Source organism: Podarcis filfolensis (genome assembly GCF_964270895.1).
Source record: "Podarcis filfolensis genome assembly, chromosome: 8".
In the NCBI taxonomy this organism is placed as follows: Eukaryota; Metazoa; Chordata; class Lepidosauria; order Squamata; family Lacertidae; genus Podarcis; species Podarcis filfolensis.
The window spans coordinates 70,690,805-70,795,324 of record NC_139611.1 but is presented as its reverse complement, the minus strand read 5'-3'; the positions used below and the strand labels follow the sequence as shown (position 1 = coordinate 70,795,324).

The 104,520-nt window shown below is 45.6% G+C and overlaps 5 protein-coding genes across 7 annotated transcripts in view; 4 read left to right on the top strand and 1 right to left on the bottom strand.

Annotated features, from left to right (window-relative positions):
- Positions 1 to 1,529: 1,529 nt before the first annotated feature.
- LOC310768986 (synaptophysin-like protein 1) lies at positions 1,530 to 27,068 on the top strand. The gene is made up of 5 exons (XM_083627992.1): positions 1,530 to 1,818; positions 15,752 to 15,870; positions 17,151 to 17,358; positions 19,274 to 19,459; positions 21,288 to 27,068. The coding sequence occupies exons 1-5, from the start codon at positions 1,750 to 1,752 to the stop codon at positions 21,417 to 21,419; spliced, it is 714 nt and encodes a 237-aa protein (XP_083484118.1). The 5' UTR covers positions 1,530 to 1,749; the 3' UTR covers positions 21,420 to 27,068.
- Positions 27,069 to 30,262: 3,194 nt separating this feature from the next.
- Positions 30,263 to 43,365, bottom strand: LOC310768974 (trypsin-like). The gene is made up of 6 exons (XM_083627973.1): positions 43,326 to 43,365; positions 39,068 to 39,164; positions 37,376 to 37,529; positions 33,708 to 33,961; positions 32,033 to 32,169; positions 30,263 to 31,014 (listed from the first exon to the last, which is right to left on the bottom strand). The coding sequence occupies exons 2-6, from the start codon at positions 39,114 to 39,116 to the stop codon at positions 30,862 to 30,864; spliced, it is 747 nt and encodes a 248-aa protein (XP_083484099.1). The 5' UTR covers positions 39,117 to 39,164; positions 43,326 to 43,365; the 3' UTR covers positions 30,263 to 30,861.
- A 21,252-nt stretch (positions 43,366 to 64,617) lies between these two features.
- On the top strand, positions 64,618 to 75,521 carry LOC310768966 (trypsin-like). Of its 2 annotated transcripts, none has more exons than XM_083627961.1 (6): positions 64,618 to 64,833; positions 67,867 to 67,965; positions 70,207 to 70,366; positions 71,628 to 71,881; positions 73,319 to 73,455; positions 75,017 to 75,521. In XM_083627961.1, exons 2-6 carry the CDS (start codon positions 67,911 to 67,913, stop codon positions 75,167 to 75,169), a joined length of 759 nt encoding a protein of 252 aa, XP_083484087.1. In that variant the 5' UTR covers positions 64,618 to 64,833; positions 67,867 to 67,910; the 3' UTR covers positions 75,170 to 75,521. The 2 variants fall into 2 exon arrangements, with proteins under 2 accessions (XP_083484087.1, XP_083484088.1); XM_083627962.1 differs by lacking the exon at positions 64,618 to 64,833 and adding an exon at positions 64,966 to 65,250.
- A 7,114-nt stretch (positions 75,522 to 82,635) lies between these two features.
- On the top strand, positions 82,636 to 91,011 carry LOC310768137 (trypsin-like; the record flags this gene model as incomplete). Its single annotated transcript, XM_083625851.1, has 5 exons — positions 82,636 to 82,675; positions 83,677 to 83,836; positions 87,362 to 87,615; positions 90,297 to 90,433; positions 90,859 to 91,011. The coding sequence occupies 5 exons, from the start codon at positions 82,636 to 82,638 to the stop codon at positions 91,009 to 91,011; spliced, it is 744 nt and encodes a 247-aa protein (XP_083481977.1).
- Positions 91,012 to 103,510: 12,499 nt separating this feature from the next.
- LOC310768962 (trypsin-3-like) overlaps positions 103,511 to 104,520 on the top strand; it is a 13,217-nt gene continuing 12,207 nt past the window's right edge. The window contains exon 1 of one of the 2 annotated variants that reach the window (XM_083627956.1): positions 103,511 to 103,695. The gene's annotated coding sequence lies outside the window, so the exon portion shown is untranslated. Of the gene's footprint in view, positions 103,696 to 104,209; positions 104,231 to 104,520 lie in introns of those variants that run through there. The other variant, XM_083627957.1, reaches the window with a different exon arrangement.

Sequence of the window (104,520 nt, the reverse complement as noted above, 5' to 3'; positions counted from 1 at the left end):
GGCTTGATGGATAAACAGCTTGAGAGTCCCATGGACTGCAAGAAGATCAAACCTATACATTCTGAAGGTAATCAGCCCTGAGTGCTCACTGGAAGGACAGACCCTGAAGCTGAGACTCCAATACTTTGGCCACCTCATGAGAAGAAAAGACTCCCTGGAAAAGCCCCTGATGTTGGGAAAGATGGAGGGCACAAGGAAAAGGGGACGACAGAGGACAAGATGGTTGGATAGTGTTCTAGAAGCTACCAGCATGAGTTTGACTAAACTGCGGGAGGCAGTGGAAGACAGAAGTGCCTGGTGTGCTCTGGTCCATGGGGTCACGAAGAGTTGGACACGACTAAACGACTAAACAACAACAAAGATCCAAGGCACCTTCCTATGTTCCTGTAGCAGGGATGTACACCATTGGAATACAGCCCCCATCATGCCTGACCATTGGCCACAATGGGTGGGGCTGATGAGAGTTGGAGTCCAGCAACATGCAGCTATCCCCTACCCCTGGCCCTGAATTGTAGACCATCGAGGAGATGCCTCTTTCATCTTTGGGCAGGGCTGCACCTTCAGAAAGGCAGAAATTCCACAGGCAGCAAAGCCTGCTGCACCTGTTGGATTACTTTCCTTTTTTTGGAAAATGATTTTTATTTGATTTTACAAATTCATTCACACTCAAAATTACAAATACAGTGGTACCTCGGGTTAAGTACTTAATTCATCCCAGAGGTCCGTACTTAACCTGAAACTGTTCTTAACCTGAAGCACCACTTTAGCTAATGGGGCCTGCTGCTGCCGCTCCGCCAGAGCACGATTTGTGTTCTCATCCTGAAGCAAAGTTCTTAACCTGAGGTACTATTTCTGGGTTAGCAGAGTCTGTAACCTGAAGTGTATGTAACCTGAAGTGTATGTAACCCGAGGTACCACTGTAATAAAAATTACACAAGATTCTTTCGAATCTTTAGACTTCCCTCCTGCCCTTCGTGGGTTCTTTAGTTAACTTTTCAACTGTATAAGTCGTCCTAATTTTTCAGTCCTGCATTATATCCAAAGTCTATGTAACATTACAAGAGTTATTTAAGACCTGCCAAAGGGTTCAAGTGTTTACAGTGCTCTGTCAAATATAATACTGCATAAATCTCTCCCATTCTTTGCTGAAGTTTTGATCCTCCTGGTTTCTGATTTCCCCCGTCATTCTTGCCATCTCTGCACAATCCAGTCCACTCTGGCAGGGACCTTGTCGTCTTTCCAACTTTGGGCAAGCAGCAGCACCTGTTGGATTTCTACCGCGCGGTTGCAAAAAAAACCAAAACGAGGAAAGAAGCGCGGAAGTCGAGCCAGCCATAGTGAACCACTGCCGCCGCTGTAGCACCAGGGAAGTCAAGCCGGCCCTAGAACAGCTTTTCCCGTCCGGCGACTGCGCTCCACGTCGAGGACAAAAGCAGCTCTCCAGCAGAGATTAAGATGGCAACCTGGGGCGGGCGGGCGCGCGGGGCTCGCCCCGAGGAGGAGGGCCGGGGCAGCCGCGCCCCTCCCCTGGGGCGGCCGGGACTGCGCTCAGGCCGCGGGGCGCTCTCGGGGCGGGGCGCGCGCAGCGTCGGGCCGAATCCAGCCTGGAGCGAGTGAGTCAGGTAGGAGGCGAGCGGGCTGTGAACGCCCTTTCTTGCTCCGCTCCTCCCCTCTCGGTGGAAGAGAGAGAGAGAGAGAGAGAGAGACACTGAGCCACCTCTCCGCCGCCTCTCTTTCCCCGCACAGAAAATGTCCGGGCTGCAGATCAACTTGGGACCCGTGAAGGAGCCGCTGGGCTTCATCAAAGTCCTCGAGTGGGTGAGTCCTCGACGGCAGGGGGATCGGAGAGCGGCGCTGGGCCAGTGGCCACAGAGGGGTAACGGTTTTTTTTGGGGGGGTGGGGGAGGTTGATCACCGCATTTCCTGGCAGGATCTACCCTACCCACCCCAACCCCCCCTGGGCAGGTATTGGCTGCGAGCCCTGTTTGGCTCTCCCGCTGGAATTTCTTCCTGCCTTCCTCCCTTCATAAACACAGGCGTGGCCTCCGGCCTGTACTTTTCGAAGCTCGCTTAGATTTGCAGGGGACTCGTGTATTTCCAGCCCACCCCGCTCCAGGGATCTATTCTGGGCCGCTTCTAAACACACACACCACACACACACACCCTTGCATAGTTGGTGCAGGGCGGGGACGTCTGTTGTGTCCTATTTCCAAACAAACCATGTGCTTCGGCGTGGGGATCTGGTCATGGGAAGGCTGGAGGGGGTTGGGAACGAGAGATCACGCATAAACTCACGCAGGCAAGTTCATGGGTCTGTCGCCTTCCGGCTCTCAGCCGCTGGTGCAAAACCTGGGCTCTTTCCTTCCGTGCGTCACGTTGGAAGGGGCAGCACGTGTGCCAAAAGTGACTTGTAGTTTTATGCCCTGCAACGTAATAAACTTTTAGCGGGAGTGCAGCGGGTATGGAGGGTATGGTGTGGAGGAGATCCAGTCTCTTTAGGTCAGTGGACCGTGGAGTAGGAACTGGCCCACTCTCATAATGCAGACTGAGGATTATTTTTGCTCAAAGGAGTTTTTACTCTGGAGGCAAAAGGGAACCCAATGTCTGTACTTGAGGCCGGACTCTGTCAAGTCACTTCAAGGGAGTGCCATGCAGTAGCTTAGCATTATCCTTGTTGGGAATCCTGGAGAGCTGCTGTCAATCAGAGGAGACCACCCTGAACTATCGGTTAAAAGGCAGTTTTCTATGCTCCTATAAGCAGGAAGGAACAGGTTGTGGCCTGAGATGTTTTGGCGCTTGAGGCTCCCCACACTGGGGAGGTGCAGCATGTGAGAGCTCTGTAAGCAGTGTTAGAAACTAAGATATGAAAGCTAGGAGCTAAATGGCACCTTAAACCTAGGTTATGAGCGCGACAACGGAATGTCTAGGTGCGCTTTTTAAATAACGAAGAATACAAAGCTGAAAATGAATGAACTGCACCTAAAATAATTATGTTCATTTTTCACATGGCCTAGTCCTTCCCCTGCCCACCCATAATATTCTTAAGAGAGTCTCTTCTCCAGTTTTCAGTGAGTAGCTCGAAGTGGGGAGGCAGAAAAAGGTCCTCCTTTCCTTCCACTCTGCAGTTTTAATCTGAAAATTTAGGCGCAGTACTGCGCCCAGAGCTCAGAAACGGCTCACACTAATGAAATTCCATGTTGCGAAATGCACCTAGAACAGTGGGAGCTATGCAGAACTAGATAAATTAACAGGAAGGATTTGAAATCTGCGGGACCAGAAATTCACAGAAGACTGGTGTAAATTTACAGACTATTTGAAAAGTAATTGTGATGATCAGACTACGTTTGTAGGTTTGCAAGAAGTTTTGTGAGGTGAATTATTGGAACTATTGCAAAAATGGATAAAGGGGAGGATGGTTAGTTAAGATAATTAAAGGCAATATGAATTTAAGAAATGCATAAGAAGTGGTTAAAACGGTGGATCATCGGAGGTGCTGATGGAAGTCCAAAAAAAAAAGATTGTATAAGCGGTGAAGCTTTGTGGTATGTATTATTATTTATATGTTAAAATTAATAAAAATTATTATTAAAAAAAAAGAACAACAGGAGCGGGAATGGGGGGCAAACTCCACAAGGGTTTCTAGAATACAGTGTTACCTTAATTGTTGAATTTAATCCATTCCGGGATTCTGTTCGACTCCCAAAATGGTTTGAAAACCAAGGCGTGGCTTCCGATTGGCTGCAGGAGTTTCCTGCAGGAGGCTTCCAAAAAACGTTCGCAATCTGGAACACCCACTCCCGGGTTTGTGGCGTTTGGGAGCTGACTTGTTCGGGAGCCAAGCCGTTCGAGAACCAAGGTACCACTGTACCTCCCTCTCACCAAGACTGGGAGAGAAATCATCTACACATTAAGGAAAGTGCATACAATGCTGTATATATATAGGGTTCTTGGATCACGAGAAGCACTCCACCACTGTTATTTCACCTGTATTCTGACAGGTACAGACTTGCAGAATGTAGGTGTGGAGGGCATGCTTGAATGCTTCTCCATGTGAAAATCAATTCTCATTTGTGCATAGGAAACAATCGTGTCAGTAACAAGGCTGGTCTGCAACTCGTCTTCCTGACACACCGTGGTTTTTCATGGTTGAGGTTTTGTTTTGTTTTTAGACCCAAGGCAGTATGCAATCGTTCAGTTTCTCCTCCTTGCATTTTGAGTGGTGCAGGCTTGCATAAATGGTGCCACTGGCTATTTTGAGCATTTATTTTCAAACATATGATAAGCACTCCTGGTCAGGCCCATGAAAGTGTGCATAAATATCCATTAAAGTAAAGAGAGAGAGAGAGAGAGAGAAACCCCCAAATGACAAAGCAGCCCCCAAACCTCTTAGCCATCTTGGCAAATCCAACACCTGGAATTTGCACAATGGCTCTATCCTTTGCTTTTTATTTGGAGATGCGGAAGTTGGAATAACTTTGGACACTAATGGGGAGGAGGGGGTTAAATAGTTTTTCATAGGAGTTTTTTCAGCAGGAACTCACAGGAACTAAGTTACGGCACCTCTCAGGTGGGCGCCATTGCCATTAAAAGACAACAAGGGAGGCGTTCATGGTGAGTTCTGGCACCTCTTTTTCTAGAAAAATAGTACTGATTTTTCATGACATTGATTACAGTGGTACCTCGGGTTACATATGCTTCAGGTTACAGACTTCGCTAACCCAGGAATATTACCTCGGGTTAAGAACTTTGCTTCAGGATGAGAACAGAAATCGTGCAGTGGCGGCGCAGCAGCAGCAGGAGGCCCCATTAGCTAAAGTGGTGCTTCAGGTTAAGAACAGTTTCAGGTAAGGCCAGACCTCCAGAACGAATTAAGTTCTTAACCCGATGTACCACTGTATAGGCATTTCCAGGGATTCCCAAAGTTGTTCGATAGATTGTGATCGCTTTGGAGTTGCAGTACAAAGGAGGAGAGAAAGGTTATGAGTCTCTAGCTACCGTGGGCAGTTGCTTAAGTCTGGCAACAGCAGGCATTTTTATATCTGAGGTTTAAATTAGTAGGTGCTTAAACATGCATGCCTTGTTTACATGTGGTCTTAAGCCAAACCATGGCTTAAACATGAATGAGTGAGTGGACAGATCAAGAGGAAAAAATCACAATTTAGCGCTTCTGCGCATTCGCGAGTGGTGAAACCCAGAAGTAACCCGTTCCGGTACTTCCGGGTTGCTGCGGGACGCAAGATGAAAACACGCAACCTGAAGCGGACGCAACATGAGGTATGACTGTATGAGCTGTAGCCAAGGTTTGTTCTTGGGTTACTGCTCATGGTTTGTCTGGGACAGACAAGTCACAAACCATGGCTTAGCTCTTGTGTAAGCACAGCTGCAGCAGCCAACAGGATTGGAGGAGGAGAAAAGTGGCAGTGATTTTTCTCTTGGCTCGCTCATTCATGCTCAGCCATGGTTTGGGTTGAGTGTTGCCTGCAAACTGGGGCAAAGGCACAAAAATACAAACCTTAAGGCATTAGGGCTGCAATGCTATGCTCCGCCTGGGAGTTACATCTATTGAACTCAATGGGGATATTCTTCTAAGTAAATATGTATAGTCTCTATTGTATAGGATTGTAAGACGTGTAGTTAAGTTTGCAAAATTCATAAATATTCTCCTACCTTCACTTATTATTTGATCTAGTAAATCCACTTTAAAAAAATAAATGAATCACATTATCCCATTAAATTTTACTTGGATGCAGCATCCAATCTATACCCCATTCATTTCTAATATAGTAAATCATGGTTCCTAATATGAGTGTACATTATTGATGTGCTCTGCAACAATGTAAGCTTAACTCTCAAATGTATGTTTATGTACCAATTCATTAAAATTAATTTAAAAAAATACTTTGCATAAAAATGACCCGGGGGGGGGGAATAATATTAAAAAGGGAAGAAAGTTTGAGTTTCAAATAGGGCTATAATGAGAGTATGAAGTATACCTTTGCTAGAAAGTACTTTCAGTTTCAGTCTCCTGAATGAGGTTGAATTTTTCATGTCCTTTGGAAACGCACAACAGTGTTTGCATAGTGAGGTGGTGGGGGAGGCAGATCTAGATCTACTCATAGATCTGAGTGATTTTGCAATAGTTTAGTCTAGATTGCTGACTCCCAGTTCTTTAAGGACAGCAACCCGGAAGATTTTCCCTCTTACCAGTTAGCGGCCTGTTAGAAACCCTGATCTTTTTATAGGTAGGGATGGCGGATAAATTTGATTCAGTTTGCATTTAAATGCAAGCATACCTAAATCACACCTTTATGAAACAGTACGAGAACTGAAATTCTCCAAGCGTTGCAGTGCAGTTCTCTAGCCAAGTAATGTGTACAAAAATGTATAGACTGGGATAAAGTGTACATGGAAATGCATATATTAGCAAATTTAACATGCAAAAACCCATCACGTTAGCAGAAATTGCTTTGCAAAAATGCGCATGTTAAGCAAAATTTCATACAAATGCGTGTATATTAGGAGAAATTTACACTAAAAATGCTGCTGCATTTTCATGCCTTTTTTTTTAAAAAAAAGCACAAGCTGGAAATGCGAAGAATTGAAGACTGGGAAAAAAAAGAAACTGGGAGAACCTGAAATTGACAGATTCATCCATCCCTAGTTGCAAATTGGATATAGATTTGTCCCTGCATATGCAAGCTATTCTGGTTCAGCTGGCAGTTGGCTTTGCCTCGGGCCACCATTTTGCATCTGCCTCCACCCACCCTTGATAGTGTTTTGCACCTGACTCCAGCTGGCAGACCTGAGGGATCTAGCACAAAAACAACGTAGCTCCCGTGAATTGTGGATAATTGGAGCTGAAGTCAGATGCTGGGAAGTGAAGTGTATTATATGCTGCAATCCAGTTGCTTTTAATTTGGTTTGACCGCGGACATCTTACTCCTCTTGTGAGCCCTTAACAGAGGGTTGTGAGGCAGGGGACGGGGGAGAAGCCAGAGGGTATTTGAAACTCTTTACGGGTATGCATTGCGCAGCCTATTGATGAAGTCTAGGCATTTATTTCTGGCACAGATGTGGCCCAATGGCCTATCAGCTGTGACAGCCTGTCTGGAGTAGCCAAGGGTGCCCTCCTAGTCCAGAAGGCAGGGCCAACCCTACCGTTAGGCAGAGTGTTGCAGTTGCCTCAGTCAACAGATGTGGAGAGCATTGGCAAGTTTTTGAAGATGGCTGCATACCCTCCAAACGTCCTGATTTTCCAGGAACAGTCCCCGAACTACGAAAGCCATCCCAGGTTCTGATTTATTCCGGAATGTCCCTGTTTCCCTTGACAGTGCTGCCACTGCCGAGCTGAGGGAGGAGGATGAGGCGGCGTTTGTCCTGAGTGACGGTGGCTGTGTCCTGTGGCCTCTCCATGGCTGCTGCTGCCGCTGCCCTCCTTCCTTGGGCAGTTCGTAGCAGTTGCTGGAGAGCGGGCCAGGAGGAGGTCAAGGAGGGTTGGGAGGGGAGTAAGAAATGACCCTATTTTCATCTGAGGAATGTTGGAGGGCGTGGATTTGTGCGTTCCACATGGCCTGCCCTATACCTCCTAATCTAGCCTGTCTCCTTGCAAGTGCTGAACTAAGATTCAGCTGCCAGCCCAGTCAGCTTCTGTTCATGAAATGAAGGGAGCGTGCCGTCTTAGCCTTTGCCACAGACAGCAAATTGTCTTGCGCCAGCTCTGGTGCAACAATATCCCAAGTACCCTGAGAGATCAAGAGAGCTAGTAGCGATCAGAAAGGGGGAGGCAACAACATTTTTCAAGCTGCAACATGTTTGTTTTAATAGTACGAATTCTTTGATACATGCTTAGGTAGGCAGAACGAAATGTTGATATTAATGGGTTTTCCCTCCTTCCTTTCTGAGGAAAGTCACCCACCCTATAGCCTGTTTTCCCTCTCTGGTTGCTGGAGCAATGCTGGCGGCAGGTTTATTCCAAAATCCTCGTCTTTCCTTTTCAAAGACTTATGGGGTACCCCAGAACATTAGAGCGTGCAAGATGTTTTAAGTGCCTGGAAATGTAACATACAAACAAATTAATTCTTCCAGATGTGCAGATGGGGGCATTCAAGGTCAACATCTGGTAAAACTGGCAAGAACTTAATTAAGAAGAGGACAGCATAAATAGAAAGGAATAAAACTGTTACTAGGTTAAAGGACTATTGGGGTGTTTCTGGTTGAATCATTGGCATGCATGGAAAGACCAACACTCCCTCAGTTTAAATTACAAGTTCCCAAGCTCCTCCGGCCCCACAGTGACCATTTGAATATTGTTGCGGGCCTTGGTTGAACCGCTTAATAATGTTTTTGCCTGTTATAACAATTGTAAAGGGCTGTGCCTAGATGCTGAATGACTTTTTAATTGTATTTTTTATTGTTTCTCTTATTTCTCATGTGGTATTACAATTTGAATTCCATAGAATTAATTGTATAAAACATTCCTCTTCAACCAGGCCTTTGGCTGATTAATATTCTGAATATTATTCTACAGCCTTTTAAATGTGTCTGGGAAGGGTGTGTGTGTTATTGTTTTGCTGTTTTGTTTTAGCTTTTGTGTGTGTTGAAAGAAATGGAATGGTTGCATCTAAGCAGCTTGTCTTTTTAAAAAAAGCCTGACGTGTACTTTGTACGTTTGGTGGTGTAACTTCGCAAGCAATTTTAACAGCTGGAAAATGGACTTTTAACACGTCTCCTGAGACTCTCCTCTTGATCGTTCTGAAGATGCCACACCCAGGAAAGTAAAGAGAATCAGGGCATCTCATCTCCCAACTTTCATTTGCTGTTTGTGTGGTCTGAACTTCAGGACAGAATGTAGCATGGATACCTGCATGTTCTTCCCCCCCAAGGAATTACACTGCTGGGGAATTAAAAGTCTCATTTCTGCAGCATAGTAGCATTTCGTGCTCAACTTTTCTGGAAGAGCTGGAGCCAAAGGAGCTCCCTATTGCCAAAAGCATCTAAAACAGCCTTCGCCAACTTGGTACCCTCTGGATAATTTGACATGCAATTCCATCAGCCTCAGCTAGCACAGCCGTGTTGCCTGTGGCTGATGGAGAGAGGTAGGGCTCTTCCAGGCAACTTACTTATTGAGCGTTCTTCCGAATCTTGCTTGCACAGAGCTTACATGGCAGGTACAAAACGTCTGGTGTTGACTGAGTATTTGCTCCGATTTGTTTGCCAAGCAGTTGTATGGCAGTGAGAATTCCTTGTATTTTGTTTGCAGGGTGTTTACATAGAGCATGGGTAGGCAAACTAAGGCCCGGGGGCCGGATCTGGCCCAATTGCCTTCTAAATCCGGCCCGCGGACGATCCGGGAATCAGCGTGTTTTTACATGAGTAGAATGTGTCCTTTTATTTAACATGCATCTCTGGGTTATTTGTGGGGCCTGCCTGGTGTTTTTTACATGAAAAGGAATTCGTTTTCCCTCCAAAAAATATAGTCCGCCTAAAGCCTAAAGTTCTGGTAAACGCTAGAATCTTTCCTGCAAAAAACTGACAGTCTGGAGGTGCCCATAGTCCTAAACATTTGGAGGGCACCAGGTTGATGAATGCTGATCAAAAATAATGTAGACCTTTGAGAAATTCAGCATGTTTCCCATAGCTATGAAGGTGTAGGCGAAAATATTTATGCTGGTGTTTTAAAAAGGGGATTCTTGAATCTGAAGCGCTTCCTGCCCCTGCCCCCCATTCTGACTGAGACTCCTGTTTCTCCACAAGTAGCCATTTTGAGGCTTAAGCTTCATGATGAGGTAACTATTTTGTTAGAACAGGAGGTGGCCACGAGAGAGGAACCGGAAACTGGATATTCTCCGTTAAGAACAATTTCCTGCAGGATAGGAAATGTACCGTTTAATGCTTTGTGTTGGAAACTGTATAATCTTGGTGTTTTAATTTGTTTTACGGGGTCTTTGACCATACCGTAAAATTTGCAAGGATGTGTACACACCATGCGTTCAAAACACATTGCCAAAGAATGCTGGGAACTCTAGCTTGTTAAGAGTGCTGGGAATTGTAGTTCCACGAGAGGTAAAATACACTTTGCATAATTTTTGTGGGGCGTATGCTTTAAATATATTGTGTGTACACAGCTTCGGAGACGCGGTGAATAAGACGGTTGCAAGAGTTCCTTCCAGGTGTCATTGGAGAACGGTTAACAGATAGAGCAGACAGATTTCTCAAGGCTTCTCTCTCTCAAATGAAAGCTGACATTCTTGGGATTCCACGTAGAATTTCGAGCATACCAAAAAGAGGAATGGAAACAGTCCCAATTATATCAGGTGTAGGGACTGAATCAGCTTTGAGTTCTGAATGAAGGGTTTCAGGCACCAGAGTAAGAGCCACACCATTGGTGGGGGTACCATTTGGTAGCAGGGACGTGGGCTTTTTGGGACTGAGGGGTCTTGTCTCCCCCAATATCTCTTGGGGGGGCCTGGACCCCTTCAGTGCATGGATTTAGCCAGGATTTTTGTTAGTGGGGAGCAGGCCTTTTGCTGGGGGGGGGGCAGAACCTCTGCTACCGTATTTTTTGCTCTATAAGACACACTTTTCCCCTCCTAAAAAGTAAGGGGAAATGTGTGTGCGTCTTATGGAGCGAATGCAAGTGGGAGGCTCTGCTCAGCGCTCCCTTTAAAGAGCCACGTGGAGCATGTGTGCGGCTCTTGGGGGCTTTTCCCCGAGGAGGGAGAAAGGCTGCCCTTCTCTCTCCTCAGGGAAAAGCCCCCAAGAGCCGCACACACGCTCCGCGCACTCTTTAAAGGGAGTGCGGCTCTTGGGGGAGCCTTCATCCCGCTGCCTGGGAGAGGCTGCGCATGGCTATCCCTTAAGCCAGGACAGCAAGAGGGATCGCTGCGCAGCGATCCCGCTTGCTGTCCTGGCTTATGGCTTAGCGCGCGGCTTTTGCGAGATGTGGCGGAAGGGACAGAGCGTGCGGCTCTGTCCCTTTCCCCACCTCCCAGAAAAGCCCCCAAGATCCACGCTCCCTTTAAAGAGCCGCGCAGAGCGTGTGTGCGGCTCTTGGGGGCTTTTCCCCAAGGAGGGAGAAGGGCAGCCCGTCACTGATGGGCTGCCCTTCTCCCTCCTCGGGGAAAAGCCTGCAAGCACCGCACACGCTCCACGCGGATCCTGAAAGGGAGCGCTGAGCAGAGCCTGGGATGCATACAGGCTCTCCTCAGCGCTCCCTTTAAAGAATATTGGGGGGGGGGCAGCTGCCCCTTCTTGCCCCCCTCCTGGCTATGCCCATGCCTCAGTATTGTGAGGGCAAGGAGGCTGAGGGCAGAGCCAAATCTGGCACGGCTTGAATGACTGGCTCCTCCTGAGTGTGAGAGAGGAGGAGTTGTCGGCCTTTGAAACCTTGCTAGGCCTCCTCATGACAGTGCTCAGTCGTTAAAATTCTTGAGGATTTAAACAAATTCTTAAGCTGATCGGATGGTGTGGAGGTACGCAAAAAACCCACTTAGTCCCAAGATAAAAGCATTTATAGGAATAAATGTACAGATGGGGGATAGGGTAAAATTTACAAGATCAGAACTAAATTTACCAGGTGAGGCCTACAGTAAATTGCGAAGTGTTCCTGTCCTGGATACTGTATTGCATTCTCACCCCCCCCTTGTTTTCTGTCATCATCCTCGTCCAACATTAGCCTGTGTTCTGTGCCCACTGAAAATGCTCAGTCTTCACTATGTTATTTGGGGGGTTTCCTTTCCCCTGTTAGGTTTCTCACCTGCCTGGAAATATTTTTACGTCTACAAACCTTGGGTTTCTCCCAGGCCTGTTGGATGTTTCTCTCTTGTGTATGTATGAATGGCACAGTCAAACCTCGGTTGTCAAACGTAATCCGTTCCGGAAGACCGTTTGACTTCCAAAATGTTGGACAACCGAGGCGTGGCTTCCAGTTGGTTGCAAGAGCTCCTTGCACTCAAGTAGAAGCCGCGTCAGACTTTCGGGTTCCGAAAAACGTTCGAAAAACAGAGCATTTACTTCTGGGTTTTCAGCGTTCAGGAGCCAAAATGTACGATAACGGAGGCGTTTGGGAACCGAGGTTTGACTATACCATTTTGGCTGCAAGGATGAGCAGTGGGAGAGTTGAATTCACTATGGGTACATCAGGGCTGGGGAATCTGTGACTCTGTAGATGTTGCTTGACACCCAAGTCCCATTATCCTTGTCCATATAGGTCATGCTGACTGGGGCTAATGGGTGTTGGAGTCTAATAACATCCTGGAGGGCCACAGGTTGAACAGCCCCTGGTATATGTGATGGGAGTACCAAAAATATCCTGCTTATTGGAATGCTGAACATAAAGGCAACATGTAAGCAGCAACATTTGGGGGCACCAAATATGAAATAAGCAAGGCAGCACAGATCTGGCCAATTTAATTTGCTGCCTGCGTTGCTGGATCTGGGCTCTGCAAACGTAGGGTATCATTTTTGTGTGTCTGCTGTTTTTGATATAGGCTAGGCTGGTGGTGTTCTTCATAAATGCCATTTCCATGCTTCTAGTAATACTACTGACATTGGGTAATAAATCTATTGCGTTGAGGAGGAAGTACATGGGGAAATGAATTGACTCTTTCATTGCTGCCTGCATAAAAAGTGAGATATGGGGCAATATATCACCCCAAGGCCGGAAATGGTTGCAAGGCAGTTCCATTGAACCTGGTCTATTGAATCCACAATTTCCCCAGGGCATTAAGTGCATTCTGATGACTGGCAGTTAAGATTTCAAAACAGAAACCCTCCTTTTTTGCGAAACATTTATACAATGAATTGAGCCTTTTTCAACCCCCCCCCCCCATTTTTTAAACTGAAAATAGCTTATTTTCAAACTAGCATGTGGCTGATAGCAATCAGCCAATCTGGGGCCATCGCTTCCTATCCCAAATGACACTGAATATTTATACAAATCACGATGCATGGGAAAACGTGTTTTTTGCCGTTGCTTGCTATTGTGATTTGTTGCCCCATGCAGGTGGCAGGGGAGAGCTGAGCCGACAGAGTTAACAGCTGATGATATATCAGGATGTTGGAAACCAGATATAGCCCAGCCTTAATCTCAAGGGTTTCAGGAAGGAGTCTTTGCCTCGACATGCCAGGGACTGTCCAATAAAAGTGGCATTGGACAGGTCAAGTAGAGATGGGCATTGCAGATAAGGCACAACTTTATATCCAGTATTAGTCATAACTCAGAGCAGACCTATTGAAATTAATGGACGCGACAAACACAGGGACATTTTCATTAGGTCTGTTCTGTGACTAGAACTCGGTTGAATACAAGCCACCATCTTTAGATAAAACATCTTCAGATAAAAGCCAGATGGAATGAAGTGATCTTTTCTGAATGACAACTCAGGAGGGGTCGCTTGAACCTCATGTTCCACAATTTGGGTGCCACCACTGAGAAGGCCCTGATGACCATGCTTTCAGTGTATATGGGATACAGAGAAGGTCCCTTCACTAGCGCTTAGGGAGTCGGTAGACTGATGCAGGAGGAGGTGTTCCGTTAGGTATGGACCCAAGCCACTTAGGGCTTAAAAGGTATTTCCTAACATTTTAAAATTGTGCCCAGAAACAATTATAGCCATAGGAGCTACTGCATGATCAGTGTCATATGAGTGGGTGCCCGCTTACATACTTGCTGCTGCATTCTGGGATCAATGGAAGTTCCCAAAGGAACTTCATAGTTAGTCCCATGCAGACTATAAGGTAGTCTAGAACAGCCTTTCTTAACCTTGGTTCCCCAGTTGTTGTTGGACTACAACTCCCATTGTCCCTGACCACTGGTCCTGCTAGGTAGGGATGATGGGAGTTGTAGTTCAACAACAGCTGGAGGAGACCCAAGGTTCGGAAAAGCTCGTCTTAGACTACTGTAAGTTGTGTGTTAAATAAACTGGTGGACAAGGACAGTTTACCTTCACCAAAGCAAGTCAGTGTGTATGCTGAGATTATGCTGAAGCACAGAAAGGCTAATCCTGTGTAACAACCTAGGACTATAAAATTTGCGGTTTATGCAACAAGAGCTGGCATTTCTAGGAGGCTAATTACCACACTTCCGTGGTACATCTGCCCACGGTTGCTTTCCAGGATATTCTCTGCTTGCTTCACCTAGCAGGCCACAGACTGTGGGTCAACCCAGTTGGCACAGTTCATGTGAAACTTGTGCGGCACAAAAATATATATATGTCTTTCTGCAAGCAGGATCATGCCAGGCTCAGGGCCTCTTGAATGAGAAAGGAAGCTTGATTTCAAGGAAGACCTTTCTTTCAAACGGGTGGGTTGTAGAGGCAAAGAGAGATTCCTTGGCGGTCCCATTCTTTTTCAGGTTAGCCCCACCAATTCACCAGGCCACACTCATACCATACAAGTACTGTACATCGCTTCCACTCCCCAAAGCCTGAGAGCTGTTGTTTGTGGTGAGGTGTAAAATACAGTTCCCAGGATTCTTTGGGAGAAGCCATGACTGTTAAAGTGGTATCCATGTGCTTTGAATGTAGGGTACGGATATGACCCCAAACTCTTTCACTGTTAGCCATCAAATTCTCGAATCAGTGAATCTGGTGTTGCAGACCCAGAAGATTAGCCTCTTTTCTTTTCTTTTTTTAAACAAGCTGTCAAGACCTTTCTCTTCTCAGAAGCCCTTTTATGAGTAAGATATTGTCTTAACGCCAGCTGCTTTTCCATCGGCCCGGTTAACAATGTTTCATTGTTTCATTACTGTTGTTTTATTGGTCCTTTCTGGACTTTATCTTTCAACCAGCAATTGAGAACGCTTTATTTGCTATAAATTTGTCAAATAAAAGTGTTAAGATTCTTGAAACGGTAGAATGCGTTGTACAATGGTACCTCGGGTTACATACGCTTCAGGTTACATACGCTTCAGGTTACAGACTCCGCTAACCCAGAAATAGTGCTTCAGGTTAAGAACTTTGCTTCAGGATGAGAACAGAAATCGTGCTCCGGCGGCACGGCAGCAGCAGGAGGCCCCTTTAGCTAAAGTGGTGCTTCAGGTTAACAACAGTTTCAGGTTAAGTATGGACCTCTGGAACGAATTAAGTACTTAACCCGAGGTACCACTGTACCATTTCAGACTGCAAGTGGGGAATCATCTTTCTGAATTCTAAAAAAAATAAACTTTTTTTTTTTTAAAAAATTCCTCTCTTCAGGTCGATAGCGTGAATATTAGAGTCTGGAATGGGCTGGTGCCTTTCTTTCTGATCAGCCAGAATAATCTATTGTCGTTTTTAAGATAAAATAAATCTGAGGAGTATTACGAATTATCTCCCCCTGCTTGGAGTACACAGTATTGCCCCAAGAGTCTATCTACCTTCGTTGGGTAATCTGCCGCCCTGCAGATGTTGCTGGACTCTAACTCCCATCAGCCCCAGCTGATTTAGGATGATGTGCAACTTTAGGTGCCTTATAAATTAACAGCCACAACAATTATAATTACAGTGATAATCAGGCAGAAGGGTGGCAAAGCTTCTTGAGCCCAGTGGCATCACAGAGAGGCAATGGATCCAAACGGAGGGGAACAAACAGGCTCCCAGAAGGTCCACAATTTAAGATCACCCATTAGTGATCACCCTGTCAGAGCACAGGAACTTTTCATGATGTAAAAGGGCCCCCAGAAAGCGTGCATTCCCTCCTCCATGATGTACATGCCTATGCGCCCGAAAACTGCACTAACGCGTACATTTGCTTTTGTCTTGGTTCTTCGCAGATTTTTGCCATCTTTGCATTTGCCACCTGTGGAGGTTACAGTGGGAAAACCTCCCTTATCCTCAACTGCTACAATGGCACAAACGCTTCTCTTCAAGCCAGCTTTGCGTATCCTTTCAGGTAAGAGCATCTATCCCTTTGAGGAACGCTGCCACTTGTGGCGCAAAGAGAGAGGCCCTTCTAATTGTCCACGCAACAAACATGTCTCTATCCAAAGAGCTGCCCTAGACTGGGGAATGTCGAGTGTGTGGACAGGAATGGCTGGTTCCAGGTTTGAGGAAGCTGTGGGCAAGGAACCTTTTGAAGCTGGGACCTGTCGTTGAGACCTTCAGGGCTTACCTCGCCGTGAGAGGCAATGTCAGCCTTGTTGCTGAGCAGAATGAGGTGGCTTGTGGGGTTTTCTGCCTCTGGCGCCAAAATAACTTGACTGGCTTTGGGCAATGGGGCAGGGAAGGTGGCACCATTTGCTGCTCTGCCTCGGGCAGCAAAATTCCTTTCGCTGACCTTGATGGGAGATCACAGCGGTTCTTACAACAGTGCAGCAACAACAGCTGGGTCTGGCTGCCATTTCAGTTTCCCACAATCCCCCTGGGTTGCATCATGGAGGGCCATCTTGGGAAAGTAAAATGGCAGTGATTATTCTGGTGTCTAATGTTGCTTGGAGCCCTGAGTCAGAAAGGAGAGGCCCCAATCCAGCAGCAAGGTGGGCCCTGAGGACGAGGGAGGTCGAGTAAGCACCATACAACATTTTAGACCACATAACATCATTCCTGAGCACCCGCATCTCTGGTTAATATGTGGTGTTAAAAGGTGTTTTGTACTTTATTGGCCCGCAGCCTTAGGTTTGTTTCTTTGAAGTGTATGCTATTGTTTTGACAGCTGTAATCCCTTTTCCTCTTTACGTGTTTTAACATTATTAAATTAATTTTAAAAACCCAACATTAGCTACTACAGATGCTCTTATACTTTATTTATTTTTTTGCAACTAAGGCTGCAATCCTGTGGCAGAGCCCTATGATGAATTGGTGCCTCCCTGCCACCTCTGTTTACCTTAATATTAGTTTGGCCACCTACCCACCAAGTGAAGCAAGGCTCTTTGCTACCTATGCAATGTCCTCCTTCCTGCCTTCCTCTGAGAAATGCCAAGGGGGATATTCTTCAGAGTGAGAGCTTCTGGGCAAGATGGTTTTAAACTTAAAGAATTTTTAAAGTTACTATGGTTTTCAAAGTTGATGGAAAGAACAATTGTCAGCTACGAAGCGCAGGCTGAAATGCTGCATGGGGGTTGGTTTTGCATTTCCCCCTGTTTGGTTGGGAATCTTGCGAATGGAAAATTGAGCTTCAGCAACTCTCTCTCTCTCTCTCTCTCTCTCTCTCTCTCTCTCTCTCCGGAACTCAAGGTTGCACCAGTCTTCGTTTGACATTCCTTCAAGCCAGCAGTGTCTCAGCATCTGGAACAGTAGTTACTACCTAGTGGGAGACTTCGCCTCTCCCGCTCAATTTTTTGTCACTTTTGCAGTCTTCGTGTTCCTGTACTGCATGGCTGCCTTGGTGCTCTACGTGGGCTACTTGCACTTGTATCGGGGCACTGGTAAACTCCCCATGATTGTAAGTTGGCAACGCCTTGCTTCCCCATAATTTATAGGACTCAATAAGGATATGTGTGCTGCCTATCAGCTGGGCATTGAGTCTACTTGATACATTGAGTGTACTTGATTGGTGTGTTCCATGCTCCAAGAGAGAGCTGTAAATGGGCTGCTATATCTAGAACCAGTGCTTTAAAAAAAATGTTTAGGGGTACTCTCATTTTCACTCAAGAAAATCACAATTTTATTCTTCAAATTGGGGAAAATAAATACAGTAAATGGACAAAAGTACAAGGATTCACAAAATGTTTAGGGGTATGTGTACCCCTGCGTCCCTCCAGAAAAAAGCACTGTCTGGAACAATCCAACCACCACAAAAAAAATATTTAAATTGGTGATTCCTATTCTTAATATCATTACATTCAGATTGTCACTTGTTTGTGGACCATTTCTGTTAGTAGTAGATGGTGGTGGAACCGGCGACCCTCAAAGGGTGGTTGGACTCTATCTCCCATCAGCCCCAGTCAACATAGCTGGTTCTGCACAGCTTTGGAGATTGTTCTGTGTTCTTCTTGGTTACTAACTGGATATTTTACCAAACGAAACACTTTTAAATCCTTATTTTAAAAAGTGTTAGGAAGTGGATTGTTTTGGAAGATAGGAATTCTCTTTAAAACCCTAGAGATCTCTCAAAAGTTAACTTTTGATTAAATTAAAGCTATTCTAATACACAACATATGGGCATTTTGTACTTTTTAATATGCCTTTCCTGGGTGTGAAGCATCCAGGACCCATACCTGACCTCTGGATGTATTCGAGAGGTTACCCTTGAAGCTGGGCAGGTGTGGTGCACTCCAGATGTTCTAACTATGATACAATGATTCTTTCTTCCTATTCTCCTTGCCGCTGGGATTGCAGGAGCTCTGGTGAGTGTGGCATTCCTTTCGCATGTTGAGTTGCATTCTGAACACCAAGGCAGGGCCCACTCCAGCTTACCAACCTTCTTCTTTACGGGGTTTCTTAAGCACAGAAACATTAAGGCCTATTCCTCAGTGGCAGGGCAGGTGCTCAACATGTACAAGGTCCGAGGTGCAGTCTTTAGACCTCTCCAGTTAAAGGGAGCAATGGGGAAGGGCCTTAGTGCATTGGTAGAGCATCAGCTTTGCATGAAGAAGGCCCCAAATTCCATCCTTGGCATCTCCACATAGGGTTGCAAGCAATCCACATGTTCAGCTGCTGTGTCACTGAGCAATAATAAAGGTGTATATGTGGATCAGCCCTGGGTAGCCCTTAGCAGCGACCTGGTTTGGTGACCAGTTGTCTGCATCTTCCACCCTCCCCTCCAAAACAGACAGCTAACAACTTTTGTAAAAAAAACCAAACCAAAACCCAGAAGCTTTTCTTTTGGGAATTATAGAGACAGAACTACCTAAATTGTATTGAAATTTATGTATGTTGCTATAGCAGCAAGAATGCTACTTGCCCCAAAGTGGAAAGAAGTAGGTGTCCCAGTAAAGGAAGAATGGATACAAAAACTTATGGAATATGCAGAAATGGCAAAACTTACCGGAAGAATTAAGAAATCAAGATAACAAACTTTTTATATAAAAGAATGGAAATGGTTTATTGAATATTTACAGATAAATTGCAAACAGATAAAAACATAAGCAGGATTATTGTAATAACCTGCAGTTTCATAAGAGTATATATTTAAAGTAGATGATTAAATGAATCCAAATTAAATGAATTTGGATATGCAGAAGATATTTTTAAAAAATAAATGTAAGGAACCGCAGAAAGAGGGAGAAGGAAATCAAACTTTGAAATGTTAAATTGACTGTAAAACTAATGAAATGTATAAACTTGAAAAGTATAAGTAAAAACTTTTCAAGAAAAGAACAGACGGCTAAGGGTGCCTGTCTTTTCTCCTGATGCAGGACTTTGTTATCACAGTAGTCGTCTCTTTCCTGTGGTTGGTGAGCACATCAGCCTGGGCTAAGGCCCTCACAGACATCAAAACATCCACCGGACACAGCATAACTGAACTTCAACCTTGCCTGAGCCCCACCAATCGATGTCAATTCAATGACATCAGAAGCTTGGGTTCCTTGAATGTCTCTGTGGTATGTATGCATTACTAGATGCTGGGGCTACAAGCAACCAAAAGCATCCTCATGTTTTCTTTCTTTGAGAGTTGTCCCAGGAGACAGAATACTGGTCTAGTTTGGGGATAGCTAACATGGCGGCCTCCTGATGTTACTGGGCTACGGCTTCCATCACCCTTGACTGTTGGCCATGCTGGCTGGGACCACTGAACGTTGTGGTCCCACGAGCAACTTTAGGGCACCACATAAGCTGTCCCTGGTCTTGAGGAACCAGCAAGGCAATTGTGCTTCACATAGTTTCCTCAGAGCATGTAGAAGGACCATATCTCAGTGGTAGAGCATCTACTTTAGGTGTGGAAGGTCGCAGGTTCAATCCTTGGCATCTCGACCTTTTGGCTAAGACTAGAGTGTAGGCTAGACGTGGGTGGCGCTGTGGTCTAAACCACAGAGCCTAGGGCTTGCCGATCAGAAGGTCGGCGGTTCAAATCCCTGTGACGGGGTGAGCTCCCGTTGCTCGGTCCCTGCTCCTGCCTACCTAGCAGTTTGAAAGCACGTCAAAGTGCAAGTAGACAAATAGGTACCGCTCCAGCGGGAAGGTAAACGGCGTATCTGTGTGCTGCTCTGGTTCGCTAGAAGCGGCTTAGTCATGCTGGCCACATGACCCGGAAGCTGTACGCCGGCTTCCTCGGCCAATAAAGCGAGATGAGCGCCGCAACCCCAGAGTTGGTCACGACTGGACCTAATGGTCAGGGGTCCCTTTACCTTTACTAGAGTGTAGGCTGGCTATTCTCTGAATTCAACATTCCCTAACTGGGTTTTGACCTTGACCTACCACTCGTCCATCCTGGAAGGATTTGCATGCCTTATTATATGTTTCTTCCCGTTGCCCCCTGCTGAAAACACTTCTGTGCACACCCAAATCCCTCAGGGGTGATATATGCTGCCGTACTTCTTGTAGATTGATTTGGAATCAAACATCCTCAAATAAAAAAATATTAATCCCAGTGCATCAGTTTGGATTCACACACAGCTCTTCAGAGCAATATGTGTTGGGACCGGTCAATTTTCATATTCTGAACTTTCGTGACTCTGTTTTTTTAGGGTTTTGAGGTCTAGTTGACAATAGCTTTGAAGTTAATACGATACAGTAAAATGCTTTTCCTGGACACTCTGGGTTAAACGGCATAGTCTGCTTTGTCACAGAAATATTTTCCCCTGAAGGTAAAAAAAGAAAAAGAAAACAGCTGCAGGAAGCTGCAGTTTCAATTGGAAGTATCTGGGTAGATTAGATGCCCCCCCGTTTCTGTGAATCGTACAGTTTTTCTTATCAAGAGTACTTTCACCTCTTCCGCTGCAGGACAAAAAGCTCAAGGGAGACTTAATTTTTTAAAATAAGAAAACTGGCCCAAAAGGAAAGAGATAATTGCGTCCTGTCCCGAGGCAAACACCCAGTCTGGAGAGCAACTTCCTGCAGCTCTTTGGGGTTAAAACAACATTCCTTGGGGGAAATGTTTTCTTCTGACCTTGACTGGTTAACAACTAAAACAGGAACAGCTAATGTAGAGCCCTCCATAGGTTGTTGGACTACAGCTCCCATCAGCCCCAGCCAGCATGGCCTAGTGGTCATGGATCATGGGAGTTGTAGTCCTCATGGGAGTGACGGGGAGGAAGGGACTGGAGCAGGTCTGTTCTGGGATTCTAGCACTGCATGATTTTCTCCCCGGAATTCATGTCGGAAATGCAAATTGTGGGATGCAGCTGGTAGGATCAGGCAGGTGCACTAGTTGCCTGAAAGTTCCTTCTTAGGCCAAATCCTCCATCTCTTTTCTCCTTTTCTTGCTCCTAGGTCATTGGTTTCCTCAACCTGATCCTCTGGGCAGGGAACGCTTGGTTTGTCTACAAGGAAACCAACTTGCATAACCCTCCGGCTGCCGCTCCTCCGACCCCAGGCAACCCCCCACCTCATTCGGGGATGTAAGGAGCATGGAGAGCCATCCGCTATGGGGCTCAACCTCTTGCTGGCTGGATGGTCGTGGCAGCAGGTTGTTGTTGTTTTGTAAACCCCCCTCCTGATAATGCAATTGATGTGTGAAAAATGGATGGGTTTCTTTTGTTGTTGTTGTGGTTCTAAAATTTCTGTCTAAGAGGAAAGGATGGAGATCTCTGCTCAGCCCCATGTGCATCCAAACAGATCATGCTACTGTACTGAAGCTTATTCTGTGCATTGAAAATAAGGACACAAGTTTCTTGATTTAAAGCCTAGGAGAGTTTAGCTGTACGGCTTTCCAAGGGCTGTGCAGGTCAACACATGCTGTGTGCACTGAGTTGTACTGCTCAGTGTAAGCTGCAGCCTGATCCTGTATATGTTTACTCAGAAAGCAGTCCTGTTGAGATCAGTGGGGCTTACTTCTAGGCAAGTATGCTTAGGATTGCAGCCTTGGCCTCACCCAAGCACGCACACACACACACACACACACACACACACACACACGCTTGGGTGAGACCAAGGCTCACATATATATATATGTATATATGCCTTTGGCTGCCTTGCAGATAGGAATTGTACATAACACTCAAAAGATGTACATTGTTCTTAGGTTACACTGCTGTCCTTCTGTTGCAGGAAGAGTCTAGGTGACTGCCTGGGACAGTGTCTGTATGTGAAACTCCTGTCACCAAACTTTAGATCTGTAACTCTAGGAATGGAAGAGAGCAGGGCTGGGGAACCTGTGGACCTTGATCTATAGCTTGATCACAACCACCTTTCAACCTTAACCATTGACCATGCTGGCTAGGACTGCTGGAAGTTGGAATTCAACAGAATCTGGAAAGCCACAGGCTTCCCACACACGTAGAGAGACAAAAAGCATTTCTCTGCACATGGTCTATATAAACCATAATATGCAAGAGTTGTTGATAGGAGCTCTGCACAAAATAATGGCATCTGAAGCCGGCTCCAGAAACTTGAACGGAACCCAAACCTTTAAACCAATGTTGAATTTCTAGCCCTTGCAGGTGGTAAGAAAATGTGAGGCTTCATTTAGGATAATAATCAGCCTCTCTCCCTGACTCCACACCTCTTTTGCCTTAATCCAGGCTTCGTCTAGTGCTTCGCAAACCAACTGAACTCTGAATTTTGAATTTCTTTTTAAAACAACCAAAGAAACCACGCTTGCTGCAAATTATTACACAGTGGCATGTAAAAGTATAGCAACTACTAGTAGAGCTTGCAAATTCTCATTATCTGGTTAATTCCCCTACACCCTCAGTTTAGGTTTTGCGATTACAGAGTTCAGAAGCTATCATGCATTTAGCGTAGCATTCTGGAACTCCTGGCCAAACTCAGCTAAAAAGCTGCAAGTAGTTTGTCTTTCTGTGCCTGTAGAATTTTGCACAGTTTGGATTCCTAAGGATCTTAGTTTTTATTACTTCAAATTACTTTAAAAATGCAAGGTTCTAGCTGTCATGGTTACAGATGCCAAAAATAAGGCTGCAGAGTTTGGAGAATGGATGGATGTCTTTCATGATTTCTGATAAACCTCCCCATTGCCAAATGTTCCTCCATTGCTCGCTTCATAGACGATCTCCCATTTCTAAGCTGCTAGTTTGCCAAAATATTCAGGAAAAGTTGCAGAATTCAACAGGAATGCAGAAGGAAGCATGCATATGGGGCACATTTATGGAAAATAGCTGCATATATTTTAATGGTGCTCAGAATTCGACATCATAATTCATCTAATTACTTTGGGAGATTTCTGCTATGATCTCTATTCATGGCATATGATTCCCCCGCCCCCCGGTTCTGATGGATGTATTTACAAAAGCTTTGCATGAACTCCCAGCAGTGTTTCCCCCCCATCACATTGTTGATTCAGTAGGATTTTCATCGTAAGATGTCTTGGAAGTAGGGATGGGGAAACTGGGACCCCCAGAAATTGTTAGATTACATTACAGCTCCCAGGATTTTTGATCAGTGATCATAGTGGCTGCTGGAGCTGGTAGGAGACTTGAGTCCCAGCAAGATGCAAAGAGTAAGGATGGGGAAATCTGACAGTTCTGGTTCCTCTCACTTTTTTCCAGTCTTAGGTTCAGTTTTCCACATTTCCACTTCAGTGTGTGATTTTTTCTTTTTTAATCATCAGCATTTTAGCGTGAATTTCTCTTAATATGCACAAAATTGCATGCAATTTCCCCTAAAACAGTTTTGCAGAGCAATTTCCCCTAATATAGTGCATCTTTATGTACACTTTACCCCAGTATATATATGCATTTTTGTACACATTGCTTGGCTGGAGAACTGCGTTATGAAATTCGGAGAGTTTTTTTCTGTTCACTTTTCACTGAGTGACAAGCTTCCAAAAAAAACCTGGCTTCTCCCAGACGGCTGTTTGAAAACCAGTGATTTGAAACAATGAAAAAGTGTTAGCAGATTGTGGTTTTTTGATAGGACAGGCAGGCTGTGCAAAGAACAACTGTCTCATCTTGCTAAAAGAAAATGTGTTCCCCAAAGCAGCGTGGTCTGCTTTTATGTTTTCTGGGAAACTACAGCAGTCCTGAATAGATAACTGAAAATTAAAATGAAATAGCTAGTAACTTGCTATTTTTGCTCCCAACCATTCTATATGCATTTCTTTTTTTGATGAATTACACTGGTGATTGCTTCCCTCTTTTTTGTCAGTGAAATCATTATCCAAACTGATGACACAAAATAAAACTGCTTATGGGTGCCTCTGGCTATACAATTCTTGTATCCCAACTTGTGGGGAGAAATCTGGAGAAACGGCTGTGGCACATGAGTCTGGATTGCTTCCCCTCTCACTAAAATGCTCAGCATGCCAAGAGGCGTGACTTGCGGCGTTCCAAGTGTTATCATCACACCCATAAGGGCTAGAAACTTGTGAACATGGTTTAAAACTGAAAAGCTGAGATTCCCAGGAATCTGGATTTGTGCGCACTGTTACATCAGATGCTCCCATAAAACTGAGAGTTAGATTCATAGTCCTGCTTGGCAGATCTTGAAATGAACTGACCATCCTGAGAACAAGCGAACTCAAATGACCGTATTTTTCGCTCTATAAGACGCACCAGACCACAAGACGCACCTAGTTTTTGGAGGAGGAAAACAAGAAAAAAAAATATTCTGAATCTCAGAAGCCAGAACAGCAAGAGGGATCGCTGCGCAGTGAAAGCAGCAATCCCTCTTGCTGTTCTGGCTTCTGGGATAGCTGCACAGCCTGCATTCGCTCCATAAGACGCACACACATTTCCCCTTACTTTTTAGGAGGGAAAAAGTGAGTCTTATAGAGCAAAAAATACGGTATTTATTATGTATCTGTCTGACTGACTCGTGCTGCAGATTTCCATTTGTGAAGCAGAACTCCTCCTCTCTCCTGCAGACCTTACCCTCAAAATCTGCTTCAGAGGGTCTGGTGACCCTCTTCCTGAGGGTAGAGGAAGGGGCAATTGCATTGCGCGAGTGGAATGCTTCTCACATAGCAATGGATACATGTTTCACATGGCTAAAACAAGCCGATCTAACCAAGACCCAGTAAACACCTAGCTTCTTATGCAGCAGTGTTCTTCATCACGTGAAGCAATAATGTTCTTCATCACGTACATATGCTGAAGCCTTAATCTGCACTCAGGGTGTTTGGAAATCTGCACGGTGCTCAGTGCTGAAGAGGGGAGAATTGTCACTTCAAAGGCAGAATCCTAAGTTTCAGTGCCTATATATATATATATATTTTTCTACGTCTCTTTGTTTATGCTGCTTGTCCCTCCCCTAACAATTGTTTCCTGCTTGCGCCAGGCGTGTGAGCAAAATGCATGAAGAAATAAAATGCCTTGCCAAGTTACCACAGGGAGATGCCTCATACATTTATGAAGCCGCTGTGTGTATATTCTGCTGCTTGTTTTGAATGGTGGTTCTCTGCACTTCTGAGGGCTGAAGTCGTGTCCCTTTGGGGGCCTTTATTATTATTATTACTCATAATGGCCCTCTCCCTCTGCCGTTGCTTGGCATGAATGTGCAGGTATCAGACCTTACTTTCTGCTAGAACGGGAGCAGGGGCTTCCATAGCTCAGTGACAGAGCTATGCAAGCAGGTTGATGCCAGGTTCAATCCCCTGGGTAGGGCTGGGAAAAGACTCCCGGAGAGATGCTGCCGGTCAGTGTAGACAGTATAGAGATAGATGAACCAAAGGGTCTTAGAATAAGTTGTTTTTCCAAAAATTCCTCCCACCCCCAAGCTCAGACAAGCAGATAACCCTGACCTGCGAACTTTGATAGGAATTGGGCCACATCACACGACCTGTTTGTGGCCTAGCACCTTGCTGTTACTTTCTATGGCCAGGTTCTGGGTTCAGGGCCTGCCGTGTGGGGCAATACTGTTGGTTGAAACTGACCCCAGCCGCACAATCGCTCGCCTCCAACCAGCCAGGTGGATTTTCCCATCCAACACCTGGCCTAAGAACCATACAGGTGTATCAGTGGAAGCCTTTTCTAGGTTGGCCTACAAGATCTCAAAAGAGAACTTTGGGCCTGAACTGGGAGCAGGAGGTTGAGGGCACGACAAAAGAGGGTGCACAAAACCGCATCCCCTTTCATGGTGGTGGGGAGGAGCAAATTGGGAAGCCCTTTATACAAAAGTCACCGGTGCTTCTCTGGCTCCCGTGCTGTGGGATGCCAATGTGAGCTCCCCACCCCCCCAGTGGCATTGTGCTGACATGGCATCTTTCAGGGCCATTGTGGGAAATTCAAAATGGCAGCCGGCAGCACAGGAAGCAGAAGGAGCGCCAGTGAGTTGGGCACCCCTTGAACCTTTCCCAATAACCAAAACGCACACACACCACACACTTTTGCTACCATCAAATTCGGTGATGAAAACAGTGGGGTTGATACAGTAAAATTATTCCTCTGATCAGTTTGCCGCTAGTCTACTCAACCTGTGGTGGCACCCCCACAACAGCTGTATGAAGGGAGAGAAATTCATAAAGTGATTGTGTTAGATAGCCCCTCACACTGTCTCGAATGCTTATAAAACTGTTAAAACACTGGATGTACTTCACTATGCAAATGTATGCAAATAATGCTTGCTGCTTTCTAGTAATGCTGTAAACAAGCACATTTGGGGAGGGAAGAATGCTGGAAGGAAATATAGCTAACAACACCCCCCCCCTTGGGGACACGTTACATAGCATAACACCCCACAATTTTTTACCCCTTGATACTAGATCTTTCCTAAATCACCCCAGATGTAGATAGCACAAATAAATTCACATTATTTTCTCTTGTAAAGAAATCTGGCTGTGCCTTTAAAAAAATACCCACTAGCAGTGAGCTGTGTGTGTTTGTTACATGACTATGGAAGTGCAGTGTGACTATTCCTGATCAATTGAGCTCATGTGGAATTGCAGTTGATTCCATCATTTGCTTTTTGTATGCATGTTTTTCTCCCCTGCGATGGCAGAATTTGGAGGCTAAATGCATTTATTATTTAAACACACACCTTTTTACTTTATATAGATTTTTTTTGCCTGTCTCTCACAAGAATTGTTTTGAGATCCCTGTATGTGTTCTGCACACACAACAAATGTAATAAAACAAATTGCTCAGTGACTGTATTAAAGTTGCAAATGCTCTCTTTCTTCCAGAGTGTGTCAAGTGTCCGGCTGGGCTTGAGTTTGTGTATTGTTCTGAGCTTTTGTGATGTCCTGATAAATCTCAGGTTTTATTTGAAGGGGGGGAAGAATGTTTCTAGCTCTCATTCTGGTAAACAAAACCTTAGAAATCAGGGCAGTAGTTAGCTGAAGGTGGAAATGAGGCAGCTGTCATAATCTTTAGGAGTATAGAGCAGGTTGAACTTGAAAGCAGATTGCTCTGCTGATTGCCAGTAAACTGGTAGTATCATAAGTCAGTCAAATGAATTTACACTGATTAAAAAGAAGTAAATTTCACTGACTGGCTGCATCAGTGCATCTTCTGTGTTGGGGGGTGGGTAATGGGGAATTGGCCTGGGTCTATTTTGTGATGTTTTTGGTGCTTAATAAGGGTTTTGCCCTAATGGATTTAGGAATGTTTCTTGTGGGCCAACAGGGATGCGGGTGGTGCTGTGGGTTAAACCACAGAGCCTAGGACTTGCTGATCAGAAGGTCGGCGGTTTGAATCCCTGCGACGGGGTGAGATCCCGTTGCTCGGTCCCTGCTCCTGCCAACCTAGCAGTTCAAAAAGCACATCAAAGTGCAAGTAGATAAATAGGTACTGCTCCGGTGGGAAGGTAAACGGCGTTTCCGTGCGCTGCTCTGGTTCGCCAGAAGCGGCTTAGTCATGCTGGCCACATGACCCGGAAGCTGTACGCCAGCTCCCTCAGCCAATAAAGCGAGATGAGCACCGCAACCCCAGAGTCGGCCACGACTGGACCTAATGATCAGGGGTCACCTTTACCTTTACCTTACTTGTGGGCCAACACAACATCCTTTACATTTGAGGTGACTTGGGGGTGTGTGACTTTTTGTCTGACTTTTTTTGGGGTGATCTAAAGACTTAACAGATTTATTAAGCTTTATAGACTAGAATGCACAATGTTAGATGCATCTGACAAAGTAGGCTGTACTTGGCACACACACAAACTTACATATTATACACACTCCTTAGCCGTGCAGGCACTCTTTCTCCCACCTACCCACCCACCGCAACAAAACTAATCGCAGTTGCCGCCCCTCAGGAGTGTGCAATTTTTTTGCATCAGCTGTCTCTGTTCAAGGACAGTTATGGAGAAAGGGAGAACACCAGTTGGCTGACTGGTCTTCCCAGTTGCAAAGTGGGCCCCAAAGCCTTGTCATCATATGGGGCTGGCAGTGTGTGTTTTGTGTGGTAAGTCGTAAAGGTAAAGGAACCCCTGACCGTTAGGTCCAGTCACGGACGACTCTGGGGTTGTGGTGCTCATCTTGCTTTATTGGCCAAGGGAGCCGGCATACAGCTTCCGGGTCATGTGGCCAGCATGACTAAGCCGCTTCTGGCGAACCAGAGCAGCGCACGCAAACGCCGTTTACCTTCCTGCCGTAGCGGTACCTATTTACTTGCACTTTGAAGTGCTTTTGTATTGCTAGGTTGGCAGGAGCAGGGACCGAGCAACGGGAGCTCACCCCGTCGCGGGGATTCGAACCTTCTGATCGGCCAAGCCCTAGTCTCTGTGGTTTAGACCACAGCGCCACCCGCGTAAGAACCTAGCAAATGGAGTAGCATACTGGGAGGAATTCTGAGGTTGAACAAGCTTCTTTGTGCACCACAATCTTCCTATTACTGTAGACAGTTGATAGAACGCCAAGGAAAAAAAGACCCCTTGGGAGTTAGAATTAAATAATGGTTGCTTTTTCTTCCTAGTGGCAGCCACCCAATGCAACCACACTATAGTTCTGGTACGAGATATTTCTGGGAGACAACTGTCTAAAAGAGTTGTCTAATATTCCAAAATACTCTTGAAATGTGTTCTAAGCCAGGGTCGTCAGTGGTGCCCTTGAGGTCTTCTGGCACCTCTATGAAGCTTCTTGAGTTACCACCACTCACTGCCTCCTTGTCCATGAGATGGTGCCAACCTTTTCCTCCCTTGAAAAGTACATAGAGCTGGAAGCAGGAAGTTGAAAGAGTGGCACTCTTTCTCACTTCCTCTTCCAGCTCTATGTGTTTTTTGAGGCTCAGATTAATTACAGCTTTTACCCAGCTTTCTTGGGAAAATGAAGTTGGTGCACTTTTTTCTTTTTCTTTTTTGGTCCCTGTTGGGAAGGTGGTACCCACAACGCTTGCACAAAAATACAAATATGCCCACAGGCCTAAAAAACAAAACAAAAAAAATCTTGGTGAACCTAAGCCCTAGTGTAGGAAGGGCTATTAATTGAGATTTTAAAAGGAAATAAACTGCTGGTATTGTATGAAGTGAGGGTTTAAACACAAGAGAGTATTTAGGCAAATATACAGGACCAACATGTCTACGTCACCCTCATAAGTTGAGGGATGAATGATTCCTCCTTGTCCTATATCTGTGGATTTATAAAGGAGAATTCCAGGAAAATCCTTTTTAAAAAATTCACACGTCTAAGCAGTCATAAACACACACATGCAAATAAGGAGTATTAAGAAAGTGAACCAAGGCTACTGTTCTAATGAGGGCAGCCATTTTGTTGTATGTACAATAGACCTTTGTGTATAGAATTACACAGGAAGTGCAGTTTCTTCCCACAGCATCTTAAAAAGTATTTTTACCCTGCACTGCAGAGGTACTGCACTTTGAAGCTGCTCCAAGCAGCTTTGCACTGTTTAAAACACCGGGGGGTAGGGGTGGGGAACAATTAACCTTGTTAAGTTTGATGGACTAAATGGCAGATTTTTGGTTCATTCTGAGGATGGCAGTTGGGAGTGGCATTGTTTTGTTTTGTTTTTGTTCTTATTATGTATTTTGTGCTTTTGTTTGTATTTTTATGCTGTGAACCACCCAGAGCTCTTTGGATGAATCGCGGTATACAAATTTAATAATTTTTAAATATATGAATGGTGAGTTGGGGGAGTCACAGCAAATCTAGCCTGGGTCAAAATCCTCTGACACCCGTACGTAAGAGTCACCTTTTCTCTGTTGGTCCCTTAACCCACTGGTTCAGCTGATGGGTGGGAGCCACTTGTGCAGAGCTTTCCAAACTGTGTGTCGTGACACAATAGTGTGTCGGCTGCAGTGTGTAGGTGTGTTGCGCAAACGCTTCCTGCACTCCTATGGTTTGGAAAAAAAGTTAAGTTTAACCTTTGGTTTGCTAGTGAAACTGAATTACTGTGTCATGTCTAAAAAGGTGCATCACCAACATGCAAAGTTTGGAAAGCTCTGCACTTGTGGGTCACAGCCTGATCCGAGGTGGGTCCCCACAGGAGCCCTACCACCATGCAAATGTATCGGAAAAGGTTGAGAAATGGGTTCCCTAATGCATCCTTGGACTAAAAGTGGGTCCTGGGTTTGGAAACGTTGGAGACACTTTCTTTAACCAGTATGTTCTTCGCAGCACAATAAAATGATAGCTCCTCCTGGTGATAGCTTCTGAAAGAACACCCTACATTCTCATGCACTTGTAATGCACTTCCAGCCAGCAAAGCCATGGAGGTCTCTTGGGTATTCTGCAATTAGTTCCAGAAGTTGCTGGTGGGGGGAGGAATGCTTTAAAAGCATTGCACTGGAGAAGAGAGAAACAAGCAGAGCCAATATATACATTTATTTCAAAGAGGGGAAGCTATCCTGTTCTACCCACCACTGGCTGTAATACTTGCAGAATATATATATTTGCAGAATTCATGGAAAGAGAGACTTTAAACCCCCGCACCAAAAAAGGTAATTGTTTATTATTGCCGGAACACCAATGTGGATAAGACGAGCTCTTTCCTCGGGATCAGTTGTTCCACATGATTTGTTGGATCCAGTTGACATACTTGCATACTCTGCTGTAAACCCCTGGCCGGTTGGGCTGGGCACATTTCTCCAAGCCCCAGGAGACGATCCCCTCCAGCTGCTGATTGCAGACGAGAGGCCCTCCGGAGTCGCCCTGTGAAAGGCAGCACAGTTCTTGACATTGCATTGTGGCCATCCGGCCTACAGGGGGCAGCATTGCAGCAGAGCAGGGCACTTGGCTAGAACAGTGGTATTGCTATGGCAGGCTGGCCCGCCAGGGCAAATGAAGCATCGCCCACCAACACCAGGCTACCCTCAGCTGGTCCCCAACTGCCTGCCATCTTACTTTGCAGCCAGTTGGGGTATGTGTGTGTGGTGGTCCTGCCAGTTATTGATTCTGGCTCCACCTACTACTGGTCTGCCCTACAAGTCCCACTGGGCGCCAGCAAACCACTGGTACTAAATATAAGCATAGTCTAAAAGTGGCCAACATGCTGCCCTTCAGATATGAGCCCAGGTGTCTGCCCCAAAGTCCTGTCATTGACAAGACATGAAAGCATACACAACGAATAATATGCAGGGGACAGCAAGCCGGATAGATAATTGCACAACAATGGATGGGAGGGAGAGAGAGAGAGAGAAAAGGATGGTGTCAAGTAGGAGGGCCAGGGTGAGGGGACAATGTAAAAAGGTAAAAGGTAAAGGACCCCTGGACGGTTAAGTCCAGTCAAAGGTGACTATGGGGTTGTGGCGCTCATCTTGCTTTCAGACCGAGGGAGCCAGCATTTGTCCACAGAAAGCTTTCCAGGTTGTGTGGCCAGGAGGACTAAACTGCTTCTGGCACAACGGAACACTGTGACGGAAACCAGAGCGCATAGAAATGCCGTTTACCTTCCTGCCGCAGTGGTACCTATTTATCTACTTGCACTGTTGTGCTTTCAAACTGCTAGGTTGGCAGGAGCTGGGACAGAGCAACGGAAGCTCACCCCGTCGCAGGGATTTGAACTGCCAACTTTCCGATCAGCAAGCCCAAGAGGCAACCATTGCCAAGAGGCAAGGACAAGGCATGGCACAGAAGAATGGGCACTGAGGATGAGAACATGCAAGAATGGAAGGTGGGAGAAAATTCTCTTTAGACAGCCTTTGGTAGCAAAGCCATGTCTCCATCCTACCTGACAGGAGTCCACTCCACCTTCTGGTACACCAGCACAAACCATCCCATTCGTGATGCTGTTAGGATAAGAAGCTGAACATCTCTCTGAGCTGATAATCCTGACGTTGCCACACTGCAGGATGTTTGGGAAAGTGGCTGTAGAAAAGACAACACCACCCGCTCCCCATTTAATAGCTGCTCAATGTCCAAATTATCCGCAATGCTTAACGACGGAGTGATTTTCTGATTGTGCAGGAAGGGTGCCTGTGGACTGTCATTATTTTGCAGTACTGGTTCAAGCACATGCCCAAAATTTAGGTCCGTGTGGTTAAAGTGGATCGAAGCGTTCTGTCGCTTTAGCACACGCAAATCCGCTTATCTTTAAAAAGTTGTGCTTTTTGCCGTCAGGAAAGTGACAGGCAATGTACTGAAAAGTGTGGGATGGGTGGATGGTTAATGGGAAGACGTGTAAACACCTGGCCAGCAAATTGGGCTGAATGCTTGTTGATGCATAACCCGCCCTGTAAGCAAACCAGAACAAATTCTCAAGAATGAGGAGCTATTACCACTCAGGAAACACTATGCAAGCAAATCGGGATAAGCAGATGGTCTGGAGGAGCTCTAAGGCACCACCAACCTTTACAGGCCCATGGGAATTCTTGCAAATGGGAGAATCTGCCATGGGGCACCCCATATACTACACTCATGCACATAACACTCCCTCTCTTCTTTCTGCCAATAATTAGGCTGGAGAATAGCGTTTGCAGTTTTGTTTTGTTTTTGCTTTCCCCCAAACCTAATGAAGGGCCATCTTCCTGCAGAATGAATCATCTCTCCCCAGCTGCATTTTCCAGGACCTCCAACACACAGACACAACAATTAGGTTTGGGGCCTCTTTCAAAATTAATTTCAGCAGGGAGACGGGACCCTGGGCAAGATTCAGCTAATGAGTCCCACCAGTCGAAGCCCACACAAGGAAGACCACTTGCTCAATGGGTCCCCCCACCCCACTCCTATGTGCCCCTGGAAATTGGCTCTAGGGTTTTTTTTTGGGGGGGGGGAGAACCCACAGAACAGGATGTAGAGGGAGGGGAGATTGTTCCATGAGATGCTTGCAATGATTGAATGATCAGCATAGTGCAACATTTAATTCCCCCCCACTTTGTCCACCAGGGAAGGCCTCTGCAGTTGCAGGTGTGCCTGTGAGCAGCGCATTGGCAGCCTGCGCATTGAGGCAGGGCTGAGGAACCTTTGTCCCTCCAGATGTTGCTGGATCCCAGTTCGCATCAGCTGGGGTTGCCCATATTTTGAAGAGCAAAAAAGAGGACTATGACGACTCTCATTTTAAATACCCCTACTATATGTAGGCTATAGAAGCTGTGATATATTGCCGAGGGGAGCAGGAGAAGAGAAGAGGAAAGCACCAGTTATGTGTCTTATGTCTCATCCAGAAAGTATAGTCAGACATATTTTGGAAAATTTAAAGAATCTACCTGGACAGAAATTTTACCCCTGAAAAAGAGGACGTGTCCTAGAAAAAGAGGACACATGGCAACCTTACATTAGCCCAGCACAGCCAATGGTTAGGGATGATGGGGAGCTGTAGTCCAGCTACATCTGCTGGCCCAGTGGTTCCCCAGCTTTGCAATGAAGGTGAGCAAAAAGAGTTGGTTCTTTTGCGCCCGTGCATGTACCTTGTGGCGTAGTGAGGGTGCCCCAGCCAGAAACAAGGCACTCCGTCCCAGGGGGAGAGCAGCCTCTGGGTAACTCCAGAGGATGTAGATTCTGTGTAAAGGGGACTGGCCTCTCCAGCTTCAGCATCATGACGTCATTGTTGAGGGTACGGGGGTCAAAACGCGGGTGGCGGAAGTACCTGACCACCCTCCGGGTCTGCTCCCCTTCTTCCCGGATCGCCAGGTTGTGTTTCCCCAGCCGCACGATTATTTTGCTAGGCAACAAGGAGAGAAGAGAAGCTGGTTTGTACAGAGAGCACCACTGCACATGCTGTCCCTGGCTCACAAGCAGAGTATGCCATCAGTAAATCATTCAACGCATTGCTATCCCTGCTTTTCTGCTCGCAGCATAAAGCTCCCAGAGTAGGTACACAATAGGATCAATAAGTGTTAAAGTGCGTTGGGGGTGGGGGGAATGGGATAGGGTGCAGTCCGTGCAATGCCTGAGGCATCCCTTACAGCTCTGTGATTCTTGATTTTAAGATTGAATAGTCTTAACGGAGCCAGCAGGGCTGCTATAGATTATGGCTGTGCACGAACCGTACATTTAAAGCACATTAGGTAAAGGTAAAGGGACCCTTGACCGTTAGGCCCAGTCGTGGCCGACTCTGGGGTTGTGGCGCTCATCTCGCTTTATTGGCTGAGGGAGCCAGTGTACAGATTCCGGGTCATGTGGCCAGCATAACTAAGCCGCTTCTGGTGAACCAGAGCAGTGCACAGAAACGCCGTTTACCTTCCTGCCGGAGCGATACCTATTTATCTACTTGTACTTTGATGTGCTTTCGAACTGCTAGGTTGGCAGGAGCAGGGACCGAGCAACGGGAGCTCACCCTGTCACGGGGATTTGAACCACCGACCTTCTGATCAGCAAGTCCTAGGCTCTGTGGTTTAACCCACAGCGCCACCTGCGTCCCTTGTTAAAGCACATTAATTCCCCCCAAAGAATTCTGGGAACTGTAGTTTACCCCTTGCAGAGCTACAACTGCCAACACTCTTAAAAAACTGCAGTTCCCAGGATTTGTGGGAAGGGGGAGTTCTTTAAATGTGCTTTAAATATATGGCATGTGTACCTCAATGGCTGTAGCAGAGTGGCCTGCTGAGGAGATGGATGAAAGCCATTCCGGATATGGATTTTGTTTCCATGTATGGTCATCAAGGTGTGTGGATGTGAAGCAACAATAACCTGGCAGTCTTGTCCTGGAACTGGGCTAGAAGGAGACTAAGAAGCCAGATTTGCTTTCTGCGAGAATCCAGTGCTCTCCCCCAATACCTAAAATGGGAGCAGGATCTGATGGGGTGCTAATGCTGGGAACCTTCCATCTTGCACCCATCCTTCATATATGTGTAAATAACCCTTATTAATGCCACCCACCTCCAGTGACCTTCCTTCCAAGGAAACCAAACCCAGAGATTTATTACTGTTCAGAGACGGAGGTTGCATGTAACAATTAAAAATAAAATAAAATTGCAAAGATTCAATGAAAAGCAGAAGTCTGAAACACTGCAAGCCAGGTTGCACTACAATTGAGCATGAAAAGCCTGTTGGTAAGAAGATTTTAAATGATGGCAAGAATGGATCTCTGTTGGCAGGGTATTTCAGAATTATGGTGCCACCACTGAAGAGGCCCCGTGTTTCATGCTCACTCTCCAGGTGGCTCAGGATGATGGCAGGGCCCAAGACTCTTTTCTGCCTGACACAAAGGACAAAGGGGCACCCACAGACTCCAGTCCACCTACAGAAGCGGAAGAATTGCCATTCAAATCTAGTGCCAGGACAGTGTCTTCCATTGCACCTAGTTGCAGTATGTAAGACGGGAGCTGCCACTGCATAACGGCGCAACTGAGTGCACCTGAGGGCACCACGTTTGCTTAGGAAATGCAGCCTTTCCCACATCTCACAACTGCTCAGTGCTCCAAGCATCTGCTGCCTAAGGCAGCCATCTCGCTCTGCCTAACAGTAGGGCTGGTCCTAACCTCTGAGGCTGTTCGTAAAGCCAAGGCAGACTGATACAGGAGATAGTTCGCTACAGTGTAAGAACGCAGGTGGAATTTCAAATGTGCATTGCAGCCAATGCAAATTCGACAGCTTCACCCACAAAAATTAGATCTGCGCCTGCAAAGCAACTGTGGCTTTATTTCCTGTTCAAAACTGGCTTTGAGAGACTTCTTTTCCACCATCAACTGCTTCCTGTCCCAGTGAAAATTGCAGAAAGAGGGAAGGAAAAGTCACCACCCTAAACCCTGAAGCCAAATCATAAAGTATAGGAACTTTTAAAAATTGCTGCTTTTGAACATCTCTGTGGGGAAATGGTTTCTTTCTGAAAAATCACTCAAATACGTAGCAAACTGCAGTACAGAATGTTTCCATGAAATATTCCGAACCCAGCGGATTGCAAGCCTTTTGATAATAACGTAACGATTTGCGATGTAAAAATCACTCCACCAGATGGCACTGCTCGTCTGTGTAGAATACAACCCTCTGCCTGACCTATTTGCAAAAGCTTTGCATTTGCTCTCAGCGGTGTCTTTTTCATCACATGGTTGATTCAGCAGGATTGTAATAGTAAGAAGCCTTGCGGCAGGGATGGGGAACCTGTGGCCTTCCAGATGTTGCTGGACCACAACTCCCATCATCCCTGACCATTGACCAGGGCAGCAGCATTCCTTCCTTCCTTCCTTCCTTCCTTCCTTCCTTCCTTCCTTCCTTCCTTCCTTCCTTCCTTCCTTCCTTCCTTTTGCAAATTCCTGCATAAAGGTGGAGGACTGAATTTAAGATGGGGTGAGGGGGGTGGGGAGAGAAACAGAAAGAACCGAAACGGACAGAGCCACCCATCCCTATCTGACAGCCCTTGAAATTGAGGGCTGTCCTCTTATCAAGCTGAGCACATGGCTGTCCTTTCCTCTTCTCACTTTGATTGGGATTAAAGCTCGGTGACAGAGCACATACTACTTGTCATACAGGAGATCTAGGTTCAATCCCCCAGCATCTTCCATTAAAGAGATTTCAGGGTTGTGGCAAGGCAGGGTAAGACATCTGCCCTGAGTCCCTGGAGATCTGCACCCAGTGGCACCCGGGTGCCATGTCTGGGAGGGTGACAAGAAGGCACCCAGTGGGGGCTCACGGTGGCGCAAGCAGCCATTGCGCTGCCGCAGCTGCATGTGGAGGATCCTCCGTTCACAGCTGCAGCCGCGAGCAGAGGATCCCGGTGCCGGCGGCAAACCGCTATATACAGCATATGTGTAGCATCACACGCATGCACTGTATGTAACAACGGCACACATGCGCTGTACATAACGGTTTGCCGCCGGTGCTGCTCAAGCGCCGTACGGATGGTGGCGGGACCCCTCTGTTTGTGGCTGTAGCGGCAATGGAGGGATCCCGGCACCGTCCGTACGGCGCTGGAGTGGCGCTGCTGGCAAACCGCTATGTACAGCGCATGTGCAGCATCGCTACGTTTGGCGCATGCGTCGTACGTAGCGACATCGCAAATGCGCCCTACGTAGCGATGCCCTGCCCCAGGTGTCACGATGCCTTCGTTCGCCCCTGTCTGCACCCAGTCATCTGGGCAGGTCTAGATGGGCCAGTTGGACTCAGTAGAAGACTATTTCCAGTGCATGGTCAGACTCACCCACCATAGCAGTGCGCAGCAGTGACTACCCAGGAGTCAGCGATCAAAGTCCCCCCGCAAGTATATGTGCCAGTCAGGTATGCTTGCCAGGGCTGAGAATGGGGGAGGCAGGGATAGCCTCCAATGATCCTTCCCTCGTCATCTTGGGTGCACACTGCAAAAGCACATCAACATTATTATTGCATTATATCCTACTTTCCCTCCACGGAGCTCCAAGGAGCATACATGGTTCTCTGCATCTCCGTATTCTCTGCACAACAACAACCCTGCGAGGTAGATTAGGTTGAGAGTTGTCTTGCCCAAGCTCACCTAGGGAGCTTCTGGGCTGAGTGGGGATTTGAAGCCTGATCTCTCATGTCCTAGGCCCAGCGCCCTAACCACTATGTCACACTGTCCCTCTATTCCAGCCAGTAAATTATTTAAAGTAGGGTTGGAGATTCTGAGGAAGAGGGAGGGAACAATCAGGCTTCAGGCCTTTCCTGCTTTTTAGCCATTTTTATGGAATCTTTACTGGATCAGGTGGTTCTAAGATGCTTTTAGCTATAGGGCAGGCACGTCCAACAGGTAGATTGTGATCTACCAGTAGATCAGTGGATGTTTGTGGTGGATCACTGGTAGATCAGTGGCTCCCCCACAAAGAAGCTCAACAACTTTGGCTCCCCTAAAAAGCGCTCAAGAACTTTAACCTGAACCCCCCAAAACAGGGCTTTCCCTCCTAAAACAAGCTCAAGAACTTTGACCTGAACCCCCCAAAATGGGGTCGATCACTGCCAGTTTTCAACTCTGTGAGTAGATCGCAGTCTCTTGGGAGTTGGTCACCCCTGCTGTAGGGGATCGAGAGAGAAAGAGCTGGAGAAAAGAGGGGACTCAGATGTACATTAGTCAAAATGTGTTATAACACTTTGACACCAGATGGCGCTGCAGAGCTGAAATCGCAACTCAATGATATTTTCAATTGTGAGCTTTACAACTGCTTTTTGCAGAGCATTTTCAGAACTTATATAGATATATATCTAGCCAGGGTTTTGCTCCTCAGTCCTTACACCTTGCGGAGAGAGGGGGGACTCCTGCTCCAACCCATCACTTCCTGCTGGAATTTCTTGTCTGGGTATTTTAAAAAGCCGGAAAAGTGAGCATGGTGCTCCTTTTAAACTGACAAGATTGGCCCCACATGCAGTACTCATTTAAAATAATAATTATGGGAACTGTAGTTTGTTAATGGTGCTGAGAGTTGCTAGGGTGCCCCTACCAGCCTCACAGAGCTATAGTTCTCAGAGTCCCCTGGGAAGAGGGATTGAATGTTAAACCCAGACAGATGGGTGGGGTACAAATATTATTATTATTATTATTATTATTATTATTATTATTATTATTATTATTTTATTAACCACTCTGGAAATTGTAGCTTTGGGTAGAGAACAGGGTGCAGAACCTGTAACTCTCCGATGTTGCTGGGCCACAACCCCATCATAGAATCGCAGAGTTGGGAGGGACCCCAAGGGTCATCTAGTCCAACCCCCTGAAATGCAGGAATCTCAGCTAAAACATCCATGACAGATGGCAATCCAGTCTCTGCTTAGAAACCTCCATCATTCCTGATCCCTGGCCAGGCTGTCTGGGGCTGATGGGAGCTGGAGTCCAGCACCATCCCGAGGCACCCCACCCCTCGCTGTGCCTGCATTTTGCACTTACCAGCAGAGACAAGGAGCAATGCAACCGCCAGCTGCCTCACGCCTGCCATTGTCACAAGCAGAGTGGAGAGTGGCTGCAGACCTTTCGAGGATCCGTCCTGCAGAGGGAGGAGAGCCAAACATTTGTTATCCAGAATCATCAGGAGGACTCGCTTGACTTGCATTGGACTGGATAACTCAGGCGGCTCCAGACATTTTGCCTTCTTTCTTTTTTTTTTTTAATTTTTTATTGCTCAATTTCCACATAACAAATTATCAAACCATATAATCGCCTACATAATTTTTCTCCCTTAACCAAGGACCCCCCCCACCCAGGACTTCCCTCATCTCCTCTCCCTGATTTCGCTGCACATATTTTCTCTGCATATTATAAAAATGTATATATCCTTACATATCTGTCCATCATGTTATCAACAATAAATTTGTGTATGTTTATTCAAAACCTGCCAAGGAGTCCAGTTCGTTTTGTTGTGTTTTTAAATAATTTGTGAAAAGTTCTCATTCCTCCTTGAAGTCACAGTTATCCTTGACTCGCAATTTGTATGTCAATTTAGACAGTTCTGCATAGTTCATCAATTTCTCTTGCCACTGCTGTTCTTTTGTCGGGGTTTCCTCATTCTTCCATCCTTGTGCTATCAAGACTCTTGCTGTTGTTGTAGCATGCATAAATAGGTTCCTTATTTTCCTTGGCAGGTCTTGTCCTGCAGTCTCTAACAACAGACATTTTGCCTTCTTGAGCCACAGCTGCATCCTTTGCATGGTCTAAGGCAGCGGTTCTCAAAAGGTTGTGGCAGGGGAGGAATGGCAAGTGTGGCAGGAAGATTCAAGGGCAATCAAATAAGCATTTGAACATTTCAGTGTGGCATAGAATCATATCAGAATAATTGTTTCTGGATGTCCTGTGATCATGTTATAAAGTAGCTATGCTCTGTGTTATAAATCAAACACTCCTAGGAGTCTTCCCCCCCCCCCCAAAAGCCACTGATAAAAAATTTGGCATAGCTTGGGCACTAAGTCAAGGGAGGGCTTTGAAAACTGGCCGTAGAGAGCGCCACTTGTGGCAGCTTTGTGGAAGTTCCTAAGGCAGCAGTTCCTAAGATCGGGAGGCACTGTGACTCAGTGGAAAAGCATGCGGGAAGGGCTGAAGCTCAGAGGCAGAGCAGATGTGTTGCCAAATTTGCTCTCCATCCTGCTCCTGCACACCTTGAAACAGCATCCTGATGTGCAGATGCTGAGCAAGAGAAAAAAAATTCCCTGGCACAATGATATGCAGGGAGAGAGCTGTAGCTCAGTGCTAGAGAACCAACTTTGCGTTCAGAAAGTCCCAGGTTCAGTTCCCAGCATCTCTAGTTAGGGATTTCTTGCCTGAATCCCTGGAATAACACTGCCAATCCGTGTCATCTCTCTCTCTTTCTCTCTTCCTCTCTCATATGTTTTTAATGAAAGGTTTTCCATAAGTAACAAAGGTACAGTACATTCATTGTCTCTGTTTCAAATCGTAGAGTCCTTCATACAAGCCAACTGCAGTTCGAATCCCCGCAACAGGGTGAGCTCCCGTTGCTCGGTCCCTGCTCCTGCCAACCTAGCAGTTCGAAAGCACATCAAAGTGCAAGTAGATAAATAGGTACCACTCTGGCAGGAAGGTAAATGGCGTTTCCGTGCGCTGCTCTGGTTCTCCAGAAGCGGCTTAGTCATGCTGGCCACATGACCCGGAAGCTGTACACCAGCTCCCTCAGCCAATAAAGCGAGATGAGCACTGCAACACCAGAGTCTGTCACAACTGGACCTAATGGTCAGGGGTCCCTTAATACAGTGGTACCTCAGGTTACAGACGCTTCAGGTTACAGATGCTTCAGGTTACAGACTCCGCTAACCCAGAAATAGCACCTCGGGTTAAGAATTTTGCTTCAGGATGAGAACAGAAATTGTGTGGTAGCAGCGGGAGGCCCCATTAGCTAAAGTGGTACCTCAGGTTAAGAACAATTTCAGGTTAAGAACGGATGCCCAGAACGAACTAAGTTCTTAACCCGAGGTACCACTGTATGGGGTTGAGGGGGAAAGAGAGGTGGGGAGAGAAGGAGAGAGAGAGACAGGAGAAAATGGAGAAATGGAAAAACAGGAACAGAAAAAGTGGGGTGAAGGAGACATTCAAGTTTCATTCTTGACCTAGTATACAAGTGGAACTTTTTTAAAAAATCAGCTTTGTGTGGATAGGTGTCTTATTTTTGCTGGCGGAGCAAGAGACCAGAGGGCCCAAGGCATGGCTGGTTCGTGTTTGGGGTGGGTGGGTGGGTGGCATTGCTGGGTTAAGTCCGCCATATTGATTCGTATGTTGTCGGTTGTGAGGGATTGGTCATTGTCTTGTTGGCCTGTGTATGTGATAAAGGGGAGCTACCCAAGGGTCAAGGGGTCCGTCTTTGTTTGTCCCCTTGATAGTTTCAATTTGTTGGTTAGTTTTTCTAGTAGAGCAGTTTGGTACCAGTGGTCCATATTCGCTCCGAACAGCTCCCTCCAGCATCTGGTTATGACACTCCTAGCTGCTGAGAGTAAGTGACTTATAAGCTCTTATGTGTGTAGCGTGTGTCTTGGAAGATATTTAGTAGGGCCAGTTCTGGAGCTGCTTCTGTTAACTGCGAGCTAAACGGATCAAGGATATGACTCAGAATAAAACAGTTTCCAAGGTCAGCAAACAATCTCAGATAACAGGACCAGGTAAGACGCTTCAAGAGTCTTGAAAAGCTACTGCTATCAGTCAAAGCAGTCCCTGCTGCAAGAGGTGAACCAAGGCATGGTTGGCTCTGTCTTCGAGGAAACATGGGTACTTAGGAAACTGCCTTACAATGAGTCCATCTAGCTCACTGGCTAGCAGTTGTCCAGGATTTCAGGCAATGAGTCTTGGTGGGCTTATCTGGCAGTAGTGGCAGCACTTCCGGCGCCATGACCCAGAGTGACACTAGGCTTAGTGGTGCTGTGAGAAACTAAAAGGGGGACTACATCCAGCTACCAGGCACTGCACAAAATGCTGGTTTGGGGATACCGTGCCCCCCCGGCAACTGCCCAAAGATTAAGATTTTTCTGCATTGCCAAAAAAAAAGGACGACATGCACTAGGGATTGAAATAAGACACTAATTTGCATAAAATGTCCTTGTGCCAATTTAGCAAGGTTTACTATAAAGGATCAAGGGCAGCGTTTCCCAGACTTGGGTCTCCAGCTGTATTGGGACTATAATTCCCATAATCCCCGACTATTTGTCCTGCCAGCTAGGGCTAATGGGAGTTGTAGTCCAACAACTGGAGACCTAAGTTTGGGAAACACTGATCTAAGGTATTCATGTCCATTATTTTTAAGGAAACTACTTTTGAATAGGATTAACATTGGAGATAACCTGTTGTTATAAAGACTGACCAGGGGGAGCTGCCTGCCTGCTCAGTCTGTTGCCCAGGTGCTTTTAACTGTTGGTGGCAAACTTCAAGGTTCTTCCTTCTTATGGGTCACTATCTTTAAATTGGATTTGGACCAAACAGACTTTCAAATTGAGGATTGTCTAAAAATAGGGGACTGCCCCGGTGCTGGTGCCATTCATTTAATAACAAATGAAGGCTTCTGGAACATAAGAGGTGAATGGATCTGGAAATTTTCACTTCTCTCAATTTCTCATTCTTCAAATTTTAAATTCAGTTTTCTGCATTTCCACAGCAAATTGTTGTTGTTGTTGTTATAGTGGTACCTCGGGTTAAGAACTTAATTCGTTCTGGAGGTCCGTTCTTAACCTGAAACTGTTCTTAACCTGAAGCACCACTTTAGCTAATGGGGCCTCCTGCTGCCGCCGCGCCGCCGGAGCCCGATTTCTGTTCTTATCCTGAAGCAAAGTTCTTAACCCAAGGTACTATTTCTGGGATAGCGGAGTCTGTAACCCGAAGTGTCTGTAACCTGAAGCGTCTGTAACCCGAGGTACCACTATTATTATCCGCCAAGAAAATTGTCAGCATTTTAGTGGGAATTACTCCACATAAAGCACATTTTTGCGAGCACCCCCCCCAATATAATGCATTTTGGTAAGTTATTTTCATTAGCACGTGCAATTGTACACACGTTCTTTGGTTGCAGAGGTACTTCGCAGAATTTGGAGAAGTGCAAATTTCAAAGGTTTTGGTTGGCCTATTGCTTCTGGAAGTTCAAATTAGGTTGCTTCTCACCGAAATGCAAACAAAGCTGAATTTCTCCCCTATCCCTAGTAACACCTCCCCTTGTGCTTACCAGCTTAAAAGCAGAATCCCTGGGATGCAACCCTCTGTTGGCAAGACCTCCCAGCAGCTTGTCTCCTTGCCGATGGCCAGGCTCCTATAGCCTCTGACTCACGACTGGCCTTTCCCTATGCCACATGCTTTTAACCCGCCCTGGGCCCCGCAGCAGGTGCCCTCAGGTGGCAGGTGGCATTTACTGGCTGGGGGGACGCCTCCTGATCTGTCATTATCATTTGTGCCATCTCTCAGGCTGGCACCTTCTCATCCCAGTTGGAAAGGAAATAGCCTCATGGGCAGATGCACCCAATAGCAGAGGAATGGGCCGGTGTGCAGGATTCTTGGCACACCGCAGCCCTCTAGCATCACTAAGCACACTACCGTATAATTGACACTTATTTTCCTGTGCATCATCGCTGTGCAGAATTGGCCTTTGCGTGCTCTAATTTAGGATTGGAATGGTCCAGCCATTAAGCCTACAGGGAACCTATGGAACAGCAGCATTCTCGAGACATCAGTCGACTCATCATGACTCAGCAGACGCCACGTTAAACGTGCGATTTGGCTCTTTAATAAGGATGCGAGCAATTGGAGCAGTCTATAAATAATTTTAAAGTCATTAAATAATTTTAAAGTCAGCAGAAGCAATGGGTCAAAATCAGAGGTAATAAAGCTGCAATCTTGCACATTTGTTGTTGTGTTTAGTCGTTTAGTCGTGTCCGACTCTTCGTGACCCCATGGACCAGAGCACACCAGGCACTCCTGTCTTCCACTGCCTCCCGCAGTTTAGTCAAACTCATGCTGGTAGCTTCGAAAACACTGTCCAACCATCTCTTCCTCTGTCGTCCCCTTCTCCTTGTGCCCTCCATCTTTCCCAACATCAGGGGCTTTTCCAGGGAGTCTTCTCTTCTCATGAAGTGGCCAAAGTATTGGAGTCTCAGCTTCAGGATCTGTCCTTCCAGTGAGCACTCAGGGCTGATTTCCTTAAGAATGGATGGGTTTGATCTTCTTGCAGTCCATGGGACTCTCAAGAGTCTCCTCCAGCACCATAATTCAAAAGCATCAATTCTTTGGCGATCAGCCTTCTTTATGGTCCAGCTCTCACTTCCATACATCACTACTGGGAAAACCATAGCTTTAACTATACTGGCCTTTGTCGGCAAGGTGATGTCTCTGCTTTTTAAGATGCTGTCTAGGTTTGTCATTGCTTTTCTCCCAAGAAGCAGGCGTCTTTTAATTTCGTAGCTGCTGCACATTTACCTGGGACTAAATCCCACTGAACTCAGGAGGACTTACTTCTGAGCAGGAGAACACCCAAAATATAAGGGCATCCCATTTGCAGCGCTTGAGAGCTTTTAATTTAGGGGAAAGGTGCGTAAGTGGGGACACGATAAATTTTATAAAATTGAGAAAGTAGATAGAAGAAGTTTTTCTCCCTCTCTCATAACACTTAGAACTTCCTTAGACAGCCAAGGAGGCTGAATGTTGGAAGATTCAAGACAGAGGAAAGAATGTACTTTGGCTAATTAAACAATCTATGGCCTTTTAAGCTGTATGTGTGTAGGGGAGAGGGTATTGTTATTGTGTGTGCTGTGTTGTGTATTTTTGTGTTTTTACATTGTATGAATGAATGGATGAATTTTAATAATAATTTTAATTTTAAAATTTTAATTTTAAATTAAATATTAAATTTTATTTTAATACTTTTTTTAAAAAAAGATATTTATTAGGGTTTTACAAAAAACAGAGATTTACAGAATAAAAAGAAAACAAAGAAAAAGAAAAATACAAAAAATACAAAGATACATAGAGGAGAAAAAAAAGAAAATACAAAATACAAAAAGCAAATCCATTTTTTGATATCTTTAAGCTCATTTGCTTGTTTCCTTGACCTCCTCACACCTCCCCTTTTTGTATTCCCATTTACATAATCAATTCAGCAAATCCTTACCCTCTTTCATTTATCTTAACTCTATATCATAACATATTATAATTCTATATTTTCATCCATTTATCAATTCATTTTTGCATATTCTTATTAAAAAAATTTTTTTTATTTTATTTTAATACTAATAATAAAAATCCATGCAGCACAAACTTAAACTCTGGCATTTGCTCCCCCAGGGGGCAGTGCGGGTCACTAAACCAGGTGGCTTATAAGGTGATTGGACAAATTTATGGCCGATAGAGCTATCTGTTGTTCAGCTGAGCTTTGCTGTTACTGAAGGCAAATGAGCATCATGGTCACAAATCCGATACATTCAGGATTAGCACAGTCCATAAAAATCCAGCTGCAGCGCTTACAATAAAACTTTCAATGACTTATAAGACTTATCCTTAGCGCTATAGCATACAGAACACCACACTAGAATAGAGAGACAGAAAGAGAAAAGTGCGTGAGACCCAGGCTCCTCCTGGTCTTACTATTATAGTCAGCACGACCTTGACAGAAAGATAACAGAACCTGTTTAAACCAGCTGTAATCAGCTTCCCGGAAGAAATAACCCAAACAAGAACCTTCTGCCTGTTTCTTTCACATAGAAAGAAAACTTTCCAGAACCCTCTTTAACTAAGCTGAACAGGAAAGATCTCTACACCTCAGATCAATACTTTCTGTACTAAGAAATGCAGACTGACACCAGTTGTTGGAACCTACAGAACGGGAGAGTGTTATTGTGCTCAGATTCTGCTTGGTCACTGTGCAGGGGGTAAAGAATGCCATGGGCCTGATACAGCAGATCTGGACTAGAAAGAATGATTTCCCTCTTGTGATTTCTCTCACTTTTTTGCTCTGACATGCGGGCCACATTTTCTCTCATTTCGGGGACCTCAGGACTCCAAAAAAAGAGAGAGCAAGAATATGATCCATGGATCAGGATCCGCCCCCACAAATGAGCAAAACTGTGACACACAGATCAGGAGCAAAAACAAAGAGACTTTGATCAGGCTTTGGCTGGGCAGCTCTGCAATTAGGGGACTCATTCAAATGTAGAACCATCCTTTAACATGTTAAGTGATACATGATACATGATGTGCCGCAAGCCACATGGAAGGATTGTATTCACATACTGGGGTCTCCATTTGAGGGGAAATATGTCAAGGGAGAGCTTATGTGTGTGGTAAACATTCATCAAAGTGTATCTAGTGACAGGTGAATAAATCAATTTTGGTTTCTCTGTTTCTTGTTTTTCCAATCTTAAAGTCAGTTTTCCTCATTAATTAGCATTTGAATATCTTTCTAAAAAAAAATCCTTGTGAAAATTCATTAGCATTTTAGAGTGAATTTCTCCTAATTTTTGTATGCCTTTTTGCCTAACATGCACAATAGCCAAAGCATATAATATTTATATTTCCTCTAATATAATGCATTTGTGTACGTTACTTTCACTGATCTATGAATTGCTATGCACACTTCACAGAAGTACTGTAGGCCCAAAACCTATGTGAGGTTTATGTTCCAGGGACCACGCATAAAGCCCAAATCAAAGTTCTTTGGGTGCAATGGCGGATGGGATTGCCAAAGTTTATTTTCCTGGATGCTTGGACCCCTTTCTGCCCCCTTATTGATTATTATTATTATTATTATTATTATTATTATTATTATTATTTTGCTAAGCTCATAAAGCTGAATGTGCACAACTGAAATGCACATAAGCTGCAGACTTACTGTATATGCAATTTCCTAGCCATTACTTGGCTGCTTTACAAAATTCAAAGAAATTTGAATTTTGCTTTCTTGTTCCAGAAAGTACAAATTAGGGAGGGCCACTTTCAAAGTCAAATTTCTCCCCTCTCCCTACATGTAGCCCCTTCACACGGCTACCAAAGACATGACTGGTGGGGGAGGGAAGTACATGATGGGGGCAAGCAAGATGGCAAGATTGGGCAACCTCTCAGCCTCCTTGTGTGTTGAAAGAGCACATGGCAGGGTTTGACTGAACCCCTCCTTTGTCTTCCACTGTTCTATTGTCAAAGGAACAGCACTGAATTTCTTGAATGTTAGGGAGGGGCTCCGTTGATCCCTACACAGAGGACAAAAGGAGCAAAGGGAGAGGAAGAGACAGGAATGTCTCAAACTGAACGTCAACAAGTGAGAGAAAGGGATGGGAACAATCTGACCCACAAACACAGATGTAACATTTAAGGGAGTGGAGGTGGCTTTTATGGGGTTGTTGCTGCACTCCAAACTGACATACATTTCCCCTGCTGTGCAGCAATCTTTGGGGAAACCAGTTCTGCCAGATTTTTGGTCGGCTTCGGTTGGAACTGGAGGAAAGCCAGCTGTGGTGGGCACGTATTGGCTAGCACCCGTACCGTCACCAGTACATAAACACACACCAATTCTTAGAGTGTTTTTTGCAGCTTAACAAAAACAGGAAGGCCTAGGAGGATATTGAGTTATTTGTTGAATTTATATCCCGCCCTTCCTTCCCAGGGCTTCAAACACCAAGTGTTTGTTTCTTTTTAAAATTGCAATTAAAAGCAAAATAAAAACATGTAAAAACAGAATGACAGAAACCAAACCACAGATCCTGAGAGCTATTAGTCATCGTAGGTTTGTGCAGATACAGGATGTACCTCTAATGGCAGTATCCCTGGAAGAGCAGTGCACACCCCATAATGGTTTGTAGCTTGATCTTAGACCTTACCCATCCTTATTCAGAAGTAAGTCCCGCTGATTTCAATTCTAATTGCACTAAACTAACAGAGCAGTCCTATGCTCTTAGACAGCTTAATGCTGTCAAGGGGTTTCTGAGACCCCTTAGGGACGCGGGTGGCGCTGTGGGTAAAACCTCAGCGCCTAGGACTTGCCGATCGTATGGTCGGCAGTTCGAAGGTCGGCAGTTTGAATGCCTGTGATGGGGTGAGCTCCCGTCGTTCGGTCCCAGCTCCTGCCCACCTAGCAGTTTGAAAGCACTCTTAAGTGCAAGTAGATAAATAGGGACCGCTTTATAGCGGGAAGGTAAACGGCGTTTCTGTGTGCTGCGCTGGTGCTGGCTCGCCAGCTGCAGCTTCGTCACGCTGGCCACGTGACCCGGAAGTGTCTTTGGATGGCGCCGGCTCACGGATCACCGCTGGCACAGTAGCAGTTACACCACTTCCTACAGCCCACTGAGCCTCTTGGGCTTGCCGATCAGAAGGCCGGCAGTTTGAATCCCTGTGACGGGGTGAGCTCCCGTTGCTCTGTCCCAGCTCCTGCCAACCTAGCAGTTCGAAAGCACACCAGTGCAAGTAGATAAATAGGTACCACTGCTGCAGGAAGCTAAACGGCATTTCCGTGTGCTCTGGTTTCCGTCACAGTGTCCCATTGCGCCAGAAGCAGTTTAGTCCTGCTGGCCACATGACCCAGAAAGCTGTCTGTAGACAAACGCTGGCTCCCTCAGTCTAAAAGCGAGATGAGCGCCACAACCCCATAGTCGCCTTTGACTGGACTTAACTGTCCAGGGGTCCTTTACCTTTACTTTTACCTTTACCTTTACTTTCAGTAGCCAAATGGGACTTGAGTGCAACCAAATACAGTACTTCTCTCTGCAGCTGGGATTCAGAAACATTACTGCCTCTGAGAGTGGAGGTAGAATGTCAGGGTTACTAGCTAGTCATCAGTAGCCTTATCCTAGAGACCCTTTGGGCACAATCCTGGACTCCTGTTTTCTATGCTATGGCAGCTAGGAAGGGCCCAGCAATTATCAGAGCAGCTGTATGTCATGACCCTTTCCCACCAATTCCTGAACTTAAGCCACAAGGGAATGGAAAACATGGGAATGGAGTTCTTTGAAGAAATGTCCCTGTAGGCAAATCATACTTCATGAAAGGGAAATTAGGGATAAACTAGGTGAAGGGCCAAATGTTTGTACCTCGTTCATCCCTTATATAAGATCATGAATTTCTGTCATTCTTCCCTGATCCATTAGGGGGAGCTAACTGCATGCGGTACTTGACGCTGCAAACACCTCCGCTGTGATTTCTCCTCCTTTGAACTGGTCCAAGTGCCAGTCATTGATCTGAAGGTGCACCTGGATGCAGTCATCTGGAGGCAGACTGCTGTACACTTTTGCACTTTGAGTGTGTGTGTGTGTCCAGATCTCAAAATATAAGCAAAATGCACCAAGACCCTGCCCCCACTAAGTCTTGTTGACTTTTTAAAAGCTCATTAATTACGGTTACCATATGCCCAGAATTTCCTGGACGTAGCCGGAATATGGCAGTCAAAAACAGGGCGAAAATTGCTGAAATGTCTGGGAAAATCCTGACATATGGAAACCCATGTTGGAAGTCTAGATTTTGGCGAATTTCCTTATATATATTAAGATTTTTGCAAAAAAGCTCAACAACTTTTGTGTCTGGATTTTAACTTTTTGAAATATGGAAACCCTATATAGGGTGATGGGATCAGGGTAATGAGAAAAACCTACACCTAAGATCATGGAGAGCTCTGTCAATCAAAGTAGACAATTCTGGGACATGTGAACAAGGAACTTCAACTGGTAAAAGGCTGCCTGGTAAAAAGGATGATAACTAATGTATATTCCAGACAACTGACTGTGAAACTGGCTCTCTGGTGGTGCCTGGCTATGAGGGTTTTTTTGGTTTTTTAAAAAAATCTAATGTATGTTCTCAACAGGATAATTCTCCCTCTTTACTGTATTGCGATCTTGAAAAGAATCATTCTTCCACAGGGTGAAACAAAATGATTAGGGGCACTTCCAGACTGTCTTTAATTCTGGGTCAGATTCAACCCCATACCAGCAAATTCAGGTTGCACAGATGGTTTTGTGCTCTTTCACAGCAAGCTTGCTTCCTCTCCCCCACAATACCATACCCCACAACGTGATATGGCCCAAATCTGGGACACATTTTCTGGGTCCAAAATCACGTTTGGGGCACTGCATGAGATTGCAGACCCCAAAAAATCCTTTTCGGGGTGAAATCTTGGCCTGAAATCGTGAGAGAGCAAGGTGGCCAAAATGGCTGCCATGCTGTCATGGGGGGAAATCAGATGTCCCTTCCAGCTGAAATCAGATAGGCCGCACCGCTTAAAACTTTTGGTGCTTCCTAAAGGCTATTTGTTTTATTTTCCCCTAGCAAGCTATTTAATTAAAGTCTGGTATTACAGTTTTAACTCACTCCTAGCTTTGTTTATTAGGTCTCCTATCCATGGCTTAGGAACAACTGTGACTAGAAGAGTTTGGATTTGATATCCCGCTTTATCACTACCCTAAGGAGTCTCAAAGCGGCTAACATTCTCCTTTCCCTTCCTCCCCCACAACAAACACTCTGTGAGGTGAGTGAGGCTGAGAGACTTCAGAGAAGTGTGACTAGCCCAAGGTCACCCAGCAGCTGCATGTGGAGGAGCAAGAAAGCAAACCCGGTTCACCAGATTACGAGTCCACCACTCTTAACCACTACACCACACTGGCTCTCAACTAGGCAGTATACAACAAATTGTTGAAATAAATAGAATTCAGAGGTCAGCAAACTTTTTCAGCAGGGGGCTGGTCCACTGTCCCTCAGACCTTGTGGTGGGCTGGACTATATTTTGAAAAAAAATATGAACCAATTCCTATACCCCATAAATAACCCAGAGATGCATTTTAAATAAAAGCACCATTCTAGTCATGTAAAAACACTGATTCCCGGACCGACCGCGGGCTGGTTTGAGAAGGCGATTGGGCCGGATCCGGCCCGTGGGCTTTAGTTTGCCTACCCATGAAATAGATAAAATAATGATAAAATAATAATAAACCTTCCAGAGGCCATATGCCAGTTGCTTTAAAGAAATAGTAATCTGTCACATGACACAAGGAGGTGATAGTTCCAGGGCCACAGCCACTGGGTCAACAGAAGATGTCACAGAGGGCAGAATTTGCACTCAGAGCTGACGGGCAATGGGAGGCACAGACTGGTAAATTGACACCTTTGTCACTATGGGTGAAACTAGCTTTCAGTTCCCAGAATGACTCTGTTGCTGGAGGCACATTTTCTACTTGTCTTTCAATTAATACCATATTTCCTGATTGCAACCACATCATCATTTTGGTGTTCAGGAAATGGCAAGTGGGATGACATGTCAGAATAAAGGATGACATGTCAGAATGAGGGAGGTGAGCAGGTCACTGGTTTTGCACAGTCTCCTCTCCTCCAGGTCAAGAGGTCAGACAGAGATTTGCTTTGAATTATTTCCTACAATTTCCCCCAACTGTTGAGAGGAGATGGAAGAGTACAGATAGCAATTGCGGTCCATGGGCAGAGGAACAGCTGTCTCTCAGATGATGGTCCATTCATCCCAGAAAGCCCATGGGCTGATGGGGGTTGTAGTCCAGAACATCTGGAGATCCCCAGTGTGATGAAGTCTGTCCTATGGCTAATATTTTTGGAAACTGGAAGGGGAGCAGCTATAGCTCAGGGGCAGAGCATTTGTTTTGCAAGCAGAAGGTCTCAGGTTCAATCCCCGGGTAAGGCTGGGAAGGATCTCTTTCTGAAGCCCTAGAGAGCTGCTACCCATCAATATAAAAATTAGGGATGGAAGAGAAATGCGATTTGGTTCACATTTAAATATGAATCTATGCAATTTGCGCTTTCTGAAATGCATGCGAACCAAAACATCCTTCGAAATTTGTGCTTCTCCGAATTTCACAATGCCGTTCTCCCACCAAGGAATGTGCAGGAGTGGCAAAATAACTGCATGTGTGATTCTTCAAACAGGTGTGTGAAATCCCCAAAGAATGTGTGTGTTGACATCATCTCGGAAGCCACTCACTCTGGGTCATAGGCAACACCTGCAAATTTCACCCCGCGATTGCAATCCACTGCCGCCTGCAGAAAAGGAAACAGCAGGTCGCTTCTGCGACAAAAGCTAAATTGCCCTTGTATTCCAGGAATGGGCAATGTGTTCACATCCAGCTTCCGGAAGTATGGCGCTGCACGATGCATGGAAGGACCTTTGTAACACTTAGCGGGGGCAATGGCATCCCATTTCAACAGCATGGGATGCAAAGGTCCTGGGCATGGACCAGCATGCAAAGGCACTGGTTGGGATTGCATGCCCTGCCCTTGCTGCCCCTCGTCACACCCAGCCCTTGTGAGTTTGAGATCTCATCTGTTTAGAGGCCTAGGCGATCTCTGTGCTCTGCAAATATGCAAGGTACAGATTACGCTGCACAGCCGTTGCATCTTTTTTGGGGGGTTCTGCAAGTAAGGCCTTTGTGCAGATGAGACCCTAAGGTCAATCTGATCAATGGGGACAATTCATGCCTTACAGGGATGGACTCCAGGGCCAGCTCCAAGTGTGAGATCCCCTCTCAGCAGAGGTGCTCTCATAAGTTCTCCCCGCAACATTAGCATGAGGCAGAAGCAGCAGAAGCAAAGAGAATGTCCTGCCCCCCAGTGCTGGATGAAGACCTTGCATTCTCAGTTCTGCTTTTGCCAAAGTCTTTCAAGAGTCAATCAGATGGGCAAGGCACTGGTTGCAAAGTATAGCAGGTACAAAGAAGGTTTAGATGCATGGCTAGGTGCAAGCAAAGATATAGTTCCAACAAGTGATACCATCACTGCACCTTTCTTTTGAAGAGCGGAGTGTTTGCATGGGAAACAGGGAGAGTCCGTGGCAAAGAGGCACTTCTGCAGGTGGGTTGGGCCTGAAGAGTACAGTATGCATTTTCATGCACACTTCTTCTTTTTTTAATCTGGTAACCTTATCCTTTTTAATATATATATATTTATTAGTTTTTTAACGTATCATTTTCAACAGTAATAAAACATACTTTTATATCTTATACAATTTTTTTGACTTCCGTCAATCACATCTGAAAATTTTCAAATCTTTTCCACTTAATTTACATTTCTTACTTTCACTATTACTTTTAATTATCATAACTAATGTCTCTCTTCTTTATCTTCTTGGCAATATTTCATATATTCCTCCTTACAAAACTTCTTGTAGTCCTACTAGCATAATTTGTTGATTACAGTTGCTCTTCAAATAGTTCGCATATTTATTCCAATCTTCTGTGAATCTCTGGTCCCGCAGGTTTTGAATCCTTCCTATTATCTTATCTAATTCTGTGTAGTCCATTAATTTTGTCTGCCATTCTTCTTTCATCGGTAGCATTTTCATGCGCACTTCACTTTGGCATAGATATTGCTGTACACATTACTTGGCTGGAGAACTGCATTGCAAAATTCAGAGAAGCACAAATTTTGAGGGATGGCTATATTTCCATTTGCCTCTCATTTTTTGGAAGTGGTAATTAGACCGATTCACCTTTCAGTGGGAGCTGAGCCATCTCTCTCCCTCATTCCCCATCTGAGCCCAGGAGTTTGTTTTCAGAACTGAACTGAGCTCAGGTGCAATAAATTGTTCTGTTCTGTAACTGGGTGTCAGAAACTCTTCCTGATCCACAGCACACCAGCCAGATATTTCATAGAATCATAGAGTTGGGAGGGACCCCAGGGACATCTAGCCCAACCCCTTGCAATGCAGGAATCTCAGCTATGGTAGAGATCCCTGATCTACCTTGCATGAATTGGCAGGAGAGCATCTGCCTTGCATGCAAGGGATCCCAAGTTCAACCTCTGGCATCTCCAGGAAAAGCTGGGAGAGAATCCCACCTGAAACTGTGGACAGCTGCTGCAGACAATACTGAACTACATGGACCAATGGTATAATCAGGAATAAGGCAGCTTCCAATGTCCTCCTCACCCCTGCTTTAGATGTTGTTGGACTTCAACTCCCATCAGCCCCAGTCAGCATGGCCGGAATCAGGAATGATGGGAGTTGCAGTCCAGCAACATCTGGAAGGCCAGAAGTTCCTCATCTTTATCATAAGGGTTAAAGGTAAAGGTAAAGGGACCCCTGACCATTAGGTCCAGTCGTGACCAACTCTGGGGTTGCGGCCTCATCTCGCTTTATTGGCCAAGGGAGCCAGCATACAGCCTCTGGGTCATGTGGCCAGCACGACTAAGCCGCTTCTGGCGAACCAGAGCAGCGCACGGAAACACCGTTTACCTTCCCGCCGGAGTGGTACCTATTTATCTACTTGCACTTTGACGTGCTTTCGAACTGCTAGGTTGGCAGGAGCAGGGACCGAGCAACGGGAGCTCACCTCGTCGCGGGGATTCGAACCACCGACCTGCTGATTGGCAAGCCCTAGGCTCTGTGGTTTAACCCACAGCGCCACCTGTGTCCCATCATAAGGGTTAGCCAGACAATAATAAAAGGGTTTCAAAAGCTCAACATCCCAAAGGGAATATATGGCTGAACCTCACATAACCAGACAACTTAATTTTGCAACAACATGCTGTACTCAATGCATTTGTTGTTGGTTCCTTGTGGGTTATTTACTGTGAAAAATTCTGAGAACAGCCACCACCCTACATCCAACAGAGTATTTATTCTGACACTTCCCTGTTGTGACTTTGCAGCATGAAGAGATTAAAATGTCTCTGAGTACAGCTAATTTTGGATTATGACACTTCTGCGTCAAATTGACAGAGTTAACAACCCAGTTTCTGAAAATTGCTTCCAGTTTTTCTTTAATTATGGTGTGGTGCACAGGGAAGGAGCTTACTCCTCATTAAAGTATGCATCAAACAAGAAGTTCTCAGAAAGGACTAGAAACTTGGGGTTGGCTTGGAAATATCTAAAAAAAATGTAACCCATCTGCACAATTTTGTCTGCATGCTTTGGGTCAAAGCTTCACAAGTAAAAGGAAGAGAGGTTTTTAAAAGATGAAAACTGAAAATTATGGGAAAGAAACTCAAATATTCAAGAGGGGCCGAGTCCTCCACAAAATCCCCCTGTGCAGCCTTGGTCAGTCTGGTCTCTCTCTGCCCCCCCTCCAAATGTTTTTGTGTCCTGCACTTCAAAATTTACCCCTGTACCACGGGAAAGCATCAAAGAGCAGAGGGCATGAGACTCCTGCTTGAAGCTCTGGACAATTATGGGCTGGAAGGAGAACCGTCTGACTTGGTGAAAAGCAACTCTTTATGCTCCTAGAAGCACGTACAAATCATTAACTTTCAGAAGAGTTGAACTGATGGCACTGATAACCTAGTTGTGCAAATGTTTTCTTTAGGGTAGGTATGGTTCCGAAACACTACAACCCAATGCACCCTAAACGTGTCCTTGTGACCTGCTTGTACTTTTCGAATGACAGATGGCATTGGCAGAAGAAAGCGCTGATTTCACCTGAAACTTCAGCGTCGTTGAGTGGCCCTGAGTTCGAATTTTACAAGAGTGGAAGAAAAATCTACCTTTATCAACCGTCTTCACAATCTTACACACCTGGTATGATCATGACCACCATATTATTCACCTTCCGCCCTAAACTGAAAATCCTCAAATACTGCAGCCTTTCCTCCACCCACTTGATAATTTAGGATGCCCTTATCTGAACCACTTGCAGCTCTGTAATATCATTTTTGAGGGGCAGTATCCGGAACTATGCTCAGTATCCCAAGTGCAGCACCACTGTAGGTTTACAAAGCGACATTATGGTTATTGGGAGCTGTATTTTTCATTCCTTTCCTAAAAATCCTTAGCAGGGAATTCCCTCCTTGCAATCTCTGCCATTTTCCAGGATATCAGCCAGGAAGAGGTCATTCTCATTGCCTACCAGCTGATTCCTTTTAAGCTTGAAAAGTTGGGGTAGAAGGTGAGAACAGGGCCGTCTTATCCATAGGTGCTAGGGGTGCGGGGCACCCAGGGGTCTCAGGGGCGACAGGCCGAGAGTCCAGGGCCTGGGAATTGAGTCCGGGGAAGAGCCCGCAGGTCGGTCGGACTGCCACGGCAGGCTCTTCTGCTGCAGGTGGCTTTGTGCTGCGAATTCGGGGGCGACCGAGCCAGTGAGACGCTGAGGCGGCCGGCCAGCTCCTCCCTCCTGCGTGCCTGGGACTGGGCAACCTGGGGAGGGGCGCGCCAGGCAGATCTTTGCACCCTGGCACCACATATGCTTAAGACAGCCCTTGGTGAGAACTTCTGCATGCCAAGCATTTGCCCTGCCATTGAGCGACGGTTCCTCCTTTGCATGGTCATCATGCCATTTTTATTTTATATTTTGCCACCAACTGAAAACTGATGGCGATTTGAGCTTCTCATCCCCCCCCCCCCGTCCATTTTAGGGCAATAAATACCCTCATCCCTACCAGAAGACTGAGAACCAGTATTAATCTCTCCTCCATTTGCAGCTTATTATACAAATAAATAAAAACATATTAAACAGAAGTCACAATTTCCATTGTGGTGCATCAAAACAAACACAACGAAGAGTCTTGTGGCACGTTCAGGACAAACCGATTGAGACTGCAATCCTATGCACATCTACCCAGGAGTAAGCACAATTGCACTCAATGGGACTCACATCTGAATAGACAAGCATAGGATAGCCGCCCACAAGTGTTTCTGCCATTATGCACCAGTTTTTTCAAAGGCACCGCAAGACTCTGTCGTTTTAGAAGTTACAGACTTTGGGGGACTTTTGCCATGGTGCTGCTGATGGGCAGATTAAAGGTCTCTGGTTATAGTTAATTTTGGATTATGACATTGCTAGGGCTGGGCGAGATATCAATATATCAATATTTCGTGATGTTTAGCTGGTCATATACCGCAATGTTAAAAACCAGGCCTAGAGACTGCTGCATCTAATTGGCAAAGTTAAGGACCCTGTTTCTGAAACAGGGCATTGCCTTTTGGGTTACTTGAAATGGCAGGATCCCTTCTTCAATCAGAGTTTCCATCTATTTTTCTCCGGGTGCCCACTCATCCAGCCACACACCATCCTCCTCAATGTCCAGCGGTCCCCGGCACAACATTCCTTGGCAATAGAGGTTCGTTTAATTTCTTTGCGTAAATGCAGTGCTGTGTGGAATCAGCCCTGAGTGCTCACTGGAAGGACAGATCAGGAAGCTAAAGCTCCAATACTTTGGCCACCTCATGAGAAGAGAAGATTCCCTGGAAAAGACCCTGACGCTGGGAAAGATGGAGGGCACAAGGAGAAGGGGACGACAGAGGACGAGATGGTTGGACAGTGTTCTTGAAGCTACCAGCATGAGTCTGACCAAGCTGTGGGAGGCAGTGGAAGACAGGAGTGCCTGGCCATCACTCAGTCCATGGGGTCATGAAGAGTCGGACACGACTAAACGACTAAACAACAACAAAGTGCTGTGTGGCAATTGGGTGGGGGAGACAGGGAAGGAAGAGGAAGCTTTGGCTGTTGATTTCTGCATACCACGAAGACATTATGCAAATGGGACCCCAGTGAAAAGGTCGCAGGCACCGTAATTACGGCTCTGAATGACGTTGCTTGCCTGGGTGAACAGTACGGCATTTCTGACAGCCAGGTTCAACAAGGACAGGCAAGGGTGCCATTGAGCTGGGTTTGCCACCTGCCACCATGAGGTCGAGGCAGGTGTGGCCCTTGGAAGCGACAAGGGCAAAGCACCCGAGGAGCTGTTCTCTTCCATCATCCCTGCAAAAGCTCCCTTGAGTCACTGCGCATTAAAAAAAAAATTGAAGCAGAAGGCACCTGCTAAATCTCTGCTGGCATAGTATTCCACAATACTGGGCTGATGACACTAAAGGCTCCATTTCTTGTTATTGTGCAATTTACCCTGACAACTCTTTTAAACATTTGCCAGTATTTTGGATGGGGGTGCAAGGTGTGACAGGATGAGGCTCACAGATGATGATGAAAGCAAGGACATGAAGCATCCGTGGCTGGGATTGCCCCACCCCCACCCCTAAACAGCGAAATGACGAAGAGACTTGGTGAACTGAGCTGGCTGACTTTTTCCTTAGCTATTTTGGGGTTGTGAAACTGACATAGCTTTCGTGCAGCAACGCATGAGGCTGTGACCCCGAGAAGCTCAGAGAACAATTATCTTTGTTAAAATGCTTTTGCTTATTTCTTTGTGAAGACGATACCACAATTAAAGGCTTTCCCACACCTTCCTCTTGTCCTGCTTTCCCTCAGGAGATGGGGTGGGGTGGGAACCGCTCTTTGGCGCTCAATCGGAGAAAAGGCAATTTTAGGTTTTCTCTGGATTGATGTTTGCTCTGATTTAGCACTAAAGAGTGTGTTTTCCCTGGGAAAGGAGTGGGGAAAGGGGGAACTGCCCCAGAACCCATGTTTCCTAGGCATGGGACAAGCAGAAGTGTGGAAAAGCCCTAAATGTTGCTAGCTTACGGTACAAGTGCTTCCCATAGGCATCTGGTTGGACACTGTGAGAATAGAACTAGATGGACTAGATGGGCCTCTGGCCTGGTTCAGCAGGCTTTTCTTATATTCTTACCTTAACCCTACACCCTGAGAAGAAACGCCATGGTGCTCCTGTAGCAGCAAAACCGAACACCTTCATCTGCCCCACCTGCAATAAAACATGTCTCTCCTCTATCAGTCTACACAGCCAAAGCAGGCGTTGTCACTCTCCAATGGTCTGACTTTACCCCCAAAGGTGCACTCTGTCATTGTCTCTTGAGACAGACAAATGTCAACAACAACAACAACCCCCCCAAAAAAGAACCCCATGTACTGGAGCGCTATGTAAATAAGGAGACAGGATAAGAAACATAACAATGAATGTTGATGGCCATCGACCCAGTATACCTGAAGGAGCATCTCCACCCCCATCACTCAGTCCAGACACTGAGGTCTTCTGGCAGTTCCCTCACTGCAAGAAGTGAATTTACAAGGAACCAGGCAGAGGGCCTTCTCGGTAGTGGCACCCTCCTTGTGGAATGGCCTCCCTTCAGATGTCAAGGAGATAAAGAACTACACAGCTTATAGAAGACATCTGAAGGCAGCCCTGCATCGGGAGGTTTTTAATGTTTGATGTTTCATTAAGTTTTATATGTACTGTATGTCAGGAAACCCAGCCTGATGGCCAGGGTATAAATAAAAAAAAAATAATAATAATAATAATAATAATAATAATAATAATAATAATAATAATTATTATTATTATTGCCACCACCACCATTATCACCTCAGTGAAACTGAGTTCAATAGAATACACATTTCAGCACGTGTGATCCAAAACAAATCACTCAGCCCATGCATGGAAAGCGACTGACTTGCCGGCTTGGTGAATGAATGGACAGCTGCAGAGATCACATTAATGTGTGATGATTGTGAAATTCTCTCCCATCCCTCCTGTAGACAATATTGAGCTAGATGCACAAATAACCTGAATGGGTGTAAGGAAATTTCATGTGCTCCCATCTGCCTACAGATAAAGCTGACCTCCAGATCACATACAGTGACCACCAGGGCCGCAGCGTTCAGAAGATGAATCAGTTCAATCAATTTAAATAATTCTGATCAACTAAAAATGTAGCTCCGGCTAATCACTAGGATGTTTTTAGTAGATGTAAGTACTTATAAAAGCTGCCAACGAGAAGCACCATCTTGAAAGAAGGATCCCTTCTGTGTGGGAGGGGAAAAAATTCTCCTTTCTCAGGTGACACGACTGTGACACATAGCATGATGCAATGCCTAAAATGAAAGAGCTTTTGCCTCCAGACTGTCATAGTTTTGTGGGAAGAATTCAAGCACCTACAAAAAAAGGCAGGCTTGTTCAGTTAAAGTGGATTTGAGCTCTCTGTTGCTGTAGAACAGGCATTCCCAAACTTGACCCTCCAGCTGTTTTGGGACTACAACTCCCATCATCCCTAGCTAACAGGACCAGTGGTCAGGGATGATGGGAATTGTAGTTCCAAAAGCATCTGGAGGGCTGAGTTTGGGGATGCCTGCTCTAGAACAACAAATCTATTTTTAAAAAAGCATTGGACTTTCTGTGGTTTGGAAAAGCGGCAGAGAAGGACACTGAAAAGTATGGAATGCACAAATGACTAATGGTTAACACCCCACAAGCAATTCAAGATGAATGCTTGTTGTCAGATAACCTCCCCACACAGGAATCAGAAAAGTGTGTTTAAACTGTGCTGTTGTCTGATTTCAGAACAGTTTTACTGTTTTAATTGTTTCCAATGATGCCTCAACTGAGGTTCTGAATTCTTCTTTGCGGGACTCCTTCCTGTGCATACGTGCCTCAGATAAATGCACTGGGATACACAAACCAGAGCATGTTTAAAAAGAAAAAAAGCCCTACAAAATAAGAATGCAACACATCAGAGAATCAACAGTATATTTTTTGGAAAAAAAATCAGAAATCTCCATAGCACATCACTGTTTAGAGAAGCTCTCCAACTCTCACCCACATGTTGCTGGGAAAATGCAGGAGGGTTGCAAATGGACAACGTCACGTGGACCCCTGCAAAATGTGATCAAAAGATACATGCCAACTCCACACTAAATACCTAGTGCACAAGCAGCCCTAGGACAGGTGTTAGACTAAATAACCTGTTGCAGCCATTCCAAATCTTTCCAATTACAAGTCATAAGAGGTTCTGATGAAGTATGCAGAGCTTCGCCACAGGCTCTCACACCCACATCAACCCCAGGTTCCTGTAAGGATAGGTGTCAAGTTGAAGATCAGCCCTTAGACAGCCAAAGAAGACATCTTTTAAAAGTGGCTGTAATAATGTGGTCTGGCCAATTTATTTATTTCATCGGACACAGGGAGAGTTGTTTTGCCACTGTCTCCCAGCTTTGGGGGTTCCCTTTCACAGGGGGCGCAGGAACTGAATTTGTTGAGCAACCCTTAGATCTCAGGGCCCTGGGAAGTAAATATATTGTAATTAAGTCAAAGAAATAGAGAAACCCAAAGCACTGCTGGGTAATTTGATGGTAACAAATTACCACCCATTTTGCTGGTTCCATGCATACGTCCTCCATGAATCATAACTAGTGGCGCTGTTTTGGTGTTCTGTTAGTCAAGTCACCTGAAAGTGAATGCCATTAAACAGGGGCTGTTTCATGCAATGACCCAGTTTATGGTTGCTCCTTTCCATCCTGGTTACGAGTCCTACTTGTGAGCCTTTCCAATGGCGTTCTGCTTGGCCCCTGTGAGAACAGACTGCTGGATCAGATGGGCCTTTGGTCTGGTCCAGCAGGGCAGTGGCGTAGCGTGGGTTGCCAGCACCCGGGGCAAGGCAAGTAATTTGCGCCCCCTAACCCGTGGATTTGCGCCCCCTAACCCTAACCCCCAGACGTCGCGCCCGGTGCGGCCGGCCCCCCTGCACCCCCCATGCTACGCCACTGCAGCAGGGCTCTACTTCTGGAAAATGAAGGAGGTTCACATGGCCTTTCAGAATATTCAGAACCTTGCCCCCAAACTCACAGCATGCCCAACATAGTAAGCTTCTGTATAGAAAGAAATATAGAGCAAAGCCAGCTGAGTACACCAAACACACCTCAGAAGGAAACAAGAACACAGGAACATGTTGCTGTTTAGTTGTGTCCGACTCTTTGTGACCCCATGGACCAGAGCACGCCAGGCACTCCTGTCTTCCACTGCCTCCCGCAGTTTGGTCAAACTCATGTTCGTAGCTTCGAGAACACTATCCTACCATCTCGTCCTCTATTGCCCCCTTCTCCTTGTGCCCTCAATCTTTCCCAACATCAGGGTCTTTTCCAGGGAGTCCAGGGAGGTGGCCAAAGTATTGGAGTCTCAGCTTCATGATCTGTCCTTCCAGTGAGCACTCAGGGCTGATTTCCTTCAGAATGGATAGGTTTGATCTTCTTGCAGTCCATGGGACTCTCAAGAGTCTCCTCCAGCACCATAATTCAAAAGCATCAATTCTTCGGCGATCAGCCTTCTTTATGGTCCAGCTCTGACTTCCATACATCACTACTGGGAAAACCATAGCTTTAACTATACAGACCTTTGTTGGCAAGGTGATGTCTCTGCTTTTTAAGATGCTGAATAGGTTTGTCATTGCTTTTCTCCCAAGAAGCATGCGTCTTTTAATTTCGTGACTGCTGTCACCATCTGCAGTGATCAAGGAGCCCAAGAAAGTAAAATCTCTCACTGACTCCATTTCTTCCCCTTCTATTTGCCAGGAGGTGATGGAACCAGGAGGTGATGGAACTTTATATGTGCTTCTATCATAGAATCATCAGCGTCATCTCGTCCAACTCCCTGCAATGCAGGAATCTCCGGAATCTCAGCTAAAGCATCCATGACAGATGGCCATCCAACCTCTGCTTAAAACCCCCCAATGAAGTGTAGTCCACCAACTTCAGTTATACTACTACTACTACTACTACTACTAATAATAATAATAATAATAATTTATTATTTATACCCCAACCATCTGGCTGGGTTTCCCCAGCCACTATGGGTGGCTTCCAACAGAATATTAAAATACAATAGTCTATTAAACATTAAAAGCTTCCCTAAACAGGGCTGCCTTCAGATGTCTTCTAAAAGTCTGGTAGTTGTTTTTCTCTTTGACATCTGGTGGGAGGGCATTCCACAGGGTGGGTGCCACTACTGAGAAGGCCCTCTGCCTGGTTCTCTGTAACTTGGCTTCTTGCAGGGAGGGAACTGCCAGAAGGCCCTCGGCACTGGACTTCAGTGTCTGGTTCCACTGTCGAACAGCTCTTACCATCAGAAACTTATTCTTGAAGTTTATTTGACATCTCCTTTCTTGAAACTTGGAAACGTCCTAGTCTTTGGAGCAGGAGAAAACAAGTTTGCTCCATCCTCCATGTGAAAACCCTTTAGATATTTGAAGATGGCTATCTTATTTCCTCTCAGTCTCCTCTTTTCCAGCCTAAACACACCCAACTCCCTCAACTGTTCCTCATAAGGCTTGCTTTCCAAACCCTTGATCTTCTTGGTCACCCTCCTCTGCATACGTTCCAGCTTGCCAATATCCGGCATAAATTGTGGTGCCCAAAAATAGACACAGTACTCTAGGTGTGGTTTGACCAAGGTAGATTAGATTGGTACTAAGGCTTTCCTTGATCATGACACTATACTTTTGCTGATGCACTCTAGAATATCAGGACCCCTATATGCTGCTGCGTCACACTGTTGACTTGTGTTAAGCTTGTGCTCTACTAAGACCTCTAGATCCTTTTCACATGTACTACTGACAATGTTCATGTTGTATGCATTCCGGTTTGTAAATAGACTTTAAAACTTCTGTCTTCCACGTAGCATTTTATTGACTTTCTGTGTGAGTTGATATGTTAGTTGCTACTTTTGGGGGGTGAGACTGGCCCTACAATTCTATAGACCCTGGGAGGACATCCCAGGGGCCATGGGAAGCTTTTTATCTCCTTTTAACTCAAAGAAAGCTCTGATCTTGCAGAGGGAGATCAAATCTTGGATGATCCACAGGAAGTTTGTATCTATTTTCATGATAGCATCCCACAAACTGATGGATCTGTGCAGTCCTTTGAAGTGCTACCAGTGTAGGAATCTCATGAAGACACATCACAGCTCCTGGGAGGATACGTCTCCTTGGCTCCACCTTGGGCATCCATGAGGTTGGCATGGACATACTGAGGATTGACCTATGTTTGTAGACTTCATCATGCATAGGTTTTTCATGCAAACCAGAACCCAGCACAATCAGGACCAGAAAGCCAACGCATGTAGAGATCTTCATCCATTAGGTTTCCCCTGCAGATGTCCAGCTATAATACTCAGATATTGGTGGTGGGAGTTGGGGAGCCATGTGGCCTCAAGGTCAGGGTTAGAGGTGCAGCCCCAAAGTCCCATCATGAAATTCACAGGTGAAGGAGGCTTATGTCTTGAAGGTTATTGATGTTTGAATTATGGCTATTGATTATCTTAAAATCATTCTTTAAGGCAGCCCATGTGGTGGCTTCCAAATGTTGCTGGACTCCAACTCCCATCATCCCAGACCCATCAATCATTTATTATGAAGTCACAGACCCACTAAGCACCCCAGACCATTGGCCATGCTGGCTGGCACGGACAGGAACTGGAGTTCAACAACAGGGTTATAATTTGGAGACCACCCGGTTGGTTGTCTCTGCTTTCAAGATTTGGGAATGGTGTGTTTTAAAACTGAATTTGTTTATTGTTTTATGGAGGCTGGCTATACACTGCTTTGAGGGTCAGAGAGGACATGGACAGTAGCCTAGAAAATAGATGTTGTGAATAAATGTATAAAATGAATGAATGAATGAATGCACACATAAATAACAGCGCCAACATAATATACTGCTTGAGGGCAACCACCTCACCTCGTCTCATGGGAGGACCGGCTCTGCTTCAGGTAGTGTGGGGCAAGCCCATCTTTGGCTGATGCTACAGGGCAAGTGATTCAGACAACTTGCTCAAGGGAGAACAGGTGTCCGGTGGTGAGCAGAGAGAGGCTGTGTGATTCAGCCCTCAGCACAGGCGATTTCTGAGGGCATCTTCTTCTTCCTCCTCCTCTAACAATCACCTGTTATATCATCGGGAAGTCTGCATTAATCTGAACAATGGATTTGGTCCTAGTCACTCGGCTATGAAAGAGCAAGGCGGGGGTGTTAACAAACACTTCCTGAAAAGCTAAAGCCCGGTAAATCCAGGGCAGGACTAATTGAAATAAAAGCCAAGAAGGGCCTGAGAGACAGTGTCTTGGATTCCGGCAGCCTTTGGGGGTAAGACATCTCTATGCTTCTATGGCTTTCTGTTTTCAAGGTCTGCAAACCACCTTAGGTGTATTATTTTCTGGGTAGTGCATTTTCTCTGGGACATCTATTCAGGTTCTCCTCTGGAGGCAGTGGGAGTTAGCTGACAGGAGATCTCCGTCTTGATAGCCAACACCCTGATTTATTTGTTTCCTTATCTGAAATATCTGCAACTTGGTGAATCTGAACAGATCTGGGCAGGCTGTACAAATTCCTCTGGAGGCAGCCTGCAGTCAAGGAGCATCTCCCCAGCATAACCTCTCAGCGAGGAGCTGCCTGCTGTTGACTCAAATTGATACGTCTTTCTGCTTTCTTGTTGGAGTCTGCAAACCATAGATATATCTCTAGGCTGTCTACTCAACAGCTTTCTGTGCAGGATTTGAAAAGGTTTGTTATGTTGCATGATAAGAATGGCACAGGTTGAGTCACTCCGGAGTGATTTATATTGTTTCTTTGTTCTGCTTGTTGCCCCGCAAGATCTATTGATTGATTAGATCTAGATCCTGGAATCTTTATCTGCTCGCTTTCTAGAGGGCATCTGCATGATGCAGAAATCAGAACATCCTCCTCTCATGTTTTCTCTGTTCAGTTTCTTTTCTTTTTAAACCCAGACTACAGAAAATCTGACAGCAGCAGAATTTGCTCAGGTGGAGATGACATACCCTCCAAGTGTCCCAATTTTCCAGGGACAGTTCAAGAATTACAAAAGCCACCCCGGGTTCTGATTTGATCCTTGCTGTTGTTGTTTAGTCGTATAGTCGTGTCCGACTCTTCATTACCCCATGGACCAGAGCACGCCAGGCACTCCTGTCTTCCACTGGATTTGATCCTGGAATGTCCCTAATTTCTCTGACAATGTTGCTGCCACCAACCTTGGGGAGGAGGGTGAGCTGATACTTGCCCTGAGTGGCGGCTGAGAGGGAGCATCCTGTTGCCTCTCCATGGCCTCTCCATGGCTGCCGCTGGTGACTTCCTCCCTTGAGCAGCTCATAGTGCAGGGGTCGACAACCTGCAGCCCATGGGCCACAAGTGGCCCACAGAGTTTGTTTAAATGGCCCACAAGCCACCCCCGAACTGAGCTGCCTGCTTGGTCAGTCCCCGTGCACTGCGCTAAACCGGCGCAGTGTGGAGCAGGGACTCACTTCCGTTGCGCCAGAAATCGCATCTGCACAGACGCAGATGCCAGAAATCATGTCTGCGCATACGTGATCCGGCCCATGGAGCGATCTCCTTGGGAGTGAACCGGCCCAGGTGAGGTAAACCTTGCCGACCCCTGTCGTAGTGGGTGAGGAGGAGAAGGAGGAGGAGGAGGAGGAGGAGGAGAGGATGTGGCCACCAAGAACCAGCCCTGCTTGATGCGCTGGTTCCGAGCGGCAAATCGTTTCCAGATCACATTGCCATTTATATATATCTATATTCAGTCCCTAAATTGAAGTGTGTGTGTGCTTGCTTCCAGACAGGTTTATATTGCAGGATAAGTGTTCCTTATGCATGCAAGTTGTTGTGGGTTTTTTTTGTAGGGTCCACATGCCATCTTTGACACCAGAATGCCTTTTGGATTGGGGAACCCACCCACACACCCCCTTTTTAAAAAACACCTCTTGCCAGCAGCCTGTTTCGAAAATCTGAATGACCCATTTACAACATTAAGCCTGGAAGCACCTTGTGTGCTTACAGAGAGTGGGGCTCATGATCAGGAATGCAGTGATGGGGAAGAGAGTATTTAACCCTTTCCCCCTCCATGGTGTGATCCTAATGAAAATCCACCCTGACAACTAAAGCTGGGGAGAGGCGAACTGCCCTCTTGGTTACAACAGGTTGTTATTTGGATTCCAGAAGTGTGGAAGCTGAGTTGCTAATCCACAACCTCTTATAGCAGAACAGCCATGATTGGGGACTGGCAAATCACTCATGTCTGGAAGCAATCTTGGAAAAGATCAGATTTAACTACCCAAGTGTTTCGAGATGGACTTCAAGCTAATTACTAACTCCACTGTCCTACACACTGTTCAGAATGAAGTGGTAAAATCTGAATGGTACCGTCTCAGAGTGCAGGGGTATTTCTGCATGTGAGAGAGATACTTTTGAATGCTCCTTCGCATAAGAATTTTTCTACCTATGGTAATCTAGCACACCAGGGAGAAGTGGCTGCACTTTACCTTTCTCTGTGATGTCCTAGTTTACCATGCAGGGAATATAAAGAGCATTTATGTGCAGGAACAATTGAAAACAGGACCTCCTACCTGTGATATAAAATGGCAGAGTCTGTCATCCTTCCATCTCAGTCTACTGGTCCAAAATATAGCAGCCAGGTAACTGGCTGAGGTTCCATTTAGATCACACTAAACCCCCGTTTTATTTTAAAACACCTGCCTTGGTTGGCCAGTTTGTTTTCAGGCCCAATTTAAGTTGCTCACATTAGTGCTTAATGCCCTAAGGAAACCAGGGCAGATGGCGCCCTCTGGGTTGCTCCACTGCTCTCAGAAGCTTGTGGGGTGGGGTGGTCCGGGAGGTGGCCTTCTCTGTGGCAGCCCCTATGTTGTGGAATTCCCTCCCCACAGAGGTGCGTCTGGCTTCTTCACTCTGCAGCTTTCAGTAAATGCTAAAGGTGCACCTCTTTCCTCTAAGCTTGGACACCTGAGATGTAGATTTTTATGACCCACCCTATTTTTTGTGGTTGCGCTTTTCAGAATTGTATGTCTTAAAAACTGTTTTCATGTTGCATTTCCAATTGTTGTAACTCATGCTGGGAACTTAGGGTGAAGGGCCAGTAATTAACAACAACAACAACAACAACACCTCATTCTCTGTAAAGGGCAGAATGCCTCTCAGTTATTTTGATTCCCATCTCACATTTGTGGAGTTGAGGTGAAAAAAATGAGAGCGGGTTTTTTGGAGGCTCTCTGCTATCTTCAACCGTCCTCCTTTCTCCCATTGCTTTCTCTGTGTCTCTGGAACTCCTAGAACAATGGAATGATTGCATTATTATCTCCTCTCTTACAGGACAGCTTATTCCTGGAAAGAATTGCACCCCACCCCCAACCACCATGTCGTCTCATTTACTGGAATTGCTGGCTGCCATTTTGTTCCTGGTGTCTCCTGGTAAGATCTGTAGGGCAGGCAAAATAAGTGTGTGATGTTGTTGTTGTTATTGTATTTTTAGGTGTGGTAAATATGTTTGAGAGTGTATGGCATAGGATGCATCTAGTGGTTGAAAAACAGATGGAAACATTTAAAAGCTGTTTGCTGGTGTTTTTTGGACAACCACTGAGGTTAGATCAATATAGCCACAGGGGCAGGGAATAGTGACAATAGCACTGAGGGCCAGGAAAGTAGCACTGATTTAGACATTCTTTTCCAGCAGAATGTGGCGCTGGAATCCTGAGGTAGGAGGGTGGCCTGTACCATTTTAGACTACAGGAGAGTGATATTAAGAACAAGCCCAACAGGGAGTGGACTTTTTTCTCCCTGAAGGTTTTACGTTTAATCTTTTTTATGTGGTAATGTGAAGAACTGATCTTAAGACTGGACTAAAAATGAGAAACTGAGGGAAACCAAACCTGGCAGATTTCCCCATCTTTAACAATAACATGGTTTCCCAGTATTGCTGCGGATGTGGCCTCTTCTTCCTTCAATTGCCATCGCAAGGCTACCCAAGAACCATTATGTTTTGAGGAAAGGAGAGATCTAGCTTTCATAAAGGCTACCCCCAGTTGCTTGTCTTATTTGTTTTAATTCATGCTTTTTGTCTCAATATTTTTATGTAATCCACCTTGTGAGGTTAGTCAGAAAAGCAGGATGCAAATATCTTAAATATTTAGCTAATAAATGTCTCTTTCAGAAGTTGAACATATGAGCCAAAATTCCCTCTGCCCCAGATTGAACTTTGCCTCCTCCATCAAACCCCAATATATATGTTTCTTTTTCTAGTATTGCAACTCGTATCTCCTAAAAACATAACTTGTGAAGCAGGCCTTGGTCATGCACCTATTCCTCACAAAAGTGTAACTTAGGGGGTGTTCAAAATTACATTTGACTAGTGTACCGTCTGTGTGCATGTATACATGTAAGAGCTGTAAGAGCTGTTCGACAGTGGAATTTGCTGCCAAGGAGTGTGGTGGAGTCTCCTTCTTTGGAGGTCTTTAAGCAGAGGCTTGACAACCATATGTCAGGAGTGCTCTGATGGTGTTTCCTGCTTGGCAGGGGGTTGGACTCGATGGCCCTTGTGGTCTCTTCCAACTCTATGATTCTATGATTCTATGAATTTCCCAGACATAGCCAGCAGTCAGCCATCGGAAGCAGTGTCCGGGCAGAAATCACTGGAATGTCTGGGGAAATCTGGATGTTTGGCAACCCATGTTGGCAGTATTGCTTTTGATGATTTTCCTTAAAAAAAACTCAACAACTTTCATACCCCCTGCCCCCCCTCCAAATTCTGTCCGGATTTTCACTTTTTGAAATATGCCGATCCTAGCATACCCAAAAAGTGGAGATGTACATTAGCACAGTTATTCACGTGTCATATTCAACATGTTCAGCAAGTGTACCGTCTGTGTGTCTGTGTGCATAATAGCTGAGCTGTACAAATCAGCTAGTGTACACCCTTTCACACAAATGCTTATACGTGTGCAGAGACAGCTTGTGGCCGCATTCTGTTCACCGTGTGAACAGTCCTATGATCACACAAAGTTGTTTCATTTGTCTAACTTATTTAACAACATTGAGATTGCTGCTTGGTTGTAAGGAAACCTCTGAGCGGTTTACAAAAATATAAAACAAAGCATTGAAATGATTGATAAAAACAGGTATTTGAAAACATTCAGAAGATGATTAAAATCAACGGTACTTAAAATGAAACAAAACACGTGTAACTTCTACATGTCTGGATAAGCTTGCCTAAAGAAAAATGTTTTAGTCAAACACTGGGAGGAGCACAGCGAAGGTGCCTGCCTGATATCAACAGGAAGGGAGTTCCAAAGATCCGTTTCCTACAAGTGTTGAATGCGTATTATATGTCGCAGCAGCACTTGTAATAGTGCAAGTTCTGCAGACCAAAGTGACCAAGAAGGCATATATGGGATAAAACAATCCTACAAGTAAACAGGTCTCCAGCTGTTAAGTGCTTTATATGCTAATAGTAATATACCCTCCAACATTTCTCCAACGAAAATAGGGGCATCCTAAGGAAAAGTGGGACATTCTGGGATCAAATCAGAAACTGGGATGGCTTCTCTAAATTGGGGACATCCATGGAAAATAGGGACACTTGGAGGTCTGTAGTAACCTATTGAGCTTCGTTTATGTGGCAAGATGGTAATGATTTGTGGTTTTATGTTCTTCCAGCTGCCACAGCAGATGAAAACCGGATAATTGGCGGGGGGCCTTGTCCGATCAATTCCCAGCCCTGGCAGGCTGCACTTTTTTCAGGCTTCAGACTGCACTGTGGAGGGACCCTGATCACCAACAGATGGGTGCTCACCGCTGCCCACTGTAAATTGGGAGTGTAAGTGTACACGGGCAGGGAGAGGGCTGGGAGTTTGCGTGTGCATGCGCACACATATGAATATCAATATTTGCACGTTTGTGGACGTGAGAGGCACCGTATTATTACACTCACCGTACATTTAAAGCACTATGCTACCTCTTCAAACAGTCGTGGTTCCCCCCCTCAGATAATTATGGGAGCTGTGGTTTGTTGAAGGCACAGAGAGTTGCTAGGAGAGCCCTAAATTCCCCTCACAGAAATTCATTTTCCAGAGTAGTCTTAATAATCAATCCCTTTCCCTAGGGAACTTATCACATCTAATCTCAGGGGCATTGTTACAGTGGGGCCTCAGCCCTGCTTTTTTTTTAATGAAAAGAAAACATTTCAAACATTGTTTTACTTTGATTATAGGAAGGCTGGGCACTGTACTGTTGCATTTCCAGCCACCCACAGTCTTGATATTCCAGAGGCACCGATATAGACAAATTAGGATATGCAAATGTGTTGCAGTCTTGTGACACAAGCCTCTAAGTACCTAGCAAGGCCCCTGCAAATTATATGCAAGCATGCGTTGACCAAGCTGAAGGCCACGCATTACGAAACTTCAACGTAGAAGGCATTCCCACACAGCATTAATGTAAATCTCACGTATAGTCATCGTGAGTGATCTCACTCGGCAATGGAGTCTTGCTTCTGTTCTCAATCCTGCATAAGTGGCGTCCAGCACTGCATCCAAAAGACCTGATAATAATGGGCATTTGCGCAGTGCTTTTGAATGTTCGATGAGCTTTGCCTGCACTGTCTCACTGCAGTTCATACAAACCAAAGATAGGGGAGTTTGCGGCCATCCAGAATCTGTTCAACTCCGACTCCTATCAGCTTCAGGAAGGATGGCCAATGCTCAGAACTGATGGGAGTTGGAGTCTAGCAGTATCTGGAGGGTCACAGCTTACCCATCCCTCCTGTGAAAAAAATAGATATACTTGACCATCTCTGTGAACTGTCCTGAGACCTGTGGGTATATGGCAGTATATAAATTTAAATCATCACCACCACCACCTCTTTTTTCACCGCCAGGTAGAGTTGCCAACTTTTCTAAAGGTGCTGCTCCTATTCTTTTAGCAACAGTCTGGCATGCATGTTGGAAAACGTTGCATCTGCTGGACTTCTGCGATGCTGTTAAAAGTGCAGGATCAAGTCCAGTAAGAAAAACAAAGCAAAGCACTGTTGACAGCACTCCTACCAGCCTAACTTGCCATTTATATTTATTTGCTCCTAGTCCTTTTCCTGTCCGTCTCGGGGAGCATCACCTCAAACAACTGGACTGGTCTGAGCAGCTGAAACTAGCGTCAAAAGTCATTGTGCATCCGGGCTACAACTCTCGGACCAAGAACAACGATATCATGCTTGTCAAGTTGCTGACCCCGGTTTGCTTAAACAAAAAAGTCAACGTCATTGATTTGCCCACCAGCTGCCCTGTGCCCGGGACCCAATGCCTCGTTTCAGGATGGGGTACCACGACAAGCCCACAAGGTATGTTGCCTTTTAAAGTGCTTCCTTTCAACCTAACATTTATTTCTTATTTTATTTCATGACATTTTATTCCCGCCCTTCCTCCCAAAGGAGCACAGGATGGCAAATTACAAAACAGTTAAAAACAAAGTAATAATACCCATTTTCCAAATCTTCACCCCTAAATACTTCCAACCAGTGGCGTAGTGTGGGTTGCCAGAGTCCGGAGCCACGCAGAGGGAGGGTTGCAGGGAGGGAAACTAATGGAGTACGCATGCGCATTCAACTGCCTAATGGCGTCCGCATCACCCAGGTGATTGCAGCTGCAGAGATAAGAAAAGAAGAGTCTTTGGTAAAATGTGTATATTTGTGAAAGTTGTGTACATTGGCAGAAATTTGTGCTAAAATGTTGAGGAGTTTTCATGAGGAGTTTTTAAAAAAGATCAAAAGCCTATGTGGAAATGTGGAGAACTGAATTTAAGATTGAAAAAAATGAGAAACTGAGAGAAACCGAAATTAATAGATTGGTACTTCCCCACTTGTACCAAAGGCTACAATCCTTTACTCATTTCATTTGTTAGTCCCTATCCCTATCCCTATCCCTATCCCTATCCCTATCCCTATCCCTATCCCTATCCCTACCCCAAACCCACCATTTCTCTTATGGACTTCCTCTTCTGAAGGCATAAATAAGAACAGGACAGACATCACTGGGTGAATAAGTTGGCTGTGATGATGGTCTGCATGCTTGAGGAATTTGTGGATTCTGATATGAATTAATCTGAACTGCAATCTCCAGTAAAACCTGCAGACTGGAATGCAGATTTCATACTTCTCTGACTTTTGTGCTGCAGTTTCATCTTTTTTTTTATAAAAGCGTGTGTATGTATGTTAGGATAAAGTGCATTTAGAAATGCATACTTTGAGAAAAAAGGTGTTCAGAAATGCATATGATGTCAGGTCCTGCATCTACTTCCAGTCATCAGACCAAATGACCCGAAGTCCTAGTATAATAATAATAATAATAATAATAATAATAATAATAATAATAGTGTATTTATACCCCACCCATCTGGCTGGGCTTCCCCAGCCACTCTGGGGGGCTTCCAAAAAAATATTAAAATACTGTAATACATCAAACATTAAAAGCTTCCCTAAACAGGGCTGACTTCAGATGTCTTCTAAAAGTCTGGTAGATGTTGTTCTCTTTGACATCTGGTGGGAGGGCATTCCACAGGGAGGGCACCACTACCAAGAAGGCCCTCTGCCTCGTTCCCTGTAACTTAGCTTCTCACAGTGAGGGAACCGCCAGAAGGTCCTCGGTGCTGGACCTCAGTGTCCGGGTAGAACGATGGGGGTGGAGACGCTCCTATGAGAAGGAGGGGGGAATACTGCTCTGTCCCCACCCATTCTGTAATGTTTGACGCTCTCTCCAAACACTGTGTTGTTGTTTTACAGCAAGCTTCCCCAGTGTTTTGCATTGTGCAAACGTCACCATTTATGGTCAAGACGTCTGTCGGTCCATTTACCCTAATTATATCAATGAGAACATGGTCTGCGCTGGCACTAAGGAAGGAGGCACAGATGCTTGCCAGGTGAGTTGAATTGATTTCCACTAAGCCTGAGAATATTCCTGAGGACTAGGTGAATGCCAGTGGATAAAAGTGTTTTCTGGAATCTTGTAGATTAGCACTCTTTAACCTTTTAAGACAATCCACCTTTAGCCTAATCAAGCATTTGAGGACCCAGTTCTTCAGGTTTTTAGATCTTATTGTGATAGCTCTGCTGTTGTGATCTGTCTCACAATAAGATCCAGTGTTGGGTCACATCCTACCAGTTGAAGACCTGTACCAGTCAGGAAGCTGGACAAGAACTTTATTGTTCCTCTTGAAGAAGAACAGAACAGCAGATAGAACTAAGTCCAGTACCACCTAGTGATGAAACTATGTAATTACACTTCCCATACAGCAGGAAACCAACTCTACAAGCCAAATGAGGCAGAGATGCAGTGAAACAAGAAATGAAACCACAGAGCAAATTGAATCAAGTGATAAAATTAACCACCAAAAGCAGTAAAACAAGAAACGGAACCATACGACAAACTGAATTAACCACCAGAATTAGCCACTGAAAGATAATTGCTTGCTGCTTCTGCGATTTCTCTCATTTATCTGGGCTTTTATCAGTGTCATCTTGGTGGTTAATTAAACCTGTGGTGTGATTTGGGTTTCCCGTTTCACTATAGCTCTGTTTGGTAGGGTTGAGCCATGAAGCTGGCCTCCCAAAAGTGACATCACTCCTCCTCAATGAGCATTAGGACCAGTGAGGGGCTTGCCTTAGTGAGAAGGGGCATAGGCTAGAGGGGTGTGTGTGTATGTCCCAGTGAGAGTCCCAAGGGCCAGACAGAGAGTCACATTCAGCCTATGGGATGGAAATCCCTCACTCCCAGTGCAGTCTTCAAAACATCTTCTGTTCTAGATTCACCCTTGATGTTTCTAACAAGCTGCCTGAGATGAAAGACAGAATGGTGCCCTCACCAATTCACATACAGAAACTGAACAAAGTGGCAGCTGAATCTTACTTCAATACTGCTGATAGGGTTGTAGGTAAGACTAGTCCTACTCTGAGTAGACCCATTGAAATGAACAAACATGTGTAAGTTAGATCCATTCATTTTGATCAGGCATAGGCAAACTCGGCCCTCCAGATGTTTAGGGACTACAACTCCCATCATCCCTGGCTAACAGGACCAGTGGTCAGGGATGATGGGAATTGTAGTCTCAAAACATCTGAAGGGCCGAGTTTGCCTTTGCCTGATTTTGATTGATCTACTCAGAGTAAAACTTAGTTGTTTACAACCCATAGTCTTCCGCTACCCATGAGGATGGCAAGCCATATAGTACATGGAGCTTGTTCGTCTGCTGCACCTCAATACTGCCCTCCAGCATTTGCCACCTGAGGCGGCTGTCCAAATCTGCCTAATAGTAGGACAGGCCCTGTCCCAACAATAAACACACACCACTAATTAGTTATAAGAAACTTTGAAGATCTGCCACAGGCCTTGTGCAAATCATTCTCCCTGAGCTTTATTTACCTCACAGGTGTCAGTGAAGGATCCAGAGAAGTGATTGTGTTTTGTTTTGTTTTTTTCTGCAGGGTGATTCAGGCGGCCCCCTTGTCTGCAACGGGAAGCTGCAAGGGCTTGTATCCTGGGGCCCCCAGATTTGTGCACAACCTACGAGGCCTGGCGTCTATGTGAATGTATGCAGATATGTGGACTGGATCCGAGAAACTATCCGCAATAACTGATGATCCTGTGGCAGTTGGAGCAAAGGAGGCTGCCTTATACCAAACTGGAGCACTGCTCCATCGAGTTCAGTACTGTTTACACTGACCAGAAGCAGCTCTCCGTTGTTTTAAGACAGAGGTCAATCCCACCCTTTCCTGGAGATCCCAGAGACTGAACCCACCACCAAGTGCTCTACCATTAAGCTACGGCTTCTCCTCCAGTCCTGGACAAACTCTGAAGTGAGGGGGGAACACGCTTGATGTTTTGTTGTGGACTTCACTAGACTCCCCTAAGTTGGTTTGCAGTGTTTGTGACACTTCTGTGGCACTGTGTAAAAATGTACAATAATAAAACCTGGTCTTGACCACCAAATCTTCTGCTGCCCTCTGAAACTACCTCAAGCTGATGAATGCTTTTTGCTAAAGGGCCAAATTAGACACACCACCTTTTGTGCAATTAACAACAAATGCCTTCTGAAAGGTAAATTGCAGGTGTGGGGCCCCTAGTCTGAACGGGACCCTAGCATGCAGTTTAGGTAGGGATGGAGGAGAAATTTGATTCCTGGCACATTTAAAAGCAAACTTATCTAATCTGCACTTTCCAAAACAAGATCTCAACTGAAATACAGCCATCTTTCAAAATCCAAAATTTTGCAATGCATTTCTCCAGTATAAAAACTAGTGTAAAGTGTACATATGTGTAAATGCATATATTAGTGAAAATAACACATAGAAATGCATCGTGTAAGGGGAAATTGTTTGAAAAAATGTGTATTCTAGTAGGGTTGCCATATTTCAATCCAGACACCTTTTTTTTTTTTTTTTTTTTTTGGCCAAAGCTGTTGAACTATTTTTGCAAAATCTCGGGGGGGGGGATTGAAGTTTTTAACCTATTTTTAAAGGGAAAATTGCCAAAAAAAAATCAACACCTCTGACTGGAAATTCTACCCATACGCTATTTTCAATGGGCAGATCCCGGTTATGTCTGGGAAATTCCAGACGTATGACAGTCCTAATTCAAGTCAAAACTGTCTGGAAAATTGTGCTTCTTAGGAGAATTTCACACTAAAATGCTGACGAATTTTCATGCGTTTTTAAAATAAATCACAAATTGCTGCAGAAATGTGGAAAACTGAATTTAAGATGGGAAAGATAAGAAATGCAGACACACATAACTGGCAGATTCATTCATACCAGGTTTGAACCTTTACCCCCACCAGCAATTTACTTTAAAAAACCCATTCACACAATTGCTAGGCTTTGGGTCTAGTTTGACTCTAACTCTCTCACAATAGCAGCTCTCACTGATGTGACTCTTATTGCCTGAAATCCAGTGTATCTCATTTTTAACAACAGGAAGACTTTTGGATTTGGATTTGATATCCCGCTTTACCACTACCCGAAGGAGTCTCAAAGCAGCTAACATTCTCCTTTCCCTTCCTCCCCCACAACAAATACTCTGTGAGGTGAGTGGGGTTGAGAGACTTCAGAGAAGTGTGACTAGCCCAAGGTCACCCAGCAGCTGCAGGTGGAGGAGTGGAGACGCGAACCTGGTTCACCAGATTATGAGTCCACTGCTCTTAACCACTGCACCACACTGGCTCTTTTGATCAATCTATGCCAAAACTTCCACCTCTATTTGATCAAAACTTTTGATCAATCTATGCCAAAACTCCAACCTCTATTTGAGATCCCCAGCTCCTTTACAGAACTACAGTTCCCAGAACCTCTTGGTGGGGAAAAAATGGCAGCTGGTCTATAGCTAGATTTATCTGTTTGTTACAAGTGCACATATACACAAACTCACAAGCCCTATTCATGAGTTCATAATAGGAATTACTTCAGGAAAGGAGAACCATTTTGGGCCTGAGGGCTGTGTTCTCTTCTGGGCAACATTCTAAGGACCACATTATTGTGGTGAGCGGTGCCAGAAGCAAAAGCAAGTAGATTAATGAATGTAAATGTTGCCTTTGTATAGTAGTCTAGTTTCTACATGCTCAAAAACCACTCTCTATCAGCCATCCAGACAAACAAGAGGCATTATCAGAGTTCAAGGACATATTCCAGTCAGGCAAGAACACTCAGGGTGGGAAGCAGAGCCAGTGGCCTGAGGAGAAGGGGCCTGAAGGGTGGCCTGAGGGCCAGATAAAGAGGCTCAAGGGGTGGCATGTGGCCCCCAGGTCTGAGGTGTCCCACCCCTAACTTAAATAAGCAGACAAGAAAGGGGGAGCATGCACCCCCTGTCCTCAGCACTCTCCACATTTTCAAGGTCAACCGTGTGCAGCAGGGGAAGTCTGTACTTATGGAGGCTCCTGTGTGTTTTGGAATCTATTATTATTATTATTATTATTATTATTATTATTATTATTATTATTATTTACTTGTATCCCACCCATCTGATTGGATTGCCCCCACCACTCTGGGCAGCTTCCAACAGAATATAAAAAACACAGGATACACCAGACGTTAAAAGCTTCCTGATACAGGCTGCCTTCAGATGTCTATGGAAAGTCGTATAAATAGTTTTCTGCTTGACATGTGATGGGAAGGCCTTCCACAGGGCGGGCGCTCCTATCAAGAAGGCCCTCTGCCTGGTTCTCTGAAACCTCACTTCCCGCAGTGAGGAAACTGCCAGAAGGCCCTCGGAGCTGGACCTCAGTGTCCTGGTTGAATGATGGGAGTGAAGACACTCCTTCAGGTATCCAGGGCCGAGGCCATTTAGGGCTTTAAAGATCAACACCAACACTTTTGTGCTCAGAACCGTTTCCTCCCTGGCCCCGTGGGCCCTGGAATCCTGCACCGCTCAGAGGTTGGGGAGGCGTTCAACAATATCTTGTCATTGTGCTTCTTCTACAGCACAGTAAATCATAAAACATGCATTAATGACCCCCTGAAACAATGCCCCGGGTTGGAACACCCTGAATGACAACCTGGAAGTGTGAGATCACCCATAGCCGTGGGTGACCAACCACTCCTCTCCTCACAAGAAGGAGAAGGGAGTGACTGGGACAATTGTTCCATGCATAAAGAAACTGTCACACAGTGTCCCAACACCAAGGAATTTGAACTTTAGCACCCAAACCATGAGTTTACACAAGCTCCAGGGCGAATCCAAAGTGGATGAGTCCAACAATTATTTATCACATTAAGATCAGCCTTCGCAGACCTGGTGTGCTCCAGTTCCCATTAGCCCCAACTAGCACGCCTACAAAAGATGAGCTTGGAAATGTGTGGCTGCTGGTCCTGAGGCAGTATTGTTTTATTTATAACAATGCATGCAGAGAACAATGCAAGCAGAGACTCCTCCGGCAGGCAGCAAACACTCCTAGGTGGAATCTAGGTAAAGGTAAAGGGACCCCTGACCATTAGGTCCAGTCGTGACCGACTCTGGGATTGCGGCGCTCATCTTGCTTTATTGGCCGAGGGAGCCGACGTACAGCTTCTGGGTCATGTGGCCTGCATGACTAAGCCGCTTCTGGTGAACCAGAGCAGCACACAGAAACGCCGTTTACCTTCCCGCCGGAGCGGTACCTGTTTATCTACTTGCACTTTGACGTGCTTTTGAACTGCTGGGTTGGCAGGAGCAGGGACCGACAACAGGAGCTCACCCTGTCACGGGGATTCGAACCGACGACCTTCTGATCGGCAAGTCCTAGGCTCTGTGGTTAAACCCTAGGTGGAATCTACACATATATAAAAAAATGCTGTGAAAATGCTTTATAAAAAAAAGTTTTGAAAAATATATTGAATTTGCCATAGCTCTCTTTCACCATCTAGTGTCACATTTGTACACTGCACCTTACAACACGCTTAAAACATTTTATTTGCAGCAGTATAGTTGAGTCCCTAAGCTGGATCAGATTCCTGGGATCTCAAAGAGCTTCCTCTTCAGTCAACTCTCAGCTCGCAACTCTCTGCAGGAGAGTGTGTGCTCCTTTCCAACATTAACATCAGTTCATTAAATTAACATTAAATGTTCATTAAATCCCTGGCTATTCATCACCTGGCCATTGATAGTACTCAAGATATTAAAATGTAACAAGATCTTCTGATCTTTCCCTATAATGGGCATGGGGAACCTCTGGCCCACAGGACAAATGAGGACCACAAGACCATTTACCCCGCCACACCCACCTGTCACTCACCTGGTGCCATCTGATGTCAACGGTGTGTCTAGTGAAGCCACAGAGGCAAAGGAACCACTGGGAACCTTAGAGTGTGCACTGCGCAAATTTATGATGGAATGTCAGGGCTATGTGATGTCACATGATGCCATGTGACTGACCCCATCCTACATGTTTGGTAATCTCTGAGGGCCAAGTTGCACATACCTGATTGCATTGCCCATACCTGCTTGCCAGCCTTTTTAAAACAAATAAGCAGACTGTATTAGAACGCAAAGAGAAATTAAACCATTATTAAGCACATTGATGCAAACAATCCTCCATCCTTTTGCCACTCCCTTCCTTCCTCACCCTCTGTAGCCTCACGCCCACTCTTGGAATTTATTTAAATAAATAATGTGGTTTAGATTGTAAGATCCTCAAGGCAGGGACCTCGTCTTTCTTTGCCTCTGTAAAATGCCACGGACATAGTAATTATTTGAATCCTGGCACCAGCAGGCTTGGGCAGCGCAGCAAGAGCCAAGCAGAGCCCTCTGTTTACACCTGCACTCCTTTAAATAAGCGGCTGAGTCTGAGAGTTGCCAATTTAGTTACCCTCAATGTCTCCTGAATAGCACGGGGAAATTCAGAAGGGCAAATCCCAGCTGCCTGGGGCTGATGCAGAGCATTTCTGTTGCCACTGCTCACAGACCTGTTTGCCCTCCACAACCCTGGCACTGATTATTTATACAAGGGGTAGGGACATTTTTCAGCCTGAGGTCCACCATTTCCCTCTGGGGAACCTCCCAGGGGCCACATTCCAGTAGCAGGCAGGGTCAGAGGCAAAAGTGGGCATGGAGCAATGGATTTAAATTTTACCAAAGTTCAGTATGTTCCTTTCTACACATGCGCATCCCTCTCCACCCTTCATCCAGGCAAGCATGAGTGATTATCGCAGTTCCAGGTTGCATTCTGCTTTGGTAAATGAGCAAAGTCAGTGGAAGGTGTGTTCTGGGGGGGTGCAGCTTGGGAGGGCCACGTTTGACCCCCATTGAGCCTAAGGTCTCCCACCCCTGATTCATGCACACAACACTTGGTGCAGCCCTATTGGACGTGTCTGTGTGAATCCCATCTTCAATCTGCTTCGTTGTTCTCCATCACTTGGAATGCCATTGGTCAGATTTGCCACCTGATCGGACGATAAAATAGCCAGACTCACTCTTCTGCATTTAACTGCCGGGCAGTTTGAGGAGACCAGGAATGGAAGCTTCCAACCTTAATTTTCGTTGTGGGATGATGCCTGGCGCTCCATCCCTAGTCCCTGGTTCTTCCCAACACGCTTGGCAATTATTGGTTGTGCTCGACGTGAGGAAGAAGCAAATCAGCTGCTGTGTTTCCTCAACCGGTGCATGTTTGCAGCATGAGATCAGTGGCGTAATCCCACTTTGTGAGTTTGGCCAAGCAGCAGCGACACCCCAAATAAAAATGAGTCACTGTGCAGAATTTTCGAAACGAGCACAAGAGTTTTAATGATGGAGGGAGAGGTATCCCAGAGGTTCCACCAGCTGCTTGAAGCCCTTGACCTGCACAGCTAGTTAAAAATCTAAGGAGTGTGTAGTTATGGAAGGAGGGACAGGTTGGGCTTCCAAACAGTGCAATGGGCATTGGGCAGTGAAAGGGGCGGGGAGGAAAGTGAAGCTCTGCTCTGAATGGTTGCTTCTCTAACCCATTGCATGAGATCAGCCCAAGAGAACCTGTCTCCCCATCATCTGTTACCTGTGGATTCTGCTTCTGACCATCACAGCCTCCCTCAAAGCAAAATCCCAAATTGGGACCTCAGGTGACTTGATGGGTTTACATCTTCTTTGAGCTGCTGTTTCAGGGTGGTGGTGGGCATTTTGAGTGGCATGCTGGATCATGGCTGGGTGGTCATGATTATGGGTATGGTATTCAGCTAAGTTTTGTTAAGTGTAGACCCATTGAAATGAATGAAGCTAGGTCCCTTAATTTCAGTAATGGAACTATTCCGAGCAAAACCTAGTTGAATACCACCTTTTGAAGTTTGTGGGGGCCCATGACAAAATGTTGTGCATTTGCCTGAGGGAAGCCTTCAAACCTCTTGGTTCTTAGGTAGGAGTGGGGTGACGAGAGAGCGAGGGGATGGGTGGACCTTACAAGCTATGTTTCTCTCCTTCCATTTTCCTTTCCCGGCCACTCCATTCCGTTCCCCCTCCCCAACTGTTAGTCAGCAGCCTGTGCCCACTGAGCATGCTCAGTCCTCACTAGGATTTGTTTAGTGTCCACCCTCTTAGATTTCTTCCTCCTAAAGTTTTGTTGTTGTACTCCTGCAAAACTGGAGGTGTCCCCTACTAATCTCTTCTTCTGTGTGTGGTGGGTGGGGGTGGGTGGGCACTGGTCATGCTTGTTGGGGCTGATGGGAGTTGTAGTTCAGCAACATCTGGAGGGCCAAAGATTCCCCACAACCAGGGTACATTAAAAAATGGCACCCACAGCCTGAACATTGGAAACAGAAGGAGTGCTATTCGTTGTGTGTGTGTACCACTGAATGAATAACAATATATGAAGGACTGTTTATGACATTCAAGACATTCAGTTCAGGATCTCAAAGCAGCTGTCTTATTACAAAAGAATTTCAGAAATAGACTTGAAAGAGAAGTTGCTGAATTACAACTTATTACTAAACTGAAAACTATGGAGAGACCAGGTCTTAATAGAGATATTGGATTCTTGTCTCATTACACATGCTAAAGCTATTTTTGGTCATCTGCATACTATCCATTGCTTTTTCCTGTAGGACTAATTGCAGTCGTTAACAGTCGTCAACAGGTTTACCATACCCATTGAGTCAATCACCCATCTCCCACTACCCTTCTGAGAAAAACCCCACCCCAGCCTCCCACTATATAGAAGGGTCTGGTAACTTCTGTTTCAGTGTATCTGAAGAAGTGTGCATGCACGTGAAAGCTTATACCCAGAACAAACTTGGTCTCTAAGGTGTTACTGGACAATTTTTTAATTTTTATTTATTTATTTCGTTTGCTTATGTATACTATGTGTTGTCGCTTAATGCAAGGCGCTGGTGAGTTCATCACAGCGAAAATGCAGCAGTTGGGCTAATTTGGCATTCCCACTGGTGCCTTTGAACCATGCTGACCTCAACCCTCCCTGACCTAATGTGCAGCAGCAAAAATGGATGACCAGAGGTCAGGAGGAGGAGGGCATCTAGAGGGCACTACATTGGCCACCCCTTTTGTACAGCCTTGTTCCCAAGCTGGCAATGACAGTTCTCCTTCAATCCTTCAGAAAATTTCCAGCGTCTGTTGACCCAACTGCCTACTCTTGCTGCCTGTTCTGATGACAGGCATGGAGCTTCCAGCAATGGCTGTGCTTCTGGTCGCAGCAGGTGAGATCATGCATATGGGAGTCAGACTTGAAGAGCAGATATGCTTGTTTATTTATTTTTGAAAACTATATACAGCCTTACTTCCAAAAGGAATTCAAGATAGTCAATGCATGCTTCTCGGCTTGTGCATTCAGAGAGGGCAGGCGAACTGGAAGGGGGAGCAAAGAGGAGACTGGCTGTACCTTAATGGTAGAGCATTGGGTTTGCAATCAAAAGGTCCAAAGTTCAATCCCCGGCATCTTCAGGTGGCGTTGGGAGAGAACTTGGTTGGAAATCTTGGAGAACTGCTGTCAGTTAGTGTAGAGATGAGCTAGACGGACCAATGGTCTGAATAAGACAGCTTCCCGTGTCTCTACTCCTTTGGGGATGAGCCATAGCTCAACAGCAGAACATCTGCTTTGCATGCAGAATGTCCCAGATTCATTCCCAAGCATACAGCAGCTTCCTGTGTTCTTAAGCAACAGGGCCTAGGGGCCTCTAAACATGGGCAATGCCTGCTCTCTTCCTGGCGAGTTGCTCTTAGCAAGTGCCCAACAATGCCAAGCCACTGGTGCCGACCTGGACAAATGAGTACCATTTTTGATCAGTATCGCTGGTGGCTGGTGCCCTTTGGGACTGGCAGGACAGAAGGCAGGAAGACCAACAGTGGGTGGTGCCAGAGCCAATGACAAACAGAGCCAACTAATTCTAGTTTTGACTCCATCCTCCCCCTGCTGAGTTACACAGGGCAGCACTGAAATGGAAGGGGCGTGGGAGGCAAGCCAGGCAGTGCTAGCCCCTGGATCTGGTGCAAATAAGAAGGCAGGCAGGCAGCGCTGGCTGAGGTTGGTGGAGCAGTGTTGTGTTTGCCCTCATCTGTATTCTCCGCTCAGCTGGGAGGGTGGGTGGGTGTGTAGATGTGACCATGCCTTGCTGCAGCAGAGCTAGAAGAACATTATTTGCTTTCCTCCGTTCCCAACCCTTTGCTGTGATATCCCTGTCCATTTTTTTTATTATTATAGTGGCTGCACAGAATGGACCAGGATTGCTCAGGGGTTTCCACTGCAACAAAAACTCTCAGCCCTGGACAGCAGCACTGTTTGATGGCTGGAAGTTCCACTGCACAGGGACTCTGATTAACAGCCAGTGGCTGGTCACCGCTGCTCAGTGCTTCACAAATCGGTATGTGTGACTGGGAGGCAGGGGCTGCATTTGTTGCGAAGGACAAGCTGGAGGCCTGTAATTGTGGAACTATGGCTCTGTCTGTGCTATACAGTCAAAGCTGCATCTTACCACTTTGCACCATCATAGCCAGGGCTGAACCAGGATGTTTTGCTGCCTGAAGCAAAACAGAAAACAGCCTCCTCCACCACTACCACCGCCGCCGCCATGTTCCCCTGCCACTGCCACTAATGACAATGACTCCTCCACTCTGCCGCCACTGCCTCCGCCACCTGAGGTGGCCCAAGGAAGCCCCAGTATGCTGAAGGTGGCAAGGGAGAAAAAAGAGGGCCGAAAAGGAGGCCAGTTGCGGGATGGGCAGTGGTGGAAGAAGAGGCAGGGATGGATGAGTCATCACTAGTGGTGGAGAATGAGGAAGAGTCAGTGGCAGCAGGTGACAAGCACAGGAGGCAGTGAGCACCATCGTCCTTGTGGGCCCGGATCTGCCATCCTTCTCAACTGTCCCGAGCCTGCTGCCTGAGGCAGCTGCCTCACTGAGCATCATGGGGTGGAAAGCCCTGGTTATAGCTCCCTCCAAAGAAACTGGGGAACTGTTCACCCACTCTGAGAATTGCAGCTCTCTCGGAGGAATACGGGCCTCCTACGTGGGTCGCACTGTGGGTTAAACCACAGAGCCTAGGACTTGCCGATCAGAAAGTCGGCGGTTCGAATCCCTGCAACAGGGTGAGCTCCCATTGCCCGGTCCCTGCTCCTGCCCACCTAGCAGTTCGAAAGCACATCAAAGTGCAAGTAGATAAATAGGTACCGCTCCGGCGGGAAGGTAAACGGCGTTTCTGTGCTCTGCTCTGGTTCGCCAGAAGCAGCTTAGTCATGCTGGCCACATGACCCGGAAGCTGTACGCCGGCTCCCTCGGCCAATAAAGCAAGATGAGCGCCGCAACCCCAGAGTCGGCCACAACTGGCCCTAATGGTCAGGCGTCCCTTTACCTTTACCAGCTCTCAGCACCATCAAGGAACAAGGCTTCCCAGGATTCTTTTGGGGGAAGCAATGGCTGTTTCAAGCTGTATCACTGAGCTTCAAATGTATAGTGCAGATGGGGCCGTCAGTAAAGAAGGGGAGCTTGGCAGGTCCTGGTCTTGAGAATTAAGGAGAGCCCGAGAAATTCTGCTATTCAGAGATTCAGAACTGCCCTAACTGAGAGAGGGAAGGGGGGAGGACCTCAGTTTTGGGGGCCAAATGCAGCTCTTCAGACCTCTCTGCCCAGCTCTTGGGCATCTCCCTAGGCCACACCCCCTCTGCCAAGGACACAACCCTCACCAGCCCTGCTCCACACCCTCCTTGTATGCCTTTGCCTGGCTGGAATGTGTCCCTGAACTGTGATGTTGCCTCTTGCTTGTCTGGATGCAGGATGGGGAGAGGAGTGCATCTAGCTTTTGTGTGGCTGGAATGCAACCAAGTCTACAAAGGTTAGATCCAGGGCTTTTTACCCAGCCAAAGTTGTTGAGCTTTTTTGAGAAGAGCTCACCCTGGAGAGTAAATGACACTCTTGGGGATCCCCATGTGTGCCTTTCAGAGGTGAGGTGTCTTCAGTGGGTTTGCATTGGTGGCTGCTCTTGATAGAACCTTGTTTCCCCCTGAATAACCCAGGCATTGAGCCAGTCTTGGGATGCCCAGTAAAGAGTCACACCGTTGGCCCACCTAGTTCACTATTGTCTACACTGACTGGCAGCAGCTCTCCAGGGTTCCAGCAGCAAATTTCTCCCATCCCTACCTGGAGATGCTGTGGATTGAACCTGGTACCATCTGCATGCGAAGCCAATGCTCTTCCATTGAGCTCTGGCCCTCCCCTTGTGCATCACTATGCTACAAAAAGGCTTCTCCTGCTCAATGCCTTTATGTCAGGCTGCTGTTCAAAGGTGTGCAGGAGCAGGATGGGGAGCAAATTTGGCCACCCTGCTTCAGAATGCCCTTTGAAGTGCCATGAAGCCCTTTGGGGGAAATTTTTATTGGCGTGCCAAGAAGTTGATTAATGCCTTGACTTGTCATTAATCACAAACAACTTGGGAGATTCCAGCTCACTGTCCTCTGGCTCAACTTAGCTCTTACACAATTTTCCAATGGCAAACAGCCACGTTCTTCCCATGTCAGCTTTCCCCCAAAGTTGTGCTCTCCAGATGTTCCTGGAGTACAACTCCCACCAGCCCCTGACCATTGGCCATGCTGATTGGGGCTATGGATGTAAAAAGGCATAATTGTTCATTCTTCCCTATATTAGTCCTGTTTCTGTTTAAGGCAGTTTGTCTGTTATTCAGCTTGCTGTCCATGGTGGCAAAACTATGTAACTTGTGCAATTTATTACGTAAATTGCATTGCCATTGTATTATGCACCAATGAGGTGCAATGCAAATGGGAAGTGGGGTGTTTGTAATCAATTAAATAATTGTTTGTAGGCTCAAAGCAACAACAAAAAATGAATATTGGCAATTTCCCCTCCCATTTCCGTTTTCGTCAGAATCCTCCGACATCCCTATTTGGGGTTGATGGAAGTTGTAGCCCAACAACATATGGAGGGCACCAGCTTGGAGAAGGCTGCCAAAGGCGAAATCCAGAGTGGCCACTTAGATGACCTTAGAAGGGGATCAGACCAATTCATGGCGTGTTTAGAGGCAGACTTTAATCCTGGGGAAAGGAATAGATATATCTGAACCAAATGTAGCGAGGGCAGCCCTGTGCTCTAAAACAAGGATGGGGAGTAATTTTCAGCCTGAGAGCCACATTCCTTTCTGGGCAATCATCCGAGGACCACATGTCAGTGGTAGGTGAGAGCCAGGAGCAGCACAGTCATTCAGTGAGGTGAGGCTGCCACCACCTCCACCAGCAGTGGAGAAGTGCTGGAATCAGCACTGATTTTAGAAGAGATCGTGGCAATCTCTGGTGAGATCTTGGCCGAAATCGCCCAATATATTGTGGGGTGTGCAAGGTCTCTTGTGTGATTTTGTCCGAGATCTCTCCCTGAAATCCCTGGAATCTCGCCCGAAATTGGCACCGGTGCCTGTGATGCTTCTCTGCTAATGGTGGAGGTGGCAGAATGTACAGTGAAGGTGGAAGCAGGAGCAGGCATGGTACTTTGGTGGTGGCGGCAGCAGTGGCAGCAGCAGGGCAGGACTTCCTGTTTTGCCTCAAGCAGTGCAGGGGTATTTGCTGGACCTGGTGAGACAAGAGGCAAAAGTGGTTAGAGAAATTGAGTTTTTATATATACTGACACTGTAGACAAACTGTGCTTCATCCAGGCAAGCCAAAAGCATTATCAGCATTCAGGACACATTCTAGCCATGCCAAAGCACTCAAAAGGGTACAAAGCAGGGCTGGTGAGGGGGAGTGGCCTGGGAAGATGGGCGTGGCTGGAGAGAGGGTGTGGTCTAGGGAGACTCCCAAGGGCCAGAGAGAGAGAGACCTGGAGGGCCATACCTGCTCCAATGCATTTGGGTGCCTCTTTGTCCTTTACACCTGCTCCTTGTACCACAGTTTCTTCTATGTGGCTCTTGGAGAAAACAGCCTGCTGAGCTTTGAAGGGACAGAGCAGCTGAAGATCGGAATCAAGGCAATCCGCCACCCCTTTTACAACAGCTTCAACAAGGATAACGACATCATGTTGGTCAAACTCCTGACCCCCATCAGGTTGACTGACAGCGTCCAGCCACTTGCCTTGCCCAGCAGCTGTGTTGATCCTGGCAGCTACTGTGTCGTCGCTGGATGGGGCACCCCCATTCTGCAGAAAGGTAGTGGGGGTGGGGAGCTGGAAGGAACCCAGGATGTGAACAGGGATGGGAGAGAACTCTGACTCAATTTGCTTTTAAAGGCGGACCTACCTGATTCAGATTTTCTGAAAGTACACAAACCAAAACGTGGCCGTCTTTCGCAATTCGCAATTCTCTGAATTTTGCAATACGGTTCTTCAGCCAAGTAAATGGGTGCAAAAAGGTGTATATTAGGAGAAAGTCTGCATGAAAATGCAGATATCAGGGGAAATAGCACACAAAAATGCATTGCATAATGACAATTTATTTTGTAAAAATGTGTACATTTGGCAAAATTGCATACAAAATGTGCTCATTAGGGGGAAATGTGTACTAAAGTTGGGGTGGGGTTGAATCCCCATTACTGATGAAGTGGGAGAAGCCTCTATCACTGCACTTTCTTATCTTCCAAGTCCCACTGCTCACCCTTTCCCTGGTGCACTATGCGGCAGAATTTTTTATTTGAAAACTTAGCGAGCAATGGAAAAAGAGAAAAAGTCAAATAAAATTAAAGAAGAAAGAGATATGCTGCTGCTGCTGCTGAATATACAAATAATACTAGACCATGATCAGTTCACATTGTGGACACAGTGACCATCAGTACCGTATTTTTCACTCTATAAGATGCACCCGACCATAAGACGCACCTAGTTTTTAGAGGAGGAAAACAAGAAACAAGAAAGCAATACAAAGCCTCTTGAGCGAAGAGGCAGGAGCACTCCCGCTGCGCTCAAAAGGTTTTGCGGGGCTATCCCGGAAGCCAGAAGAGGAAGAGGGATCGGTGCGCAATGATCCCTCTCGCTGTTCTGGCTTCTGGGATAGCTGCGCAGCCTCTTCAGGGCGGTGGGATGAAGGCTCCCCGCTGTCCTAAAGAGGCTGCGCACGGCTAAGCCAGAAGCTAGAACAGCAAGAGGGAGCGCTGCGCAGTGATCCCTCTCGCTGTTCTGACTTCTGGGATAGCTGCGCAGCCTGCATTCGCTCCATAAGACGCACACACATTTCTCCTTACTTTTTAGGAGGGAAAAAGTGCGTCTTATAGAGCGAAAAATACGGTATATGTATCTTAAATTAAACATAATTTAATATAAGCCCTCCAGATGTCCTGATGGGTAGTCACATAACACTGATGCCCAGGGCTTTTTTTCAGGGGGAACTTGCCAAAACTCAGTTTTGGCACCTCTCGGGTGGGTTCCGGAACCTCTCAAGTGAGTTCTGGCACCTCGCAGGTGGGTGCCATTGTGATTATAAGACAAAGAGGGAGGCGTTCATGGTGAGTTCCTGCACCTCTTTTTCTAGAAAAATAGCACTGCTGATGCCTGCATGCAATATGGTCACGTGCAGCCAGGACAATGAGGGTGCTCAGACCGTTGTGCAATAGACAGTGGCTATGTATCCTTCCGGGTTTCAAATATAAGTTTATTAGTCACCCTAAGGGCTCATGAAAACCCCACTTGTTGTACTGTTATTAATCCCCATACTACAGTTTGAAGGTACATGAACACCCGAAATATCAAGGATTTTGCCAATACTAAATTGATGTGACTAACAACTTCAGACCAAAAGAAATATATATCACTGTACAAACCCACTCCTTATACATCAAATAGACATTCCCAGCTTTACACCTCCTACATTAAACAGTGCCCTCTTATACTCGAAATATTCATTCTTGCCGCATCAATCTCAATTTTCAGGTCCAAGGAAATATTTCGTACAGATCCTATAGCAATTTCCCATTGTTTAGGCTGTATAATGTCTTATAATTCCCTGTTCCTCACTTCTCTAAGTTGCTCAACTTCTACCTCGCCAAAATCCATGAAGCATCTACAAACAGCAGTTATAGGTTAGGTTTTCTGTAAGGGTTAACATCCTAACACTCCCTAGCTGGTTGAGAAAGAGGGTGCAGGAGTCTGACACTGGGCCCGGAGCAGAAGGTCATGAAAATGGGCAGTAGTGACAGTGACTGAAGGCATTTAGCTTGAGGTCTACAGATGTCAGAGAATTCAAATGGAAATGGAAGTGGGAGCAGAAATGGGCAATGTTTGCTGAGTCATCCCACATTCAGCCCAAAACTCAATCCAGCAAATACAATCGGTATTTGCTGCTGTAGTTGTTTTCAGTCCACAAATGACACACAATTGATTACTTCCCCCTCACATTTGCATTGTGTTTCCTTTGCTTTGAAATGAATGGTGTGGAATACCGTGATAAATACAGGATTAATTATGGATTGTCTCCAATGCTAGTCCTGCTCAGAGGAGACCCACTGAATTTAAGGGATATAATGAAGGACCATTGATTTCAAGGGGTCTACTCTGAGTGAAACTTAGTTGGATTCGCACCTGTGTAGTTTATTCCATGAAATTCTGCTGCAGTGAATACTGAGACGAATAACATTTTTGTTGTTGTCGAAAGCTGCATTGCAGTGGAATGGAAACAGCACTGCATGCGACTAGGCATGGGTTTGGGGTGGAAAACGATGCCTTCTTACACCTAGGAACCCGCCACAAACTCTGTGTGAATCAGCCCCATGAGAAAAGGCGAAAGTGTGTTGGCAGTGGTGGGGAATCCAGCAAATAATTAGAGAGTGAGATTTTCTTGCTGCATGTTAAATATCTACGTCATCCATTCCTCTCTCACTTACCTCTGCTCATCCCCACTAGAGTACCCACCAGACATCCTCTACTGCGGAAATATCACCACCCTGACTGACCAGGAATGTTTGGCTGCCTATCCTGCTATCCACTTGGGGCACATGCTATGTGCTACTGTCAAGATGGGTGGATCTGATTCCTGCCAGGTGAGCATGGCCATTCCTACCACCCTCCCCCAGCCATAAAACACCACTGCCATCCTAATGTTTGTGTCTCCTGATTTATTCCTAGAGTCTTTGATACTTACTTGCACATGGCTGATGACAGGAAGCATGGAGCCTAGGGCTGTTTACACAAAAATACTTTTAAAACACATGGCTTCTGCCAAAGAATCCTGGAAACTGTAGTTTCCCCCTCAAAAACCAACCGTTTCCAGCAATCTTAAACTACAGTTCCCAGGATTTCCCAGGATCATGGGTGATGAAATTAAGATCTGGCCTCCACCCCTGAAATGAGAGATGAGGCGATCCTTTAGTCACTGCAGGTCCCAGGCTTTATATCCCAGTACCGCCACCTTGAATTGATGGATTTTTTTTTACTCCATAACAGCATTTCTTCATTGCCTCCGCAGGGAGACCCTGGCTCACCCCTCGTCTGTCGTAACACACTGCAAGGCATCACATCCTGGGGCTTTGAAAAATGCTCTGAGGTAGAAAGCCCCAGCGTCTTTGTCAAGGTCTGCAACTACGTTAATTGGCTGCGGGAGACGATGGCTTTGGCTTAACATCTCTGAGGAACACAACCTAGTATCCCTCCCGTCCTCAGGTTGCAAAATAAAGGGTCTTGAAAGAAGTCTTGGGTATTGTCTCTTGGCCTTTTGTGTCCTTCCAGAAGTTGCTTGTGCCAGTGGCACCCCTGCTATCAATCGGTGGAGGGACACCACATCGCTGACCTCAGGTTGCCCTCAGCCAGCTACCATCTGCTTGCCCTTTTACGTACTTCCAGTCCAGGAAGAGGATTGCCTGTCCTCTTCTTCCCTCGTATTCTCAGTGTTGCCATTGTGGAATTCAGCAGAGAGGGGGATGGGGCAGTGTGTGGAGGATGTCCTGGGAGGTGTGCTGTGTTCCAGGTGCAAAGATTCATGATGTGATGGAGAAGTTGCCGGCTTTGCAGTTTTGCAGTTAAAGTGAATTGACGTGCTCTGTGTCTATTGTGTAAAAAAACAATTTTTAAAAACAGTCTGTTCTCAGTTGGGAAAGGACACAGAAATTGCGCAGAAAGGTGTGTGTTGAATGAATGATGAACAGGAAGGTGTATAATCATCTTGAAAACAAATCAGGACGAGTGCCCATTCTTGTATAATCTCCCCCACAAATAAATGCTGAATAAAAGCATAAAATAATCTAAGCTGTGTGCAGTGCCGGATTTACGTATAAGCTAAACAAGCTATAGCTTAGGGCCCCACTTTCTTGGCCCCCCCCAAAAAAAATTTAAAGGGGAAAAAACCTGGATGTTCATTTCCAAAATATAAGATAAAAAACAAATAAAATAAAACCTACATACAGCAACAGTGTTTTGTGCTGTGTAGGCTACTATGATGTAAGTAATGGGCCCCGCCTGCTAGCCTGCTCCCTAAAATATCACTGGTTTGCTCATTTCTATATATAGGGTGCCTACATTCTGCATGGCCTGGTTGCATGGCAACATGTGCAAATGGCTTTAGATACCTATTAGGTCCATAGATTACCATATAGCATATATTCAACACAAAAAACAGCGACCATTTGTTGTTGACAAAGGACACCTGGACCTATAAAGGGCCCCATTACCTTCAGTAGCTTAGGGCCTCATCAAACCTAAATACAGCCCTGGCTGCTTGTAAGCTTTGTGCAAGCAAATCAGGAAGAATATTCAATAAACAGCTCTTCCGGAGGAGCCTTGGGTGGTGAGTGGCAGTAGTGCCACCTATGGCTGGCTCTGATCTCACCCACTGCCGATATGCAGCCCCTGACCCATTACTCTTGAGGGAATCCAGCCCTGGGCTGGAAAAAAACTCACACATCTCCACCCTTGCCCTGCTGTGAAGGAAAGATTGTTAATGTTGCAGAAGTCATCGCTGACTTTGTTGTGGAATCTCTGGCAAATAAACAGCAAAGTTCCCAGGAACACTGTTTTGAAAGCCAGCTTTTGAATAACACTAGGGTTGTCGTGTTGTTTTAGTTGCCTTCCTCTTGTGCCTTTCACAGCAGCACAACCCTGAAGAGATTTAGGACATGACTTTTTGAATGACTTCATTTACAAGGGGAAAGCATCATCTGCCATATGGACATCTGTCAAGCTGTTGTTGGAAACACAGGAGACAAGGTTAGACAAAAAGAAGAGTGGCAACTTTAAATGGCATACAGGGACAGGAGGGAATTTTATTCCGTTCGCACTTATAGGCGAACATACTTAATTCACACTTTCCGAAACAATACGTGAACCCAAACACAGCCACCCTCTGAAATTTGCAATTCTCTGAATTTTGCAAGCCAAGTTATGTGCACAAGAATGCCTATTGTAAGGTAAAGTGTGCAGATAAATGCCTATATTAGTGCAATTAACATACAAAATGCATTGTGTTAAGGGAAAAAACCTTTGCAAAAATGCACACACTGGGCAAAATTGCCTTAAGATGTGTATATTAGGAGAGAAAAGTACCAAAAGGCTGATGGATTTCCCTGAGAACTTTTTTAAAAAATGCAAACGGATATGGCAATGAGGAGAATCGAACCTAAGTGAGAAACTGTGGGTGACCTAGTCACCCATCCTAGTGGCACAGAATGTAACTGGAAAAAACTTTCCTGATGCAGATTGCATGGTGTGTGTGTTTTTGTTCGGAAGCTGCTTCTCGCCTCTATACGTATATCAGGGGAGAAAGGATACATCTCGTAACGTTTGCACTCAGTCAAGTGAGAGGAGGGAGCAGGTTTGGAAGCACGAGCACAAACAAGGAGGCATTTAAACCAGCTAAATTTGAGGACGCGATCCAGCTGCCTGAGTCTCGGAGCAAAGGGATGCCAAGCCAAGGTGGAATCTTAATGATAGCTTTGGCACAGCGTCTGGCTTCCATCTTTCAAAGGTGCTTTAGTAAGAATGAGAGGATGTTCCAGCACAGGAAGTGTGGATTTGCTGAGTGAGCAGTTGTCGCCGGGTTGGCATAATTATCGTCTTGTTGACGCAGAGGCAGCGCTAGAATTGCACACCCACCAGCAGAGCAGAGGCGTTGCTTGCTGTGTTGCAGGCATTATAATTAACTCAGCTAACGCACACTAGGGTATTACTGAGGGGCAGGGATACCTAATAGGATGCTTATCCCCATTGGACAATGCTCTTCATAGTCAGATTTCCTAGCCCACCCCAAACAGGAAAGGTCCCTCCACATTTAGAGCTGCAGGTGAGGAATGGTGTCGCAGCTCATCACTGGCCAATTATTTTGCAGCTTCATTCATTTAACCACCTGTTGAGACTTGCCAAGAAGAACAGCCCTTGCCTGGAAGACTCCCTCTGCTCATTGTTGCCATACACTTGGCCTGGGAGCTGCACATTTTCAGTGTCTCTGGTGATGTGATTGCCTTGTCCATTAGTTGGAGGGATGGGGGACCTAAGGCTCGGGAGCCAAATGTTGCCCTCCAGGCCTTTCTCTTTGGCCCTTGGAACTCCCCGCCACCAGGCAACATCCCTCGCTGGCCCTACTTCACACCTCAAGCTTTCTGCTTGGCTCAAATGTGTCCTCGAAGGCTCATCAGGCTTCTTGCTTGCCTGGATGGAGGGTGTGAGTGCAGAAGCTAGCCTGCTGTATAAGGGTAAAATTTGCATTCATTGCTCCGCCTGCTTTTGCCTCTAGTCCTGCCCACCACTTGCATGTGGCCCTCAGAAGGTTGCCCAGAAGGGAATGTGGCCCTTGGGGAGAAAAGGGTTCCCCACCCCTATCTTAGCAACCGCAGCTTGGGTGGCAACATATGCATCACCACAGAAAAGGAAATACGTCACCAGAAATGAAGGCACATATGCGCTAATTTTTTTTTTTGCATATGCTCATGTAAATGTAGTGATGAAAATGTAGACAGAATTACTATAATTCAGATGGAAATACAAGACATCTCACCGTGGTTGAGAAAACTATGAGCGAGTGACCTGTGTGCCTGCTCCATTTGTTTCTCAGGTACAAACTCTTGACAGACAACTCCTAGGCCCTTCCTGCTCTCCCTTCTTTAGGGTTTCTTCTTCTTCTTAAAAAAAGAGGATTATTTCGAAACCAGTCGTGTCCTATGAAAGCCTTTCAAAGCAGAGGACTGTAACGTAAGACACTTGGCCACCTTACACCTGCCCTGAGTCCTTTACTTCAGGTGGCTAGCTCTCTAAGCGGCCATTTTAAATTTCTCACAATGCCCCTAAGGGACATTAAGGGAAATATAAAATGGCAACCCACAGCTACCTCACTGACACAGAAGGGGGCCTGTCAGAGTGTGGTTTCCTGAGGCAGCTGTCGCAGCTGGTAGATCACAGAGGCCTGTTGCAATAAGAGACTAACATCACATACTCTGCAGCATGTTGAGTCCCAGAACCAGGACACAAGTCTTCCCATCCATGATCCTGCATGAGTCACATAACCCGTGCAACATCATGGAGCCCCAAATACATGCTTTTGGGGGGCTGTGCTTTCAAGGCACCCCAAAACATGTGTTTTGGAGTGCCGTATAGGATTGCAGCCCCCCAAAAGCTTTTTTTTTCAGGGTGAGATCTCATGTGATGGCCTTGGTTCTCTTGTGGGGGGAAACAGGTTGTTCCGGTTTTTCCGGGGCATTTTCGAGTTATGATGTCAATTGAAAGAAGCAGGAGGAACAGAGTTGCAAAACTCACCCTTCGGCCTTGATACCCAATGGCCATTTTATTTTGGCCGGCTTTTCTTGCATGTGGCAGGTGTTTTTACACCTGGTTCATTGTTTCACGTTGTGGTTCAAACTGCAATTTTAAATGTTGCAAGCAGCCTCAAGTGGTGCTTTCGCAGCCGAAGGGCGGGATTTAAATGTTTGCATAAATAAATAAGATTAAAAGCCTACATCCTTTTTTTTTGCTGTGACACCTGATCAAATAGTTTCATTTCGTTCTCCTCATGTTCACACACCCAGGACTACATCACCAGCTCCCGAATTCTCAGACGGCTTCATTGTTATGCGTGATGAGGATCAAGGGGAATCCATTCTATTAGGAAAATGAACGCGTAAGGCAGGTGTGGGGAATATTTGGGCCTTCAGGTGTTGCCAAACTAAAACTCCCATCAGCCCCAGGAAGCATGCCCAATGGCCAGGCATGATGGGAACTGTAGCCCAGCGAAATCTAAAGGGCCAACAGTTCCCTACTCAGGTGTAAGGGATGTGTTATTGTACACAGAACTGTTGAATCGATCAGAGACAGCAACCTTGTGGTTAAGCAATGGCCAGTGGATGAACATCTGGTCAGATTGTATTTTATCTTGTATTTTATTATGTGAAGCACCCTGAGATCTCTTGATGAAGGGTGGCATATAAATTTAATAAATAAAAATAAAATAAATTCAGTGGATGGGCAGAATGTGGCCCCAGAGAACAGCTGGAAGGCAGCACTACGCAATTCTCTTATGGCCCCACCCTACCGTAAGATGTGTACACAATTTACAGAATGGTTAGATGTCAATTTGGGACACATGGGCATCCAAGTGGAAGACACCCCCCCCCAGGAATGTCTGTCTGTCTGTCTGTCTCCTCTACACCTCAGCCTTTATTTATTTAAAGACTTAGGGTTGTAGCTAATGCTAGTCCAACTCAGCATAGGCCCATTGAAATTTATAGGCATGACACAGTTAGCCCTATTAATTGCAATGGATCTACTCTCAGGAGAATTCCGCTACATACGGCCCTTTCTGAAGATAGATACATATAGAGATAGATAGATAGATGATAGATAGATAGATAAACAACGGATAGCAAAAATGAAATACGTAAATATCTAACAATCTAGAGGGTTGTATTCGGCTAAGTCCAACTCAGAGTAGACCAGTTAAAAGTAACAAACCTAAGTTAGCTATGCCCACTGACTTCAATGGGTCTACTCTGAGTAGCACTAGCGCTGAAGACCACCCCTCCCCCCAAAAACCCACAGATCTTAAAAGAAGGGGTAGCCAATGTGATGCCATTCCAGATATTGTTGGACTACAGCTCCCATCATTCCTGCCCATTGGCCCTGCTCCTTGAGGCTGGTGGGAATTGTAGTTCAACAGCGTCTGGAGGGCACCCCCATCGGCTACCCCTGCCTTAGAACCACAAACCAGATGCATCGCTGCTCCAAAGCAGTTGGCATCATCACATAAGCGATTTGATTTGAGTTTCTACTTAAATGAGGCTGCATTTTAATGTTGTATTTTAATCTTGTTTTTAAGTTGTATTTAATCAATTTGTTTTTATACCTGGTGTTAGCCACCCTGAGCCTGGTCTTGGCTGGGGAGGGTGGGGTATAAATAAAATTATTTATTATTATTATTATTAGCTGCGTCAGAGCAATGCAACCACATCATTTCCTGGAAGTACCTGTGAGTAGGTGCGTGGGGAGAAAGGACATGAGAGCAGCCAAGGAACACTCCCAGGTTTGCTTTCCCCTCACTGTGTAGCGATGAAGATGCCAAGAATAAGAGCTTTCTTCCACCATCACAGCTGCATCTCTTCTCCATCCTGCCTTCACAGTGTGTGCTGTTTGTCTGGGTTTACGTAAATGACGGAGGAAGGATGTAGGATTGCGGTGGTGGCGGTGGCGGCAGCTGAGCCAGACTACAGCTCCATAGATTTCTGAGCGTAGGTGGATTGCCAATAGAGTTTGCAAGTCTAGACATCACTTTTGGCCCTGCATGCTTCTTTTGACATCCCTGGTATCACCTGTGAGCATTGAGCAGTGTATCTTCCAGCAGTGGTGGGGATGCTCAGTTTCTTACTCCCTCGCTCTCTGCTTGTGTGTCATGTGCAAAAACATCATGATGTTCTTACTAGGGGCTGATGCCCTGCTCAGTCCACTCAGTATATCCATCTTGTGTGCTTCTCAGAATCACTTGGTGGGCCTCAAAACGGAATTAATTCCAGATCACGTTTTTCCCCTTTATCAGATGGACTAGTTGAGTTCACATTAAGTTCAAGGTTCAATTCTGGTTCACCCAAATGTTCCTCGGCAATCAATCAATCAATCAATCAATCAATCAATAACTTGGGATGTTGCAAGCTGCTGTGCTAAAGTATAAAATAAGAAGACCAAGAAAACTTCTTTTTCAAAAACACAGTAGGATGTCAATTGCTTAATTTCTTCTCCCCAACTAATATGATTCTTTAAAGGCCCAGGAGTAAGCCCAAAGAGTAAAAAAATAACCTGTAAGAAAAAGAACTTGGAAGAGGAACTAGAAATTGTTCAGAGTTCTACCCCCAAATGAACTTAATTCACATTCTGTTCACCCAGGAATTCTGGGAACGACTTTCTGGTGCAGTTCAGAGGTTTCCTGTGATCATTCAGGCATCCCTGGCAGTAATTGCTCCATTGCCAGGACACTCCGTCCAGCCTGCATACTTGCAATTGCTACTTTCCATATTCATGCTTCCCATTTTCCTGACATCTGTCGCCATCGTCAACACCTGTCACAACCACACCCAGAAATTATGTACTTTGCCCACACCCTCCCGGCCAAGTGTTTGCATTATTATCTCTGTACCTGCTCATGTGGCAACAGGGCCTTGAGGCTGGCAACAGTTAGAGACATCTACATCTTTCCTGCATTGTCAGACTTCTTGGACAAAACAGGCAGGCGGATCCCCTATCCCTGACTGACCTTAGTCAACCTTGATGCTCTGCCCATTGTGCTGGTTGCCTTCCATGCCCCCAACCTCGTCTTTATCTTCCTAAAATCCTTCCTTAGATGCACTTAACAGATCATCTGATGAAACAAGTATCTTTAAGATAAGTTTGCAACAGCAGCACACTTCCTGCTCCTGTTTGATTCTTTCTCTAGCCTCCTCATCCGGTCAGAGGCGGGTGATGAAGATAATCTCATCCGCAAAAGACAAAACAAAAAACTTTTGCTGTGTTCTCAATATCGATTCCAAAGGAAATGGAAATTGATAGTGTCTGCTTATTCGTTCCGCATCCTGAATGGGAATCAATCTAGAAAATACTATCCATATTCACTGCTGTTGTGGTTTTCAGTCTACTAAACATTGTTGTTGTTTAGTTGTTTAGTCGTGTCTGACTCTTCGTGACCCCATGGACCAGAGCACGCCAGGCACTCCTGTCTTCCACTGCCTCCCGCAGTTTGGTCAAACTCATGTTCGTAGCTTCGAGAACACTGTCCAACCATCTCATCCTCTGTCGTCCCCTTCTCCTTGTGCCCTCAATCTTTCCCAACATCAGGGTCTTTTCCAGGGAATTGTCTCTTCTTATGAGGTGGCCAAAGTATTGGAGCCTCAGCTTCAGGATCTGTCCTTCCAGTGAGCACTCAGGGCTGATTTCCTTAAGAATGGATAGGTTTGATCTTCTTGCAATCCATGGGTCTCTCAAGAGTCTCCTCCAGCACTATGTTCTACTAACCATAGAACCATAGAATTGTAGAGTTGGAAGTGATTCTGGGAGTCCACCCCCAGCAATGCAGGAATCTTTTTGCCTCACTGATACTCAATGCACAGAAGGCAATAGCAATCTCCTCCTAGTTGTTTTAAATATATATTTTTATTAAAGATTTCTTAGTTTACAAAAATATATGCATTGTCTCTTTCTTCAAGTTGGGTTTTCTACAGATCAATTTCATTTGTTGTGAGACATTAGTGTTGCATACATTGTTAGGTTAGGAAGAAAAGAGGGGGAGGGGAATGGTGAGTGTGGTGCGGTTGGGTGACAATGCTTCTATTCTTCTACTTTATGTGTGGGGTTTTGTGTCAGCGTCACTTGTGTGGGTTCTCTTACTATTGGCTTGTTGTATTTCCTTGGTGGTGAGAGAGGTTGGGGGTGGCCTAGGGTTTGGTTGGTTGTCTTTGGTTGGCTGTAGTAAGATTCGTTTTTGTGTGTGAGGAGTGTGTGTGTGTGTGTGTGTGTGCACGTGCTTTTGTATTAGGTTAGCCAGATTGATTTGTATGCTGTTGGCAGATTCTTCTTGTTGTCTTGTTGGGCTGTGTATGTGATAAAGGTGTCTTCTTCTATTTCAGTTTCAGTTTATTGGTTAGTTTTTCTAATAAGGCTTTTTTCCCATACTATTTGATACCATTGGTACATGTTTACTCCTGACAGGTCTCTCCAGTGTCTGGCTATGATGCTTCTGGCTGCTGAGAGTAGGTGGGTTATGAGCTCTTTATGATGTGAGTGGGCGTTATTATCTTGGAAGATGTTTAGTAGTACCAGTTCTGGGGTGACTTCTAATACTTGCTTAGTTATTTTGCATATTTCTTGTATGATTGACGTCCTGAAGAGTTGGATTTGGGGATATTCCCACCACATGTGGAGGTATGTACCTGGGGAGGTGCATCCTCTCCAGGAATTTGGTGAGTTTCTTACTATTCCATCTTCATCTGCACCAAAGAACAGCCCAAAGAAACACCCCAGTTAAGGCTGCTTCTCCATTCACAGAGATTCCCTGGAACACCTCAGCTGGGATTTCGAAGTATCAGTCTGGCCCCTGGGTGTGTTTCTGTAACCTATAACCCAGTCCCTCCCCTCGATTGCAACCATAGTTATTATCTGCACTGTTGTGCTATTACTGAAATAGTCACAGCAATGACTAGCAACATGTTTTCTGGTTGGCCGGAAGGGCACCACACAAGCCATGTTAAATGGCACAGCATATACTGTATTGAATATTGGTCCACGATGGGATGGGACAGTAAAATTGTAAATCAGTGCAGCTACTAGGGAGGAAAGACAAATTAAATTCAGCTTGCATGTAAAGGCAAACTTATCACATGCACACTTTTAAAAATTCTTTATTAAACTTTCTGGAAGAAACAAATTAAAAATGAAATGAACTAAACAGGTGCAATGGGTGAGTTATTACCACAACAGGCTTAAGATTGACCAATGACTATATATACTGATAATCTCCATACTTTCTTTCTTCTTCATATTTTCTTAACAGGATTTTTGTTTGCAGAGTTTTGGGGTGAAGAGATAACTCAAAAGCTCCACATTTTCTTTATCTTTTGCCCCTTGATTGCTTTTATTTTCTGTGTCAATTTCTCTAAAAGAGGACATTGTCATACTTTTTGATACCTCTGGTTTATGTTCTCCAGTGACTTCCACTTCTGAGTTACCGCTGCTTGTGCAGCCAATAGTTCAACAGCTCTTTATGATCAAGATCTAAATTTCTATCCAAAAGCGTATTTAACAGAACCAAAGTCATCTGAAGAGCAATCTCACTGATCTCCTGGCATAACCAGCTTCCAAAACACATTTTGATACAAATGCTTTGTTACTTTCTGTAACAACATGCAAATCGAATCACAGCCATCCTTTGAAATTTGCAGTTTTCTGAATTTTGCAGTGTAGTTCTTCAGCTGAATAGAAGGCACAAAAATTGATATATTGGGACATAAAAAATTAGTGAAAATAACATACAAATGTGCATTACATTAGGGGAACTTGCTTTGCAGAGATGTGTTTATAGGGGAATTTGCTCTAAAATGAAATCACAGACTGATGTGGAAATGTGGATAACTGAATTTAAGAATGGAAAAAGGACAAATAGAGAGAAGCTGAAATTGATATATTTGTCCACCCCTAACATCTATATAGGATATCATTCTAGAGGAAGGCTTGAGAACCCATGACTTCCCAAATGTTACTGGACTCCAACTCCCATTAGTTTAGCCAATGGTCAGGGATGATGAGAGTTGCAGTCCACCAACACCTTGAAAGCCACAGGTTCCCTATCCTGATATGGATGATAAATCAACAATAAAAATAAATTAATATCACGAACAGTAAAAATCCACAAAGCCTGGATAAAAATGATTTTTCAGAAACTATCTAAGGATAGGGAGTGAGAGCTTGGCAAAGCTCCCCAGGGAGGGAAATCTACAACAGCAGTACCACCACTGAAAAGGCCCTGTCCCTAACCCTAATCCAGAAAGCAGGGTCTCAGATGCTGATCATGGCTTAGGTATGTTCCAGGCCAGCTCACCCATGGGGCAAAGTAAGGCAACCACCTCAGGTGGCAGGATCCATTGGGAACACAGATCCTGCTGTAGATCTTTATTCACCCCTGGGTTCCTGATGTAGGTCCTCACTCTCTACTTCTCTGGCAGGGAGGGGCTGCCATTTTATGGTTTGCCTCACGCGCCAGCATGTATTGTGCTGGGTATGTTCATCTAGTCCGTGGTTCCCAACATAGGGCACACACCCCACAGGAGGGCAATTTGATTTTTAAGGGGGGCAATTCGAGAATGAGTTATTAACAGTGAATGGCCTTTTAGGCTTCCTCCACATGAATAGGAGTTCACTTTTTGAATAATAAGAATTATATGTCATGGGGGGGGTCAGGATTTTAGAGATGCTTAGGTGAGGCATGGCCAAAAAAGGTTAGGAACCACTGATCTAGATAGTGACTGGAAGTTGCTAGACCTCATTTATGAAACATTTGGTATTCATGATTTGCACAATGGTCATAATAATTTTCATAAAAGACAATTTTCTAATTAATGGTAAGTCATCCAGAGGGGTTAGACTGATGTACCAGGAACAGGGATGAGATAGACTTGTAATCCTCAACCTTTCCTGACCTGGGAACCACCTTGAACTCAAACATGCATTGGCCCCATTTCTTGATTTTAAAAAAACCCATATATTCACCTGGTGGTTCAATTTTAGCAACCACCTTGGATCAAGTCATGACCCATTAGTGGGTCCTAACCCACCATCTAAAGACCAGTGTGCTCAACCACACACTTGCTGTCACAGAACTGTTGATTCCTCATTATTAGAGACTACTGCCTCCCTTACATAAGAGAGGGTTCTGCCTCTTCACACATACAAACACATGCTGGCTGCACTATAACTGTCTCAAGGTGGTTATCACAGGGATTGTTCCTACATGAGCAATACATTTTGATTATCAATCCTGGCTTGGCTGTCCTAACCACATTTCTCTAAGGTATTTTGAATGACGCTGCTCACCAAAGACAGCCACCAGCTTTTTCTTCTCCATCTCTCATCCTGGCATGGATGTGTCAGCAGCTCCTGATTTTGCCCAGGGTTGTTGACTCAGCTCATCGCAACTTCCATTTCACCACTCAGCTGCTTCAATTTGAAGGGCTTCTCATTAGACACTTACGAAAGGAGACCTCGGGACCATCCAATGAAACTGGCTGGCAAAAGACTCAGGACAGACGGAACTTCACACAATGCATCATTATTTTATGGGTTCAGTGTTATGGAATTTGCTTCTGCAAGATGTGTTGATAGCATTCAAAGCGGATTAGGCAAAACCACAGCTTTCAAAGCGGATTAGGCAAAACCACAGAGGGTGAGTCTTATGAATTGCAACAAGTTATGGTGGCAATATGCAATATACCTCTGAATGGGAACTGAATCACAGTTGTCTCCCATCCTTAGCCAGCATGGCTAGCGTTCACAGGTGATAAGCAAAACTGCGCAGGTCCCACCATGCCTGCTGTGAACAGAAGCTTGACATGCAGAAATCATCTTGTAAGGCTTAACCTGAAGGCATGATGCTCCAATAGATGGTCACCTGCTAATCAGTGTTCATCCAACTGCACTAAGAGTCTAGCTGGAACATTGATAAAAGCCCAGGTCTCTTCTGAAGCACTGCTCTGTGCAGAAAACGAAAAACAGACATGCGTAATAGAAACTTCTAAGAAGGGTGGATTGTATATCTGACATTGATGGGCATGCAAGAGATCTAGATTTTCCTTTGGAGGTGAAGGAGAGCCTGCCTTTCAGGTTTCTCGAGTGCCAATCTTTTCAGGAGTGCAAAGGATGGTTTTCATATTTCCCTTTCCTCCGCCACCCTTCCCTGGAAAAAGGTACAGTGGAGGTGCCACTGTTCTCTTGGGCATGCATTGCATATAGTGCCATAAATATCCTGGGATGAGCCCTGCCTGCAAATGCCCCTTGGCAAGGCTGCGAGAGCAATCATATGAAGAGGTGGAGGGTGGACCCATCAGCAGCCTGGCCCGTTCAGCTCTTAACGTGGGTTTTCTTGCTGAAGTTCAGAGATCAGAAGATAGACAGCCGCGGCTTTGAGTCACAGCGAGAGCCTTCAAAGCTGTGATGCACCAGGAAGGGAATCCATCAAGGCTGCCCTGCTCCCCTGGCATTTAAATGCTAACTTCTCCACTAGTTATTCACCTGCTCTCCTACCAGACATCACTGTTGAAGCTCCTTCCACCCAGGGCTTCTCCGTCAGCAACAGCAGGTAAGCCTACATATAGATTCGCTCTTAGGGTTATGTTATCCAGGAGGCAAAGAAACTGAGCTTATTAATCAGCAGGCAATTCTTGTTTCAGCTATTTCCGGTTATCTGTGTGTGTCGTCGGGAGTGCTATTTAAAATATGAAACGGCATATTGCTGGCTGCCGTTGGGGAGCTATTCGATGGAGAGCCTCAAATAAATAATTAAAACACCCATCCATCATCACGGCTGTCAAGGAGCTAAGCTGCAAAGGCATCCATCACGCCATCCATGCCTATGTTTTCCTTCTCTTGCAGCCTTGGCAGTCAAACAATAGGAGAGATTGGGAGTCATACTTGGCTACTGTTTCTCAGGATGTTGGAAGGCAATTTTGCAAGGGGAAATCCCTGTGTTTCGTTGCTTTAAAAAAATAAATAAATCTGGTAGTTATTTATTTATTTGTTTTATATATTGCTTAATGCCACAGCTGGCTTCTAAGTGGATTATACAGTTGGATTATAGAAATGCAACATGGAGCTACAGGGGGTTGATCTTACAGGTGGGTTGATCTTAACGAAGGGTAGTTGGATTCAAAGAGTTGAAGCGACATTGTGTGTGAGTCTGGTGAATGTTTCCAATTTGAAGTTCAGAGTTCAGAGTTGAAATGAACCTGATACTTGAGAATACCACCCATACACCATTGTTTTCAGAGTTCCTTGCTGAAGGATGACTCAGATGACTACAGCATCCCAATGAGATTTCAGAACGCATGAATTTCTTAAGAGTATCAGAATACTGGGAATTTTGGTGAAATTTGGTTGTTTTGTTCACTGCTACTCTTGTTGTTTT

Bases quoted from the DNA above. Each gene is read 5' to 3' on its own strand.
- LOC310768986 (XM_083627992.1), top strand. From the start codon at position 1,750: ATGTCCGGGCTGCAGATCAACTTGGGACCCGTGAAGGAGCCGCTGGGC. The intron at 15,871-17,150 runs GTAAGAGCATCT...CCGGAACTCAAG, and splicing joins AGCTTTGCGTATCCTTTCAG to GTTGCACCAGTCTTCGTTTG. The intron at 17,359-19,273 runs GTAAGTTGGCAA...CTCCTGATGCAG, and splicing joins CTGGTAAACTCCCCATGATT to GACTTTGTTATCACAGTAGT.
- LOC310768974 (XM_083627973.1), bottom strand. From the start codon at position 39,116: ATGGCAGGCGTGAGGCAGCTGGCGGTTGCATTGCTCCTTGTCTCTGCT. The intron at 37,530-39,067 runs GTAAGTGCAAAA...GTGCTTTTGCAG, and splicing joins ATTGCTCCTTGTCTCTGCTG to TGTGCACCCAAGATGACGAG. The intron at 33,962-37,375 runs GTGAGTCTGACC...CTTGTTGCCTAG, and splicing joins GCTGCGCACTGCTATGGTGG to CAAAATAATCGTGCGGCTGG.
- LOC310768966 (XM_083627961.1), top strand. From the start codon at position 67,911: ATGTCGTCTCATTTACTGGAATTGCTGGCTGCCATTTTGTTCCTGGTG. The intron at 67,966-70,206 runs GTAAGATCTGTA...ATGTTCTTCCAG, and splicing joins TTTGTTCCTGGTGTCTCCTG to CTGCCACAGCAGATGAAAAC. The intron at 70,367-71,627 runs GTAAGTGTACAC...ATTTGCTCCTAG, and splicing joins GCCCACTGTAAATTGGGAGT to TCCTTTTCCTGTCCGTCTCG.